Here is a 144,179-nt window from a genome sequence, read left to right as displayed (position 1 = left end):
TTCACTAATGCTGACCCCAGCCCATTGTGGTTTTCCTAGATGAAATGATCAAAGATACAAAATAAAAATTATTAAAAGCCAGTCAACTTCTAACCCATGAGTCTCTCCCAACTTAGTTGGACTAAACCTAGAACAACAGACACAATCCATTACTGGAACAATTCTTGAATCCTTTCCAACCTCATAGAAGACCATGGACTTCAAAAATTCCCTAGTGATTTCCATGCCATCATGAGAAAACAGAAGAGGGCTTAGTGAAATGGTTCTAGAACTTCCTTCACACACTCATGTGGACACACGTGTGTCCAAAAATCTGCCCATGACACAAAACTCATATGTGGAAAATTCTGAAGATCACTTGGTAGGAGAAGATCCCAGACTCTGAGGTCCTTTCTCAGCTAAGCTGCCTAGCATTCCAACATTACTACAGAGAACACGACTACAATGTGCTGGACGTGTTGTCAGAATGCCAGACATATGCTTGCCAAAAGAACCATCTTATGGAGAACTCACACAGGAAAAGTGTTCACAAGGGCATCAGAGGAAGCCATACCTAGACACCCTGAAGGTCTCATGGAAGAACATTAGAATTGATTGTACAGCATGGGGACACTGGCACAGGACCGCCCAGCATGGCCTGCCCTCATCAGTGAGGATGGTGCATGCTATGAGGAAAGCAGAATTGGAGTAGCTCAAAGGAAATATGACATTTGTAAATTTAGAATACCTACCCCAGGGTTTCACATGGACTATTTTTGCCCAACCTGGGGTAGAGCATTCCAAGATCATATTGGTCTGATCAGTCTCAGTAGGACACACTGTCATTTGTCTTAAACATAGTGGTGTCATTTTGGTCTTCTTTGATAACAAAGGACAAGAATCAACCAACCAAGAACCAATAACTGGCCCTCATTGAATGATAATTGATCAAAAAAACTTTCTACAATAAAGAAAAAATGGATTGAACCTAAGATGCAATTTGATGGAAATCAATTTTAAGTCCTAAACTTGGGTTCAAACAAACATAACAATTTAATTACAGGCTAGGGGAGATATAGTTAACCAATAACCATAAGCAAACATAATAATACATTTACAGAATAGGGGAGATATAGTTAGCCAATAACCATAAACAAATTTAACAATATAATTACAGGATAGGAGAGATATGGCTAGCCAATAGGAAGGGGAGGTATGAGGAATACAAGCTCAATATAACTCAACAGCAATGATGAAGCAGCCAAAAATATATAATTCCATTCATTTTGATTTGTCAGCATGGTTTAGTGGATAGGACATTGGACTTGGTGTCAGAAGTTCCCTTCAGATCCCCTCTCAGATGCTTACAAGCTGGAATACTCTGAGAAATCTTAACCTCTGTACCTCAGTTTCCTCATTTGAAAAAATGAGGAAGTTGGAACTTAGTTACCTTGAGGTCCAATTCAGTTTTTTTTTTTAGGTTTTTGCAAGGCAAAAGGGTTAAGTGGCTTGCCCAAGGCCACACAGCTGGGTAATTATTAAGTGTCTGAGACTGGATTTGAACCCAGGTACTCCTGACCCCAGGGCCAGTGCTCTATCCACTGTGCCACCTAGCCACCCCCCCAATCAGTTTTTAAAAAACATATGAGCCTATGATTCAGTGAACATTTATTAAGCACCTACTGATTAAACATGTACAGCTCTCCCTCTGGCCACAGTCCTTGTCCCATGAATTGATGATTCTCACCAGGTCCACATGAGGAGTTATCATTTTTCATTAAGACTTTAATGAAATGTTGGGCTGAGGATGGGAGCAGAGACAGCCTGTAGTTACAGAAATACTAGAATATCCAAATAATGAGTTATCTCATAAATCAGGAGATATTAATTACCTGAATGGACAATAAAATGAAACTAACAGCCTAAGGAAAAGGACTAAAGAATGAAAGACAGTGTGATATTTCTTAGATTCATTTGAAGAAAGTTCTGTGACTGAGAATAGCACTGGATAATCCTTAATACAATTTGCACCAAGTCTTCTTCAGCAGCCAAGAAAATCCCACAGACTTATCCAAAAGCATGATATGAATTAAGCCCACTCAAAGCTTAAAGTCAGCTATTAGAGGTGCAGAGGGACATGCCCCATATCCTGCACATGGCCAGACTGCCCGACATGGAGGCATCAGCTTCCCGTTTGTCCCTACTTCTTGGGTGAGAGTAACCACCTTCAATTGTGGTTGGTAAAGGCTGTGCCCTTCAAACTGGTCAGACTGGGACAGTCCCTGTCTTTGCGCAGTTCACCCAGAGGCAGGCATCATTACCTGAAGCAGGAAGGGGAGACTGGACCTCCTCTCCTTTGTCCTGACTCCAAGAAGTGTTTGTTTCTCTTCTCTTCCATTGGTCCCTCTTGGTTGTATGTACTGATGGTGATCCCCACCAAAGCCAGGGGTTCCAGGGCTGGCAACCAGGATTCCAGGTGGGAGATTATATACAGATAGTTAAACTGAGAAGCCCTGGGAAGCTGGGGCATCTGGGACACAAATCAAAATGAGTTTTGGTTTGTACTCAGGAGGAACTGAGCTAAGTTATTTGTATCTTTGAAGTAAATATTTACTTGTAAAAGATGAAAACATAGAAAAATATAAAGTGAATTAAAATAAATATTGCAGACTGAGTAGTTTTTGACAGAGAATATGAAGAGTGAGTGGTGGTAGGGAAGGTCTCACAAAAACTGGTATTTGAGGGGCACTAAAGAGATAGAGCTCTGGACCAGGAGACAGAAAGACTTGAGTTCAAATCCTACATCAAAAACTTACTAGCTGTTTGACCCTGGGCAAGTCATTCAATTCTGTTTCACTTCATTGCCTTATCTATAAAATGAAGATAATCATTTAAGCTACTCAGCAAAATTATTGCAAGGATAAAATGAAATAATATTAGTAAAGTTCTTTACAAACCTTAAATCAAGATAATAAACACATGCAAATATATGTATGTGTGTATAATGACCAGAAGCATACAATAGGTATGCTCTATTGCACAAGATGTATGCATGTGATATGTGGATGCATAAATAAATGCAGATGTGTGCATACAGACCTATACTATGTGTACTGTGTGTGTGTGCCGTTCCAAGAGGGGCAGCCAGTCCAACTCCATAGAGTCAGGAGTTGGAGGGTCATGCATGAGTTTAAGAGGCTAGCAGAACATCCAAATGTAGGTGAGGAAATAGAATTCGAGGAAGTCAGAAAGATAGGTTGAGACTACATCGGATGAGAGCTCGAGGGAATGGTGGGTCTACCAAAGGTGTTTTTAAGGGAAGGAGAGAATTGGATGTGTCAGAAGACAGGAGAGGTTGAAGGCAAGAGAGAAAGGGATGAGGTCCATCATCTCTGTAGAAGAATCTGCCTTAAGGAGAAGGGTCATGTCCTTATCAGAGATTTGGGGAGAGAAGAAAAGAAGGGAGAGGTGACATAAAAGAATGTTGAAATTCAAAGAATAGGAGAAAAGCAACACTCAGTGCTTGGTCTCCATTTCCTCAGTAAAGAGGTAAGGTGAGATAGGGAGAGGAGGAGAGGTAAGGGAGGTGTGAGGAAGGAGCAGAGAGTAGTTGCTATATGAGCGAATGAGTTAGGGAGTTAGGGAGGAATAAAAGAACTCCTTTGTTGTAATGAGGGTCCAAAAGAGAAACTGGATAACAGGAGAATAGCCTATCCTCAGATAGCATAGCTTCATTCAAGGACTCCTCCATAGCAGAAGAAAATGCAGACAGTACAAGTAATCCAGGGATGGGGTTTGGCAAGAGTGGGGTTGCAGCAGGACAAGGGAAAAGATTCATGAGCAGAGTCGGTGTAGCAGTGGCTAATTAGGGGATTGAGATTTGGAAGGGGGGAGTAAAGTCAGAGCAAAGGGACTAGTTGAGGTGTTAAAGGATAGAAGTCTTAAGTAGGTCAAAGAATAGTTGTGAAGGAGTGAAACACAAGATGAGGGCGCGAGGATAGGAGGATCAGATAAGGGAATGGCAGAGTTTCTAATTAGGGAAGTGGAACATACTTGGATGATAACAAGATTCACTCTGTGACCTTCCCTATGGGTGACTGATGTGGAGAAGGGAAGGTCGAGAGACTTAAGGCATTCTGGGGCAGCTAGGTGGCAGAATAGATACAGCACCAGCCCTGGAGTCAGGAGGGTCTGAGTTCAAATCCAGCTTCAGACCACTAGCTGTGTGACCTTCAGTAAGTCACTTAACCCCACTGCCTTGCAAAAACTTGAGAGAGTTTATTACTATTCAGTTGCATCTGACTTTCTGTGAACTCATTTGGAATTTTCTTGGCAGAGATCCTGGAGTGGTTTACCATTTCCTTCTCTAGCACATTTTATAGATGAGAAAACTGAGGCATACAGAGTGAAGTGACTTGTGCAAGGTACCTGAAATCAGATTGGAATGCAGATCTTCCTGACTTTAGACTTAGTTCTCTGTCCACTGTACCATCTAGCTGCCCCAAAGAAGTTTGGTGAAGTATCCCAAAAGATATCAAAAGTCTCCTAGTATAAGGGCAGAAATTGAGGAAGAGAATATGGTGAGTCAAATATCAGATATCAGATGTGGTGAGCTAGATACAAAACTGATACCTCCTCTTGAGAGGGGAAGTAAAATGATCTGGGGTGCGATATTATTATAGCTCCCATCATTTGGATTGGATGAAAATATTTGATTGAGTGGACTTCAAAGAAGCAAGATTTTTGAATGAAGAAAGTGACAGTGGAAAATCAAGGCAAGTATTCTGACTCTTCCTCCATTGTCATTTTTAGATTCCTTAACTAGAGGGATTCACAAAAGTGCCCAAACTCTGAGAGAACTTGCCTTAAATCCCTGTGCAGGATCCCTAGTCACTTAAATGGAACATCTTCAATGCAAATACATCTGCAAGAGGGAACACATTAAAGACTATTACCCATTTATACCTAAGTGGAAATTAATGTAAGTACCAATCGGGAGATTTTCCTCCAAACAGCTAAATAAGAGCAGTTATCCAGATGGAATGAAAGTTCTGATGGGGAAGGGGAGAGGATGGACAGAGAAAACTAAGCCTGGGTGCTGTGGGGAGGACAGCATGGGGTACCCCAGAAGGGGGCTCTAAACAGTGAGGAATGGAAAGGCAAAGGGAAATGAGTATTCTGAGGAAAAGCACCCAAAGAATAAGTGAGGGAGAAAGGAAGACCAATTTTGACCTTGCCTGTAATTCTTTGAGCCTAAGGACAAAACAGATGATATAGTATCTATGGTCACTGACTTCTGGATTGGTGTGTCACTGGAGAGATTTAAATATTTGTACAAAACTAAGTGGCCTGTGGGGGAAAAAAAGAAATCCTTAGTTAGATGGGGAAAAATAACTACAAAAACATGAATTCTAACTACATATTCTAACACATTTGTTGCTATGCAACAAATAGTTCTCCAACAGTATTGATAGGAACATTCCCTCCATCAATATGGACTTAGTCTTATTTACATTTGTCCACCCTGTATGACTTTCACATTCTTGTCCATTTCTTCCATCTTCATCATAAATGGTCCACCTAATCTTCTGGAAGATGTCTTTGAGTTCTATTGATTTCTCATGGATACTAGAGAAAATTCAGTGGTTATCCCTTATTCTCACCACATAGTCAGCCTATCTTTTTTCTTCTTGGTCAGACCTTACTTTAATGGAAATCATTAATTCTTTCTCCTATGTAATTCATAATGTGCTGCTACTCACCCTCATCATGTGCCTTTCCACTTCCCTCTGGATATCTCACAATTTCCATTCATTGGAGAGTATAGTATTCCATGCCTCATAGCCAAACAATATCCCTTAAAGGATATTGGTGTTTAAGAAGATGGACCAGGAGAAGCTTGTGGTTATTTATACTTTACCTAAAGACATTCAGTCTGCTTTCCGTCTTGTCCTCACTTCTGGACCAATTTGTTGTCCATTCCAAAGGACAAACACACAGACAGAGAGTGATAGACAAACTCCATAGCTTGCGCATTCAGGTACATCATGGTCTGGACAGAAGGTGTTCTTTAGTCACTTGTTTGTTTTTCCTGTATACATGAGGAGGAGGAAGAGAGAAGGAGAAGAAGGAAGGAGGAGGAGGAGGAGGAGGAAGAGGAGGTGGAAGAGAAGGAGAAGATAGAGAAGGAAGAGAAGGAAGAGGAGGAAGAGGAGAACGATGACAAAGAAGAGAGGCATTTATGTAGCATTTTAAGATTTATAAAATATTATCTCATTTGACCCTGATAAGAACTCTCAGAGGAAGAAGCTATTATTATCCCCATTTTACAGCTGAGGAATCTGAGGTTTTGAGGTTGTGTGTCTGAGTTAGAATTTGCCCTCAATTCTTCCTGATAGGTAATTATTCTGTACCATGATTAGGGGCCTTCCTCATCTTTGCTTTCTGAATTCCCTGGATTCCTTCAAATCCCATCTATAATCCCATCTTCTAGGAAGCCTTCTTCAGCCACTCTTTATTCTGCTGACTAGCCTCTCTTATATACTATAAGTCCTCTTTATAGCTTTGTTTGTACATCTCGAAGAAAGGGCTGTCTCTTGCCTCTTTTTGGATTCCCAAAGCTTAGCACAGTGACCTATACCTAGAAGGTGGTTAATAAATGTACTGCCTGGCTGACTCTGCAGCGTTCTAGAGCTTGGTGCAATCAGAACACAAATAGTATCTGGAGGACCTCACCACGCCCAGGGAATCCCTTTGTGCCTCAGATTCTGCACCAGATATTTTCTATGACATAGGTTAACACTTTGGGTCACTACAAATTCCTTTTTTATTCTTCATTTGGTATTAAGAAATCAAAAGGTCAAACAGTGACCTTTGTTATTCTACTTCAGTTATTCCAGGACTGGATAGTAGCTGATAGTCAAGAAATAATATTAAAATTGATTGATGACCGTAATGGACTTGCTCATTCCATCAGTGCAACAATCAGGGACAATTTTGACCTATCTGTGATGGAGAATACAATCTGTATTCCAGAGAAAGAACTGTGGAGTTTGAACAAAGACCAAAAACTGTTACCTTTAACCTAAAAAAACAATTTTGATGTCTCTTATACTTTATTTTTCTTCCTTAAGGATATGATTTCTCTCTCATCATATTCAACTGAGATCAGTGTATACCATGGAACAATGTAAAGACTAACAGACTGCTTTCTGTGGGGGATGGGGGGAAAGGAAGCAAGATTAGAGGGGAAATTGTAAAATTCTAAATAAATAAATTTAAAAGGAAAAATATATAAAATTGGTTAATGGAAAACAATGAAATAGAATAAGTGCAGATCTGCATGTGATGCACTCCTACTTCATATTGGTATGCAAGGATAAAACTGTCTACCTGCCATTCAAACTGATGAGTAAAATCTTCTGGGAGATATTTTTTGAATTTTTAAAGCTTTTAGAACTAAAGTCCTATCTGATTCTAAATTATTCATATCTCATTTCATTTAATTTCATTATAATAATTGATTGCTTTTTAAAATAATGGCTTCAGTCTCTATAACAGAAAATCTTTCATTTCCTGCCACAACTAAAGAGAATACTCTTCTTCCACGAGGGAGCAAACCATCCTTTCCCCCCACTTTTCTGACTGACTCCAGGTTGTGGGCACCTGAGCAAGATTATGAAGGCAATGGGGCAGCTAGGTGGCGCAGTGAATAGAGCATCAGCCCTGGAGTCAGGAGTCCCTGAGTTCAAATTTGACCTCAGACATGTAAATAATTGCCTAGCTGTGTGGCCTTGGGCAAGTCACTTAACCCCATTGCCTTCAGTAAACAAAATTTTTTTAAAAAAGATTGTGAAGGCAAGAAGACTCCTTAGAGTCTTTCTTTTGTCACCCTTCTCCCATCACTAACCCCCAAAAGGAATCCATTATTATCATTTAATAATCAATCATTCAACAAATATTTATTTAGCACCTACTGTGGTGGACAACATTATCTCAGTTTACCTCATAGAACTTCATGAGGTCAGAATCTATAGCAACAACATGAAATTATACTTCAGATGACTGCTCCCTCTCTCTACCCTGAAAGACTACTAGAGTTAACAGGTCAATGAGGAGATAGTAAGACCCATCTAATAAAGGGAACTATCAAGGTACATCTTCCCTTAGCATTTCCTTCTACAAAAGTGCTAACCCCAAAGTTAACCAGATGTGGGTCATCAAGCCTCTCTGGTTGTCATGTTCTGCTCTGCTCCCAAGAGGTAAGAAGTCTGGATCCTGTGTGCTCTCTTTGCTTCTCACCATTTTATAGAATTTCAGATTTGGAAGTGATCACAGAAGCCATGTAGTCCATCTGATACCTAAACAAGAATCCCCTGAACATCCCACCTGACAGATTGTCATCCTGACTTTGCTGGAAGACTTCCAGGAAGACAGACCTTGCACCATTCCCATTTACTTTTAGATTACTCCTTATAGCACCAGTGTTGTAGATTTGGACCAAGCTATATTTTGTAGACTAATAAAATTACATCTGGTTTCTGCTATGGGAAGGAGCAGCCATTTACCCTCCAGGATGCTCTGGCACTCATCTCCCACATATCACCCAGTACTATCAATAAAAATAAACCTTTCCTATTCAGTCCAATAAGGACTGAAATTTTGCAGTTAGAAAAGCAATCTTTTAGGAAATTTGACAAATAAGAGCAGGGGACCAAAGCATGTGGTCCCTTACTTTTTTTCTGTTTCCAATAAATATGATGCTCCATGATCGGGGAGGAGGCACAAGGCTATGTGTTTCCCAGCTTCCTCATCCTGTTCTCAAAGCAGAAAGTTGAAATTTCTCAAGTTAAACTGCACCCTGCTCTAGAGACAAGATTTCCTCTGGGGAAAGTCTCTCAGTTAAGTCCAATCCTCCCCCCCAACCTCCCAAGTCAACAGACTTTATATGCCAGGGACCATATCATATAGTATACAAAGACAAGCAAAAACATGGTCTCAGCCCTCAGAGAACTCACAGGGTGGGCAATGTGTAAACAACCATGTACAAATATACAGACAAAGAAAGGGCTAATGTGAAGGGTTTAAAAGACAGATTTTTCTATTTGATCCTGGCATCAGTATAGAACTCCTGGGAATGTTTTATTGGATGGGAAGTAGGAGGAGTTGATAACAGTCAGTCCATGCTTTAGGAAGATCACTTTGAGTGGAGGATGGACTTGGAATGGGGAGAGACTGGAGATTGAGATATCAATCAGTAGGCTATTGGAACAGTCCAGGTGGAAGCTGATGAAGACCGGCAATGAGATCTGAGTACAGATGGTGACATATGGAAGGCAGAATCTATAGATCCTTGTACCTGATTGTATGAGGGTGAGAGAAAGGAGAATCAAGAGGTGAAGATGACACTTAGGTTACAACCTTGGATGCCTGGAAGGATGGTGGCGGTGCCTCCAACAATAATGGGGGTTCAAATTCTCCCCTCTCAGACTTGTGAACTTGGGTTATTTAATGTCCCCGTGCCTCAGTTTCTTCATCTGTAAGATCAGGTGGGTTAGACTATATTATCTCTTCAGACTCTACCATCTCTAAAGGTATATTCCCATGCATTCCCTCTTACTGGGAAATTCACAGCTCAGAGCTACAATAAATGCTACCGGGGAGGGGGCTTATGAGTGAGGAACCCCCGCTGCTATTATCAATTAGCCTCTGCTCTGCAACTTGAAGACCTGTCAGGAGCCCTGGCAGGTCGGGGCCCCTCAGGATATCTCATACACACACACACACACACACACACACACACACACACACACACACACACAAACGACTATTAAAAACCATGACTGAACCTAATATTTACCAGATTTCTTGTCCCGCTCTATTCATTATATTCTGCTGCCCTTCGAAACCTTATTGGCCTTAAGGTTGTAAAAGCCAGTTACACTGGGAGAGGTAAATCAGCCCTTCCACATACCCACAATGTAAACAGATTGTCAGATCCTTCCCTGAAAGCTGCTGTTGACAAGAGAGGAGGGAGAGCATTAAGACCCTGGATACCTGAGGAAAGAGGAAACAAGATGTCCACAGAGGGAGGGCAGCAAACAAGGGGAGAGAGGAAAAACAAAAGAAGGGAAGATTTTTTTAACCTATTTCACAATTTTGCTTTGATTAGCTCTCCCTTTCCCTGCTTATAAAATTTCCCTTGCAACACTAGCATAATTAGATATGAAACCTTGGTCTGCCCACAGCCCAGTAATAACGAGCTGGGTAACAATGTCTACTGTGTTCATATTTTAATGCATTTTAGCATCGTTGTCTTATTGCTTGTTCTTTTTTCTAGGTGCACAGGGCCTGTGGGTACTCATGGCCTGAGTGATCTGCTTTTTTCTGTATCTGTGGGTTGAGGGTTGGTGGTGGTTGCCTTTTAGATTGCAGGTGGAAGAAAGCCCTGGGCCGGGAGGACTTAGGGGGACCGGCCGACTAAGTGTAGCAAGAATCTCCCCAGTCTTCTTTTGTGGATGCCAGCTGATCCTCGTTAGTGATTTTCAGGCAGACAAAATGGGAACGGGGGTAAGATTCGGTCTGATGGTGTCTATTACCCCATTATAAAATATTTTTCATTTTGTTCCTGGCCAGGGCCTTTGGAAGAAGCTGATTTCAAAGACAAACTGTCTTGTTCCTATTACCAGTAATTTCCTACTAGTAAATCCTGTTTTTCTCTCCAAATGGAGACTCGGCTCATTGAGCCTCTGATGATATGTAACAGGGAAGGCAGAAGGTCCTTGAGACCAGAGTAGTCAGGAAGGATAAAAAACCCAATCTCATCTCCCACCATAAATGTATCAGGAAAGGTGTCTTAGGGTCCACCACCATCCTGAATTACTTTGCTGATCTTGTAATGTTTGCAGCAAAGTTTTAAGTCAGACTGTTTCTGGGTAGTAAAATTATCATCAATAATTCCCACCTTATGGGGTGGCTAGGTGGTACAGTGGATAAAGCACCAGCCCTGGAGTCAGGAGTACCTGGGTTCAAATCTAGTCTCAGACACTTAATAATGACCTAGCTATGTGGCCTTGGGCAAGCCACTTAACCCCATTGCCTTGCAAAAACCTAATAATTCCCACCTTACAGCTCAGAAGGATGAAGCCATTTTCAAAATACTTTAACATCTATTTCCTCAGTGGATCATGATGGCAGATCAAGTCTTGAAACAGATAGTGTCATCCCCATTGCACAGGGGCTGGAATGAAGAGTTTTCTATAGGATTTCATTTTGCTGGTGGAATGACCATAACACTTTAGACCAGAGCTGGAAGGGACCATCAAGGCCAATGGCTTTACTTCATTTTGCAAATAATCCAGAGAAGCTAAATGACTAAATGGTCACATGGATGATGTTGTTGTTCTGTGGAGTTTGACTCTGTGACCTCATTTAGGATTTTCTTGACAAGGATACTGGAGTGGTTTGCCATTTCCTTCTCCAGCTCATTTTACAGATGGGGAAACTGAGGCAAACAGGGTGAAGTGACTTGCCCAGGGGCACACAGCTAGTACGTTCTGAGGCTAAATTTGAACTCAGTTTCACCTAGCTACACCAAGGATACTGTAGTGAGCATCAAAGGTAAACCATGAACCCATATCCTTGAACTCCAAAGCCAGTCCTTCCTCCACCCTCAAACTAAACTTAGTACTTTGCTCTTTATCTTGTTCCTTTTTAAAATACCTAGGAGCATGGATTTAAGGACAGAAAAAGCTTAGAAATGATCAGATCCAGGGGTTCTTAGTCATTTTTGTGTCCTGGGATCCTGGGGCAGTCAGTCTGGTGAAGTCTATGAAGACACCCTTCTTGGAACTTTAGATGCACAAAGTAATACAAAGGACTTCAAAGGAAATTAATTATATTGATTTTACTGATTATCAGTAATTAAAAAATATTTAATAAGTTCACATACTCCAGGTTGTCCAATCTCATCTATCTCCCTCATTTTATAAGTGAGGACACGGAAACCCAAGGAACTGAGATGATTGTCCAAGATGGCAGTGAGTGGAAGTGGCGGGACTCAAACCCGGGGGGCCTTGCTTCAAATCCAAAATTTTCTTTTCTCAGCATCATACTGCACATGAAAAGACATGAAGAGCTAAATCATTTATTAAGCACTGGACTTCTTCCTTTCCACATAATTCCAGGCTTACAAAGAGAACAACTCTGGTGAGGCATTCTCAACACTAAGCAGACCAGAAATCAGCTCAGAAATAGAAAAACCTCACCTTATTAATGTTTTTACTTTCTCAACAGCCTAGGAAACCCTGCCCTGATTATTTCTGTGGAAGGTAGGAGAGTATGAGGGAGGTCTCTATGGGATTATTTCCTTTCATGCCCTCACCTCTGATTCCTAGCTTCCTTTAAAAACAACTTAAAACTCACTTTCTGAAAAAGCTGGTTGTCTTTCCCCCTTCCCTCTACTGCTGATGCTTTCCCTTGGAGATTACTACTCAATTATATAATATCGAGATAGAGAGCTAGATCTCTATATTGATGTATACACCTATATGTATAGAAAGAGCTCTCCATATATTATGTAGATCTCTACATACATATTTGTATCAATACATATAGAGCTCTCTACTGATATTTGCACACATCTGTATATAGATTTAGATCTCTATCTACATGGATAGGCACATTTACATGGAGTCACACATTTGTACAGATAATGATAGATGTAGATCTCTACACATCTTTAACTACACAATACATATATATGTGTGTGTGTGTTGATATGCACATGTGCATATACATTTTTGTAGATAGATCTAGATTGCTAAATGAAGATATGCAAACACATGTATAGATAGCTACCAATATATACAGATATATAGACTTCAATTTCTAGCTCATATGTCCTGTATGTGGTCTCCCCATTAGGATATGAACCCCTTGAGCAGAACTAAGAGAAGATTGTGTACATTAATCACAACACTGTGAGTTGATCAATTAAGATGGATGCAACTCCTCTCAGCAGTTCAGAGATCTAGGACAACCCTGGGAGATCTGTTATGGACAATATATAGTCATATGCAAAATGACTAATATGTAAACATGTAAAACACAAATATATATATAAAACTTTCCTAGATTGAGAAGAGGGGGTGGGAAGGGAGGGGGGTGGAAAAATATGCAGCATAAATATGTAAGTGGATGAAAGTTGAAAAATAAAAATTAAATTAAAAATGTAATTTAATTTGAATAAAAATAAAAATTTTTAATTTAAAAATAAATTTAAAATTTTTTAAAAGGATATGACCCCCTTGAAAACAAAAATCATGCTTTTTGCTTTCCTAGTATCCCCATTTAACATAGTGACCTGGTACATAAGCACTTGTCTTAAAAATGATGGTTGAGGGGCAGCTAGGTGGTGCAGTGGATAAAGCACCAGCCCGGGAGTCAGGAGTACCTGGGTTCAAATCCGGTCTCAGACACTTAATAATTACCTAGCTGTGTGGCCTTGGGCAAGCCGCTTAACCCCATTTACCTTGCAAAAAAAAAAAAATGATGGTTGAACTACTGGGTCTGTATGCTGAAAAGATCATGAAAAAAGACAAAAATCCCACATATACAAAAATATTCATAGTTTCTCTTTTTGTAATGGCAAAGATTGGAAATTGAGGGAATACCCATCCATTGGGAAATGACTGAACACATTGTGGTGTATGTATGTGATGAAACACTATTGCTCTGTTGGGATGTGATTTTAGAAAAGCCTGGAAAGACTTGCCTGAATAGATGTTAAGTGAAATGAGCAGAACCAGAAGAGCATTGTACACACTAACAGCAACACAGGGTGGTGGTCAACCATGATGGATTTATTTCAGTAGTACAATAATCAAAGACAATTTTAAAAAGACTTGTGATGAAAAAATACAGTCCATATCCAGAGAAGGAACTATGGAGTTTGAGTGAAAACCAAAGCTTATTCTCTTTAATTTTTAAAAGTTGTCTTTGTATTATGTCATTTTTTCTAATGTTTTCTTTCTTCCATTTGGATCAGATTCTTCTCTCACATGTTCAATATTGATCTATGTTTAGCATGGTGATAAATATAGAGCTTTTATCAGATGGCTGTCAGGGGTAGCGCAGAGGGAAGAGAAGAAGGGCGAAAAATTGTAAAACTCAAAACTTTGCAAAAAAGTTTGGTAAAAAATAATGTGTGTAATTGGAAAAACAAATAAATATTTTTTTAAATGATGGTTGATGATGTTGAGCCCATGGTTTTATCTATTTGAGTTCTCCCTCTGCCAAACATGTGCCTTCTCATCTGTGTTGATCTCATTTATGACTTTCCACACATATACTGTAAAGAGAATCCATACAATGAGCTAGAGTTTTCCTTTAGTCTTTTAATTACCCATCTGTTTTCTCTCATTTTCAAGATGGGGCTTGGATGTCTTCAACAGAGGCTGTTACATGCTTAGCAAAGTTCTGCAGCTTACTTGGATCTGTTGTGTCTTTTGTCCTATGTATTTTGGGTTGCTTCTAGCTTTGGTTCTTCTGGAATAGCAGTGTTCCATGACTCATAGATGTATAATATGACCAAGAGAACACTTTTGTTAAAGAAATATTCTTTCTGGCTCTAAATAATTTTGGTTCATCATCACATGACACTGATTCCCAATTGTGATCCAGTTCAACTCCTTTTTTCTTCTTAATCTGGGTCCAGCTCATGGTCCATCTGCAGATGGACCTGTACAAGACAGTTGTGGACAGACCAATGTGACGGACCGTCAATTTAGTTACAATTTACATGTACATATAAATTTATATATATATGTATATATATACATATATATATATAATATATATATTCAACAAATGTGTGTGCTAAGGTAACAAAAATTTATTGATCCCCTGGTCTGAGTATTGGACTAGAGGCTGTGAACAATGCAAAGATGAATAAAAATAATTACTAACATTTCTGTCATAACAATCTTAAGCCAGCATCACAGGATTACAGACTCTCAGTGTTGGACGGAACTTCTGATGACACCTAGATCAACTGATCCTTGAATAGAAAGACAATATATAATGTGATGAGATGCAATATGATATGACATTATGTAATCCTATACAATATAATATGATACAACACAAAAACATAACATAATATCACATAATAGCAAGTTTGATCTCTGAAGGAAAAAACCTCCAAATGTCCATTGTTCTCCAAGTTTTTCTACAGGATGTCTTTCCCCAGTATACAGGTGGAGAAATGGAAATTTAGTGAAAAATAAAACAACTATGAGGTTCCAACTCACACCTGTCAGATCCACTAAGATGACAAAAAGGGAATACAATCAATGTTGGAGAGGTTGTGGGAGGAATGGGGACATTAATGTACTATTGGTGGAGTTAATTAATCCAGCCAATCTGGAATGCAATATGGAATGTCCAAAGAGTAATAAAGCTGATCATACCCTTTGACCAAGCAATATCAATACCAGCTAGACCTATATCCAGAAATCATAAAAACAGGAAAAGTCCCACATGTTCCAAAATATTCACAGCAGTTCATATTGTAGTGGCAAAGAATTGGAAATTGAGGAGATGCCCATTAATTGGGGAATGGCTGAACAAGTTTTGGTATATGAATGCTAAAGAGTATTATTGTTCTATAAGAAGCCATGTATGGTCAGACGCTAGAGAAACATGGAACGAATTACAGGAACTGATGCAAATGAAGAAAGCAAAACCAAGAGAATATTGTACATATTATCAATAATATTGTGAGTTCATCAACCTTGATGGGTGCAGCTCCTCTCAGTAGTTCAGAGAGCTAGGATGACCCTGGGAGATGTGTTATGGACAATGCTATCCATATCCAGAGGAAGAAAAACAAAACAAAACAAACTGCAGAATCTGAATGAAAGCTATGCTCACTTTTTAAAAGTTTCTCTTAGTCCTAGCTCCTCAATGACTAATATGTAAACATGTTAAGCACAAAAGTATATGCACAATGCTTACTAGATTGTTTACCACTGAGGGGAGGAGATTGAGAAGGGATGGTGGAAGAAAATTATGCAGTTTATAAATATGCAAATGGATGAATGTTGAAAATTTTTTATGGCATGAAACTGGAAAAAATAAAATATCAATAAGAAAAAAATTGAAATTTAGGAAAATATGATGACTTTCCAGGGACTAGAGTGAGAATTGAAACCCTAGACCAGGTCTTCTGACTTGAGCCTATGAGTTTCCTGCACCATGATGTCTCAGAAAGTTTACAATCCAAGAGAAGTTGCACATCCAATTCTATAGTCTTGAAGTTTATGATCTGAGTGCTTTTTGATCCTCTTTCTTGGACTCATTGGCTGAAATGTTTTTTACCTTTTGCCAGGTGTTGTGTTACTGGACAGAATTAGGCAGAACAGGAAGATGAGGTAACCATGGCGCTGACAGCCCAATGGGCAGAGGGATGGGGATGATATGAACCATATCCTGTCCCCACCTCTTCTTTGTGAGGCCTTTATCTCTTGAAACATGTTGCCATATAGTTTGGAATATTCACTATGGGAGCATCTGTTAACATTTTCCTCTCAAATTTTTGTAGATTGATGCTGCATCCAGTAGATTGTGAAAGACTGATCATAATGAAGAATTCTTAAAATTCATCTGTAAAATGTATATTATATCAATAAGTATTTTTGAGTGACTGTCATATACTCAGCACATATTCCCAAAAGGAAAGGAAAGGATTATTTTGTACAGGACTTGTACCAAGGATGCTTTCAGGTAGCCTGCAGAGAAAGAACAGCCATTCCAATACTTTCATTCAAGTCCCCAAACCAGTTATTTTATCCACTTTTGCACTGCTCCCATAGAATATTATATATAAAAGAATAATATAATGGTATCAACTTGTCCAGGATAGTTGCAATCTAAACTCAATTTTAAAAGATGCTAATGGTGGTGATGATCTTAACAATACTGATTATAACTTTTAAATTTGCAAAGCAACCAAAGATATCTCATTTGAGCTTCACTATAGCCCTATGAGATAAATATTAAATGTAGCATTAGCCTCCATTTTTCATATGCGGAAACTGAGCCTTAAGGAGGCAAAATACCTTCTCCTTTGTCATACATTCATAGAAGCAGCATCTGAACCTGTCTACCTTGTTCCAAGTACATCTGGGAACTTTAGAGTTCTTTTTTTTTTAGGTTTTTTGTTTTGCAAGGCAATGGGGTTAAGTGGCTTGCCCAAGGCCACACAGCTAGGTCATTATTTAGTGTCTGAGGTCGGATTTGAACTCAGGTCCTCCTGATTCCAGGGTCGGTACTCTATCCACTACACCATCTAGCCGCCCCTTTTAAAGTCCTTCTAATCTCACAGTTCCATCCTAGTTAAAAAAAAAAAATTCTTGAGAAGAGGACCCAGGGGTGGCTAGGTAGTGCAGTGGATAGAGCACCAGCCCTGAAATCAGGAGGACCTGATTTCAAATCCGACCTCAGACACTTAATAATGACCTAGCTGTGTGGCCTTGGGCAAGCCACTTAACCCCATTTGCCTTGCAAAAAAAAATATTTTGTTATTCTTTTTAGGTTTTTGCAAGGCAAATGGGGTTAAGTGGCTTGCCCAAGGCTGCGCAGCTAGGTGATTATTGTCTGAGACCAGATTTGAACCCAGGTACTCCTGACTCCAGGGCGGTGCTCTATCCACTGTGCCACCTAGCTACCCCTAAAATTTAAAAAAAAATAAAAAAAGAAGAGGACCCGTTGTTCACATTAACAACCACCTTGTGAGTTGATCAACCTTGTTGGAAGCAGCATCTCTCAGCAGTTCGGAAAGCTAAGACAACCCTGGGAGGCCTTTATAAACAATACTATCCACATCCAGAGAAGAAAAACAAAACAAAACAAAATTATAGAATCTAAATGAACCTACCTTCACTTTTTAAAAATTTCTATTATGTTTCTCCTTCCTATCTCGTTATTTTCTTTCTTTTCCCTTAGTCCTAATTCCTTATACAGAAAATGACTAATCTGTAAACTTGTTAAAAACAAAGGTATATGTATAATGTTCACCAGACTATTTGTCACTGAGGGGAGGGAAGGAAGGTGGAAGGAAATTATTCAATTTATAAATATACATATGTATGTGGATAAGTGTTGAAAAACTTTCATAATATGTAATTGGAAAAACAAAACATCAGTTGGGGGAAAAAAAAAGGAAGAGGACCACTGTTCTTCTGGATTCCAAAGCATTATTTACAAACCCAGAAATAACTTCAAGTGAACACTAAAGCCACTGGTCTCTGGAGAGAGATTCTAGACAAATGATTCCAGCTTAACCAAGGGGGGCATCCAATTCTTTGTTCTCTTGGCTCCTCAAACAGGAAAAACACCTTTTGTATGAATTCAGGAATAGGGCACCATTCTAGCTCTTGACCTACAAAATAATCCACAGGAAATCGATTTCAAAGTGTATAATGAATGTTATCTCAACAAAGGGTCCTCAGGACCTTTTCTGATAATTATTTGCAAACACTAGAAGCAATGCCTCCTCCAAGTCATCATCACATGGAGAAAATGTTTGTAGAACCCACAGCCAAGTCCCCCAAAGGAGCTATAATGTGGCGATAGAAGGTATCTTTGTTTGGGAGTATAACTCCAGATCTCCACTACTGTTGCCAAGGTGAGGGCTGAGAAAGGAAAATATGGTTCCATAGGCAGTTTTCAAGATCTGGTAGAATTCAGAACACCTTTCATTTCCTCCTTTCCACAAATATTTCCCAAACAGTCACTGCATAAGATTCAATTACAGAAGGCATTGTCTTGGACACTGTAGAAGATACAAAGATAGAGCAAAAGAAGGTTTTGTCCCCTAGAAGCTTATGGTCTCATAGAGCATAAGACTAGATGAATAGGTGGACAAAAACATGGAATACTTTTCACAGAGTTTCTAGAAGAGAGATCATTTGCATCATTTTCAGCTTAGAATTCTCTTCCTGAAGGAGGAAGAATTTGAATTGTCATGGAGTTGGGTTTGAATGGATGGAGATGAGGAAGACAGCAATAAAAGGCAATAGGGACAGTGTGAAAAAAAAAATGAAGGCAAGAAAACATGGCAGCAAGGTAGCGTCCGAGTACATGGGGCACTGCGTGAAGACAGGGATCTGTTGTTCAGTTGCATCTGACTCTTCATGACTCCATTTGGAGTTTTCTTGGCAAAGATCCTGGGCTGGTTTGCCATTTTCTTATCCAGATCCTGAGGAAACTGAAGCAAACAGGGATAAATGACTTGTCCAGGGTCCTGCAGTTAATACGTGTATGAAGACAAATTTGATCTCAGGTTTTCCTGTGCTCTATCACTGCCCATAGGAGTTCAAATCCAACTAGTGACATTTAGTAGTATGACCCTGGGTTAGTCCCTATAAGCATTGGATTCCTTCTCTTTAAAGAAAGATTAAAAAGAAATAGAACCTAAGTTGTTGGGAAGATTTTTTTATATTTTACATACATACGTACACACCCATGTAATATTTTGCATGTCTTAGAGTGCTGTATAAATGGAAGCTATTATTAGCTATATGTTATGTTCTGCTCATTCATATTATTAATTTCTTCCCTGAATTTTAATTGTGTGCCTTCCCCTTTTAGGTTGCACTTTCCTTGAGAACAAAGACCGTCTTTATTTTTTCTGTTTAACGTCCTGATTGTGGGTTGATAGGCAGGTCATTCAGTAATGAGCTATGGATAATTTGCTGATCTACATCACCATATAAAATTTATATAACACTAACACCAATGAAATCATATTTTCTCCCCTCAGTATTTTTTTCTTTATCCATTCCAGATGCTGTGCTGGCATTCAGGTCAGAATTTATTAATGCAATGCCAATTCTGGAAGAAAATACAAAACAAGTTTTGGTCACAAATGGAAGACATTAATCATTCAATAATCATTTTATTCATTGCCTATTGGCAGGGACTGTGCTAGACTTTGGGAAGGCAAATGCAGGAATTTTGTTGATTGCCTCTTGATGCCGATGCTTTCCCTTTGTTGACTATTTCCAGTTTCTCCTGTCTGTAGCTTGTTTGCATAATTGTTTGTGTGTTGTCTTCCATGTTGGATGGAGAGCCCATAAGAGCAGGGTCTGTCTTGGGCTTTTTTTTTGTTTCCCCAACAGAGTAGACCAGTGTCTGGATTTGATTTCATAAAAGTAGAACCATCTTTGTCCTCTAAGAGTTAACTTTCTAAAAGGAAAGATAAGCCTAAGAATGCTTTATCCAAGAGTAGGTGGCCAATAGACCTTTGGTGGATGAACAAATGCCATGGTTCTCTAATAGCTAGTCCTAGAAATAGACTCCATGAGGCTAAACTGGAAAGGGCAAGACAAAGGAGATGAGGCTAGCAAAAGGCTCCTGGTTAATTCGGTGTTTTTATTTTAAAATATATCAGCTATGGCTCTGCACTCACATGTGCTTGCTAGTATATCTACATGAATGTATACATGTGTGTGAGAGTATTATTCCTCCAGATTCCAGTTAAAGACGGCAAACCTCTCCAGATGCCCATGTGGTTCCAGGTTGTTATAGTAACAATTGTTCTCTGGTGGCTGCGCTGAAGTGGTTTGTCCCCACTTGGCTGAGCTTCACTGCTCTAAAGGCCAAGGAAGAAAAGAGAGACTTGAAATCCAAGAGGGAAGGGAAAAAATAAGCCCCAGCAGGCGAGTCAGCTGGAGGGGCCCCATCGCAGAGACCACGTGAGACCCAATGGGCCCAACAAATGTCAGTCATGAGAAACTAAGATGGCCAAGCTGGGAAAACCTTTCCAGCCCCCCAAAAGGAAAGGAAGGTGAGCTCTCCCAGGAGATGAGCCTCCCTCCCTCAGCTTTCATTTCTGCAATCCTTGGGGCACTACATACTCAGGAAGATGGGGGAACAGAGGGTTAGTGTGTGGACAGGCAGGTTCCAGATGCCTCTGCCTCTCCAAACCTGCCAGAGCCAGGGACCACTTCCCTGGCGGGCACATTCTCTCTGACTTCCTGGAAAGCCCTGGCATCGTACCCATGGATGAAGCTGTCTGGCAGGAGGAAATTTTGTAAAGTGGGGATAAATTGGTGCCCAAGAAAAATAACAAATCAGAAAACAGATGCTGAGCTAAGGCACACTCCTGCAAGCAAAAGAGTCATCTATGATGTAGCAACTTGAACAGAACTGATCCCATCCTCATGATTTTTTTTATTTGGTTTTTAGCAAGGTGGTGGGGTTACTTGACTTGTCCAAGGTCACACAACTAGGCAATTATTAAGTGACTGAGGTTGGATTTGAACTCAGATCCCCCTGACTCCAGGGTCGGTGCTCTATCCACTGTGCCACCTGGCTGCCACCATTCTCATGATTTAAAAAAAATTAAGTTGAACTATAAAAGGTTACTCATTCCTTAGAATCACACTGGCTCCATTAACAGGATGTCTTTATCAACAGAAGCATTTTAACTTCCTCTCTTCCTCCTCAGACAACCTTCCTCTCCAATAGAACACCTCCATTCCTCGGACTTCTAGCCCAGTTCCAACCTTGGATGCTCTTTTTATTTCTTGCGTTTAAAACCAAAGAACAAGGGGCGGCTAGATGACACAGTAGATAAAGCACCGGCCCTGGAGTCAGGAGTCAGGAGTAGCTGGATTCAAATCCGGTCTCAGACACTTAATAAAGGCCATTTGCCTTGCAAAACCAAAACAAAACCAAAGAACGGGGGAAGGGGCAGATAGACCTGAGAGGCCAACACCCTCATTTTACATATGGAGAAAATAAGGTAGAGAGTTAAAATGATTAGCCCTGGGTTTCACAACTAGGAAGGTTCTGAGGCAGGAACTGATCTCTGATCTTTCTGCCTCAAGGGTCTATCATTCTACTCTCAAGGTTCCTACCACTAGCAAGTCTCTGAATTAGGATTTGAACCCATGTCTTCCTGCTTCCACACCCAGAACTCTCTTGCCTACATTGGGTTGTCTCCTAAAATTATGTCACAATATCATCAGTCACAAAACCCTATGAAGTTTACAGAGCACTATATATATATATATATATATATATATATATATATATATATATATAATCTTATATGAACTTCATACCAACACCATGAGATAAGTATTATTATTGCCACTTTACATATGAGAAAATTAAGACTGAGAAAGGTGGCCCTGATACTTTTCTGTCTCTCTGCTTTCCTTTTCTTTGTCAGCCACTCAATTCAGTCAATCAAACTAAAAATCAAGACACATTAACAACTCATTGGATTTGGGGGTGTAGTAAAGCTGCCCAAGTACCATTTCATGGGCTCATCGGGACATGAATACAATTTGTCCAATCCCCTCACTTCATAAGGTAGGAAACCAGATAAATAAAGTTACTTACCCACAAAGACATAAATAGTAAATAAAACTGGGATTTAATCATTCGTTTAGCAAACATGTTAAGCTTCTACTGCTTGCCACAATCATGCTAGGTGCTAGAGAAAGAAAAAAATGAAACAATTTTTACTATTAAAGAATTTACATTCTATCCAATGAGATGATGCAGATCTATAGAAGTAAATCAAAATAAAGACAAGGTTGTTAGGAGGGAACCAACAGCTGATGGGAATCCAATCCAGCTCCTCTGATTCTAAAAAGTCTTCTTTCCAATCATCCAACCATGAATCACCTGCATTTGCCCATGGTTGCCAGTACCAGTGGGTGCTGAGGTGTGATTCAAACCTAGGTATTCCTGACTCCAAGTCAATCACTTTATCCTCTCCTCAGGAACTCTCAAAGAGTGGTCCCTAAGATCCTTTGGGGGAAAGATGTAGCCTGTGAAATCAAAATCATTCTCATAATACTAAGAAGCTTTCATTTATGATATAGTAAATATTAATGGATATAATCCATATAATCAAAAGCTCTTTAGGGTTTTTTTTGGTTTTTTAGGTTTTTGCAAGGCAAATGGGGTTAAGTGACTTGCCCAAGGTCACACAGCTAGGTAATTATTAAATGTCTGAGACCAGATTTGAACCCAGGTACTCCTGACTCCAAGGCCGGTGCTTTATCCACTACACCACCTAGCCGCCCTCAAAAGCTCTTTAGAAGGAGAATTCTTAATCATTTCTAAGAATGTGAAAGGGTCAAATCAAAAATCAAAAAGTTTGAGACTGCCACTGTTCTATAGCACTGACTCTGCAAAGAAATCAAAGAACTGGAAATCCAACTTGGAAGTTCCAAACTTTATGATCATTAATATTTATTGTTCAATTGTTTCAGTCATGTCCAATTCTTCAGGACCCCATTTGAGATTTTCCTGGCAAAGATGCTGGAGTGGTTTGCCATTTCCTCCTACTACTCATTTTATAGATGAGGAAACTGAGGCAAACAGGGTAAAGTGACTTGCCCAAGTGAGCGTGAGGCCAGATTTGAACTCAGGAAGATGAGTTTTCCTGACTCCAAGTCCAATATTATATGCACGGTGCCACCTAGCTGCTCCTCATTGATATTAACAGACATTAATTGAATATTTACTATATTCCAGACATCACCTTAATTTTCCTAAATGTTTTGAAGATCCAGCTCACTTGTTTCCCTCCCTGTCAAAAGGAAACACATCCAGTTTCTTTGTCCAACCTAGAGGGATAATAGAAGCTTTGACCCTTGCAGAAAACAAAATAATAAAGGATTCCATTTGTAGTCACGGCTTAGTGAAGTTCTTTGCCTGGAGTCTTCTAAATCTCATCAAAAGAACTTTCCAGTAGGAAAGAATGGGAGAAAGAGAAAACTGTCATCCTGTATCCATGAAGCCAGTTACTCTAGGGTGGTAGCTGTTATGTAGGTAAGATAACAGGAGAGAAACAAAAGCAAAGAAAGGAACTAGTAGTCAAAAATACATACAAACATAGAAAAGAAGTCTGATGATCTAGAGATCTTAACCTATGGAGATCAATTTGACCTCAAGGATATAAAAGAATTAGCTAGCAGTCTATTTATGAAACTATTTACATCATCTCAGTTGATCCTCACAGCAATTCCATGCCATTATTATCCCCATTTTACAGATGAGGACACCAAAGTTGAGAAAGTTAAGTGACTTACCCAGGTTCACACAGTTAGCAAGACTCTGAGGCAGGTCTGATGTCAGATCTTCCTGAACCATTCAGCTGAAACTTTGTTGGATGAGACCTAGGGATGAAATATGGCTCTGGAAGGACATTCAAAAGAAACGGGATGGCAGAGGACTGTTGTATTTTAAAAGAAATCGAATAAAGAAATCCTGAATGCAGACTGGGAAAGCATGGTGGAGAGCATTTAGGTGAAGATCAGTGAAGGCAAAATTGCAGTAACTCCACTATCATTGGAGTAGTCTACAAATAACAGAACTGGGAGATTTCGATTTAGCAAACAGACCCCAAATCTGATGCAATGTTTTGTAGAACTCTTGCTGTCCAAAAACAGAGAAGCTAAAAACATCTCTACTCATTTGTCTTCATTCTTCAAAAGGAAGAGAGGAAGAAGCAGGGAGAAATTTTATTCTGCTCAGAATCTCATCAAGGAAGAGTTGTGGAGTCCCCTTGCCATTCTTGGCTGAGCCCAAGGGGCTTGTTGGGATAGAAATGTTAGGAACCCTGGTAGGAAGTAACTATTTTTTAATTTTTAATTTTTAAGCCCAGCCCTTAGAAGCATGTACAGTGTCCAAGTGAGTTCCCGAGTATGTGCAGCTATGAAGATCTAGTCTGCTAACCATGTAGTGAAGACAAGGTTAACTGAAACTGGAGTTAAGTTGAAATGGAACTAGTGTGCATGCATTCCAGGATCACGGCGTTTTCTCTTTCCTTACTGGTTGATCTGGGAGAAGATACACCATAAACTCACCTCTGGGTGAGTTTTTGTTCTTTGTGAAATGTCCATCTAGGTTGTGTTGTTGTGAGCTTTGAGAGGTTTGGAAACTGAGCCTCTAAAAGTCCAGAAATTGGAGTAGACAGCTGAGTCCAGTGAGGCTGTCCTGAATGACCTTCTTGACCCAACATAGCAGTGGAACTAAAGCAAACAAAGAGGAGTGATAATGCAATGTTTGGTAGTGAATTTGGTGGGGCAAAATGGTTGGCAGAAACCACTTTAAATTTTAAGTCAACTCTCCCCAAGAATCAACGTGGCATAAGGAAAAGTATACCCTCAGCTACTGAGGAAAATGGGTGAAATTTCTGTTCTTGCTACAGCACCTCAAAAAATATCCCTTTATAAAAGTAAAATGGTATTGATTCTATTGGTTAAACAATAGTGGTACTAAACATTGGTGATTAATAGTCCTTTATTTTTTTCAAGGCAATGGAGTTAATTGACTTGCCCAAGGCCACACAGCTAGGTAATTATTGTTTGAGGCCGGATTTGAACTCAGGTCCTCCTGACTCCAGGGCTGGTGCTTTATCCACTACACCAACTAGCTGCCCATTAATATTCCTTTTTAAATGTGAAATAATATTAAATTGGTTAAACAATGGTGGCACTAATTGGTTGGGGACAATTCAGCAGAATGGGGCCCCAACCCAGTGGCATTAGAGAAGACACTCCCCACATGTTTCACAACATCCTGTGAGTTAGGAAGAAGCTGTTTTTAGCTCTCCTATATGGACCAGGAAATTTATGAGACTGAGAAAAGTTGAGTAACTTCTTCAGATGGTACATTCAATAGCAAAACTTAGAACTTAAACCCAGCTCTTTTGTCTCCAAAGGTCATTGCTTTATTTATTCATTTTCCTAAAGAAAATCCATCCAAGGTTCCCCCACCAAGACAAAACCAACAAAAAGGAAACAAAAATTCATAAGAGATTTCACTGAAGAGGTGGGGGGCGTCCTTTGTCAAATACCCTTCAGTTACTGCATTAGTTCAGATAGCTTTCTCTAGTACTGGCTATCTTCTATGTATTACTAATTTCTTGCAATGGTTTCAAGATACATTTTTAATGCAAACCATTCTCCAAAGTGTGAGAACCTAGGTCTTCCCTGCCAGAGAAGTTATCTTCTCCTTGCAAATAACTTAGGTAAAAATTCAATTCACATTGTCATGTTTCATAAGAACCAGAGCAGAGGGGCAGCTAGGTGGCGCAGTGGATAAAGCACCGGCCCTGGAGTCAGGAGTACATGGAGTTCAAATCTGGCCTCAGACACTTAATAATTACCTAGCTGTGTGGCCTTGGGCAAGCCACTTAACCCCATGTGCCTTGCAAAAACAAAAAGAAGAAGAACAAGAGCACAATAGTTATTCACCATCAACAAGGAAATCTGTTTCAGTCACTTGTTTTCTGACTCTTGAAGATGTCTTCCTTCCAACTCCATTGCTCCTATTTTATAGTTCTGCAAGAACTAACCAAGAATTGTCTGAGCTGGTGCCATTTATCCTGAAGTAATTCAGGAGGTGCTACCTACCAATTTCCAAACTAAAGAGTGCTAATTCGATATGGCTGCAAAATGGTGATTGTCGTGTTCAAGAGGACAATGACGCTAAGTTTCTGAGGCTCACAGGCTATTGGATATAATGGATTAATATACAGGTTTTCTTATTTAAAAAGGCTGTTTTCTTTTTTTATTGTAGTATAGCACATTAAACTGATGAGAATGGTCAGGTCCAGAATTTTCTACCTTAAGAAAAGCTATCACAAGGTAACTCACCTGACTTCCTTAGTAGTGTGATACTCAGCAACCAACTCACTCATGAGTTCCCAGAAGAATTCTCCAGATTCCAAACACTGTGAACATGTCATAATTTTCTCCAAGATATAGTTGACAAGCCCTTTCTTTTAACTGGTCAACTAAAGGACATGGTTTAAAACAGAGGTATTAATAAAATAATGCCATTACCCTCATAAACTTTGAAATCACTTTCTCACAAATATACATTGAAGGTATCCTCAATGAAAAAATGGAGCTCCATCATCATATACATAGACATATGAAAGCACATATAGGGAGGCAGCTAGGCAGTACAGTGGAGAGAGCACCAGCCCTGGAGTCAGGAGGACCTGAGTTCAAATCCAGCCTCAGACAGTAATTACCTAGCTGGGTGACCTTGGGCAAGTCACTTAACCCCACTGCCTTGCAAAACTCAAAAAAAAAATTAAGAGTGTTCCTGAGCGCAGCCAGGATTACCACACTGGAGCAAAGGAGTTCCAACCTTCTGGGAAAAGCCCATGGGGCACCTGGGTCCCTGGGAGCCCCAGCTCCCAGCAGCCAAAGAACAATGACCTGCACCCCAGGGAGCATCAAGCACAACTTGAAAGATCAAGAGGGAGACCTCTGCCAAAGCAAGTATGAAGCCCAGGCCAGCATGGAACTCATGCATGGCCATGGCCCTCAGTTCAGCCCACATCCCAGAAAATGTAAGCAGGCCCATGAAGCCGCTCAGCAGGAGCCATGCAGCAGCTGTTTCCTGAGCACTCAGCCCATGGAAGGTAAGGGAGTAGGGGAAGACTGCAGAAATCTGTCCGCTGTCCCTGGGATGGGCCTCTAGGGCTTTGCCCATATTCAGACCCTGGTCACAGTCTGGGCCCCCCATAAAGCAGGGAGCCCCCCCCCCACAGCCCTGGGGCAGAGGGGAGTGCTTGTGGTCATTCACAGACCAGAGCACAGGCAAGAGAGCAGTCAGAGCCTCTCATAAGACCTTGAAGGAACTGAGGTCCTTGAGGGGGTATCCCAATAATACTCAAAAGCTCAGGAAGCACCCTAGAACCAGGCACAGGCTGGGGAAATGAGTAAACAGAACAAAAGGAACCTGAACATAGACAATTACTTTGGTTCCATGCAATACCAAACCACACAATCAGAAGATGAGAAAGTCCAAGCTTCTGCATCTAAAGACTCCAAGAAATATAGGAGTTGGGCTCAGGCTATGGTAGAGCTCAAATGAGAGAAATGCAGGAAAAACATGAAAACCAAGTCAATAACTTGGTCAAGGAAATCCAAAAAAATGTTGAAGAAAAAAAAATACTAAAAACCAGTTTAGGTCAAATGGAAAAAGCAGTCCAAAAAGTTAATGAAGAGAATACATTACAAAGCAGAGTTGGAAGGATGGAAAAGGAGATAAGAAAACTCTGAGGAAAACAAATCCTTCAAATGTAGAATGGAGCTAAAATAAGCTGATGATTTTGCAAGAAATCAAGAAACAGTAAAACAATACCAAAAGAATAAAAAACTAGAAGAAAATATGTTATATTTCATTGAAAAAAAACAACTGATCTGGACAACAGATCCAGGAGAAACAATTTAAAAATTATTGCGCCACGGGAAAATTGCCTTGATATCCTAGAATCAGAGGGCAAAATAGAAATTTAAAGAATCCACTGATCTTCTCCTGAAAGGAGATGGGAGAAAGGGGGCAGGGGGAGAGAAGTGGTAATGTGAATGATAGAGGAGAAGGTAGATCATAGGAGAGTATAGTCAGATATAACACATTTTCTTTTTACTTTTTGCAAGGTAGTGGGATTGGGTGGCCTGTCCAGGACCACAGGGCTGGGTGGTTACTAGAGGTCTGGGGTGGGATGTGGGCTTGGGGCCTCTTGGCCCCAGGACCGGTGCTCTGTCCACTGCGCCATTCAGCTGCCCCACAGCACATTTTTGAAGAAGGGCAGAGTGAAAGGAGAGAGAGGAAATATAATAAATGGGAATGCAGAGTAATAGATGGAGAGAATTACAAGCTGCAACAGCAACTATGGAAAAATATGGAAGTAACTTCTCTGAGGGACTTATGATAAAGAATGTGATCCACCCCAGAGACAGAGCTGATGGTATCAGAACACAGACTGAAGCACATTTTTTTTTCTCTTTCACCTTATTTCTCATGAAGTTTTTATTTTTGTGGGGGAGGGGAGATTATGTTTACTCTTCCAAGACTATTTTAGCAATGTGTAAATAAAAAAAAATTTATGAAAAAAAATTTTTAAAGAGTGTTCCTGCTGGTTCAGAGAGCTAGGACAACCCTGGAAGACCTGTTATGGAGAGCACCATCCACATCCAGATGGAAAACAAAACAAAAAACGAAAAAAATCACAGAAGCTGAATGAATATTATGTTCACTTTTTAAAATTTCTCTAATGTTTTTCCTTTCTATCCCATGGTTTTCTTTCTTTTCCCCTTAGTCTTGATTCCTCATACACAAGACAACTAATTTCTAAACATGTTAAACATAAATGTACATGTACAACATTCACTAGACTTTTCACCACTGTGGGGAAGGGAGAGTGGGAAAAAAGTGTTTAACTTATAAATATACAAGTGGATGAATGTTGAAAAATTTTCAGGGGATTTCCAGACAAGATGGCAGAGAGAAGCCAGGCCCTGTGTTAAGGTCTCCTGGTCTTCCCTCACAAACAATATGAAACAAACCTCTTAACAGAAATCCGATCGATAAAGCCCAGAAAGAGAAACTAGGTGAAGAACATCTACCTCAAGGTTTGTCCTCTGGGATCATGGGTGATCTGGGCACAGAGGGCAGACTCTGCTGGGAGCACAGGACAGGGTGAGAGCCTGAGAGCAGGACTAGCCTGATCTGCCTCGGGGGTGGGGGTCAACTAGGGAGCAGAGGTATTGGTGGCACTGATAGTCTGGAGCTTGCTGGCAAGGCTGGAGAGTAATTTCCAGGGTGGGAGAGTTGCAGACATTGATCCCTGGGCTGCTCTGGTCTGGAGGAACTCAAAGTCCATATCTGCCTTTCAGCTGAGGCCTCTTCCCAGAACAAACACAATTACAGCCCACCTCTGCTCCAGGTTAAGGCGTGAGCAGCAGACCTCCCTCAGCTGTGGATAGGGAGAGCAATTACCTTGCTCTAGGGCAAAGCCCACCATTGTTCAAAGATAAAAGTATTCAGCAGCTTCATCCACCCCTCCAGGCTAAGGGAGAGGGCCTCAAATCAAGGTTTCTAACACTCCAGAGAAAGCAACCAACGCACCCTACTGGCCCACTTGGAGTTATTAAATGCAATGAGTAAAGCCTCTAGGGATCCCAACACCAAACCTCTGCAAACCAGCCTCTCCCCAATACAAGGTCTTCTTAAATGAAGAAAGGCCAGTGGCAAGGAGGGTCTATAGAAAAATTCCTAGAAGAAAAAGATCCTAATTCAGAGAGACCTAGAACCTCTGAGGAGAATGTGCTGGTCTCCAGCACAGAAAGACTTCCTTGAATAAATCAGGAAGGAGTTTAAAAATCAATTGGAAAATTTGGGAGAGAAAATTAACACCTTGCAATAAGAGAACAAACCCTCAGAAAATACAATTGGACAAATACAAAATGAGAATAATTTTTTCAGATCTTCAATTGGGCAAATGCAAAAAGAAAATAATTCTCTCAAAATATCAGTTGGTCAAATGGAACACTTTTACAAAATAGAATTGACCAATTGGAAAAGGAATTGCAAAAGGTAAATGAAGAAAATTCTTCTCTAAAAAAATGGAGTCTGTAGAAACTAATGACTTCATGAGACAGCAAGAAACTTAAACAAAACCAAAAAAATAAAAAAAGAAGAAAATGTAAAATACCTCATTAGCAAAACCACTGAACTTGAGAACAGATAGAGAAGGGAAAACTTGAGAATTATTTGTCTTCCTAAAAACATTGAAGAGAAAAAAAGCCTGTACTTACTATGATAGGATTTATTGATGGAAAACTACCCTGATATGATGGAACCAGAGAGCAAAATAGTTACTGAAAGACTACATCAATCCTCTCTGGGAAGAGATCCCCCTAAAATGAAAACACCGAGGAATGTTGTGGCCAAATTCCAGAACTATCAGATAAAAGAGAAAATCCTGCAAGCAGCCAGAAAGAAACAATTTAAATACCAAGGAGTCACAGTAAGGATTACACAGGGCCTGGCTACATCAACATTAAGGGATCACAGGGCCTGGAATGAGATATTCCAAAGAGCAAGGGAACTTGGAATGCAGCCAAGAATCCACTACCTGGCAAGGCTGAGCCTTCTTTTCCAGGGGAAAAGATGGACATTTAATGAAATGGGAGACTTCCAATATTTCCTAATGAAAAGACCAGAGCTAAATGGAAAATTTGAACATCAAACAGGAGACTCAAGGGACACATGAAAAAGTAAAAAAAAAAGGGTAAAGAAAAAACTGCTATCCAATGAGATGAAATTCACTATATCCCCACCTGGGAGAAGATTCTCATAACTTTTGAGAAGTGTAACTCTATTAGAGAAAATATACTTAGCCAGAAGTGATGGATACTTATTATTTATCCATGAGACTGCTATCCAATAAGATGAAACTGGCTATATCTCTACCTGGGAGAAAGACTAATAACTCTCCAGAATTGTAACTCTGTTAGAGAGAATATACTTAGCCAGAAGTGATGGACACTCATGATCTTTTTGTGACTCAGACAGAATGATTTAAAAACAATACCCCCTCAAAAAGGGGGACAGCAAGGAGACAGGAGAATGGAGGAGATTGAATGGGGTAAATCTCATTACATTAAGATGTACAAAAGACCTATTGTAATAGGGGGAAAAAGGGAGGAGGTGATAAGCAACTGAATCTTACTCTCATCACACTTGGCTTAAAGTTAACTTACACACACATTCAGTTAAGTTAAGAAACTTATCCTACCTTTCAAGTATTAAAAGTGGAAAAGGGGAAGGGGGGATGGGAGGGGAAGAAAAAGGGGAACTAACAGAAGGAAGGGAAGGAAGAAGTAGAAAAGGGAAAGGGGAAAGAAAGGGGAGGGGGGTTGATATAGGAGCACAAACACACTGAAGAGGGTGGTATTCAGAAACAAAATACTGGGGAAATGGATAAAGGGAAAAAGGGAAAAACTTTCATATCATGTAATTGAAAAATAAATAAAATATCAATAAAAAGTTTTCCTGCTGTATATTCCATCCCAGTTGCTACTAATTGGGGCATCATATCTCTCTTCATCTGTCCTCAAGGTCACTGAACAGTTTCCCAATCTGCTCTAAGCATGCAATAGTTGGTGAAACTCCCCCAAAGACAGTTCCCTCTTTAAACAGCTCCTTGAGTCAAACAGTTGATGAAGCTTTTCAATCAACTCTCAGTTACTGATAACTATTTTGCCATCAGCCAGGCAAATTAATAGATATTAAGACTAGCATAAAGTATCCTCTGTGGATGCTTGTCCCCCCTTTCAAATTACATTCTCTTCTGCAATCTTTTCTCAGTTCATCTTACATCTAAATTTTGATCAGAAAAATATTTTTTCTTAGATTTTACCCTATCCTTCTAACTAGTCAAACAGTCCTTCAGAACTCTCCTACCTCTGACAGAATATCTGAGTGACAGAAGATCTGAGTGACACTTGTTCTTCTGTATTATGCATATAATAATTGCTAAATGAATACAGGGAAGTATGAAAAGATTTATAAGAAATGATGCAGCATGAAATCAACATAGCAAAAAAACCCCAAACAACTCCCAACTACAAGAATATAAACAATGACTACAAAAGAACCACCACAATATAATTGAAAGTGAATGTTGTGAAATTGGAAATTGGAAATTGTAAAGTATAAGCAAGATGGGATGTGAAAAAATATCACAAACAGCTCCAAAACACACACATACACACTCCTATGCAGAGGTGTATAGGAGGGCAAGTCACTTTACCCTTTGTCTGTCTCAATTTCCTCAGCTCTAAAACAGGGATAATTATAAATCAGAGTAGGTTTTTAATTAATGCTCATTCTTCTCTGCCCTGGGAATTGCTTCTTCTCTCTTTTAAAAATATCTCACATTAATAGGTTCCACTCTTAACTCTCCACACTTTCTCTAGCATTCCATGAGGTGGCTGACCTTGAGACTGTGTTCCTCAGTGAAGGCATTTGATAACAAGCCTGGGAGCAAGGACACATCCTTGGGCTCAAAGTCAGCTACTACACTGATGGCAAATTCTTCAACTTGAAAAGGCTACAAGCCAAGACCAAAGTGGAGGGAGCAAGGGTGTGTGATCTCCTGTTTGCAGATGATGGTGCATCAATGCAGCCTCAGCCTCAGAAGCTGAGATGCAATAATTCTCTGCTGCTTCTGCTCATTTTGGTCTAATAATGAACACCAAGAAAACCCAGGGGCTTCGTCAGCCAGCACCAGACCATCCACATATGGAACCATCAATAACAGCAAATGGAGAAGTTATGAGGACTGTGGACAAGTTCACTTCACTTGACAACCACAATGGGGTTGACATTCACATTGCCAGAGCTAGCTCAGCATTTGGGAAGCCCCAAAAGAAAGTGGGGGAGAGAAGAGGTATTAGATTGACCACTAGACTGAAGGTCTACAGAGTCATTGTGTTGACCTAATTTCTCTATGCCTATGAAACCTGGACAGTCCACCAGTGCCACATCAGGACTGAATCACTTCCATTTAAATTGTCTTAGGGGGGCAGCTAGGTGGCGTAGTGGATAAAGCACCGGCCTTGGAGTCAGGAGTACCTGGGTTCAAATCCGGTCTCAGACACTTACTAATTACCTAGCTGTGTGGCCTTGGGCAAGCCACTTAATCCCATTTGCCTTGCAAAAAAAACCTAAAAAAAAATAAAAATAAATTGTCTTAGGGAAGATTCCGAAGATCACCTGGCAGGAGAAGATCTCAGACACTGAGGTTCTTTCTCAGCTAAACTGCCCAGCATTCCAACATTGCTACAGAGAGGGCAACTATGATGGGCTGGACATGTTGTTAGAATGCCAGGAAAACTTCTATGGAGAACTCCCACAGGGCAAGCACTCACAAGGAGGTTAGTGGAAGTGATATTGAGAGACCCTGAAGGTCTCATTGACAAACTATGGAATTGATTGGACAGCATGGGAGACTGTGGTACAGGACTGCCCAACATGGCATGCCCTCATCAGTGAGGGGGGGCTGCACTCTATGAGTGAGGCAGAATGGAAGCAGTTCAAAGGAAATATGACATCCATAAATTTAGAGTCCCACCCCAGGTGTTCACCTGAATTATTTGTGTCCAACCTGTGGTAGAGAATTCTAAACTCATGTTGCTCTGTTCAGCCACAGTCAGACACACTGTCACTTGTCTCAAACATAGTGGTGCTGTTTTGATCCTCTTTGATAATGAAGGACAAGAAACAACCAAGCAAACCACCATGTATATATAGCAGTCACCTCACCTGGAAGATCACTCTGTTCCTGGACATCTTGCTCTTCTTCTGTCACCCCCTTCCTCTTGTTGACTTGATCCAGAAGCTCCATTTTTCCTTTAAAGAAAGTCCCCAGGTCCATCATGTCTTCCCTCCTGTCTGGGACTCCAACTCTCTAGATTTTCTCTACTTTGATCCCACCTAGGTAACTTCTCCCATCCTCACTTTTAGCTTCCTTTTTGTGTTGCCTTTCTGATTAGAATGTATACTTCATGAGAACAGGCACTGTCCTTCTACTTATATTTTGTTCCCAGTGCTTAGCACAGTGTCTAGAACATAGAAAATGCTTAATAAATCCTTATTGGCTTTACTTGACTGAATTTGGCTCTATGGGAGGGAAAAGGGGGGGGGCAAGGGGAAATTAAGATGGTGTAAAAACAAAGTACATCAATAAAATTTATCAAAAAGTAACAAGTACTCATGTGGGTCCTGAAATCTGAAAAAGCTGAAGACCTTTGTCCTATGTCTATCCAGTGACATCTTAGCCTGGTATCTCTAAATCAGAAACGCTCTAACTTTCTGGTCTTAGAATCCCTTTACACTCTTAAAAATTACTGAGGATGCTCTCAAGAGCTTGTGTTTATGTGGGTTATATATCCTTATCATCTTCAGAACTAAAATAGCTTAAAATTATTATGAAAATATTTTTGAGGGGCGGCTAGGTGGCGCAGTGGATAGAGCACCGGACCTTGGATTCAGGAATCCCTGAGTTCAAATCCGGCCTCAGATACTTAATAATTACCTAGCTGTGCGGCCTTGGGCAAGCCACTTAACCCCATATGCCTTGCAAAAAAAAAAATCCTAAAAAAAAGAACCAATGATCCACAGCATTATTTAATAATAACTTAATTAGTTTTCTAAAACCCAATAAAGTAACAGTATATAATATTTATATGTCCTTTTAAGATCTACAATGCATGTTATAACTTTTTAATCATTTTATTCTCACAACACCCATGGAAGATAATTTTGTTGTTTTACAGAGCAGGTGTCTGAGACTAGATTTAAATTTAAGTCTTTTAGATTCCAGGTCTAGTGTTCTATTCCTTGAATTACTTCACTGTTCTATGAATGCATCTAAATGTACCTAGGAATTTGAGGACCATGCATTCTGTAGTCCAGTCAAATTGGACTATTCTCTTTTTTTGGAAATGCTCAATTAATTTAGTATATACTATGTGGAGTTCACTGTGCAAGTCAAAGACAGGATAAGTAGGGAAACAATTGACAGAGGGAAAGCACTGGAATCAAGACGGTTTGGGAAAGACCTGTCAAAGAAGAGATTTTGGTTGGGACATAAAGGAAGCCAAGGAGTTCAGTAGTTAGAGCAGAGGAAGGATGGTGTTCCAAGCAGGAGGCACAACCTGAAAGAATGCAGAGGTGGGACATGGAACATCTTGTTCATGGAATAGTCAGGAAGACAGTGTTGTTGAACTGGAGAATCATCATCATCATCACTAAGATTTATTATTTGAGCCAGCTACTATGCTAAACACTTTATAAATTTTATCATATTTGAACCTCACAACAACCCTGGAAGGTTATTATTATCTATGTATTACAGATTATATTATATTATCTATATTTTACAGATAAGAAAACTACAATAAGTATTAGGCACCATAAGTAATGGGAATACAAAAAAAAAAAAATCAAGAGACAATCTCTGCCCTAAAGAAGTTCAGAATCTAACGTACTTACCACAGAATAACACAGGGATCTGTGTGGGCCTTTTGTCTCCTCCTATCCCCACTGGATGGACAGATCCTTAAATCCAGAGACCAGGACTTGTTTAAACTTTGTACCTCCTCACACACCCCCAGCAACTAACAGAAGTTTCTAGACATGATGGGCCCTCGTGAGGGATGATTGTGATTGGGCCTGGCAGCATTTGTCCCTTTGAAGAGCTAAATGAAAGCTCCATAGGTACAAGGTCCCACAGGTGTGCTAATAACACTCTTGTCAGTCAGGATGCCCATGAGACCAGAGGCTGGCTGCCAATATGCATATCATTAGTGTCTCCTCTGGGATGGATAAAGCCCAAGACACATGATGCTCTTTTGGTACTCCCACAGTGGAGGCTTCCAGAGCCAGCTATCCAGACTCTTCTCCAACAGCTGTCCCCCCAATTACTCAATCAAGCCAGTGCCCTCCCCAGTGATCTCAGAGGCCTTTGCCAACAAGAATGACCCATAGGAGTTGATCCTTTGGCTATGTGGGCTGCTCTAAAAAGACTTTCAATCTTGCTTTTGAAAAGCCAGTCTCCAAAGGATTCATTTCTAAAATATACAGAGAACTGAGTCATATTTTTTAAAACAAAAAGCCATTCCCCAAATGACAAATGATCAAAGGATATGCAAAGGCAATTTACAGATGAGATCAAAGCAATCCATAGCCATATGAAAAAATGCTCTAAATCATTAATTATTAGAGAAATGCAAATTAAAGCTTCCCTGAGGTACCACCTCACACCTCTCAGATTGGCCAATATGACCAGAAAGGATATGATCATTGTTGGAAGGGATGTGGGAAATCTGGGACACTATTACACTGTTGGTGGAGCTGTGAACTCATCCAACCCTTCTGGAGAGCTATTTGCCCAAAGGGCAACAAAAATGTGCATATCCTTTGACCCAGCAATACCACTCTGGGTCTATATCCTGAAGAGATGAGGAAAAAGGGTAAAAACATTACTTGTACAAAAATATTTATAGCAGCCCTGTTTGTGGTGGCAAAGAATTGGAAATCAAGTAAATGTCCTTCAATTGGGGAATGACTTAGCAAACTGTGGTATATGTGTGTCATGGAACACTATTGTTCCATTAGAAACCAGGAGGGACAGGATTTCAAGGAAGCCTGGAGGGATTTGCATGAACTGATGCTGAGTGAGATGAGCAGAACCAGAAAAACACTGTACACCCCAAGAGCAACATGGGGGTGATGATCAACCTTGAAGGACTCTCTCATTGCATCAGTGCAACAATCGGGAACAATTTTGGGCTGTCTGCAAAGGAGAGTGCTATCTGTATCCCCATAAGGAGCTGTGGAGTTTGACAAAGTTCAAGGACTATTCCCTTTAATTTAGAAAAAAACAGATATCTTATTGTCAGATCTTGTGACCTCTTAGACTTCTTGTCTCTTCTTTAAAGGATATGATTTCTCTCTCATCACACCCAATTTGGATCAAGGTACAACATGGAAACAAAGTAAAGACTGACAGATTGCTTTCTGTGGCGGGGGAGTAAGATTGGGGGGAAAATTGTAAAACTCAAATAATATCTTTAATAAAAATAAATTTAAAAGAAAAGAAAGAAAGAAAAGCCAGTCTCCTCTAGCCCAGACCTTCGGGGTTGGATGGCAGTGGCAGAATAGAAGCATCAGAAGTTTCAGATAAGAGCCAGTAAGGGAACCTGGCAGTTGGTCAGAAAGGGATTAAAGGAGACCCTGGTGGTAGCACTGGGCACAAGTCCAGGGACTGTGTGGTAACTCCATTGTCTGTACCCATTCTGGGTCACAGTTCAAGGCAGAGGAGCATTTTCCATCAAGAGAGAGGAGTAGGATAGCTTCTGGACATAAAGGTCCAGAGACCCTGAAGAACTCTATAGTTTCTGGTCCCAAGGGGGCAATTCCTGGGTAAGGACCAGAGTACACACCAGGAGAGAAGTGATCACACCTCTTCTCAGAACATACTACCTTGAACTTCCAAACCTCCAGATCTGGCTCTCAAACAACAATGTGAAAAAGGCAAGCTTGAGACAGGATCGCACCCATCCCCTCCCCACTAGCAGCAGAGACCAACTTTAACATAAAGTTCAAAATCAAGACTTAGGGTGGGGAAAAATGAGTAAACAACAGCAACAATGAAGAACCTGATCATAAAAAGCTAATATGGGGAAGATCAATATACAACTCCAAAGAAGACAATGGAATAAAAACAGCTACAAGTCCAGCCTCAAAGACAAAAAAAAAGTTAATTGGAAATAAGCCCCAAAAGAATTCAGAGTGGTAGAGAATAGAGAAAGAAATGAAAACAAAGGACAAGAACTATGAACTAATAAAGTTTGATAAAAGAGGTACCAAAAATATTAAAGAAAATAATAGCTTAAAAACAGAATTGACAATTGGGGGGAAATAATATATTATTTTTAAAAAAAACAGAATTGGCCCAATTAAAAGAGGTACAAAAGCTTTGGCCACAAGAAGAAAATAATTCCTTAAAAATTATAATTGAGCAACAGAAAGTTAATGGCTCCATGGGACATTAAGAAACAATAAAATAAAGTTAAAGAATGAAAAAATACAATAAAATGTGAAATATTTATCTTTGGAAATACAACTAAGCTGTAAAATGAATAGCGGAGAGATAATTTTAAAATTACTGAAAAAGAAAGAATCATTGGACAACCTGAAAGCCATGAACAAAGAAAGAGTCTAAATATCTCATCTCAAGAAATTGTCAAGGAAAATTATTTTGATATCCTAGAGATAGAGAGTAAAATAGAAATTGAAACAATCCATTGATTCATCACCTGAAAGAAATCCCAAAATAAAAGCTCCCAGGAATATTATAGCCAAATTCTAAAACTTCCAAGTCAGAAAGAAAATATTTCAAGCTTCCAGAAATAAACTATTCAAATACTGTGGAGCCATTGTCAGGGTTTCACAAGATTTAGTAGCTACCACTATTAAAGAATTTTGGAATATGATATTCTATAAGGCAAAAGAGCAGAGATTACAACTAAGAACAACCTACCCAGTAAAACTGGTATAATCATTCAAGGGGGAAAGGATATTTAATGAAATAGAGAGCTCTCAAACATTTCTGATGAAAAGACCAGAGTTGAAAAGAAAATATGACTTTCAAACACAAGACTCAAGAGAAGCACAAAAAGAAATATGAAAGAAAAATCAGAGACTCAATAAGATTAAACTGTTCACCTTCTATATGAAAAACGAACTTCTAAGAACTTCATTAATATTAGGGCAATTAGTACTAGCCCAGAAATACAGTGGTAAATCAGTGGGATAGTTGAGTTACACAATACACAGTAGTAAATGACCATAGTAATCTAGAGTTTGATAAATCCAAGGATTTAAAACTATTGGGTCAAAATCGATTTTTGCTAAAAATTTCTGGGAAAAGTGAAAAGCGGTTTGGTGAAAAAACAGTCATAGGGTAACATCTCACACATACACAAAAATAAGGCCAACACAGGTAAGTGATTTAGAATAAAGCATCATAATAATAATAATAAGTAAATTGAAGGATCAGGGGAAATGTATCTGTCAGATCTATGAATAAGGGAAGAGTCTGTGACAAAAGAAAGATGGAAATAAAAAAAATAAAGATAGAGAAGATCATAGAAAGTAAAAGATAATTTTGAATAAATGAAATTAAAAGGTTTTTACACAAAAAACTAATGTAGCTAAAATTAGAAGAAAAACAGGAAACTGAGGGAAAACTTTACAGCACATTTCTCTGATAAAGATCTCATTTCTCAAATATATAGTAAATGAGCCAAATTTATAAAAATAAGAGCCATTCCCTGATAAAGGGTCAAAAGATATGACTGGAAAGTTTCTAGATGAAAAAATCCAAATTATCTATAATCAAATTTTAAAAAATGCTCTATTACTATTGATTAGAGAAATGCAAATTAAAAAAACTGAGCTACCACACATCTATCAGATTAGCTAAGTTGACAAAAGAGAAAAATGATACATGCAGGAGGGGATGTGGAAATATTTGGGGCACTAATGCTTTGTTGGTGTAGTTGTAAACTAGTGTGGCCATTCTGGAGAACAGTTTGGAACTACACCCAAAGGTCCAGCAAACTGCACATACCCTTTGATCCAGCTATACTATTAGGTCTGCATCTCAAAGAGATCAAAGAAAAAAGAAAAGACCCTATTAGTACAAAACTATTTTTAGCAGCTCAACTCAGGTGAGTAGAAATCCCAACTATGATTTCCAAGGAATAGCATTTTTACACCAAGGAAAGGATTCAAGCAGAGAAATCAAAGAAATTTGCTGAGATATGTGACAAAGAGAGACACATTTATGTTGAACATTGTCATTATAGTTTAATAATCATTAATCTTTAATAACTCATTTCAAAAAGAACCAAAGAGAACCACTGCCTGGCAGATAATTTTTCTGACTTTCTTTCCTTGAATGCCTTTATTCATTATTAAGAAAAGATAGAACTCATAAAGAAAAGTATCAGCTGTGAGATATCAATCAAACCAGGCAAACTACAGATATCTTAAACAGGTTTTTTAAAATCTATGAATCCTGGATTTTTTCTAGCTAGAGAATTAATTGACTAATTTTTCATTACTGAAACACTTATTACAATCAACCAGTGGTCCTGTCAAAAGTATGGAGAAAGCCAGTGATGTGTCTTGGTCAGGTCTGGCCCTAGCAGGGGAATGAAGGATTTTTCTTCCCTTTAGAAACATTGTCAGATTGAGGCAGTCACTCAACCATCAACCAACAAGCATATTCTAGAGGGGTGGGGGGAAGGCTATACATATTTATATAAAGAATAAACAAATATATGCAGAATAAATACAAAAAAAAAAATACCAGGTTGCTAAATAAAAAGTAATTGGGGAAAACACTACTAATTAGGATTTCCTAAAGCTCAAATGAGATACTATAAAGTTTCTAATACAGTGTCTGGCACATAGGAGGTGCTTAGTTCTATTCCTTTACCCTAAAGAAGATGGTGCTTGACCTGAATCCTGAAGGAAGAGAGGGCATCTAGAAGACGGGGGTTAAGGGGCAATATATTTCTGGTATGGGGAAGAGCCAATGCAAAGACCAAGAGACAAGAGAGGAATCAGGAACCGCAAGAAGATTGGTTTGCCTACAATTCAGAGGATGAGAACGGAGTAAGGTCCAGTGAGAATGTTGTCAAGAAGATATGTCTTTTATCCAAGAGTCAAGGAAAAACCACTGGGGTTCACTGACTAGGAGAGTCAAGGGATTACTTAAAGTAAAATGAAAATGTCATTTGATTTGGTAATTAAGAGATCACTGGTAACTTTAGAAAGAGAAGTGCATCTGTCCATAAGGAACACTTTTTTGGTAGCAACAGTGAGACAGACTGGAATGGAGAGAGTTTGGGGAAAGGAAGACTAAAATCCATCAGAACAACCAAGGTCTGAGGTGATAAACTAAAGGTGACTGTGGATAGAAAGAAGGGATTGGATGAGATAGAAAGTGACTGGATAGGTGGGATCAAGGGCGAGTGTGGGATCAGGACCAACATCAAGATCATAAACCAGAGATCAGAAAAAATGGTGGTACCTTCAAGAGAAATAAAGTAGTGTGGAAGAGGACGGAGTTTGCAGGGAAAGATCATAAACTCTATTTTGGTCATGTTTAATTGTAGAAGCTTTGGGACATTCGGTTTGAAATGGTAGGTGGTAATGCTGGCTTGAAGTTCAGACAAGAGGGGCGGCTAGATGGTGCAGTGGATAAAGCACCTGCCTTGGAGTCAGGAGTACCTGGGTTCAAATCCGGTCTCAGACACTTAATAATGACCTATCTGTGTGGCCTTGGGCAAGCCACTTAACCCCATTTGCCTTGCAAAAACCTTAAAAAAAAAAAAAAGTTCAGACAAGAGACTAAACATGTAGGAATTATTTCCATAGAAATACTTAAAATCATAGGAATTGATGAAGTCATCAAGACAAAAAAGCCTGGAGAGAGACAATGACAAATAGAGAGACAGACAGCCAGAGATGATGAGAGAATAAGGTATAAGAGAGGAAGTAATCTGATGGAAGATGGGAGGGGATGGGATCAAGAACACATATAGAAAGGTTAACCTTGATTAGGAAAAGGATCACTTCATTATCAGAGACTCGGGCAAAGGCAGAGAGAAAAGATGATGTCAAGAGAAATGAATAGAAGAGTGAATTCACAGAAAATGGTCCTAATTTTATCCTTCAATCCGGGGAATAAGAAGGGGAGAAATGTGCTTGAGGAGACTAGAAAGAGAGATAGGGAATCAATCAGAAGAATCAAATTATTTCCTTGGTGCAGGAACAGTCCAGTTGAAGTTGGAGAACATGAAGGGATTGGATGTATTCAGTTAGCTTTCTCTCCCCATTTCCATTCAGTAGCACAGAAGAAATGGCAATTGGTATAAGAGTGATCCAGGACGGGTTGGCCAGGAGTCAGTTTAGACAGGACAAGGGAGCAGGGGATTCTAGAGATGATCACAGACTACATGGGAATTGGTTAACCCTAGGGTCCAACCTGGGAAAAGGGAAGGGGGAGGGGAATGAAGTAAGAGTTAAAACGAGATCCTGGTAAAGTTCTGAGGAGTGGATGGATTGAAGATTATGATGAGAGCAAGGAATAGGTTCAGAAGGGGTTGAGGCATAGAGATGGAATAATCTTGTAGTGTGCATTTTTCTGTTTTAGATCTATTTCATAAGTAAAGATGAAAAATAGAAAAGGTGTGTTTTTTGTTAAAGAGTGCAATATTTTACATTCATTGTGCAAAATGAATAGATGCAATTTATATAAAATGTTAATTGTCAAAGAATGTAAAAATATTGTTGCCATTTTAGATGAATATTTTGATATCTAATATGAGCAGAAAAGAATTTTTGATCTAACATTAGCTGCTAAAATATGTATACTGAGAAATACAGCTTTCAGATGAGACTTTGCACACTTTCAGGGGAAAAAATTATCTGTCATGTAAGATTTGAGGATTTGGATCTCTTTGTTAAGAATGTTGAGTTAAACCTCATTTGTGCGCAAATGATTTAATGTTATAAAGAAGCAGAGAAAGATCTTTGGTTTATTAGAAACTAAAGGAATGTGACTATGAAACAAAACACTTTCAAGGGTACCAAAGAAACTAAAATGTTGAGAACTTCAGAGAATTTGCAGAATACATACATACATATATATATATATATATATATATATATATATATATAAGAGAGAGAGAGAGAGAGAGGTGTATGTATATAAACATATATCAACACATTTATATAATGATTAGAGTAAAACAAAAAAGAGAACTCAGACATTTGGATACTTAAATGTGACTTAAAAAAAAACTTGATAGGAGAAATTTGGGGAAAATGTGACTTTTGAAGTAAAAAGTGAGTCCCTGAGAGTCAGGAAGGCACTGAACATACCTCAAATCCACAGCAGGTGGAGAGGAACCAGAGAGGAGAGGCTAACATGTGTGAGATAAACAGAAGCAGTCAGATGAAAGAGATAAGCGACTTGATTGGAACCACCATCACTAGCCAAGAGCTCCACTGGCTAGAAATGGAGGAAGGGGAGATTTTTTTCATGAGGGCTCTGACTTGAGAAGAAAATAGAGGGGGCTCTGTAACTGGGGTGATAACCCCAGAAGGAACCAGAGCTATGTTGCTGTGAACTCCAAGCTCAGAGAGAACCATTTTAGTGAGTTTTCCCAGTTCAGAAAGAGATGCTCTTCAAATGAAGAACACTTCCTAAACACTCTTTTAAAGATGATGGGTCATTGAAAGAGCTTATAAAGCCTGTGTGAGGCAAGAAGAGATCAATAGCAGAATGGCGGCTTCAGGTGACCCCAGTGATATGGCAGCTTGTATCCAGAGATACAAGTGACTTTTCTAAGTCTCTTGTCTCCTTAAGAACATCATTTAAAAAAAATTAAAAAAATTAAAATAAAATAAATTAAATTAAAAAAGAGCATCATTTAAATGGGAGCCCACATTTCACTTAGAGCTATTGAGTACATTTTGTGGAAGGGTGATCCACATAAACACACACATATACACATAAAGCATATGTATTATATAAACACATGTGCACACAGCATGTTCACATGCACACATGTGGTTATTGAGTGCATCATGTAACTATCACAAGGATGTATATCACCTGTGTATGTGACCATAATGCAATATTTTATGTCCTTGCCTTGTATTTTACTTCAAGTAAATGATTATAATTATGATTTAAAAAGCATCATTAATGTCAGTGGTTATAGATAAAAATTGTATTAAATGAGGGTTTAGGAGTTGGGAACAGTCTAGAACATAAGAATCTGAATGTTGCCATATTGCAAGGGCTTATCAGAGAAGGTGGATCTGCTAGTGCAAGGGCACAGTAGAACAGGTCAAAAACAGAGAGAAATGGAGTGTATCACTAGACCCCATGCTAACACTTGTATCATTGCAAAAGGAAATAAAGGTCAGATAACTGGCCAAGTCAACATATCCTAATGGCTTCATGGGCCAGGCATCCTGCCCTCAAGGAGCTTACAATCTACTAGAGGAGACAAAAAACAAATCAATGAACCCAAACAAGCATTCTGATTTGTAAAAGGAAGACACTAAAATTAATGGGGACTGGAAATGGCTTTCCTTAGACGTTGGAATTTTAGTTGGGACTTAGAGGTGGGAGAGCACTGCAGGTGGGGGGACAGCTAGGGCAAATGGTTGAGTCGAGATATACGGTCTTGTACATGGGACAACCAGGATGCCAGTGTCCCTGGATCAAAGATGTGGTGGGAAGTGAAGTGTAAGAAAACTGGCAAGACAGAAGAGGGTGGATTATGAAGAGCTTTGAATACCAAATAAAGATGATTTTGTATTTGATCCTGAAGTTTGAGTGAGGGGTTGGGGGGGAGGTGGGTAGGAGACTGTCTGGCATGGTTAAGACTTGTCAGAGGAACGTCAGTTATTAGGATTAGGATCAAAATGAGATACAGGGTGTGATTAAACCTAGAGAAGGAATCAAACCTAGACTTTATGGAGCCTGAGAAATTGGGAGGTTAGGAAGCTTGAGGGAGCATCAATGGGAAGGGGCAGCATAACAGCAGAAGCTAGGGAGGGGAAGAAAACATGCAGCTAGGCACCAAACTTCTGAAGAAAGGCAGTGACCGAGGGACAACAACTATCATTTGAATAGGACGAAATATTTTTATGCTGTCAACTTCAAGGGCCGCTCCAACATGGAGAACAAGGAAGCACCTGGCAGTGATGGTAGGAATGAGAGGGTCTCAACTGACCCTCCAAGACCAGTGTATGTGTAAGGAAGGTAGGAAAGGAGGAAATGTGCAGCCTCCACTGGAGAGGGTGACCCGGGATGCAGTCTCAGGTTAGGGGAAGACAGTTCTCAGTGAGAGCAGGTAGAAAAGGGATGAAGGGAATGCAAATTCCAGAAGAGTAGTTAGATGGAATGCCAAGCTAGACATGGGAATGAGAGCAGGAGGTAGAGGTTGAGGGTGGTTTACTTCTGTGGGACTGAGGATACTGGGATACAAAGCTAGGGTGCGACTTAGCAAAGTAGGGTAGTGTGAGACCAAGGAATAACAATGCCATCTCCAAGGGGTGTTGTTGCTGAGCAATGGTCAGGGCACCAGGACCCAGAGTGACCAAAGGTGCTTCTCTTAGGATGAGTGGACTCAGGAGTGGTGCAGCCAGGGTCCTCTGAAGTGTGCCAATCTGGGCCTAAAACCAAGGAAACCTTTTGATGATAGATGGTGCCCACGTCTGTAGGCTCCTGTGCATATATGCGTAGTAATATGGCACCATGGTCAAAGGATTTCCTGGGTGGGCTAGTTATTTAGCATTTGTTTGTCTAATTTTCTTGAGGATAGTAATGACACTTCCCTGCCCTTCCCCCCAAATGGTTTGAAGATCAAAGGAGATTAATATTTGTGTTTTGCAAACTTTAAATCACTATCTAAATTTAGTCCATCCAAGTCTTTTGACCCCATTTGGAGTTTTCCTGGCAAAGCTACTGGAGTCATTTGCCATTTCCTTCTCCAGTATGCAGGCAGGGCTTAAGTGACTTGTCTAGGGTCATACTCACATTTGTCTGCAGTAAAATTTGAACTCTGGTCTTTCTGACACACTACCCACGTAGGTATCCACGCTATATAAATGATAGCTTCAATTAACAGACTCCAGGACCAAATACTTCTAATAAATCCCTTATTTTTTCACCAATAGCTCTTCAGAGATCTCTCTAGACCGTAATACAAACAAAACCACACATGTATTTATGCTGTTAACATAATTTATTTTTTTATTTGTGGATAAAAATTAAGGCTCACAGTACTTTATATTGTTTCACAAGCAGGATTTTTTAAAATGAGAATTACCCAGGTACAAATTTTTTTAAAAGAATGTTGACATAAGACTTGACTGAAGACTTGAAATGAACATATTGTACAGGGCAGCTATGCTTCTTTAGTAGGCTTTATGCTAACTTCCTTTTAAAATTTAAAATTAATGGGCAAAAGCATTGACTTCCTCTCTACAGGGGGAAAAAAACAAATACACTGTGTAAACTCCATAAAATACATTCAAGGCAGTCTGGGATAACTGCTGTCCACTTCAAAGATTTAAATAAGCCACCCAGCATTTCCCCAAACGTACAATACACGTTTATTTCCCATTATTTGACACAAGGGAATCCTTAAATATAATTAACAATTCTGTACATGAGATATTGTGAAGGTTCTAAAACCCAGTGGATGAAAATATTCACTTCTCTAGCAAGAGATTGTTCTGAAAAGCCTAAGGTTGTTACAAGCCTTGATAGGAATTAGGACAGTTCTGCTAGTTGGTTCCAAAGTGAATGAATGGATATACTGAACACATTCATACCATAAACATGTACAAGGAGACACCACTCCTAGGAAGATAACGAGTTATTTAAATATCTAATCTTTGCAAAGCATTTCAACAAAACCCAGGAAAACCTATTCTCTCAAGGCAGGATCACATACACTCCTTTTATAAACAATGCCTTAAGAGAAGTTTAACTCTTGACTGAGGGGAATGAAGACAATGAAAGAAATCAGAAATACCAGTTTCTATGAAGTTAAGAGATTGGCCTTTCAAAGCTCACATGGACCCATGACTGCTTAAAATGACACTTTCCTCCACCAGAGTTCTGCAGGTTTAAGCCCCTTCTTCTCCAATCAAGTCTAGTCCTCAGAGTAAAGAGAAGTTAATTGGGCTAGTGGCAGTTCAAAGTCTATTTGCCTCCATTCCCCTAAATCTCCTCCTGGCTATCTGAGCTGCTACAAGGAGGCTCCTCTGTACCTTTAGTAGTCATGGGGAAGGAACAATTCCGAATATTTGCCCAAAATTTAGAACCATAAGTTCAGCACCATAGAGTGCCTTCCATTCTGGGGCTCTGATCAACCAACCAACCAACCAACCACAGGAGAGCCAAGGGGGTTTTCTCCAAGAAGTCATTCTCCTTAAATCCTGTCAAGTTTTTTTCTTATTCATTTTAAATTAAACATCTACTTGAAATTAATACTAACCTATATAGTATAATTAGGCAAGGGTATGTATGTATGGTGCCCCAGAAGGAGCAGGCTTCCCGTAACTATAGAGGATCAGCGTTTAGTCAGACAGCACGTGGAACCCAGGAAATCATACAAAGGCACTACATACACCCTCTAAAGCAACACTGCTTATGTCAAGATGAACATGGTAGATAAAATGAAGAATACAGGGAAAGTGGTGTTTCCAAGCTGCTAAAAATTCACTAATAAGCTACTGTAAATAAAAGGGAGCATGACCGTGGTATGAAATATGGCTTTTTATAGAATTGGCCTTGAATTTTGAAGGGGGGGATCTGGCAATAGGGCAATTTAAGTTAGGATGACATAGGAATCTGCTGGGTGGAAATAATGCATTTTTTAAAAAGTTTTGTTTGATTGGACAAATATCTACTGAAGGCGCCAAGCTGGGAAGGCAGAAAACTGAACCAGGCCAGTTCCATCCAAGCACCAAACTTCTCAGGTAGTTGAAGGCACCAGGCCTTTGGCCTCAAGGAAACATACCGGAGGAGTGTGGCCTTCAATAACTAGAGGGCAGCAAATCAATCACCATCAAACCCCTTATTTTTAGATGGATCAACAGCCGGCCGTGAAAGATGGCAACCTTGAAATCAAACCAATAAAGATAAGGACAACCCTCAGGATGCTGCTGTGAAACCCAATCTGGCCCAATAGAAAAAAAGCTATGTGCAAGAGGTCAGGGCAGGTTTGCATATGTATTTGAAGGCTTCTTGTTCATGGAATTTAAAAAACAAAAATGGAAGGAAGAGTACACATCCTTTGCTGGTGATGGGGCTAAAAACCCACCCGACTTTACATCCAATATTCACATTCTAGAAAAAAGTCCAACATCCTCTAATGTAGGACTTGGAGCATTGGACCAAGGGTCCAGTGTTGTCAGTCCCACCACCTCGTGGTGTGACCATGGCTAAACCAGTCACCTGACCTCTCAAGAGCTTCGCCTTCTCCACCTGTAAAATGGGCATGACCTGATGATGGCATCTTAAAGATCTGATGAGATAACATAGGCCTATGATTATAAACTTAAGCTACTCCATCGAAGGGATGCCAATCAGACTATCAGATGATGTGATTCCAGCGTCTTCAGTCTCACTTGCCAGCAGGGCATCCTCTTTGGCTTCCTCTCTCCCATTTTATCACAGACACTAAAGTTTAAGGAATTAGAGGATGAAAGTCTTATATACAAAGTTTTTTTGCTTCCAGGAAAGCAAAAGGATAAAAGACAGAAAGAGAAAGATGAAGGTCATTTCACATTATTTTAGCCAGGTTATCGTGGTTTCAATATTATTGCCTGAACAACATGGAACAGACTAACAGTACACAGCCAACAAATACACAGTATTTCCACAAATCAACAATATCTACTACACTATTCCATTTGGCAAAATATTTATTTATAACAAATCTGTTCAAAAGCAGTTGGTCACATTTTTTTCCAATTTCTGATATGAAGTTGTAACAATGGTCTTGGTAAATATAAATAAACTGCCTCTTTTTATATATAGTACATACGCAAAAAAAGTTTACTGTTACGTAACCTATATTCTCTAAAGGCATATATGTACTCCAGCTGGGTTGTGATAGGTGGGGGCATCCAAGTCAGAGTGCTTTGGAACTAAAGCTCTCAGGGGTTAGGAGGCAACTGAAAAACTCCAGATGACGTTCTCCAAAGTTCTAGACTTACACACCAGAGGGGATACCATCAGTGGTTAGTGGGTAAGCCTTGCTGTGAAGTGGATGATCAAGGAAGTCTAGTCACTTCACTAGTCTGGGTTTGTCTGTTCATCTGTATATGCTTCACATTCTAGTCCAAGGGTGGGGAACCTCCGGCAACACAGGCAAGATTCAAGGAAATGATTTTGGGGGTAAATTGTCTGACCAAACATAGCCCACAAATGATGTTACACCCAAATGGTCCTTGACAAGAAAAGTTCTCCGCTCCTTCTAGACCAATACCAAGGTGTCTTGGAGCCAGATTACCCAACGCACTGATCTCCAGATATTGGCATGACGACCTGTTAGGAATCCTGGTACACCACGTTGGGGCTGGAAGGGATGGGGAGAGACTCCCCTGACTTTGTATGTGGCCTCAAACCATTTCCCACTTTAGCAAATTAAAAACAATACTGGGATAAAATCAAGGGCTTTACAGACTTTTGGCCCAGAGATGACTGCTTGAGGTCATACAGCAAAGCCAGTAAAACAATACACACATCCTCTGACTTGAGAACCAGGGAGCATCATCTGCAAATTTCAGTTCATCTAATACTTTCTCCTGATCTGTATGTCATGTGCTAAGAACCTGGTTCTTATCACTACTGAAGGGATTACAACCCTTCCCCTCCTCCACATCCTACTCAGCCACTCTGAATCCAGCTTACATTCCTCTTGGATGTCCAAGAAAGCACCCCCTAAATTGGCATTTTCCTTAAAATAAATCAATTCTGAGATCCTGGAAATCCCTAAACTTTGGAGAGGGTGTGTGTGTGTGTGTGTGAAGGGGAGGGGTAGAAAGAAAAATCAAGTCTGTAAAAACTTACCCAAGGCCACCCAGCTAACCAATGTCAAGAACCCAGATTCAAAGCCAGGCCTCCTACCTTTTCCCTTCTTTCTCTAACTCTTCTTTATTACACTGGGTCTTCAGTTTTGTGATTACCTGACAGCAATTCAGACAAGCAGGTAGGCAACTTCAGGCTTGATGCCTACCAACTTGAGCTGGTGGGTTCCCCTTCAGACCATCTTGTCAGGAGACAGATTTGCTTTTGGGTTCTGGGTGGTCTCGGGCACTGAGATCCCTCACAATTCCTACTCTGGGGTTCTCTCAAGTTGAGAAGAATGAGGCTGCTTTGTTTTCTGGATGAAGATGAAGGTTTGGTCTCCAGCAAAGCTCCAAAGTGATTAAAAATCAATTATAGTCCTAGTTACAGCAAGTGAGGTTTGACATGGCTTCACCTCGGCCCACTCAGGAGGTAACAACACTTCAGAGGCTTGCTCCATCTTCCTGGTCACCCCCAAAGGGTGACCCCCATCCGGAGCTTCTTAATTTTCCTCATTCTACCCTGCCCCAATGCAGGAATTAGGCTAGTGTTTAACACAGCAATCCCATGCTAAATCTCTAAGAGGGAAACATCACTCAAAAGGAAACCTCCAAAATCAGGCTTTTTGAATTCAGATGAATGAAGGCTCACATAGTACCACAGGTAATTACATCCAATGTGTAGCCAGGAGAGTTCTGGCCTGGGGCCGAGTCTGAGGTCCGTTCATGTAATTAGCTGTGTGGCTGAGGTCCAGACATTTCACCAGAGACTCAGGTCTCCTTAACTTCTAAGGTTGTTGTGAAGCTCAAAAGAGAAAATGACATGTTTTACCTATTCTGTGTGACCTAATAAAGCCTTTTTGGTATTCCAAGGATGGACAGAGGTTATCCGATGTTGTAAGATTCCAGGTGTCTGCTCAAGATGACAAATTCAGGAGCCAGCAGCTCCTCTGCAGAAAGAGGCCCCCTGGAGCAGCTCACTTAAAGGGGTCTTGCTCAAAAATCTGAATTTCTATTAAAACAATGCTACTGGTTGGTAGGAAGTTTGATAATCAGGTTAAAAAAGAAACATCTTTTACAGAGACTTGAGCCCCCTTCCTGAGGCCAGATGCTAACTCTTCCTTTGCCAGTCCAGGGACTCAGCTTCCCTGTCCTCTGGGTAGATGGGTGGAAGGAAGACTCTGGGATGCTATCCTGTCCCCCAAGTGGAGGTCAGGACTTCTACCCAAAGATGCTAACAACTCAGCTGGCTCGTGAAGGCTGTGGCTTACCCCTAACTGAAGGTCCAAAATGATGAGAGAGGATAGTATTCACAACCCAGGAAAATCACACGATCTTCACTTAACCACGGTGCCTACAAAGCTATTCTTTTACATTTTTGTAAACTGTCGGGGTGATTATTAGGGGAAATCCTAGAAACTTTCCTTTTGTAGCTTTAGCTGGAATTTATATAAAAAAAGTGTAACAAGTTTGGAAATGACCCCTTCTGTCATTAGGTGAGCACCACCTAACTGGCAAGGCCAAGCAGGTCAGTGGCTGGTAGCACCATGCCTAGACCTCCAAGTCCTCCTGCCTTCTCTCATGTAGCGGGGATCCTGTGTGGCGCCCTTCTGTCTTCTTGGTCTCTGGGATCTGAGGGCTGCTCTGTTCGGTTCTAAAAAACGACAAAATCCAAGCTCTGCCAGCTTCATCTTCCTACAATCCAAATCGAGGGACATACCTCAGAGTGTCTTTCATCTGGGGAAATGAAGGGGTCTGTCCAGGCTGGGTTGTCTGGGCAGGGGCAATAGACCTAAGAGGACAACACCTACCTGGGGAAAGGAAGCATCAACCAGCCTCTGAATCCCTGCCTCAGAGACAAGAAAGGTTGCAGACAAATGACTTTCTCCTTTTATTCTTAGGAAACACGTTAGCATTAAAAAGCTGTGTGATTCTAGCCCATTGGACACTGGCAAAAAGCAAGTTCTTACTAGTGAAAAGAAAGTTCCCAGAGCTGCCAGCACATCCTCACCCCAGAGGGCTCGGATGTGGTGCCACATTCTGCACAATCTGGGAAGGCGTCCCCCATCCCACAGCCGGAGAGGCGGATGCCCAGGAGAGGAAGGATAAGTGATTTACCTGCAAATTTAGTTTCCCCAAAGACTTGTGGCCCCCACGCTGGATCAATCACTGAACCAATCCCAGGTGCTTCCACAAGCCCCTGGCCCCTCCAGCAGGAGCCAGAAGCACCCAGAAGAGGAACACCTTTACAGAACAAAGAGGCAGCTCAGCGACTGCAACAGTAAGACCAGAACAGAACGAAGGCATGAACACAAAGGCTAGAGTCAGAGGAGTCTGTCTGCACAGGGCCACGGAGCCTCGGCTAGTTACCCGTACAAATCCTCAGCCCCACTCCGCTGCCCACACAGCTTGTCCCTGGCGCCCGCTGCTCCAGGCCAGCCCCCAGCCGGGCAGGAGCAGCTCCCGTCGCTCTCCTCACAGTACTGCGTGTAAACCCCGGGAATGTCTCTGGTCATTTAAAGGGCACACAGCACTTGGGTCCAAAAGGAAGTTTATTATTCCCACTCAGTAGTTCCTGGGGGCTTTGATGTCAAGTCATACATAACTCGAGAAATACCCGGGATCTTCTTGATCTCGGTCACCATCTTCAGCACCACCTAGAGCAAAACAAAGAAGGTCCAGGTGGAGGGGCCACTGGGGAGGAGGCTCGGGGCAATGGTCTCGTCCAGTAGACTGGCCGTGTTGTGGGCAGGCGCCGGCCAGGCATGGGAGGATGGGCCCCACAAAGTCTACGCCGGGCGCTTGAACAGGCCCTGCTCCTTGAGCACACTCACTAACTTGACACCCAAAAGGCTCACTCCCCAAGGGCTTCTGTTTCCCACGAAAGTCCTGCTTATGACCAGAAACTAGCTGGGCTCAGGGGACGCCAAGCCCCTCTGGGTCCCTCTCCAAGAGCAGGCCCTTTCTCCCACAGAACTACCGGACTTCAAAAGAGGCCGTGAGCAAAGCAGCTGACTAGGTTCAAGGACCTCGGCACCTTCCCATATGTTTTACAATCAAATTACCTCCACGGGAATCTCATTGCCAGGCGTTGCCGCAATACCCGTCATGAAGTCGCTCGTGATGAAGGTCCGGATGACCACTGATCTCTGGCAGGATGGCTGCTTCTGAAGGGGGTCCCGGTCGAAGTGCAAGGGGGTCAAGATCACTGGCATCTGACTGATCTTCCCAGCATACCCTTGAGCAGGGGAACAGGTGATGTCGATGTAAATGATGGCTGGAAGACTTGTGTTCTGACCCCAAATAACTTTTCCCACTCCTTCTTTAAGTCATTAAGACATCTCTGTCTTAATCATTGCTCACGCTGCAGCCAGTGGCTCGCACAGACCCATTATAAACAAATATAAGGAGTTCATTTAAAACAAGTGAAAAGTAATTGTATGTAATAGGGAGGGAGGGTGCTAGGGAAGCAGGTAGAGTGAAAGCTGCATCTTGCAGAAGAGAAAGATTCTGAGGGGAAAGGGGAGGAATCATGAACTGGCAAGGCTAAGGCCTGGACAATGGAGGAAAATATTCAGAAAACTGCAAGGAGGGGGTTACAACCAATTCTAACAAACCAAAAGGAGGAAATTCTGTTCTGAGGCCATGGGAGCCCCCCAAGTTTACTGGGCAGAAGAGTGACCCATGAAACCCCCTGGGGGCCATGTAGAGTGCTCAGAGGCCTTCGGGAGGGGTCCAGTAGCAGCTGTCAAGAAAGATGCCACCCTGTCTGCAATGGAGAATCCCATCTGTATCCAGATACAGAGCCATGGAGTTTGAACAAAGTTCAAGGGCTATTCCCTTTAATTTAGGGGAAAAAAAACAGATATCGTATTGTCTGATCTTGTTTTCTCCAAGACTTTTTTGTTTCTTCCTTAAGGATATGATTTCTCTCTCATCACACTCAATTTGGATCAAGGTACAACACGGAAACAAAGTAAAGACTGACAGATTGCCTTCTGTGGGGGGGGGGGGGGGAGTAAGATTGGGAGGAAAATTTGTAAAACTCAAATAAAATCATTAATTAAAAAAAAAAAAGAAAGATGCCACCAACTGGTCCAAAGGGCCAACAAAATGGAGTATCCCTTTGAGTCAGCAATACCACCATCAGGCCAGCATCCCAAAGAGATCATGAAAAAGGGTCACCACCTTCAACACCAAATCATAGGAGCAATCTGAGTCCAAAGCTAGGTACTGGTCTCTGCCTCTGAATCCCAGGTGGTCCAAGCCCAGACTCCTTCCTGCACCCATCCCTCCTCCTGCCCGACTCCCCATCTCCAGATTCTTTGTGCACCCCCCAATCCCACCCAGGACAGAAGGTAGCTGTCAACAACCCTGGGAGCCAAGGGCTGACACCAACAAAGGGCTGACACCAAGGAAGAGAAATCATGGGGTTCCTGCCATCTTGGGGGTAGAAAAGACAGAATCAACTGAGAGCCTCCATCCCCTCCAAGGCAGGACTGGACCCAGACTCCAGTGTCACCCCGTTCTCTACGCCCTCCACACATAAGACCTCACAAGAAATGACTTAGGCCAAGACAGCGGCCACTACGTCAGCCTGGAAGACTCTGACCAGCTGGCCTGCAGGTAAAGCAGCCAAGTGGGGGGAAGGGGAAGCGGCGGCTCCAACAGGCATCCTCCCCAGAGCCCAGAATTTCCAAGGCTCAACCCCAGGTACTTGCTGATCCCACAGGACTCAATCCTGCTCACTCACTATAGAGGAAACAAGACATAGGCTCCGAAACAAACCCAGAGAGACTTCCTGCTCCTCTCATCCAGTGGTCTCCCCAGCCCAGCCCCAACTGCCCAGGCCCTCCCTGCAGACCCCACCCCCTTAACCTGCCATGCTGCCAGGGAACACGTAGGCTTCTTCCTTCCACAACCTATCCTGTGCCAAGGACTTTAAACTAAAACTTTTTGATTTTACCCGAAATAGTCCTGGCATGCCTCCAATTGTCAATAGGCAAAGAAAGGAACAAGAGTTTTGACTCATATGGCTATGGATGAAGGATGGGGGAAGTTCAGTGAGAACATTGGTGGGAATTGGGGCAAGACAAAGCAGGGAGAGGTGGGGGTGGGGGGTTATGCCATCCACCCTCCATTCAGAGGACTCATAGCCGGCATCTTCTTCTTGGGGATGCAGTATTTCAAACTATCCACATCCATCTATCTACTCAGGGAAAATTGCAAAGGTTCATCCCTTGATACTTGTTGCAAGAAATCCAAGACTGCTTAAAAAAACTGTAGAGCAGCAGATGGTGGACGGTCTTCCTCACAGATTCCCTACTTCCCATTGGCTTCCCTCCACCCAAATGAGAAAGTTGAATGGAACCTTACCTGACTCCCTGAGAATGGTGTGAGCCTCAAAGTCGGCCTGCCGCAGAGTGCTGAGCACGCCAGTGGTCAAGAAGGTAGGCGTGACATCCAGGGGAGGCTCTTTGACAGGGGGCCCAAAGACATAGACGACCCTAGAGTATAAAGAATGAGAATTATCCCTCTTTTAGGACAAAATGGTACGCTGCCTCTGCTTACAGGTTTTTGGGGAGACTCTCCCCCAAATCCTCCCCTTACTACACGAGCATCAAACACAGGGCGGACCTTCTGTGATCACGATGCTCCCATGGGGACACAGGCCCTTCCTAGGGATGACAACCACAAAAGGATGAAGTGGCATCAGAATTATCATATACTCCTTTCACAAGGGAGAAAACAGTTAGAGACCACAGTTGCCGCCATCCCATCAAGATAACCGCCCTTAGCCACCTGTCACAACTCAAGGTCGAGCATTTGGGGTGAACAGTAGGGAAGGACAGACTACACAGACTCCCGACTAACATGTCTCTCAATACTTTTAATAGCAGACTTCGGGCTTCTAATTTCTACATCGGGGTCTCTGCACACAACCGGGACAGAGGCCACCCCGCCAGCTCAGCAAAAGGCTGATCTCGGGAGGCAAGGATGACGTTTCTAATTAGACAGAAGACATAAAGCCCCTGGATTCCATGTGAGAGTTTTGACAATAAGAACAGCCACAACGACAATAACTGTAAATAATGCTTTAGGGCTTTCACAATACTTTACATGGATCTTTTTTTTCATTTGATCCTCAGGACAACTGCTAAGCTAGTATGACTATATCTCCATTTTGTAGAAGTGGAAACTGAGGCTGAGCAAAGGGAAACTACCTGTCTGGGAACACTTAGCTAAGAAGACAAACCCCTGAATAAGTTCAAAAAGCACAAAATATTTGACCAGAAAAAAGGAAAAAAAGCAAACACATTTACTAAAAGAATCACACCTAACTGTTCCTGTAACAAAACAATCTTTTCACCACTTCAGAATTGATTCCCAATCCCAGTCTTCTCAGAAGTTGGTCCACACTTCCTTTCTTTCCTCAGTTTTCACACCCCCCCATCTTACCCTATTTGAGACAATCCAGGTTATTTGCCACAAATCCCCCTTCCCCCTGCTTCCCTTTCCAATTCCTTTTAGTCACCTTTCACTCCTTGCCTCCGTCCCCCATTCTATTATCTAATAATGAGGTAGCCCTTTCCAAGGTAAAGTCCTTGACGCATCCCTCCAGTTCTGGCCTGCACACAGAGAACGCAATCGAGCTCCCCACTCACTCCTAATCTGACTGCACCTCGGCTCCTTTCAAACATGCCCCGACTCCCCCCATCTCCACTCCATCTTCCCTGTCTTAAAGACCTCCTGAGAAAAAGTCATTGCCTCCATTTTCTCAGCTCTCCCTCATTCCCCAACCATCTGCAACCTGGCAGCCAATCTCTTCACTCAACACTCAACTACAACTGCTTTTTCCAAAGTTTCCAAAGATCTCTTCATTGACAAATCTTATGGTCTGTTCGAAGTCCTGATCTTTTTCAAACTCTCCACCTTCTTTCTCTGGGCTGTCTGGACCCCTCTCTCCCTTAGTTTCCTTCTCCCTGTATGACGAGTATGACAAAAACAAGAGAAGAGAATATCCAGGAGGAGTGCTTCAAAAGTCAAGAAGGAAGAGGTCTGAGAAAAGATCATCAGAGACAGTGATTAAGAGATTCTTGGTCATATGGAAAAAGCCTGAGTGAGGCTGGAAGCTAAGTCACAAAAAAGGAGGTGGAGGTAATGATATTATTCTCCATGAGTTTGGCTACAAAGAGAGATGATGACAGCCTACAAGGACATAGGACTTGGGAAAGGTTTTGGAAGCATGATGGGGATGGATCAGATCCCACTTAATGGGCTGGTTCTGACAAGGCCTAGATGAGAGGAAAGGAGAAGAATGGCACTGGGAGGCTGGGGGTGGTGGTGGTGTGTACTGTGAAAAGAGTTTCTGAAAAGTAAAGACAGGGAGAAGAGGAAAATCAAGAGTGGAAGAGCTCTATCATCTCAGCTGAGAAGATGGGAGGAGGAAGAAAATGCGATTAAATCAATCAATCCATAAACACTGACTGACTATCCATCCTGTGTGTGTGGGGGGGGTGGGGGGGAGTAAGGTAAGCCAGGTTAAGGCTCTGGGGAGACAGATGTTAAGAATGTAACTGTGCTCTCCCTTCCCTTCCCCTCCCCCACAACGAGCTTCTAGAGGAATAAACCCCAAGTCCAACAATGTCAATGGAATTCCCACTAGCCTTAAATTTCTGCCTCTTTAAAAGAAATTCTTTTTGGCAGTGGGTGAACACATCAGAGAGACAGCAAAGTGATGACTGAGTACAGGATCCTGGTGTAAATGTATTTCTTTTCCTACAAGAACTTCTGGTTTGAGACAGAAACCTCTTTGGTTCAGGAGAAAGAGCCAGGGAAGAATAGCAGTCCCCAGAGCAAGCGGCCCCACAAAGTTGACTCCAAACACTCATTTTGAAGCCTCCTCCAAGCACTTTCTTCCTAACCACCCTAAGAGGCAGAAGTGTTGTTTCCATTTTACACATGAGAAAGGAGGTCCAGAGAAGATGAAAACAGAAACAATGGGTGAAAACAAGAGAAAGAGAAGGGAACCTCCTGGAAGAGCCCAGAAGGGTGTAGCCAGCTTTCTCTGGCTAGTCAGGCTCCTGGGCATTCTTTTAACTACCAGAACTAGCTCCTTCACCATAGCAGTTGTCCACCTGTCAATACTGTGATCATCACAAGCCATCACTCCCAGACACCTCATGACCACCCCTTTTCAAGGGCACACATCTCTGCCCTAATGAGTGGACTCCAGAGGCTGGGCCCTATTAGGGATTGTTCACTTAGTGTGATAAATGACTGATTTGAAATTTCAGCAACAAATCCCTGCAAACTGAGCATGAAACCCATTCCGTTAACATAGCTGCTAAGAGGAACGTTTGCCTTCACCACGGCCTCAGAACAGGAAGGCAACCCCTGACCAAGAACTAGACTGAACGGCCATTCTGCAGGAATGAACTTGGTGCAAGGCAGCATTTGGATAAGAGCTGGCACTCATTTTTTTGTCTTCGACTTGTTTTTCTCAGAATTACTACTAATTTAGCAAATCCCACTTGTTATCCCAATAATTAGTTAAAACTTGGAGATCGAAGCAAAAGAAGAATAACTTCTATTCAACTTCCAAGCCAAATACATTGAGGGATTGAGAAACTGGCAACCTAAGTAGCAACTAAAACTGGTACCTAGGAGGAGAGGAGAGCTAGGAATGAATTATAAGTATAGGCACAGGTGAAAATATTCCTAGATTAGAACAATAAAATATCTTACTTTTTAAATTATTTCTTGTCTTTTCCCTTTATAAAAAAAAATTCTTAAATAAAACGCCAAGGAATATGGTTTTGCTGAAACAGAACCCAAGATACGATATTTCCAAGTTGATTTTCTTAGTATTGCCTCTTATTCAGCTTTGCCGAGAAGTCTCATCTCTGCCTATGAATGCCCCAGCTGAAGCAGGCTGTCTGCCCCAGGAGGAGAGCGTGAGCACCAACCTTCCAACATGCCAGAGACATACCTGTTAATGTTGTGGCACATCCGGGGGATCAGCCGTGCCAGAAACATCAAGGATTCCCAGTCAGGCTCATCTTTACTGGAGATGCCACAAACATAACTGTAGGAGCGGCAGTCCCCCTGAAAATACAGTAAGACAAGTCACCACACGAGAGGTCACACCAGGGAACAAAGGGGTGTGCGTGTGCGTGTGTGTGTGTGTGTGTTGGGGGTAGGGTATCAAACAGGATGCCACATCCTTCTCTAGTGTGAAATCTTCTAGGGAGCACAACTACACAAGAACTGCAGATCTACCTGCTACTGATCCCCCCCCCAACTTCTCCAAGGAAAACAATTGTCCTATATCTTTACTTCCTTTTTTGTAACAAACTGATATCACAAAAAGCATTTTTAGGGAAAAACTTGATTATCTGTGAAGTGCTACCAGCTTCTTCACAGAAATACAAATATCACTCTCATTTCCAGGACCTGAAACAACTTCCCTAGACTCAGTTTAAACTCTTGGGCCCTGTCCTCCAACCAAAAATGAGTTAACCTTCATCTTTACCTCCTAGTCTTTCCCCGATCTTCTATATTTCCTTCATAGCTCAAAGTCCAAAGGGTCCAAAATGCCATTTTTCTCCCCAGTCTCCTATCATACCAGGATGGATTCCAACTCCTTCTAACAGGATTGTCTGGCTTGGCTCAGAAAGAGACTCTCCTTTACAAGTTGATCCATTTAAGGTAAAAAATGTTGATTTACAATACATGTTTAGTCTAAGTCATTGCAGGATTATTTCAACCGATCCATTTTTGAGCACCCATTATCCAGGATCAACACCAGGGACGCACTAAATGGGCAAGCAGCTCTACACTCCAGGAGAACACATCTGCCTCTGGGATGACCCTGGGCCAAGGCAGCCTCAATGCCAAGTCCTTTATTTTCCCCACTGATCCAGCAGCAGCTCTAACCAGGGAGACTCTTTTCTCCAGACCCCTGCACCCACGAGGCAAGGGTGTGGTGGACACTCACCTGCACCCCTACAGTTTTGATGGGCAGCAGGAAGGCGCTCAGTGCATGGAGGCTGGTGATCTGCATGAGCTTCTCCTGGTCTTCCTCTGTAGTACAAGCTTTGACTCTCTGTAACAGCGTGTGGGGCTGGGCAGAAGTGGAGAAAGATAAAAGACTTTAGTGCCAGTGGTCATCTTGTTTGTCCAACCAGACAGGGAACTCAAGAAACCTAATCACCATAAATGTCTGGGTGTGGTTCACTTAAATCAATGAGCATTTTTTTGACACCAGTCTGACTCTGGGCCAGATGCTGGGGACAGAAAGGCAAAATGGGGAGCAGATACCACAGTTCCTCCCCATTAGGAACACAGAGCTCTGAGGCCCTGGCCCAGCTTCTAAGAAAAGGAGGAAGTAGGGGAAGCTAGGTGGTACAGTGGATAGAGCACTGGCCCTGGAGTCAAGAGAGCCTGAGTTCAAATTTGACCTCACACACTCAACAACTGCCTATCTGTGTGACTGGGCAAATCAGTTCCATCACCTTAGACGAACAAAATTAAAAAAAAAAAAAAAAGGAGGAAAGGCGGGGGACATGCATGGCACCAGACAGGGTCAATCCCCAAAAAAGAACACTCCAAGCTGGGTGGGAGAAGATCAAGACAAGGTACAGCATTGAGGTAAAGATCTGCAGGCTGGACCACCAGATGGTGCAGGGACCATCCAAGGAGGATGAGACCCGGGGAAGTTCAAAGAGATGCCACCAACCCTCCGTGCATCCTGGGCATCTGTGCTCCAGCTTCATTTTCCCCATATTCCACAGTCATGGAAGCCCCTGGGGTCTCTGCTTCAACAGAACACAAGGTACACAGGTGTGGGCCTGGAGGATCAGGAGTCAAGAAGCCTCCACATGGACACCCAGAGAGGCATGTTGGCATTGGCCACAAGGAGCTGAAAGCTCCCCAAGATGGCAATCTCTCAACAGTCGCATTTTGTGACCAAGTCCGGGGACTCTTTTGGACTTGCCTAAGAATGCTTGTAGAACAATATGAATTTCAACTTGTGAAAATTGTGAATTCATGATAAGGAAACTGAATTTATCCTAACATTTCAGAATGGAAAATGGCCCAAGAGATGTTGGGGCAGGCCCTCACTAGTGCCTGTAGAGGGAGATGCAGACTCAAAGGCAGAGCTCCTGCCCTGGCACAGAGTTCTGCTCGACCCTCCCAGGCTGGCCACCAGGCTGTGAAGCTGGCCCGTGGCCTATGCCTGATGAATAACCATGAGAAACCTTCAGGAATCAGTGGCACCTACTTCATCACTCCAACTCCCTGAACACCCTATCTTATATTAAAAGCTATTTTCCAAAATGTATTTTCCAGAGTTAAAAGAATATCTCAGAACCCTTGAAATCATTAAAAATTTTCACTTCAGGCAGCTAGGTGATGCAGTGGATAAAGCACCAGCCCTGGAGTCAGGAGCACCTGTGTTCAAATCCAGTCTCAGACACTTGATAATTACCTAGCTGTGTGGACTTGGGCAAGTCACTTAACCCCATTTGCCTTGCAAAAAAAAAAAAACCTTTTAAAAAAAATTTTCACTTCACAGCATACAAATTTCTAAGTGCTTAAGTCTAACTAAAAAAGGATAAAATCAAGAATTGTGTTCTCTAGTGTGCTCACTGGTTTCCTCGCTTACACTGACCCACCAATACAAACTATGCACAAACGCTAGTACCTTTTTAACACTTGCAGAAAAATCAGCTACTATTTTCAGAATGTTGTTGGTTTCAGGAAAGTCTTTACAGACGTAAGGCTCTTCAGCACATATTACTCTTATTGCCAGGCCTGGACCTAAAGATGAGGGTAAAAGAAACAATTCAAGTATCAAATCCAAGCCATCACCCAACATCGATATCCAGGCACCCACCTGGACCCCAGGCTTATCAGGCCATTCAAAACCACACAGGATCAAAGAGGACAAGTTACAAATCCCTGATTTTCAAGACTGTTTGAAAGGAACATTGCCATTCACTTAAACCACATAATCCAATCAGCAAACCCCACGATTTAGGGGGAAAGAAAGCTCCCCTGGAGCAGATGCTTCACAGGATGATACTTTTTGAAAAGAGATGAAGACCACACGAAATCACAAAAACGAGAAAAGAGGGCTCTTGGAGGCTTGGGAATTTCCATCTGAAGTGGCACCTGAAAAACCCTGAATCCGCCCATTCACAATGCAGCCAGGTGTCCAAGCCTGCTGTAAAGTGAAGGATCTACCACAGGCCTGTGTGGCTCTTCTGGCCACTTTTCATGTAATGGGAAGACCACAGATTTGTGGTATCCAAAGATGACCTGAGCCACATCACTAAAAAGTCACAGGCCTTGGTCTTCTCGACCGTAAAATGACAGGACTGGACCAGATCATGGCCAAGGTCCCCTTTTCAAGTGCTCTAAGATCTAGAATGATACTTCTCCAACGAGATCAGAACATCAGGACAGAAGACCATACAGCCTAGGTTCGGATGGGTTAGAAAGCTTCACTGGCATAGCCATCGATGACGATGATGCCCCCATCTGCTGACGAACTCTTGAATGCTTTTCTTAGAGCAGAGGTGTGAGGTGGAGGCAGAGGCCGAGGGCTGAGTACTGGACGGCCATGAGTCCATCCTGCTCTATGCCCTCCCCATAGAGGTGAGGACCCTGGTACCACATTAGAAGCACACTCATTCTGAAAAGTCAAAGGTGGAACTAGCCCTGTTGACATGACTTGGCAAAACTTCCACCTTCCTCTAAGGACTATAACTGGTAGCAGGTCTGGGAGTCAAACCCAGGTGCACTATTACACTGGAAATCCAGAGCTATGGTCAGTATGACCCCAGCATAAGTATTATCTTTCCACTTTACAAATGAGGAAACCAAGGCTGACAAAAAGTAACACAAACACTAAAAGGAAATCTGCAGTCCAAAAGCAGGTCTCTCTCGACTTTCCAGGATACACTACTATTGGTATATTAAGAAAGCATTTCTATGGAATGACTTTTTTTTCATGGTATAGTTAACAGCATTAAGACTCAAGCATCTACATGAGCAAAATGAGAATAATGGCCCATCAGACTTAGAGGGCGTGGGGAGGATTGCAAACCTGAAGGACCTACAAAGAGATCCAGGCCATTATCTGCAATTCCCAGTTCAGTGCGGAAGGTCAGAACACTGAAGGATCTGACCCACAGCTGTGCTTGGGCTCCTGGGACAGGAGAGCCCATTTCCTGGGGCTGCACCTGAACTGGGTCCAGCCAGGTCCACCACTGCAGCCTGGAGAAGCCACAGGCTGACCTCAGGGCCTGAACCCTCCACCTCTGCTCCTCGCTTGCACTGTAGGCTTGGGTCATCGGACAGAAGACTCCCCCCATCCTCCCATGCCTGGCTTGTCAGGGGACACAAACATCTCATGACATGATGCCAGTCCCAAAGACATTTACCTGGAAATGGATGTCTAGAGACCAGCTCTTCAGGGAGATCGAGTTCTCTGCCTAAAATTCTCACTTCATCTTTATGAAAATCTTTCAGAGGTTCTATGACTTTTCCCTAAAAAACAACAAAAAAAAATAGTTGATCAACATAACATACATCTATGGATACTTTGGGCACCTGGTATCCTAAAGTAATCAATCAAGATGTGTCAAGGCTATTCCCCATCTGTTTTTGCTATTAGGGGAAAAGCTTGAATTTTCTGGGTCATTATTTTAAAGAAAACTGTGTTCTGAAGTCCTTGCCCAGTGTGGGGTCTTGCAAGTGCCCCATCAAAAACCAGTTCCTGATGAAGCTTCTTCTCCAAGCCCTGCATTCCTCACAGCCCTCGAGGAGACACAAAGGGCATCAGGACAGGCCCTCTTCCAAGTAAAGCCAAGCAGAAGGATACACATCACCCCAAGGACATTGTGTCTAAGAACAGAGGGGCAGAGGTAAAAAGAGGCATTGGGACTCTAGGCTCATGGTCCCACGATGCTTTTCACTTGAAAAACTTCCACCTCCATGAGCCCCTGGCTTGTCCTATGCCAGTGAGCTGGGGGGTCACCATCATCGCCATTTTAGGAGAAAACAGAGGTGCCCAGGAGGCCTGAGGCTGCCTGGCCCCAGAGCCGCCTCACTTCTGAGGGAAACAGATGAAGGAGGAGGAAACAAAAGCGCCAGCCCCTGTATTGTCAGGGAAGGTGCAGAAGGGAGTGAGTCACAGCATGGGAACCCCAGATCACAAAGACCAGGGGGGTCTGAGGAAGCCAAATCCAAATGAAGAGCAGCAATAGGAAGAGCAGGTCAGTAAGGTGTCCAGATCATGGAGGGCTCAGTGAGATGGGAAGGAGTCTGGACTTTAGTCCCAAGGAACAAGAGCCACTGAAGTGATCAGAGTAGCATGCTATCAAGAGGCCAGGGCAAAAGGTTTTCTTTCCTTTTTTGGAAGAGGAGCCTGGGGTGGAGAAGGAAGGATGGACTGAATTACCAGTGAAGCCATGCCTCCTACCAGTGCAGAGCAGCAGCGCCCGAGCCATCACCAGCCTCTGAGCTGACCACAGCCTGGGAGGTTGGGCCACTCTGCCAGGGTCATAGGGCAGCACTGGGGGGAAGGAATTCCCAATTCAGAAGTCAGCTCTCTAAACCATGGCCAAAGCTGCCACCCTAAAAGTAAGAAAATATTCTATCTTGAGGCTACAGTAAGAAAACGGCCTTTTTAAAAGCAGCTGAAAATACTGATTATAAATTCCAACATATTCAGCAGGAAATGTCAAGCTTGATACACATCATGGAAAAGTACTTCAGGATGCTCTGTCTCCCTTGGAAAATTCTATTTTAAAACAAACCCATGGGGAAGCAGGGGGTAGCTAGGTGGCACAGTGGATAGAGCACTGGCCATGGAGTCAGGAGGACCTGAGTTCAAATCCAGCCTCAGATATTTCTTATTTATCTAGCTGTATGACCTTGAGCAAGCCACTTAACCCTACTGCCAGGCAAAAAATAGAAAAACAAAAAACAGAACCCCCCCCCAAAAAGAAGCCAGGAAAAAGAAGGAAAAATATAAGAATATAGAAGGAAATGCACAATTAACAATCTAACTATAAACGTGAATAGGTTGAATTTACTCACAAAAATAAGAGCATAATAAGATGGGTTAAGATGAAAATACAACAAAATGATGTTTGCATGAATACTTTTAACAGAAGTTAAAAAAATTTAGAAGTAGCAATCATAATCTCAGACAAAGCAACAGCGAAAAAGAAACCTGATTAAGAGAGATAGAGGGAAACTAAATTTTGCTAAAAGATTACAGAGATGATGAATTAAAATCTATACTAAACATCTATATACCAAATGGCATAGCAAATAAACTTTTTGAAAAATATTTTTTATTTATTTACGGCAATGGGGTTAAGTGACTTGCCCAAGGTCACATAGCTAGGCAATTATGTGTCTGGCAAATAAATTCTTAAAGGAAAACAAAATAATACCAGGGAAAGAAAGTAAAATTATAAGAGTGGTGACTTCAATTTACCTCTCCCAAATCTAGATTAAAAAATAAGCAAAAATGAAATGAACAAGTAGAATAAAATTTTAGAAAAGCAGGATGTGATCAAAATTTTTGTCTGGAGAATATTGAATGGGTATAGAAAGGATTATATTCATTTCACAGATGTTCAGGCATCTTTACAAAAAACTACCAGGCAGGGGCAGCTAGGTGGTGCAGTGGATAAAGTACCCACCAGCCCTGGTGTCAGGAGGACCCAAGTTCAAATTACCTAACTGTGTGGCCTTGGGCAAGCTCCTTAACCCCCGCTGCCTTGCCAAAAAAAAAAAACCCCTAAAAAAAATTACCAGGCATTAGGGCATTTAAAATCTCAAAATTATAGAAAAGGAGAACTACTAAAACATCTTTTACCAATCCTAATTCAGTAATTTAATTGAAGGGCAATATACCAAAGTAGTACTTATGGGAAATTTTATATGTCTAAGCATTTTCATCAATTAAAAAAAGGTAAAAAACACCAAAACTTGAAAATTCCCAATTATATTCCCAAAACAGAAAACTTTCAAATCAAGGGAGAGGTTTAAAAAAAATTAAAATCAACAACAAAAACAACTCTCAAATATCCTGAATTAATCAATAAAACTAAGAGTAACTTGAGAAAATAAACCAACAAAATTGATAAATTGATTCATAAAAGCAAATTACAATATCACAAATGAAAAAGGTAAATTCACAACCAATGAGAAAGATATAAAAAAATTATAGAACCTATTTTATCAAATTGCATGCTAATATATGAAATGAATATTTACAGAATTGCTCAGACTAACAAAAATAAAGTACCTAGCCCCATCTGAGAAAAAGAAACTGTAACAAGCCCTTAATGAACTCTCAAAGGAGAAAAAAACAAAATCACACTCAAGAACCACATAAATTTACAAATGAATTATACCAAACATTTAAAGAACAATTCATTCTTATTCTACATAAAATGGAAAAAAAATTGAAAAAGAAGGACTTTTATCAAATTCCTTCTAAGACACAGATATGGTCTTGATAACTAAACTAAGGAAAGTCAAAACAGAGAATAAAAATTATAATCCAAGCTAAGGAATATTAATGCAAATTTTAAGAAAAATATTAGCAAGGAGATTATAACAATATATCACAAAGATATGTCACCAGTCTAGATGTATGAGTGTAGGAATGTTTCAATTTTAGTAAAACTAAAAAGATAAGTGAGCATATTAATAAAAACTATAAAAATCATATTTAAATCAATAGACGCAAAAGTTAAAAGATAACACCATCCAAAGTGCTAGGAAGCAAAGAAATAACAGAACTTTTCCTTAAAATGACAAGTAGTAACTATGTAAAACAAAGAATCAGTATGACATTTAACTGGGATAAGCTAAAAAAAAAAAATCAAGGGCAAAGATGTCCATTGTCCCATCACTATTTGATACAGTTGTAGAAACGGGCTACCTATAGAAAGAAGACATTAAAAAGAAATTGAACAGCAACAATCAGGGACAATTTGGGGCTGTCTGCAATGGAGAATACCATCTGTATCCAGAGAAAGAATTGTGGAGTTTGAACAAAGACCAGAGAGTATTACCTTAAATTTAGAAAAAAAAACCTGATATCTTATTGTCTGATCTTGCTATCTCTCATACTTTATATTCCTTCCTAAAGAATATGATTTCTCAGGCAGTTAGGTGGTGCAGTGGATAGAGCACTGGCCCTGGAGTCAGGAGTATCTGAGTTCAAATCCAGCCTCAGACACTCAATAATTACCTAGCTGTGTGGCCTTGGGCAAGGCACTTAAGCCCATCTGCCTTGCAAAAACTAAAAAAACAAACACTAAAAAAAAAGATATGAGTTCTCTCTCATCACACTCAGTTTGGAACAATGTAAAGACTGGCAAATTGCCTTCTGGGGGGATGGGGGGAGGGAAGTAAGATTAGGGGGAAAAATAATAAAATCTTTAATAAAATAAATAAAAAATAAAAATAAAGTGAACAATAAAGAAAAAGAAACAAAATTATCAGTATTTGCAGATGTTGTGATAGATCACTCTGAGAACCCTAGAGAGTAAAATAACAAATAACTTCACCAAAATATGAGGACATCTACAGAAATCATCAACAGATACATAGATTTCCAAGAAAAATGAGAAGGAGGGAGGCAGCTAGGTGGCAAAGGTGAACAGAGCACTGGCCCTGGAGTCAGGATTACTTGAGTTCAAATCCGGCCTCAGACACTTAATAATTACCTAGCTGTGTGACCTTGGGCAAGTCACTTAACCCCATTGCCTTAAATAAATTAAATTTAAAAAAAAGAAAGAAAAAGAAAAATGAGAAAGAGAAAGTAACTATATGAAAAAAGAATTATATGAAAACACATGCAGGGCAGCTAGATGACACAGTGTCTAGATAGAGGACCTGCCCTGGAGTCAGGAGACCCAATTTCAAATCTGGACTCAGACATTTAATAATGACCTAGCTGTGTGACCTTCAGCAAGTCACAACTTCACTGCCTTGCAAAAAACAAACAAAAAAAAACAATGAAAACATTTAAAAAGTATTTTCTATACAAATAAAGACAAACATAAACAACCAGAGAAGTGGTAATTGCTCATTGGTGAGCCAGGCCAATAAAAAACTAAGTCATTCCCCAAATGAAAAATAGGCAAAGGATAAAAATAGTCAGATTTCAGAGGAAGAAATCTAGGCTATCAATATCCACATGAAAAGATTCTCTGAATAACTAATGCTCTGAATGGAGAATTAAAAACAATTCTGAGGTACTACTGTCTCTATCCATGAGACTGGCAAAGTACACAAAACAGAAAAATGATAATTGCTAGAGGAGGATCTGTGAACTACTCCCAATCATTTGGGAAAACACTTTGGAAGTAGGCCAAAAAGCTATTAAACCTATGCTTTCCTTCTGATCCATGATATTATTTTTACTATTATCTATACTAACATAATATTACATTTTATATAATATGTAAGTTAATACTAATTAAAAGCCAGCAGAGAGAATTCGACCTCCTTGACCCTCAGTTTTTTTGGAGCTTGAACTAGTTCACTGCTAAGATTCCCTTCAATTCCAACATATGATCCTATTATTTTAGCCAACAATTGCTAATAAAAGGACCACTTTGGATACAAAAAGTTTGTTTTTTTTAATTGAAATTTATTTTATTTTTAGTTCCCTAATTTTCTCCTCTCTCATTCACTGAGGAAGCAAGAAAAACAAAATCCTTTATAAATGTTATAGGTAAGAGAGCAGAGAGAAGTAGTCATCTCTGTACAAAGATATTTCCCCATATGTACAAAAAATATTTGACAGCTTTCTGTGGTAGTAACAAACTGGCAAAAGAGGATACTCAGCAATTTGGAAATGGCTAAACAAGTTAAAGAATTCGAATATGACAAAGTACTATTGTGCTAAAGATGAAGATGAAGGGATACTTTCAGAGAAAACTGGGAATGCTGGTATGAACAGATGCAAAGTCCGGTGAGCAGATCCAGGAAAACAATTTAGACAAAATGATACAGTAAAGATAATCAACTTTGTAAAGACTTAACAACTTTGATCAACAAGATGATCTAAGATTCCAAAGAATTCAAGATAAAACATGCTACCCACCTCCAGACAGAAAGGATTAATGGATTCAAGGATGCTGATTCAAACATTTCTATTTTGGGTGGATAAAGCAAAATATGGAAATTTGCTTTACTTCATTATTACATCTATAGACTTCTGGCCAAGATGGCAGAGAGAAGACAGGCACAGTTCTAAAGTTTCCAGAGCTTTCCCCATCAATCATATGACACAAACCTCTTAACAAAAATCTGACCCACAAAACCCAGAAAGAAAAGCCAAGCCAGGAGAAAGAACATCTACCTCAGGATTTGTCTATCGCAGCAGCCTTGGGCAAATCCGGGCAGGTGAGTCTGGGTGCAGAGGGCAGATCAACCCAGGACAGCCAGATTAGTGGGTGAATTGGAGCTGTGAGTTTGAGGGCCAGTGAGATGACCTCCTGGATCAGTGGTGGGGCTAGACCTCGGGGGCTTAAGTCAACTAGGGAGCAGAGGCACTGGTGTTGGAGCTGACCCTCGAGAGCTTGCCCACAGGGCTGGGGGGAGAGTTCTGGTACAGGAGAGCTGCGGGCACCATCCCTGGGCTCCTGGGGTCTGAGGAACTCTGAGTCCAGGCCTCCACTGCAGCAGAACCCTCTTCCCAGAATAAACAATTGCCTCAGGCACAGGGTGTGAGCAGAAGAACCAGCCCAGCTGACAATAGGGAGGAGAATAACCTCCATTGATTGAAGACAAAAGGATTCAATAGCTTCAACCCCTCCCTTCAAGCTAAAGAAGAGGGCCTCAATCAAGGTCACAGACACTCCAGAGAAAGCAAACAGCACCTCCTACTGGCCAGTTGGAGAAATTGCACTCAGGGAATAACACCCAAGCCCCTGTGAAGCAGCCCCTCCCTAACTCAAGGTCTTAGCAAAATGAAGAAGGGTCAGCGGAATGGTGGATCCATAGAAAAATTCTCAGAAGGAAAAGACCCTAACCCAGAAAGACCTAGAACCTCTAAAGAGAATATGATCTGGTCTTCAGCACACAAAGACTTCTTTGAAGAAATAAGGAAGGAGTTTAAAAATCAACTGGAAAATTTGGGAGAGACAATACCTTGCAACAAGAAAACAAATCCTTAGAAAATACAATTGGACAAATGCAAAATGAGAATAAATCTCCCAGATCCTCAACTGGACAAATACAAAATGAGAATAATTCTCTCAGATCCTCAATAGGGGAAATGCAAAAAGAAAATAATTCTCTCAAAACCTCAATTGGTCAAATGGAAAGCTCTTTCAAAAGTAGAATTGACCAATTGGAAAAGGAGTTGCAAAAGGTTAATGAAGAAAACTCCTCCCTAAAAAAAAAAGAATGGAGTCTGCAGAAACTAATGACTCAAATGAGACAGCAAGAGCTAGTTAAACAAAATCAAAAAATAGAAAAAAATGGAAGAAAATGTAAAATACCTCATCAGCAAAACCATTGACCTGGAGAATAGGTCGAGGAAGGGCAACCTGAGAATTATTGACTTCCTAAAAACAATGAAGAGGGAAAAAAAGCGTGGGCTTAATATTACAGGATCTAGTGATGGAAAATTGCCCTGATATCATGTAACCTGAGGGCAAAGTAGTTACTGAAAGAATATATCCAATCCCCTCCAGAAAAAGATCCTAAAATGGAAACACCAAGGAATGCTGTGGCCAAATTCCAGAACTATCAGATAAAAGAGAAAATCCTGCAAGCAGCCAGAAAGAAACAATTTAAATATCAAGGAGCCACAGTAAGGATTATGAAGGACCTAGATGCATCAACATTAAGAGATCAAAGGATCTGGAATGAGATATTTTGGAAGAGCAAGGGAGCTTGGAATGCAGCCAAGAATCCACTATCCCACGAAGCTGAGCCTTCTCTTCTGGGGGAAAAAGATGGACATTTAACAAAATGGAAGAATTCCAAAAGTTCCTGATGAAAAGACCAGAGCTAAATAGAAAATTGGACATCAAACAGGAGGTTCAAGAGACACACGAAAAGGTTTAAAAAAAAATAAAGTGGGGGTTTGGTAAAAGGAAAAAACACACTGTTATCTAATAAGTTGAAAGTGGCTATACCCAAGCATGGGGGAAAAGATTCTCAAAAATCTTAAGAATTGTAACTCTAACAGAGAAAACATACCTAGCCAGCAGTGATGGACATTCATGACCTATCCATGAGACTGCTACCTAATGGGATGTAACTGGCTTTAACCCCACTCAGGAGAAAAACTCTAATAACTCTCAAGAATTTTAACTCTTTTAGATGGAATGTACTTTAGCTAGAAGTGACAGATACTCAGAATCTTCTATGACTCAGAATGATCTAAAAACCACTACCTCCTTAAAAAAGGGGGACAGGAAGGAGACGGGAGAAGGGAGGGGATTGAATGGGGTAAATCTCATTATACTAAGAGGTACAAAATACCTATGGTAATAGAGGGGAAGAAGGGAGAGAAGAAGGGAGAAGATGAGAAATACCTGAATCTTCTTCTCTTCAGACTTGGCTTAAAGTCAGCTTACATATACTTAGTTAACTTAACATTAGGGCGGCTAGGTGGCCTTGGAGTCAGGAGTACCTGGGTTCAAATCTGACCTCAGACACTTAATAATTACCTAGCCTTGTGGCCTTGGGCAAGCCACTTAACCCCACTGCCTTGAAAAAAAATCTAAAAAAAAAAAATCTAACCTTTCAAGTATTAAAAAAGGGGAAAAGGGGTGGGGGGACAGAGAAAGGGAGGGGGAGTGGGGGGGGAAAAGGGGAACTAACATTATTACACCTATAAAGGATTTTCTTTTTCTTGCTTACTCAATGAATAGGAGAGGGGGAAAATATGGATCTAAAAATAAAATAAAACTGAATTAAAAAACACCTTTTTTTATATCCAAAGTGGTCATTTCATTAGCAAATGTTGGCTAAAATAATAGAATCATATGTTAGAAATGAAAGGGGTCTTAGAATTACTAGTTCATTCAAGGTCCTGGAAGACTGGGGGTCACAGAGGTCATAATTTCTGAGACCTGAGTCAAGGCTTTCTGCCTCTCAGTCCAGGCCTCTTCTCCCACTTGTGGCACCTGGCATCTCTCAGAGGAGGAGGATGCTGCCAACACCCTCCCAAGCAGGGCAGACCCCTGGGCTTCCCTCAGGGGTGGGAACTCCCTCTGAACACAGGCAGTCCAAACACCCTCATCCAGGTAGAATGTGCTTCCTACACATCAGATGGCCTGGTCTTGTCTGCTTACCTCTTCTCTCAGTTTTCTGATGAGTTCCGTATCATTGTGATGAGTCTTGATGACTTCGGCTTTGCCACTTGCAACAACAGATGCACTTTCAATGAGATCAGGCCTGAGCGTTCCCTGGGCAAGGAAAACCAACTCTGGTTTCAGGTTCATCTCTCCAATGACTTCATTGGCTATCTGTAACCAAGAAGATGGAAACAAGATTCAGGCAGATGGAGGATCCTCTGGCCGCAGAGCAGCCCTAGGGTATCTGACTCCACAGAAGAGCAGCACAATGCTCTTCCCACCCATCCTGCTGGACTAGAAAAGAGAAGCATTCTTCTTTCCTACTAAATTCTTCAAACCACTCATTCTTCCCACTATCAACCATCAAACAGAACCCCAAAGAATTAAGAACACTGACAAAGGCTTCAACCAGTAAGATGCCATGGCTGCCACCTCCTCTTCCTCCTCCTCCAGCAGGAGGAAAACAGGAGTCAAAACAGGAGGTGGGATTGCTCCATCAGCCCCGAAGGCCTCTTAATTAGAAAGAACTCTCAAGCCAGCCCCCTACAAACTCAGATTAAAACTGAAAGGTGCTTAGCAGAGTGTCTGACCCCAGTCCTTCATCAATGCTTCCTGACAGACTGGAGGCAGCCTGGGTCATGGGGGAAGCCCTCGCCTTAAAAAGGCCGAACCACTTTACAAATTGGCCCTGCCCGCAGCCTGTCATTGCTCTCTGTCCACCTGGTGAGCATTGCCCAAACTGGACACTCAGCAGACTCATCTCCCTCTCCTTCCCAGAACCCATCAGGTGCCTTTCTGTAAAGTCTTTATATTCCCAGTCAAGGAGAAAGCCCCCCCCCGGCCCCCGACTGAAGGCTACAGCTAGTCAGTCTTGGAGATATGGCTTCGAGCCAGAAACTCACTCTCCACTTCCTGAATTCCCAAGATCACCCGTCATGTAGCAAAGCATTAGCCATCCAAAAATCACTAAGTCTTTCTTAGACTTACTATTTCAATCACAACTAATGTAAGCAGGGATGAAAGCCTAGGGGAGGGGTCCACACTAAAGGGTCCTTACTTACAAGCAACTTCAGATTTCATAACAGAGATAGAAAAAAAAGAGTGACTTGAGAAGCCCTCTTTTCAGAGCTGTGTTAGAAAACTCCACGACCCAATTTCAAACATCCTGTGCCTGGTGCTCAATACTCGAAACATGGATTCAGAAAGTGGAGCTCTACCATCAGAGGTGGGAGCAGAGGCCCAACTGTGAGTCTGATGGGGTGGTATACGTATTGTCTATGGAATCCCCTCTCCAACAGCCTCCTTCCCTCTGACCCTCCCAGCAGGCCTTCTCATGTCTGGACAGCTGGCCCTGGGCAAGGGGCCTCTGAACAGGTGTAGACATGGGGAGTCACTGGGACGAAATACAGAAACATCAGTGCTCAAGATTACTATCCACATATGTCAGTCCCTTTTAGATACAATCCCAACGGTACCTTAACAAAGGTGTCTCCAATAATTTTTCTTTTTTCCTCAGGACTTGTGGTCATGTTTAACGTCTTGCTGATCCTTTTGCGGGGAGTCCTGTCTTCCTCAGATATCGGTAAAGTCGTCGTGCCGTTGTAGAAAGAATGAGCGGCATTCACCACTGTGTGACAAACAGATGCTTTTTTATAAAGACCAAAAGCTGAATAAGCTTGGGGTGTTTCACATTTTCCAGAACTACTAGTATTCAAGTCAAACAATTCATGGATTAATCACCTTTGCTCTCAAGAATAAAGGGCTTTCTGGAAGGATTTCAGGGCATCCTCAACCCAGCCTCAGAAAAGCCAGGCTCTGCCTCATCTCTCCAGGGGCTTGGGAATCCAGGGTAGCCCTAGGCAACAGGGTGCCCAGAGCACAGCACCAATTGATCCAGTGGATGCTGCTTCCAAGTTACCCACTTAGGGCTGAAATACTGGTTTCATAAACTGGCTCTCAATTCCTCCCAGCACTGGGCTGTTACTAGCTTGTTTGCCCCAGGGCAGATCCCAGTTTCCTCAAGTGTAGAATGGGGATCCTCTCAGCACCTGCCTTCCAGTGTGGTTGAGGCTCAAGGGAGATAAAAACCTATCGCCCTCAGTCCAGAGCCCGGCCCATGTATAGGGGAGCTGTTGGCATGGTTGCTGCCATGGCACCCAACTCATCAGTTAACATGTGGACTACCTGTACAAGACTCAGCCAGGGCTGAGGAGGAATCCCAAAACAAGCTCAGGAGCTGCCCTTGCCCTATTTGCTAGGGGGAGTGGACACACAAAAAAGGTGAGGCCTGTAGAGACTGGTGGGCAGAGAGATGCAGAGAGCTTGTTGGAGGTGGCCAGGGGCCAAGGAGGGGTCCAATGGGCAAAAGAGGAGAGAAGAATGTGGGGAGAGAACAGATGGGCTTGGGGTCAGAGGGGAGAGGTGTGTTTCTACAGGCCTTAATAGGAAAGCTATTCAACATTATCAAAGTCTAGAATCCACAGCTATCTTCTCTTTTTAAGATGGACAGACTAGACTTCTGGCCAAGATGGCAGAGAGAAGACAGGCACAGTTCTAAAGTCTCCTGATCTCTTCCCCATCTATCACATGAAACAAAGCTCTTAAAAGAAATACACTAAGAGGTACAAAAAAACCTATGGTAATAGTGGGGAAGAAGGGAGCAGAGGAGAAACACCTGAATCTTCTTCTCATAAGACTTGGCTTAAGTCAACCTACACATACTCAGTTAACTTATAAAACATCTAACCTTTCAAGCATTGAAAGAGGAAAAGGGGAGGGGGGACGGAGAAAGGGAAGGGGAGTGGGGGAAATAAGGGGAATTAACAAAAGGAAGGGAAGGGAAAAGGGAAAAAGGGAAAGGGGAAAGAAAGGGGAGGGCATGATATAGGAGGGCAAACACACTGAAGGGAGTGGTTTCCAGAAACAAGACTGCGGAATATGGATAAAAGGGGGGGGGAGGGGGAAAATACAAACAGAGGGAAGATAGCATGGAGGGCAATAAAGAATTAGTAATCATAACCTTGAATGTGAATGGGATGAACTCTCCCTTAAAACGTAAGCAAATAGCAGAGTGGATTAAAAACCAGAATCCTACAATATGCTGCTTACAAGAAACTCATTTGAAACAGAGGGATACATATAGAGTAAAGGTAAAAGGCTGGAGCAAAATATATTTTGCTTCAGCTGAAGTAAAAAAAGCAGGGATAGCAAACCTTATCTCAGACAAAGCAGCAGCAAAAATAGATAGCGTAGATAAGGAAGCAAACTTTATCCTCCTAAAAAGTACCATAGACAAAGTCATTTCAATATTGAATATATATGCACCCAGTGGGACAGCACCCAAATTCTTAGAGGAGAAGCTGAAAGAATTACAGGAAGACATAGACAGCAAAACTCTACTAGTGGGAGACCTCAACCTCCCACTATCAGATCTAGATAAATTGAATCATAAAACAAACAAGAAAGAAATTAGGGAGGTAAATAGATTGTTAGAAAAATTAGATATGGTAGACTTATGGAGGAAACTGAATGGGGATAGAAAGGAATATACTTTTTTCTCTGCAGTACATGGAACTTATACAAAAATTGACCATGTACTAGGACATAAAAACCTAATGATCAACTGCAGAGAGGCAGAAATAGTGAATACATCTTTCAGATCACAATGCAATAAAAGTCATATGCAATACTGGGCCAAGGAGATACAGACCCAGAGCAAATTGGAAACTGAATAACCTCATTGAGTGGGCCACAAAACAAATTATAGAAAGAATTAACCATTTTATCCTAGATGATGATAATAATGAAACAACATACCAAAACCTATGGGATTCATTCAAAGCAATTCTCAGGGGATATATTATAGCGCTAAATGCTTATACGAATAAATTGGAGAAAGAGGAAATCAATGAACTAAACATGTAACTAAAAAAATTAGAGAAAGAACAAATCAAAAATCCCCAATTAAATACCAAATTAGAAATTCTAAAAATTAAAGGAGAAATTAATAAAATTGAAAGCAAAAAAACTATTGAATTAATAAATAAAACCAAAAGTTGACACTACAAAAAACCAATAAAATTGATAAACCTCTGGTCAATTTGATTATAAAAAAGAAAGAAGAAAACCAAATTGCTAGTATCATAAATGAAAAAAGTGAACTCACCGCCAATGAGGAGGAAATTAAATAATTTGAAATTATTTTGCCCAACTCTATGCCAATAAATTTGATAATCTAAGTGAAATGGATGAATATTTACAAAAATATAAGTTGCCCAGGTTAAATGAAGAAGAGATTAAATACCTAAACAACCCTATCTCAGAAAAAGAAATTCAACAAGCCATTACTGAACTCCCTAAAAAAAAAATCTCCAGGGCCTGATGGATTCACAAGTGAATTCTAGCAAACATTTAAGGAACAATTGGTTCCAATCCTATATAAACTCTTTGGAAAAATAGGGAAAGATGGAACTCTGCCTAACTCTTTCTATGAAACCAATACAGTGCTGTTACCTAAACCAGCAAGAGTTAAAACAGAGAAAGAAAATTATAGACCTATCTGCCTGATGAATATAGATGCAAAAATCCTAAATAAAATCTTAGCAAAACGATTACAAGTCATCACTAGAATAATACATTATGATCAAGTAGGATTTATTCCAGGAATGCAGGGTTGGTTCAATATTAGGAAAACTGTTAGTATACTCAATTATATCAACAACAAACCTATCAGAAATCATATGATCATATCAATAGATGCTGAAAAAGCTTTTGACAAAATACAGCATCCATTCCTATTAAAAACACTAGAGAGTGTAGGAATAAATGGACTGTTCCTTAAAATAATTAGCAGTATCTATCTGGAACCATCAACAAGCATTATATTCAATGGGGGAGAGGCTAGAGGCATTCCCAATAAGATCAGGGGTCAAACAAGGGTGCCCATTATCACCACTACTATTCAATATTGTATTAGAAATGTTAGCATCAGCAATTAGAGAAACAGCAGGAAGAGCTAGAAAGAGAAATCCCACTCAAAGTAACCTCAGATAAGTGGTGGATCAGTAGAATAGACTAGGTGTAAAAGCAGATGATTATAGTAATCTGCTGTTTGATAAACCCAAAGAGTCTGGCCATCAGGATAAAAACTCCCTCTTCGATAAAAATTACTCGGAAAATTGGAAGTTAGTATGGAAGAAACTTAGATTAGACCAACACCTCACACCCTTTACCAAGATAAGATCCAAATGGTTACAGGACATAGACATAAAAAACAATACTATAAGCAAATTAGAAGATCAAGGACTAGTCTACCTGTCAGATCTATGGAAAGGGGAACAGTTTATGACTAAGGAAGAGTTGGAGAACATCACCAAAAACCAATTAGATGATTTCAATTACATTAAATTAAAAAAGCTTTTGCACAGATAAAACCAATGTAACCAAGATCAAAAGAAATGTAGTAAATTGGGAAACGATCTTTACAACTAATGATTCTGACAAAGGACTCATTTCTAAAATATACAGAGAACTGAGTCATATTTTTAAAACAAAAAGCCATTTCCCAATTGACAAATGGTCAAAGGATATGCAAAGGCAATTTACAAAGGCAATTTACAGATGAGGAGATCAAAGTAATCCATAGCCATATGAAAAAATGCTCTAAATCATTAATTATTAGAGAAATGTGAATTAAAGCCTCTCTGAGGTACCACCTCACACATCTCAGATTGGCCAGTATGACCAGGAAGGATAATGATCATTGCTGGAAGGGTTGTGGGAAATCTGGGACACTATTACACTGTTGGTAGAGCTATGAACTCATCCAACCCTTCTGGAGAGCTATTTGCCCAAAGGGCAACAAAAATGTGCATATCCTTTGACCCAGCAATACCACTACTGGGTCTATATCCTGAAGAGATGAGGAAAAAGGGTAAAACCATTACTTGTACAAAAATATTTATAGCAGCCCTGTTTGTGGTGGCAAAGAATTGGAAATCCAGTAAATATCCTTCAATTGGGGAATGGCTTAGCAAACTGTGGTATATGTATGTCATGGAACACTATTGTTCTATTAGAAACCAGGAGGGACAGGATTTCAGGGAAACCTGGAGGGATTTCCATGAACTGATGCTGAGTGAGATGAGCAGAACCAGAAAAACACTGTACACCCTAACAGCAACATGGGAGTGATGTTCGGGCTTGAAGGACTTGCTCATTCCATCAGTGCAACAATCGGGAACAATTTTGGGCTGTCTGCAAAGGAGAGTTACCATCTGTATCCAGATAAGGAGCTGTGGAGTTTGAACAAAGTACAAGGACTATTCCCTTTAATTTAGGGGAAAAAAAACACATAGCTTATGTCTGATCTTGTTATCTCTTAGACTTCTCTTTAAGGGTATGATTTCTCTTTCATCACACCCAATTTGGATGAAGGTACAACATGGAAACAAAGTAAGGACTGACAGAATGCATTCGGGGGGGGGGGGGGAGCAAGATTGGGGGGAAAAATGTAAAACTCAAATAATATCTTTAATAAAAAATAAATTTAAATTTAAAATAAATAAAAAGCATCTACAAAAAAAAAAAAGATGGACAGACTATAGCAGTGAAAGAAGAGGACGCAGAAGCTAGGCTCTGAACAGACCCAAGACTGCCACCTTTCTTCCTACCTCCAACCTTTGACAATCTTTGATCCTGTTTGCCACCCCTCCCCCACCCAAGACATCATCACTTTTTCACTTATCTATCATAACAAATACTGGTCTTTTGCCAGGAGAGCAAGAAATACTCATGCTGATCTTTTGGATAACAAGGATCAAGTCTTGTGTCATCATTTCCACTCCCAAGCTTCCCCACGTGCATATGGATGTGAATGCAGACACATATGCACACACAGGAACAAGCAGATGCATCTGTAGTCATCTAGCTATTCTGATAAGCTCGAAGAGATCAATGCTGTTGTTAGGAACTGATGGCGAGGAACCCACTACACTTCCAGATAAAACATTTCCCCAAGCCTCCAGCCCTATCAGGACAAGAAGGCCAGGTCTAGGAAGGGGCCTCATTCTCCTCCAAATGCCAGCTCAGCCTTCAGAGACTAGGGAAGGAAACCCCTTGTACTTGACAGCACTTCTACCTTTTCTCCTCCTCCTTGGAGAAAATATGGAAAGAGATGAATTAAAAAAAAGGCAAAGCCTGAAAAAAAAGAGGAGTGCCCTGAAGAGAGTTCTCAAATAGTCCCTGTGAGAATCAGAGAAGAGATATCACTTTAGTTTTTTTTTTAAATAGGGAAACTGAGGTTCAAGCAGCTTGGTAACTTGCCTGAGGTAGGATAGCAAGTTGGGGAGGTCCAGAAGGAGGAGGTGAGAAAGGGTGAGCCCAGCAGGAACTTCAGGGAGAAGCCATGGCTAAGCACGGAGGTCAGAAAGCAGACTGCCCAAGTCTAACTGGGAAAGGGAGGGTCTTGTGTGGGGAAGAGGAGTTGAGATTGTTTGTAATGGGAGGCGACAGACAGGGAGAGCCTGAAGTCTGGGGGGGGGGGGGGGGGGGGGCCTGTCCTGGGAGGGAAGGGACAAGGCCAGGAATGCACTGAGAGGGGCTGGCCTTGGCAACAAGGACTCGTCTTCAATCTGGAGCTGGTGCCAAATAGTCTGGGCTCCCAGTGAGGTCCTCAGCGGAGAAGAGGCTGTGGACTTCTGAGGAGAAGAGTGAACAGAGAACCTATTCAGGAGCCATCAAAGGCCCACCTTGCCAGGGGAGAGCTCAGCTGTGAAGAGTCAGGCGCTGGTACGGTTTCATCAACTTGACCGACAGCACATGTGCAGGCACATGGAAGGTGGAAAGATGGTGGCAGTAAGCCAAGAGTACAGGGAGTCATCGTGTCTCTGTCCCAGATTCTGTAGTCCAGTCAGAGAGGCAGCCACTCCTCCCCCAAAACACGGAACCTCCCATTCCCCTGTCTTTGGGTGGGATGAAAGAACTCCCTTTCACTCTCTCATCTCAGAATTCTCAATGAACTGATTCATGCCTTCTCCCCCTCAACAGCTAAGGTCACCCTAGGGACCAGTGGGTGAAACCTTCCCAGGGTGCCATCTCCCTGATGCAGTGGAAGCTGCTGGAGGGTAGGGCCTGTCTTGTTCTGCACTGGATTCATTCGTTCATTCATTCATTCCTCCAGTACTTTCACATTTGAGAGAGGCTTTCTCTAGATTCTCTCCTTTGATCACCCCTCCCCAACAGCCCTTCCCAAGGCTCTTCAGGGCAAGCCCAATGTGTACTGCCAGTCTTTGTGCCCCCAGCCCCAAGCACCACTCCTGACACACACCTGGAGCTTACTGACGCTTATACCCACCCTGGACAACATACTGTGTCATTAACTACTGGCTTTAATTAACTAAAAAATCTGCTTCTGGCAAGGTCAGAAAGCAGGGTTGCTATGATTCCGAGGAATCGTATCCTTGGGTTCTCCTGTCCTAATATGGTACCAGGAAAGCAAAAAAGAAAAAAAGCAACAGAAGAAAAATGACAGAATTGGCACAAATGAGAGGGAGAGGTAAGAAGGTAAATGAACTGTGACACTGTTAAATTAGAACTGAGGAAAGACAAATTTTGCATTTAAGAATAATTTTTGTACAACAACCAATGGTTTTGAAGACGATCCCTAGGGCTAATGCTATAAGAGCATATCAATAAGAGCAATCACCTTGATCAAAATAACTGAGTTTGTTTAAGATGCTATAGTAGGAAAGACAAAATGAATTTGAGGATCCTACACTCAATCCACAAAACTTTATTAAGCTCCAATCACTATGGGGTCATTCAAAATGAGGTGACAGGGCAAGTCCCTGCTCTCAGGGAGCCCCTAATTCTGTACACTTGAGCTAAATACAAGCTAGGGAGGCAATAACTAGCCAAAGGAAGAAGAGACTTGGGACTTCAGGGAAGGGACGTGGCTTCACAGAGAAAGCATTTGGCACCTACACTACACAGGGCCCAGCTTGGGATCAAGGGGTCATTTTCAGCCGTACCTTTGACCTGAATTCCCAGCTTTTTGAGGGCTTCTTCCACAGACTGGCTCTCTCTCTTCCTCATAAAGCCATTATCTATATGCACAGCAATGACTTGATCTTGGTCCAAAGCCCGATTCAAAAGAGCTGTACAAACTGTTGAGTCGACGCCACCACTGAGTAAAACCTAAAAAGGAAGGACACGGAAAAAATGGAATGGGCTCCAACATGTGACGAGAAGCTGAACACTGGCACAGCCCCAAGGCCACCTGTGATCGCCTAGGAAGGGCTTAGGCTTAATCACCCATCACGACTGGTTTGAGGCCCCTCCAGAAGCACCATCCAGGTCTTGTCCTTACAGACCCAAGACCTCCAGCAGCAGGGACCAGGCCTAGTCCAGCTCAAAATCCTTACTCCCCAACTCCCTCTGACTCTCATGATGCCTGAGCCCAGTCCCCAACCAAGGACTTCCCAGCAGCCCAAGGCAAAGGTCAATGTCAGTTGCACTCCCACTCTCCATTTCTTTGGGGGAAGGGCTGAGCAGTTATGTTCCCATTCTCTTCAAACCTTCTGAGGGTCGCCTCCCCCCCACCCCATTCCATCTTCATCTTGGCTACTTCTCCTTGCCTCAGCCTGCAGTTCTACTGGCTTACCCTCACTCCATCTCTCACACTCAGCTCTTTGTTACAGACTTCTTGCCTGGATGACACAGATGCCCAAATAAACATATTTCCTCTAGCTCACATCATTTCTTTATTCAATCAACTTCACTGTCTCTAGGCTCAAATTAGTAGTTAATAGGGATTTAACTTATATAAAAGGAAATACACAAATTGAGAAATGTGTGCTCAGAAAGTTTTAATAATAAAAGTACATGAGAAAGGTTTGGAACTACTAACTAAATAACAAAGATTAAGTTGAGGATGACTGTTTCATGTGCAAAATAAGATGTTTTCTGAGATCTGATGAAAAAGAGAAGTCAATTAGGCCGACCCCCTTACTCAAGTTGCTCACCAGAACCTTGGATGTTCCCACTTGCTCCTTGATCTCGCGAATGCACTGGAGCTCCCGGTTCTGCACAGTGAAGGTCCCGCTGCAGCCAGCAATGTCGTACAGGAAGTTCTTCAGGATCACTTTCCCATTCTCCGTAAGACCGACCTCAGGGTGGAACTGGACTCCATATAATTTTTTAGATTCATTTGCTATACCTTCATAGAAATCATAATACAAGCTATTAAAAATCACTCTTGTTTAAAAAGATTCTTTTTTCCCCTTGCAATTCCTTTCTAAATTTGAAGACACACAGTGGATGGCATGGAAACCATACAAATTAAAATGCCACAGGAAAGAGTCTTCTTTAGGAAGAGTGACTCAATCTGCTTCAACTACTATTTAGGTTCCTTCTACAAAACAGATGCTGGGCCCTGGAGGCAAGGTTTATGGACCACAGACAAGATGCAAAAAGCCAAGTGATCATGTGGCCAGGGAGAGAAGACAGCTCATGGCTAGTCAGACCATTGGCAGCTCTGAAGTGGTCACTGTGTGGTAGGGACATGGGTGCTGCTCTGGAGGAGGGCACCTCTCTTCAGGTACAAAGGAGACCAAACAAGGCTAAGCAGCATCTCAGGGGGAAAACCCCAAGATAAGGGGAAAAGAAAGGCTTTGAGCCCATGGCCAGGCTTCAGTTGAGGCTCTGAGGAAGCTGGGAAGCAGAGATGAGGTGGGAGTAGGGTATGCAGAGAGAGACCATCATTGTTTTATGCAAGAAACAGCAAGGAGGGGTGGCTAGGTGGCGCAGTGGATAGAAAACCGGCCCTGGAGTCAGGAGTACCTGAGTTCAAATCCGACCTCAGACACTTAATAATTACCTAGCTGTGTGGCCTTGGGCAAACCACTTAACCCCATTTGCCTTGCAAAAAAAAAAAGAAAAAGAAACAGCAAGGAGAAGAAAGGCACAGGATGGAAGAGTGCTGTGACTCTGGAGGGAAGACATGAAATAGGAGTGATGAGTCTGAGAAGCACTTTGAGGAGGACAGAGGTAGGAGAGAAGAATCAAGAAAGGCAGACCCCCTTCCGTCTCACTCACACACTAGTTTCTGCAATATTCCAGATGAGAGATGAGGGTGGGAGGGGGATGTCAGGAGAGAAGGGGTATTGGGAGGCAAAACCAAGATTCCATCATTGACTGCAAGGGAGGTATCCAGGATGACATCTGGACACCTGGTTTGTGAGCCTGGGTGATGGGGGGTGGGGCCTCAACACCAGAGAGAAGAGGGTGGTCCGGGATGCTCGTGAGCTCAGTTTTGGATCCCACCTCTAGTTAGAGAAAGGCAGCTCTATGGTGTTAGACCAGAGGTCAGCAGGGAGGTTAGGGCCGGACAAACAGGCTCTCCAGAGAGGATTCATGGAATCCTGGAAACTGACAAAATCACCAAGGGAACCGGGACAGAGGGAAGGGGCCTGAGGGAGCCTGGGGGGTCCCCACTGTATGTGGGCAGGACTTGCATGACAGTGCTGGAGAGAGTCTACAAAGCAGAGAGAGAGGGAAGCCACGGCCAGTCCACACTGGCAGCCTGGCCATCATGAGCATCATTAGAGTGGCGGAAGGCGAGAGTCACCCTGCTCCGTCCTCGTGCATACTCTCAAGGACCAAGGCCTTGGGTGGGCAAAGGTCAACTGGGCGTCCCAGAAATCAACTCAGTGACACCTCCACCTGAAGCTCTAAGTCACAGGATCTTACAACTGAAGCTAGAGGAGGAAGGAAAGGTCTAGCCCAACCCCTTTATTTTACAGATACAGAAACTGAGGCACAGAAAGGTTCAGTAACTTGCGCACAGTCACATGGAAACCATCTGGTGAGCATGAAGGGCTTCTCTCCTTTCAAGCAGCTGTTTAATTGGCATTACTCCAAAAATGAGCAGCAGGATCCAACCAGCCTCTCTATATGTAAAGCAAAATACATGGGAGCCCCGAGTGCTTTAAAAGGTTGTACCTGCCACAATGTTCCCAGACTGTGCCACTGTCTTGAATCCATCTGCTACTTTGTCGACACTGTCTCCATGTGTGAGCAACACAATCTCTTCCTTCTGAAGACCTCTGAAAACAAAATTTGAATTAGTCAAATGCAAAACTTGCTGTAAGGCATGGAGATGTGGAGAGGCGGCTAAGCTTTACAACTTCTCATGAAATAGTTCTTGAAAACCAAGGGAGGCCCAGAACAGCAGCGTGGGGAGGAGACAGCGTGGCTGCTGATTGGTACTGTTATCCAAAGGAGCGGCAGGATGACAAAAGGACCTTCAACTTAAAACAGAATTAGCACCAAGACCAAAATTCAGTATTTTCCCCACAATAAAAAGAGCACATGACATGGAATCAGAGACTGTTTAGACCGGAGTGATCCATCTAACATCACCACCCTAATCTGAGGGGTACCTGAGGCCAGAGAAGCAAAACAAACGGCCTAAGGGCTTTTGGTGCTCTTGGGGACAGAACCTGCCCAGGAGTCAAGGTTTCCTCCTCCCGGTCTCAGAGATCTCCAGCCTTTAGGAGACATCCTAAGCCTGTCCTTCAGAGAAGAATGGGCGAGAGGCAACCCTCAGGCTCAGGAGAGTCACCTACTGATCAAACAACTTCCCAAAGCCCCCCTTCCTGACAAAGCCCTGCAAGGTCAGCACGATCAGTGGCTTGAACCCAATTTCACAAAGGCAATTTAGAACTTTCCTGTGGGATGATCCCCTGGGATGCCACCCTAGACCAACCTGACCCCCCCACACACACTAGAGACTTTCTCTGCTGGAGCATGCAGCCTTCCCAGATGCCAAGGGTAAGGTAGGTTTTTCAAAATGAATATTTTTAAAGAAAAATCTTTCATTCCCCTTTCCTCTTTGACTGAAAATGGAATTATATTTAGTCTGAAGGTAGGGTAATGTCTAAGACAATGATTTCAGAAACTCAAATCCATCAACTACAAAGCTAAGTATGTAAGTACAAAGCACTGGCAGCTTTAGAGCATGGGCAGATCTTTGTAAATGAAAAAAAAAATCAAAGAGCCAATAAAATGATGCCCTCCTGCATGACGTGACTTGCTTCCATCATCTGGCTTTATGCAGGTGGAAAAAAAGGAATGATTTTACAATAAAAGATACAAGGGATACAAGGCAGCCTAGAGGAAGAGCAGGTCTCCTAAAGAGTCCACCAACATGAAGCCAGAAAAACACAACCAAAGCCAAGCCAGAACAAAAACCAGCTACTGGGCTTTGGGAAAAGAAGAACCAATACAGAATTTCATTGCCCCCTGTGCTAGGCAGCAGAAGCTCTTGACCAGCTCAGTTGTCCGTCTGACAAAGAGAAGCCAGGCCAAGGCAGGACAAACAGAAAGGCAGAAAAGAGGACAGTCCTACAGTCCACAGCCAGCTCGTAACTCTAATGTTCCCCACCAAGCAGGTAGGGGAAAGCAGGCCCCATTCCCAGTCCTCAGGTGAGTGCATTTCACCCTAAGAAAGGGCTAAAAAAAATCTCTGCTTTTAAAGGAGGTAAGGATTTTCCTCCTGACTGCCCCTCCAAGTTTACCCCCACCCCTGCCCTGAAATTATGAATATAACTTAATATTCCTAAACTCTGGATAACTATTATCAGAGGTCACAAGAAGAGAGCTTGGCACATTATTACTCCTGTTGGTCTTCCATTTCCCTCTTGTCAAAAACTTTCCCAATACCTGAACAAAGAGCAGGTGTTGTCTACATTAATGCTGAAGACTCCATCTTCTCGCACATTTTTTTTGTGCACAGTACCTCCAAATACTTTATTCATCATCTGTCAAAACAAAAGGGAATTACAATTATACCAGGCAAAGACAAAGATCCCCAGTATATGGAGATGATGTGACTAAGAGCGTGAGGTTTCATCGCCAAGGTCCGTCTGTTGTTCTATTAGAACCCGGGAGGGATAGGAATTCAGGGAAGCCTGGAAGGATTTGCATAAAATGATGCTGAGTGAGATGAGCAGAACCAGAAGAAAACTGTACACCCTAACAGCAACATGAGAGTGATGCTCAACCTTGATGGACTTGCACATTCCATCAGTGCAACCAGGGACATTTTTGAGCTCTCTACGATGGATCTGTATCCAAAGAAAGAATTATGGAGTTTGAACAAAGACCAAAGACTATTACCTTTAATTTAAAAAAAAAACCAAAACTTGTTATTTTTGCTATCTCTTATACTTTACTTTTCTTCCTTAAGGATATAATTTCTCTCTTATCACATTCAACTGAGATCAATGTATACCATGGAAACAATGTAAAGAGACTGCCTTCTGTGTGGGGTGGGCGGGGGGAGGGAAGCGAGATTAGGGAAAAAAAATTGTAGAATTCAAAAAAAAATAAATGTTTTTAAAAAAAGTGCTTCTAGGAAATTTCACACAAATGAGATACGAGAATCACTGCCCAGCCCGCAGATCCTACATGCACAGGCTGTCAATCAGGAGAGAGGAGCAGGGAACACAGATTCCTGGGTGGGGAACATGTCACAGGCAGCATTTCCCTCCAATGGCACTTTCAAGAGCAGGTGAATCTACTACCCATACAACTGGTTCAAGAAGAAATACTGGACTTTTTTTTCTCTAGAAGAGAAGAGCAAACCCTCTAAGCTCTGTCCAGGAGGCTGGATGACAAGACTTCAGATGTCTGCCAAGGGCAGGTTGTCCGTGAGGCTCAGTGCCGACAGCTCTTTTTGCTCTGGGGCAGTTTGCTCCAGATCTGCTGCTCTTCCACACCTCCTCTATGGGACAGTGAGGTAGTACAGGGGAAAAGGGTGCTGCCCCTGGAATCAGTTCCAGTCCTCCATCAGACACTATTTAGCTGTATGACCCTGGGCAAATCATGTCTCCTGCCTCAGTTTCCTCATATGTAACTGTCATTGTTGTTCAGACATTCAGTCGTATTAAGTCTTTGTGGCCCCATTGACCAACCACATTATCCATACGGTTTTCTTGTCAAAGACAATGGAATGATTTTCCATTTCCTTCTTCAGCAGATAAGGCAAAGAGGTGAAGTGACTTGCCCAGGGTCACAGAGCTAGTAAGTTAAGATTTGAATTCAGGTCCAGCACTCTATTCACAGAGCCACCTAGCTCTGCCTCCTCCTCATCTGGAAACTGAAACTAATCCTAGCCCCTACCCTCCCAGGACTTGAGAATCAGGTAAGATACTACTTGTAAAGAGCACTTTATAAATGCCAGCTATTATTTGTTATTATTACCTTTGGCCTCCCTACTTTGCCCCTCAAGCTGTACTGAACTTTCCTGACCAAAAGTGAACTCACATACTTTATTCATTTACCAACATACTGTGATTTCCATCAATTCTACTGTCAGACTCCAGTTATGACTCTGACCATTGGGGCCTCTGCAGCCCAAGGGGAAAGTCAGGTTGTTCATCTACTGTGGCAGGTTTGTTAAAGATGATCATGGTTACTAAACTGGAGCCTAGACATGTTAAGCTTGCTCTCTCTCAGGGACCCTGGGGAACACCCAGCAAAGATGAGTCATATTTGTAGACTAGATCTAGTATATGAACAAGAGTCAAATTAATGATCTAATTATTAATGAGCAAGCCTGAATCAATGAAGACATCTTAGAAGCCAATGTCTGAGCAATGTAAAAAAAACTAGGCCAAAGAAAAGTTTTGAGCCCTTCCTTCTTAATTCCTCCTCCCTTTCATGAAATTTCAAGCAATAAGCAATAAAGTATTGTCCATGTTTTGCTTATCCTGAAGTACCCTGTGGAAGTATCTTTTTTTCCTTCCAATTACATGCAAAGAAAATTTTCAACGTTCTTTTTTTGATAAGTTTCTTGTATTCTACATTTTTTCTCTCTTCTTCCCTTCCCTGCCCTGCCCTGACAGCGAGTAATCTGATATAGGTTAAACAGGTGTAACTATGTTAAACATATTTCCATAATAGTCTCATTGTGCAAGAAGAATCAGAACAAAAGGGGAAAAAACCAAAACATAAAACAATTTTTAAAAACTGAAAATAGTATTCTAAGATCTGCATTCAGACAGTACACATTCCAGCACAATTCCCTTAGGATTGACTTTGATCACCCTACTGCTGAAAAGAGCTAAATCTATGACAGTTGTTCATCTTTGTGAAAGTATAAAGACAAAAACTGATCCTTTAACATCTGATTATGTCAAAAGCTGAAATCACAAAGATCTCTCCAAATGCCTCTACTGTGCCAAAAATGGCACTGAAAGTTCTGAATAGAGATGCTATGAAATTCCCCATGAAATAGGACCAAGCTACTCTCCTCTACTGAAAGTCTTTTAGCTTGATCATAAATTTATTAAAGCATGGATATCCAACCTTGTAGTTTTTCTGGGCCGCATTACCCAACCAAAAAGACTTGTCAAAGGTCAGACAGTTTAATATTTATTTATGACTACAATGTAACCCACATTACCAATGAGTTATAACATGAAAGTAATGATGCTGCACAAATGGGCTTTGAGGGCCTTGCACAACCAGGGAGCTGCGAGATGGACGCACTTATTAAAGAAAAAACCCTTGCTTTTTAGACAAGGGACCATTAGTGAACTTAGAAAATGTATAACTGTAAAAGCTATTTAAACGAGGAGATATTTATGCCTCTCTGTAAGAACCAGAAGGGAGGAAAGACTCCAAAACTTTTCCATCAATTGACACAATTTGGAAAATAGTTGGTTTAAGGTCCCCAGAATTCCAGGAAGAAAATAAATATAGTAAAGAAGTTACTTTTCTACTGTTGAATCAAATCAAGATCTATTTTTATGGTATGTCAAAGAAAGGTGAATGGTATATGAAACCTTTTTTTATTGGAGGTTTTAAGCATTAAAGAAAGAATATATATCATTAAGATTGTATACTTATATTCTTATATATTTTATACATTAAAGTGTACATTATTGATATTATATATATTATATATTATTTATATCTTTCTATTTCTATTTCCAAGATTAAATCCAAGTAAAACCTGCAGTCACCTGGACAAAATTGATTGAAGTGTTTCCTAAGCCAGTGCTCTCCACTATCATAACCTGTATCCACAAGAACAATGACTACATTTGTATTCCTTTCATGTGTGGGAAGCATTGATTTCTAGTCCTCCCCTCCTTTTTTTCAGTTTGTGAGCTAAGGGGATCGATCTATATACTTCCTGATTTCTAACAGCTTTCTTTTCTGAAATGTTCAGTTTCAAGACACACGGGTCATATTGTGATCAAACCTGTTTGGGCCATTTACAAAAATTGTAAAATTAGCCCTTTCCTCAGAATGATTCAAAATAGCTCAACTGGGAGGAGGGCAAAAAAAAAAAAAATCAATGAATGCAACACAACTATTCTAGGAAAAAGCCAGATGTAAAACAGGAAATTTTACATCACTCATTAGGTTCCATCCCATTAGTTGAGGTTCTTCTGCTTCCAAGCAACAAATACCATCATCTTCTCCCATAGACACCAACAACTGAGAGAATGGTCAAAGATTAAGAGCCAGAAGAATCGGCATAATCCACAAAGGATGAAATTAAATCCCAGTTAGCCAAAATGTGGTTCCTTCTTAATATTTATAAAACCTAGAAGCAAAAAAGGATTCAGTTGTTTCTGCTTTTAGCAGAATAGTCCCAGTAAAGTCTTAGTAACCTGGAACATACTGCTCAAAGCCTACCTCAGAATTGGAATGAATTTTCCAGAAAATGATAGACCAGTTCATCTCATTTTAGGTGTCTAGTTAAAGAATTTGGTCATCATTTTCTCTGTTCTTATTTTTTTTAAGTTTTTGCAAGGCAATGGGGGTAAGTGACTTGCCCAAGGCCACACAGCTAGGTCATTATTAAGTGTCTGAGGCCGAATTTGAACTCAGGTACTCCTGACTCCAGGGCTGGTGCTATATCCATTGTGCCACCTAGCCACCGCCCCTCTGGCTGCCTTTAGGGCCCCAACAAAATTTCCCCTTTTGCAAGAAACTTCCCCAAGCCCCCTTCATTTCTGGCCTCTGGTCACTATCTTCCACTGATTCTGTTTTGAGCTTGCTTTGTGTAGATCTTAGTGCTCCTCATTCTATTTTTAAGCTCGTATATAGGCAGGGATTGACTTTTTTGTACTCCCCCTCTTCCCCCCACCCAGCTCTTAGCCCAGGGCCAATCTCATAGCTGGTGCTTGCTGTATTTGTTGACCTATGACCAATTGGCACCATGTAACTCCTACCCCTCTAGATGCTTCTTGCAACCCTGCTTTCCTCACAAATTGAAATTTCTCAGATGAGGCACAACAGGGGAAAAAAGGATAGAATGGGCCCCAGAAAAGCAATCACATAGACACAGAATAGAAATGAAAGCTTAAGGTATACTCCAAAGCTTCATAACTGCTGATCACAGCCCTGTCCCACTCTCCATAAAATAATTTGCGATTTTCTTGGCAAAGATCCTAGAAAGGTTTTTACAATTTCCTTCTCCAGATCATTTTTATAGACGAGGAAACTGAAGAAAACTGGGTGAAGTGACTTGGCCAAGGTCACCCAGCTGGAGGCCTAACAGGTACTCAGCTTTCCATTGGGCCACCTAGTTACCCTAGAGAACTCATATACAGCAAAGGTCCCAAGGACATTCTCAAGATCTCTCTGAAGAACTCTGGACTCTACTATGTCATGGGAGACAGTGGTCCAGGACTGCCTAGTGTGAAGAGTCCTCAACAAAGAGGATGCTGTGCTCTAGAAGCAAAGTAGAATCAACAGTGGCACAAAAGGGGGTGGGGAGTGGGGGTCAGGAATGCAGAGTCAGGTCCACTCCAGATTCAACCAGACTTTTGGGATTGAACCTTTAATGGACATACTGAAGACTTTTTTTTACAATTTTATTTATTTAAGGCAATGGGGTTAAGAGTGACTTGCCCAAGGTCATACAACTATGCAATTATTAAGTGTCTGAGGCAGGATTAGAATCCTCCTGATTCCAGGGCCAGTACTCTATCTACGTGCCACCTAGCTGCCCTGGACACACTGGAACCTGACCCCAACATAGTGATGTTGTTTTGGTCCTCTTAGGGCACAAAGGACAACAACCAACTACTCTAAAGCTTGGGGGACACAGAGAATAAAGAAGGAACAAACAAGTGTATGACTCAGAAGATCAGAAAGATGAATAATTAGAAGAACAACAAACTTCTTAGAAAAAAATGCAGTAGAAAATTATCTTTGCATATAATTGGAAGAAAATAAAATTAAAGAAAAGAAAAAATGCAGCAAAAATTAGTTAAAAGATATTGGAGGAAAAGAAGAGATTTTGCAATAATAACTCAATTAAGAGGGGAAAGAGAAGAGACAAAAGAGAGGAGGAAAAAGAAAGAAAAAGGAGCTGAAAAACTTATGTAAATAAAATCCAAGAACTTGGGAAAGGGGAGGATTATAGGCTAAGGGGGAGAAAGTCTGCAAGCAGAGAGGATAAAATGAAAGCAGGATAAGACAAAAACAGCCAAGCAATCAGAACTTAAAAACGTGAATGAATTCAAAGTGAAAATTTCAGTTCTGAGATGGGAGTTGCATCTGTACAAATACATCAGGAGCTGGAGTTTGCTGACCTCGTTTTCCAAACCAATTCCTCCCAGGGGCTTGTTTTCCTTGTGATTTGCCTCTTCTAAAGTGGAAAATAGAAAAAAAAATCTGGGCCACTGGACTGAGTTGTGTTTTCTCCAAGTTTCCCCATGTTGCTGTGATCCAGGGTTTGCTGCTTAAACCAAGTGCTGTGTTTAAGGACCTCAGGTCACCCCAGTTCTGGGCCTGGCTGGAGCCCGAGGACCTACCTGCATGCCATAGCAGATCCCCAAGACTGGCTTGCCAATGGTGAATATTGCTGGGTCAAACCAGGGAGCATCTTCTGCATACACAGAATTTGGACCTCCAGAGATAATGATGGCGCTGGAAATCAAACAACAAACAAACATCCAGGGTTACATTGCTCAACCCCATGCAGCCCAGCTCTGCCAACCTGGCCTACAACCCTCCCCAAACTGCTCCCTGCAGCTTCCAGGGCTCCCTCTCACATCAGACAGCATGGAGCCTTTCTGAAGTCAGGCTCTGGCCCCGGCTCCTACTGGTGCCCATTTCTCATTCCAATCAAGAGTAGGAGTGAGTCTGGCACAACTGGGACAAAATTAAAAAGATCATCAAGTGGGCCTGCAAAGAAGAGATGAGAAGACCCCTCTCCTGAGGAGGCAGGTGACCCAGAGGTCACACATTGCATACATTTTGGGACTTTTTCAGTTGTATCAATCAAACATGCTGACTTTTCCTTTCTAAAAAATACTATTTATCACATGGAAAGGTCCTCTGGGAATGACTGGGGCGGGGGCAGGACCAGAGAAATGTTGAGGAAATACATGGGATACAACAGGGTTCAAAACCTGAATATTCAAGAATCTTGCTACAAAGTCCTCAAGGCTCATCTTCTGAGTTACACTAAAGAGGCTTTTATGATATTTTGTAATCAAATCTTATCTGTGTGAGATCAGAATAGACTCGTTTTAAAAGAATATTCTTTAAGGAAAAGCTAGCAAAGCCACCGTCTACCTTTTTTTTTCATTGGCATATTGCTTATTGTTTCAGAACTGACCACTCAACTTTGACACATAAAAACCATATGAAATGCAATGAATCCTAGAGAAAAGATGAAGGAGAAGCGAACAAGTATTAATACAGTGCCTACTGTGTGCCAAACTTCAGCAGGAGAGGCTGCTATTATGCCCCTTGCAGAGGAGGAACTGGGGCAAATAAAGGCTAAGTCACGGGCCCAGGGTCACCGAGCAGAGTCTTGGGGGTCACCGAGCAGAGTCTCGGAGGTCACCTTCCTGCCTCCAGGCCCAAGGCACCATCTGTTCCATCACCAGCTGCCCATGGAAGGTGTCATTGTAAGAACTGAGGACATGTTTAAAAATTAAAATAAATAAATAAGCTTTTGCTTTTTAAAAAAGAGTAAGCCCTGTCCCATTTCTTAGAAGATTTTGGTGCTCGGACAAATTCAGAACAACACCTCCCAGAGTATGGCACGGAGGCATCTACTGGGCTCAAACAAAAAAGTCAGTCCAACATCCCAAGACCTTGAAACCTGCCTGCACAAAAAAGGAACAAAAGCCTACCGAAATCCCTGCTCTTTGATGGCAAACGCTGGCGTTTCCAGAGGGAAGAGCTCCGACTGTACAAACAGCTCCCTCACCCTCCTGTCGATGACTTTTCCATACTGAGCACCAGCGTCCAGAATGACAACAGCCCCTTCATAGTGGTGTTGGCTATCCTTGTGGTCTCCTCCATCATTCTCCAACTGTGAATACAATTTACAAAAGGGTTTTAATTGTGAAGGGGAGTACTGCTGAGAAGAGAGGAGGCACAGCATCGACTCCAATAAATATAGAAAGGAAAATCGGTAAGTGGGGACCTAGTGAGTCACCAGTACAAAATGTTTCATAAAAGGATGGTTAGTTAACAAGAACTGTCCCCACACAGAGGAGAGGGCGTGTTGAAAATTGAAAATGAAAAACCTTCCCTTTCTAACAGAAGGAAAAATAGATGCACAGCTTGCTTTTCAGGCTGACCTAAGCTACTGGAGATACATCCAGTTTTATAAAATATCTCCAAATAAAAATTCAAAATCAGGCCATTGATCACATTTTGTATTTTCCAACTCCCATCATCTATCTACAACCAACGACCTCACTATTTTTACCCTTTTGATTTGTAAACCACCAAACCAGCAATTTTTAAACAGGAAAAGAGTAATTAATTTCTATTTGGACTTTCCAAGGCAATCTCCCTCCAGTCTCAAGATTTCTCATTAGTCATTAAAATAACTTTTAATTCCAAAATATTCAGCTAATAAAAACTTCCTTGAAAAGTCTTTACTTCTCCATTCCACAGGAACAAAGATATGTCTATGAAAAATCTAGAGTTGCTATTGGAGTTCAACAGTACAGGATGCATATGCCAATCACAAAATCTGAGAATAAAATCTATTGTGATCAAACTGTTTTGCCAGGAACAAGAAAAAATTGTAGCCCACTTACATAAAATGCTATGGTTTAACAAAGCAAATCCTGACAACCAACTCCCAAGGTCGGTCATACAAGAACTAGAGCCCCATTTTATCGATAAGGAAACTAAGGCTCTAGTAGGTGAAGTGGATTGATCACCTTCATAGCTCACTTAACAACAACGGGAAGCAAGATGCATACAAGGATCTTTCCCCAAGCCAGGACATCTCACAGATTCCAAGTTCTCTCAGTCTTACATGAAGTATTCTTGGATGGAAGGGTTGCCTGGGAAACTTGGGAACCTTGCTCAGTTCTACCACATCCCAACATGGCTGTCTAAGAGCATATATTGAAGGCTAGATAGGTTAGAGGATTTTAGAACAAATTCTTTGGATTTTTATGCTCAGAGTTGAAGGAGACAGGAGATAAACAAGTGAATCCAGTGGGACTTTAGCCGGTTGCACCCTCAGGAAGGCACATTCTGGATAAGTGAGGTATGATCTGGAATACTAAAGCTCTTATACTAAGGTTTATTTGATTTTCACCATTTGGGGTAAATATATTTCCTGTATTAACTTGCCTCTTCAAAAAGAATACTCTTTTTTTTTACCTTCTAGAAGGGAACTTTAGATGACGGGTCTGCTTTTGTTTTCTTTCTTCAAACCATGAGAAAGAAAGCAAAAGAGGCAAGAGCTGGGCAGAAGGTCAGGCTGGTCTTTCCCCCCTTCAATGAAAGTTGAAATACAAAAGGAAAGGAAGTCCTAGATCTGAAATCCTGATCCCTTCAATTGCTCAGGTTCTCCCCCTCAAACTAACTTGCATTCAAGTAACTTTGCAGCTCCTTGTATTTATTCTCTTGATACTTCTGTCCATCCCTACAGTTTCCCCTTCAAATGTGGGCAGCTGGGTGGCCCAGGGCAAGGGCACTATTCAGGTAGGCTTCAACTAGTCAGAGAGCTGGGCATGCTTGATTCCCTCCCATACCCAGAACCTACTAGATGGCCTAGCATACGATAAGTACATTTTACAGATTGATCACATCCAAGTTCTTTGCCCTGTATTCCTCCTGCCAGGCCCTCCCGTGACCCTGTCCTCCACATAAAATAAACTTTCAAAAACCAAGTCTCCAAAGAAATTCTTCATTTAGATATTTAAATTCATCACTTAAAAGAATATTTTTTCTAAGTTGAGGGTTTTGGTTAAAACCTGGATTTCAAGTTTACATAATCCTCGGTTTCATTCTATTTTAGAAAAATACTATGGGGAAAGGGAGGAAATTATGCAAATAAAACAAATGTAAAACGTCATTTCCTTTGCTTGACATGTAAACTGTATTCATATGCACAACAACAATCCAGGTCATGCGATTCAGACCAGAATCCCAGACATTAAAAAAAATTATGAGCATGTTATGGTATAGAATAAAAACTAAATTATTAACCATGAACAACATAATGGCACAATTCACTCAGTAGACTATACAAACATGCCTGTTAACAAACTAGAGACATCAAAAAAATTCATTAAACTCCTAGTAGACACATTAACCTTGTAGGATCATTCCTCTGCAAGCCTTATTACTTTTATTACTTAATTGCTTAATCTTTGCTCAGGAGCAATTTAAAAAACCAAAACAGTCACGTGAGTTAAAGGCCAGCCAACTGGTACAATGGCTAGAGTGCTGGGCCTGGAATCAGGAAGACCCAAGTTCAAATCTTGATTGATACTTGCCAGCTATGTGACCTTGACTGATCAACTTAACTTCCATTTGCCTTGATTTCCTCCACTAAAAATTGGGGGTAATAATCAGACTTCCCTCCCAGACCTGCTGTAGAGTCAGAAGTCATATTTCTAAGGGTTTGGCATATAGCTGGCACCACATAAATGCTAGCTTCTTAGATTTCAACCTGCTATATGCATCACTCAACACTGACAGAGTGATCAGGACTCGGCTCTGAGACCTGGTCAGTCCTTAGGCAACAAAGCCTGGAGCTGAGCATCTAGGGGAAAACCATGAGTCTCAGGAAACTGAAAGGCTCCTAGGAGAGCTCCTGCCTCCAACATCCAGCTTGTGCCAGCCAATAAGAAGTTGGAAATGTGAGTCCTTTAAGCTGGATAAAGTTAATCTTTATAGAGCTGGAAACTAAATCTCAGGAACCTGAAAGAACCTTGAGGAACCCCCAGTCAGTGGATCCAACCCAAGTGAGGATCCAAAGACGACAGGGAAGGGGCAGTCAGTTGGGCAGAAGGGAGGCCTTGAGGGAGCAGCATCTGGAAAACCTTGAGAGAAGAGAGCATCTAGGAAAAGACCCAGTTGACTGACAGCATTCAAGGCTGCAGAGAAGAAAAGAGGAGAAAAAGGTCAATTGTTCTAATGGATGGACTAGTGAGCCACTTAATGAGGTTTAGAAATCTGTTCAGTGCGCCAGTGGATTCATCTGAATCCCCCAATCAGCATTCTTAATAGCTGGAACTCAATTTCCCTTTCTGTGGAATAACTATTTTCTAAGCAAACATGATCTACACAGGACTGGAGGGGGATACTGAACGTGAACGTATTTTGGATGCCATTGGAGCCATCCAAGGTTGCAGTTAGAATGGATGGACAGACAGAATGGATAGATAGAACCTTTCCATCCTAAAGCTAGGGAGTGGTGGATCTACAATGCCTGCCTGTACCAGAGGACCTTCAGAGAAAGAAAGCTAGTTTCCATGTTGCAAAGCAGTCTGCCACTCAACCTTTCTACACCATTTCATAGTCTTTTTGAAGGTGCTAACACATTCTCCACAATTCCTAGACAGTATGGAAATTCCTGATTTTTTTAGAAAGGAAGAGGCAAAGCACTGTTGTTTAGTCCTGAAGGAAGCTTTATCTTTTTAGTCCCTGAGGAAGGTGAAGGGAATAAAACTACATTTCTCTTTCACCCTGTGGCTAATGCAATCTTCAGATTCCCAGAGATAGCATGAGCTCCTGCATCCAGGATCCCAGAGGAAGATCAACCTCTGTCCAAGCTCTTAGAGGAAAGACGCCTCCATGGTGAGGGCAAAATTGGGTGGATTCCTCTTCTGTGAATGAGAAGCAGTCAGTATCGGAATAGGGGAAAAACTGAAAGAGACCCACTGGTTTCCAAGGAGCACTCAACCATCCCACACAACCATTTCCTGATAAAACTTTTATTTACTGAAGGCAAATAAAAATATCAAGAAAAAAAGCACAATAATGCTTTAATATCAACATAGTTGATAAGATTACTTCAGTTTATGGTCCAGGAAACTAAATTCAATTCAAATCAAATCAGTAATTCACTGGGATCAAAGCAAAATTGAGAGAATCAGCAATCTTTCAGACAGAATTTACCAGAAAGAAGAATCAAATATTTGCACTAAGATATCATGGTGAGATGCAGAAATTTCATCATGATAACTCTAGATATTTTCAATAGAAATGGCATGCTACCCACATGTGACTTTCCACATTAACTAAGGCATTCGTTGGGGAGAGCCACAAGGGGTTGCCTGGGGCTGCTGCCTCCTGGCTTCTGACAAGGGAAGGCAAGAGGGAAGATTCCTAACTATAATTGGTCATAGAGCTGGGAGCTAGCTAAGACCTCCTCTGAAGGTCTTTCAGAAACCTTCATTTACAGATAAGAAAATGGATTCAGGAAAAGCCTAATTCTAGTCCAGCTTCAAGGATCCCAGACAGGAGTGAGAAGACACCTGGAGGGAGTATCTGGCACAAGTGCTTCATTACATAGTAGAGAAAAACAAGAGGTCCTGAACCCTAGGGATTTAGCAACAGAGCTGGGCCTAGAGTCCAGGGCTCTTTCCCTCTTCACAGGCTGCCTTCAGAGCTCTGCCAGGCCAGGTACAAGGACTGTCATCACCTTTTTCCCATCCCTCACGCCTAGATGAACTGCAGCCTCTTTTCAAACCCTTCTTACACATCACTACCAGTGCAATTCACCCCTCAAGGGTCACCAATGGGGACAGGCATGCAGAGCCAAGATGGCAAAGAAAAGGTAAAAACTCACCTAAGCTTTCCCAAATTCCCCTCCAAACAAAAAATGCCTCAAAACAAATACTGGAGGGGTGGGGGCTAGGTGGCGCAGTGGATAAAGCACCGGCCCTGGAGTCAGGAGTACCTGGGTTCAAATCCAGTCTCAGACACTTAACAATTACCTAGCTGTGTGGCCTTGGGTAAGCCACTTAACCCCATTTTCCTTGAAAAAAACCTAAAAAAAATACTGGGGCACAGAACCCACAAAAGGATGGGATGGGGGCACAATTTTCGAGCCCAAGACAATTCTGAAGGTCAACAGGCAAACTCTGTCCCAGCGGGGTGAGAATAGAGTTCAGTGCTGGGAGGCTGCACCAGAGGACAGCAGCAGCTGCTCCTTGAGCTCCCAGTCCACAGACAGGAAGAGGGGCAGACAACTGGTTACAAGTCTAGGGGGGTTCTTTTGCTGGTCCTGGGTACATTACCCAGACTTGTATTGTTGCTGCAGAGTAAAGCTTGCAGCTGCAGGCGAGCCAGGATGTGTAGGTCATGGTTCCAGGATGACAGTGTTTGTGGTCACTTCCAAGTCAGCAGAGGAAACACACCACCCTCCCCCCCAGACCAAACCACCTTGAAGAACTCAAAGTTGATGGTCCCCAGAACTACCTCTGAAAATAGTCACAGAAAAAGAAAACCCTGAAACTCAATAATTCTCTCTCCACCCAGGAGAAAAACCCAACTTTAATACAAAGCTAAAAGTCAAGAAATAGGTTGGAAAAATGAGCAAATAACAACAAAGATCCTGATCATAAGAATTACTAGGGTGAGAGGGAAGATCAAAACACAAACTCAGAAGACAACAACAAAATCAGAACAGCTATATTCAAACCGTCAAAGAAAAATGTGAATTCATCTTAGGTCCTGGGAGAGCTAAAAAAGGATTTCTTAAATAAATAAAAGAGGTGGAGGAAATTTTTTTCCTTTAGAAAGATTTTACTAATTTTGTTTTCCCCCATTCTTGCTCCCCCGCCCCCAGAAGGCAGTTGTTGGTCATTACATTGTTTCCATGGTATACTATGATCTAGGCTGAATGTGATGAGAGAAATATTGTTAAGGAGAAAAACAAAGCCTAAGAGATTGCAAAATTACATAATAAGATAACAGGATTTCCCCCCCCCAAATTGAAGGTAATACTCTCTGGTCTTTGTTCAGACTCCACAATTCTTTCTCTGGATACAGATGGTATTCTCCATTGCATAGAGCCCAAAATTATCCCTGATTGTTGCGCTGAAGGAATGAGCAAGTCCATCAAGGTTGGTCATCACTCCCATGTTGCTGTTAGGGTGTACAATGTTCTTCTGGTTCTGCTCATCTCACTCAGCATCAGTTCATGCAAATCCCTCCAGGCTTCCCTGAGTTCCCATCCCTCCTGTTTCTAATAGAACAATAGTGTTCCATGACATACACATACCACAGTTTGCTAAGCCATTCCCCAAATGAAGGACATTCGCTTAATTTCCAGTTCTTTGCCACCACAAACAGGGCTGCTATGAATATTTTTGTACAAGTGATGTTTTTACCCTTTTTCATAATCTCTTCAGGGTATAGACCCAGTAGTGGTATTGCTGGATCAAAGGGTATGTACATAGAGGTGTAGGAAAAATTGAGAAAATAAATTACTGTGGCACAAGAGAATCATGAAAAATGACTCAACAGCTTGCTAAAGGAAGGACAAAAAAATACTAAAGAAAAATAGCACCTTAAAAACCAAACAAGTCAATGTATTGAAGAATTAAAAAATAGGATTGACCAAGTGGCAAAAGATATACAAAAATCCAATCAACAAAAGAATGTCTTAAAAAATAGAATGGGGGGAGGAAGATGGCTAGAGCACCAGCACTGGCGTCAGGAGGACCTGAATTCAAATCCAGCCTCAGACACTTAATAATCACCTAGCTGTGTGACCTTGGGCAAGCCACTTAAACCCATTGCCTTGCAAAAACTAAAAGAAAAAGAAAAAAAGTAAAATGGGGGCAGCTAGGTGGCGCAATGAATAGAGCACTGGCCCTGGAGTCTGGAGGACCTGAGTTCAAATTCAGCCTCAGACACTTAATAATTACCTAACTGTGTGACCTTGGGCAAGTTACTTAACCCCATCGCCTGGTGAAAAAAAAAATAAAGTAGAATGGCCAAATGAAAAAGATAACAGAATAAAATTCCTTAAAAGTTAAAAATAGATAAGGCAGTTAATGACTCTATGAAACATCAAAAAGTAATAAAAGATTGAAAAATGGGGGGAAAATATCTCAACAGGGAAAAAACTGACATGGAAAAAAAGATGCAGGAAAGATATATTTTTTTAAATTTTATTTAAGGCAACAGAGTTAAGAGTGACTTGCCTGAGGTAACACTGCTAAGCAATTATTAAGTATCTGAAGTCAAATTTGAACTCAGGTCCTCTAGACTTCAAGGTCAGTATTCTATAGAAGAGATAATTTTAAGAATTATTGGACTACCTGAAAGTTATGAGCAAAGATTACCATCTTTATTCCATTTTTACCTCTTCATCATCTTTCAAGAAATTATCAAGGAAAACTTCCCTAATATTCTAGAACAGAAGATAAAAATAGAAACTTAAAAAATTTACCAATTACTTCCTGAAAAAAATCCTAAAATGAAAACTCCTAGTCAAATTTGAGAGCTCCCAGGTCAAAGAGGAAATATTTCAAGAAGCCAGAAAGAAACAGTTCAAATATCATGGAGCCACAGTCAGAATAACACAAAAATTTAGCAGCTTCTAAATTAAAAGAGAATGGCTTGGAATGATATTCTAGGAGGCAAAGGAATTAGGATTAAAACTAGGACTCACTACCCAGCAAAAACTAAGTTTCATCCTTGAGAGATAAAAATGGTCATTCAATGAGCAGAGGATTTTCAAACATTCCTAATGAAAAAACCAGAGCTGAAGTGAAAGTCTGACTTTCAAATATAAGACTCAAGAGAAGCATAAAAAGATAAACAGGAAAGAGCTATCACAAGGAATTCAATAAGGTAAAACTACATTTACATTCCTACATGAGAAAACGATACTTAGAATGCATAATAATTTTCTCATTATTCAGGTGGTTGGTTACAATAAGTATTATGCACTGACAAAGGGCAAGGCTGTAAGTGGAATATAAGGCATATCTTGAAAACTAAAATTAAGGGGTGAAAAATAGGAATGCACTAGGAAAAGGGGAAGGAAGAAGTAGAATGGGATAAATTATCTCACTTAAAAGAGGAATAAAAGAGCATTTACAGAGGAAGGAAAGATGGAGGTAGGCAGGAGCACTTAACCTTACAATGACCAGAACTGGCTCTAAGAGGGAAGAACACACACATTCAGAGAGGTATAGAAAGCTATCTTACCTCACAGGAAAGGAGGAGGGGAAAGGAAAAAAAAAGGGAGGGACTGATAGGAGGAAGGACAGGACAAGGGAAAAATCAGAACAAAACACTATTAACAATGGAAAGGGTTAAAAGGAGAGAGAATAGAATAAAGAGGGGAAAACAGGATGGAAGGAAATACACAGTAATCATAACTAAGAAAAAAGTTTTATAACAAGCATCTCTGAGTAAGATTTCATTCTCAAATAGAGAGAACTGAGTCAAATTTATAAAAATAAGAGCCATTTCCTAATTTCGATAAATGATTAAAAGACATGAACAGGCAGTTTTCAGCCAAATCAACTGTATATGCCATATGAAACCTAAATCACTACTAATTAAAGAAATGCAAATTAAAACAATCATAAGGTACCACTGCACATCTATCAAATTGGATTACATGATGGAAAAGGAAATGACAATACTGGAGGTACAGTGGGAAAACTGAGACACTAATGTACTGTTGGTAGAACTGTAAACTGATCCAATCATTCTGGAGACCAACTTGGAATTGGGTCCAAAGGACTATAAAACCACCATACATACCCTTTGACCCTGCATTACCACTACTAGGTCTCTATCTCTAAAAGATAAAGAACAAAAAGAATCTTTATGTACAAATTAAAAAAAAAATGGGGGTTTCAGTGGTGGCAAAGAATTGGAAATTGAGTGGACTGCCCATCAATTAGGGAATGGTTAACTAAGATACAATATATTATTGTGATGAAATACTATTGTGCAACTAAAAAAATGAGGAGCAGAATGATTTCAGAAAAACCTGGAAAGATTTACATGAACCAGTGCAAAGCAAACAGGACTAGGACAATGTCGAATACAGTAACAGCAATATTATCTACAAGGAGCGGCTGCAAATAACTTGTTCTCATTGATAGAATGCTCAAAGACTTATAATGAAAAATGCTATCTCCAGAAAAAGCATTGATGGCCTGAATGAAGACGCAATTATTATTTTTAAAATTTTTCTTGAGGTTTTTGTGGGGGGTTTTTTGTACAACATGACTAATATGTAAATATGTTTTGCACAACTCCATGTATAACCTGTGTAGAGGTAGGGGAAAATTGGGGGTTCAAAGTTTTAAGAAAAATGTCAAAAAGTGTTTTTACATGTAACTGGGGGAAAATAAAATTAGATATTTTTTTAAAAAGCAATGGCTTCTTTCTTGTCTAAAGTTTGTTCTCTTATTTATCATTTTGTCAATAATTATATTTGGGGGAAGATAACCAGAGCATAAATAGAATAGAATAGGAGACAGAAGACCCAGGTTTAATTACAATTCAGCTACTTACCTACCTATGAGACCATGAACAAGTCATTGATTCTTACCTGTGGCAGGCATCTAAAATTACTTGTCAATCTAATTCTTTGCCAAGTTTAAGAGGACAGTGTGTTAGAAGTTCAATGCATGTATTCAAATCAGAAAGAAATCATTAATTCATTCCATTTATCTTTTTGTATATTTTAAAATGAAATCTTGAAAAAATCTAAATATTTCTTCAAGAACTATGTAACAAGATATACCAATAAAAAAAAACTTAAAAACCTAAATACAACCATGGAAAACAATGTAAAGACTAACAAACTGTCTTCTGTGGAGAAGGAAGCAAGATTAGGAGAAAAACTGCAAAATCAAAATAAAATCTTTCTAGAAAAAAACCCTCAATACAAAAAATTAACGAGAATGTTCAGGGAAAAGAATATTTTGGTTATATTAATTTTTCAAGGTAATTAAATTAATTAAAAAATCTTTTTTGTTTCAGCCTTTGTTATCTCTCTCAATAAAGTTGCGTGGGGGGGGAGAATTCATTAATTACTGATTACAAGTAATTAAGGCTCTGCTATATATATATGTATAAAAATTTAGTCTTTCTGAATTAAAGTCAGGTTAATTGTTATATAGGACATTAAAGAACTTCTTAGCTCCTTTTCAGTATGTGCAGGGCTCAGGCTTCAGTAAAAGATGCCCTGTCCTCATTCAATCATTCTTTCTGTTCTATGTTAGTCCCTTAGCACAAATCAACCCATTCAAGAAAAGGGTGGGAGCATCCCGAGTCCAAGGAGAGTAGAGTCAGAGAGGGGGTTTGGTCCAATCTCACCTGGGTCACTGGCTTCTGTTCACTTAAGCAACTGGCACTGTTCTTTAGAACTTTAAAATACTATGCCAAATATTAAAACAACAGCCACAACTGTTCTGCATTCATATTATGACTTTCTGAATATTTGCTTTCTATTAAAAATCAACATTTTACAGTTTCAGTCAATAGAAAACCAGAATTTGTAATATAGAAATTCACTTTAAAACGATTACTAAGTATGTATCCTACAGAGCAGGATAGAGGCCACAAGGTGGTGCCACAGGGCAAAGAGCCTTGGGTCTAGGGTCTGGAAGACCCAAGTTCAAATTCTGCTTCAGACACTTAACTGTGTGACCCTGAATGAGTCATTTAAACTCAATTTCCTTATCTGTAAAAAGGGATTAATGATAGCATCAATATCCCAGAGTTGTGAGAATCAAATGAGATAATATTCCTAACACTCTTTGGCACAGGAGATAGGTGGTAACATTTTATTATTTATTATTCCATTGCTCTACATTTGTCTACTCTGCTTGGAGATGGCTAAAATAGAGGGTTTTGTATTTTTGTTTTTTGCTCTAAATCTGCTGATTTGTGAAATGTTTCTTTCTATTCCTCCTGTCTCAAGTCTTAAGAAAGCTAGTAGTGGGATAGCTAGGTGGCACAGTGGTTAGTATGGGCCCTGGAGTCAGGAGGCCCTGAGTTCAAATCCAGCCTTAAACACTTAATAATTACCTAGCTATGGGACCTTGGGCAAGTCACTTAACTCTACTGCCTTAAGTAAATAATTAAAAGAAATCTTTTAAAAAAGAAAGCCAGTATTCCTGAAAATACTTTAATTCATTACCTTCAGCTTAGAAATGACCTATGAATTTCTTCTGAGGGAAAGAAAAAATTTACCTTAGAAGTTAGAGCAATAAAATGGCCAAGCTTTCACAAATATTAAAAACTTTGAGTCTATTTTTACAAGGGAAACTATTAGACTCCATAAACCATCTTTTCATGCTGTTCTGACAGATAGTCAAGGAGGTTGGAACCACAGCTTATCTGCTGGAAAAAGTCAATAATGTAATAAAAGCATTTGATTAAGCTTAATAGAGTTTGTGGCTATCTGAAGACCCCTTTCCACCACATATGAAACTGTTGTCATCTTGAAAAATTTGTTAAGTGCCTCATACTAATTCAGAAACACTTCTCATGCCCCCCTTGTTAGAATTCACCCTCCAGAACCCAGCAGCTGTTCTTTTCTGGTCTAGTTAGTGTGTGGAATCCACATCAACAGACACCAAGCCCAGGGGTGCCAGTCGTAGAGTGTTGGGGCCTTTGAACTAGACTGAAATGGAACTGGGAAATATTTAATAAAATTATGAAAAATATACTATAAGACAATATTAATACAGTTTTCTAAATTAATCTATGGTCTGCAGGGGGTTCTTATCTACACTTTTCTGATGCCCGTCCCCATTTGGGTTTGACACCACTGCCCTGAATCCTATCTCTCAACAAAAGCTTTTCTCCCTTCCTTTTTTGGGGACGAGGCTTTCGATCATGTCCCTCATAAGCTTGTATGAAACATTAGCTTGCTACTACTCTAGCAATAACCCAGGCGCTATTTCCAGTAAAAGCTTGAAAAGCCCCTATTTTTGCTTTCTCTAGTCTCAGCGCTAGCTACAGTAGCAGCCCCGCGATTCAGGTGCAGCTTCCTAGTCAAGCCTCCAGAACCCAAGATCATGAACCTGCCAAAAGATCTGCTTGAGGGGCGGCTAGGTGGAGCAGTGGATAAAGCACCAGCCCTGGAGTCAGGAGTACCTGGGTTCAAATCCGGTCTCAGACACTTATTAATGACCTAGCTGTGTGGCCTTGGGCAAGTCACTTAACCCCATTTGCCCTGCAAAAACCTAGAAAAAAAAGATCCATTCAGCTTCTTACCAAAAATCAAATCACCTTTCCCCTCCACCCCCCCCCCCACAGAGCTACCTGCTTGACTTATCATGCTATTTTCTTTCAAGAAGACATTTAAAAAATTAAAGATTCCTTCAATGTGTCCTGGTCCAGCAATTACCTGCTATGAAAAAGTCTCAAACTAGACACTCAAACACACTACAATGTTTATTAGGTTTTTCTTTTGTTCACTTATTTAGTAGTTTTTATCCAAATGAATGAGATCTTATTGTACTAGGAAGAAAAAAAGAATCCAACAATCAATCTGGCTTTCAATCAATTGTCTGGTATTTCATTCAAATAAGAAGAGGTCAGATTGAATAAACATTGATGGCATCCTCCTAAGAGCTCGTCCAAAGAATTCCTCACCAAATGCTGGCAGCCAGTGGAGATCACATCACAAAAACAGAAATACCTCCTGCCTTCAAGGAGTTTCTATTTGATCCAGAGAAACATGATCCATGGGGGATAAGTGACTGTGCCTGTGAAGATCTTTACAAAATAAATACAAGTTATTCTGGAGGGAAGGGGAATCTCCTGGGGAAAATGAGACAGAATGGGATTACCCATGCATACGGAAGGGTTTGTTTTGGCAAGGAAAGGGCAAGCTCATCATGGGACACAGAGTGATGAAGGTAAGATGGTGACAGAAGGCTTGGGAGTGAGATGTAATGAGGAAGAAAGGAAAAGAGGGCATTCACAGTAAATCAGTCTCATTTTTTTTCTGATAAACTATGAAGCAAGATTCTTAGAGGAGAGAGGGTGAAAACAAGGAGCCATGGGCTTTAGGGTTGGGGGACAAGAATTGTCTTGCCACAGACAGGGTCCAGGTGAGGTTGTATAGCATAAATTTCTAGAGGGTCCAGTCTAGTGATTTTTCTCCAGCTTCATTCTGTAGCAATTGTGTAGGAATGAAGGCAGCAGATGGTGGGACGGATCCAAAGCTGAAACTGAGCTAGGCAAGATCAGCAATATAAGCAATATAAGGGACTCTACTCCAAAGAACAATATAAGCTTAAATTGGTTCACCAAAAAGTCAAGATAGAAAAAAAAAATAGACTGTAGCTAGTGCAAGGGTGATAGGGGAAAAGGGACTGGAGGTTAGAGTATGGCCTGGGAACAAGGCTTGGAGTTGCAAGGCAGAGGGAGGGGATGGAAAGCCAACTGTGATCAGATGAGGGAACCCTGAAGTTGATGAACATGGAAGCAGTGCTTTTGTGGGTGATGATGGAAAGATCAAGAGTGCCATGATCATCACTGTGTGTGGCTGAAGTGGACTGGAAGAAATAGCTCATGGGGCATGATTGTACTGAACTGTGAAATTAGGGTATTTGAAGGAGTATTATTATATCCATTATGAGGTCAGGACCTCTGGAAGACAAGACTGTGAAACAGGCACTACACTCACTAAGAAAAGAAGTGGCAGACAACAAAGATTTAGGAATGGACTGGAATGGGTGGCCTCTACTGTCAAAATTTTAATCATTTCTCTAACCTACGAAACTGAAACTGTTTAGGCAGAAAGAGAAAGCCTCCATGACTTCACTTCCTAAGAAATGACATAAATGGAGTGTTTTAAACATCATACAGTATGAAGTAGGTTGAAAATATTAATGAAAAATGCAATCAAGGTTTAACAGGGGGTGGCTAGGTGGCGCCGAGGATAGAGCACTGGAGTCAGGAGTACCTGGGTTCAAATCCAGTCTCAGACACTTAATAATGACCTAGCTGTGTGGCCTTGGGCAAGCCACTTGACCCCTCTGCCTTGCAAAAAAAAAAAAACAACTAAGAAAAATAGCATCAGAGGTAAGTTCCAAGGCCAAGTTTCTTGGCTCAGATCCAGGCTGTGACCAAGCTTGTCTTGGGGAGAAGGGAGTGATGGGAGAGAAGGGAGACACAGAAAACCCCAGGGGATGCCTTGAAACCATTCATCATGGTTCACTTCAATGGAAACTTCTAAAGAGAGCTGAGAAACCTTCCCATCAGAGGGGCAAGAAGATTCCATTGTTATAACTGCTTTTTTATTAAGGTTTTCAATACCTAAAAGGAAAGTAACAAGATTGTCTTTATCATTCTCTCCAACTTTTTGCAACAAAACGCAAGTGAAAACAAACCAACAGTGTCATAGTCTTTGTGTCTTGTCAATGAAGCTTCCTTGCACACCTACTATGTTCCAGCTTGGGAATCTGTGGAACTGAAGCTAGGGCAATACTGGAACACCAAGTCTTTCAGATATGACTTGGAATCTCAATACAATCCCATCTTCATCATGGACAATTCATTCATGGCATTAGGGTCTACAGTTAGAAAGACTCAAGTTCAAACACAACCTCAGACTGTATTGACTACCTGTGGCTTTAACTTCTGTCTGCCTCAGTTTTTTCACCCCTAAAATAAAGATTGTTGAGATACTTGTGAAGCTCAGCAGAGGGCTCAATACAGAGAGGGCACCATATAAATGCTCCTCAGTCTGCCAGGTTCACTTTCCTCTCTAAAAACATGAGTCTGAAGACACCTGGATGTCCTCCTTGCCATATATGACCAACTACATTTGTTATACGATCAGACTAAGTTTGCATAGGCTTCATGTCCTGGTCCTGAACATATTTTAAACTTTTTATTTGATGATTTGCAGCCCTGTGATGGTGCAGGAGGAACTTCCATCCTAAGAAGTGAAGCCCTCTGACTAACAACTCAAAGGGCAGCTTGGATGCGCGAGGCCACAGGGGTCTTTCGTTTCAAGGTTAAGCCGCTCACCGATCTTGGGTCTTACAGGCCTTGTGTCTCCACATGCCATTCATAAATGGACATCGCTAAAGTCTTTTATCCAAAAATCGTCAAGAAGCTTCACATGACATACCAAAACGATGACTTTCTTCTAAGGAGAAGTCAGGCCACCGGAACAGAAGTCAAAGAAGCTAGAGACACTGAGCCACTTGGCCATTTAGCCAATCTAAGTTAAGAAATCCGGGTGGCAACTCACAAGCTTTGTACCACACAAAGGTGTTGTGGAAATTATAAATAACAGAAACAAAAGTTACAATCTGAGATTTTCATGAAAGAATAAGGGAATTTTATCCTCCCTGTCTTAACTCAAAAGGAGGACCTTACGGCGAGTCATTAAACGAATAACAGTAATCCATTAAAAGAATTCCCGAGTTGTATCACAGAGAAAGTACTCGGGACCAAGGGCGCAGACTTGCCCGAGCTCCTGCCCTTTCTGCCCCTCACTGGTCTTAGATGCCCCAGCCGCTTCTTCTAGTCCAAATGGCCGCTAGCTGCCAGCTCCGGGGTGAAAGCCACCGAGCCTCAGTTTCCTCCTCTGTAAAAAGCGGCGTAATTACAAGTCGCGATCATCTCTGGCCGTCCTTGGGGCTCAAGTGTTTTATCTCGGTTGAATTTGAGACTCGGAATCCCCGGGGCCGTCGCTGCCAGTCTGCGGAGCTTTCCTCAGGCGGGGGCTCGTCCCACCGGCCAGCACGGCCCTGCGGAGCTCAGGGCAGCCCCCCCAGGGCAGCCCCCCGGGCTCAGGGCAGCCCCCGGGCTCTAGGCAGCCCCCCGGGCTCAAGGCAGCCCCCGGCCTCAGCCCCCCGGGCTCAAGGCAGCCCCCGGCCTCAGCCCCCCGGCCTCTAGGCAGCCCCTGGCCTCAGCCCCCCCCCAGGGCAGCCCCCCGGGGCCGCCCCCGGCCTCAGCCCCCCGGGGCCGCTTACCGCCGAGGAGCTTTATTTATAGTTCGAGTTCACAGCGCGCTTTTCCGCCTCCCAAAGACGCCCCTGCAGCCCGGGGACGGTCGCCCCGCTTTGGCACAGGGACAAGCAGCGCGGGGCCTCGGGGAAGGAATCGGCATCAATTCCTCCGGACAATTCCAGAAAGGGGCACTTGGCCGCGGCGGAGGCCCCGGGCCCGCCCGGTGCTTCAGGCCCGTCCACCGTGCCGGGGCCCGGCCCGCGCGGGGCACGCAGGGGTTGGGGCGGTGGGCACCCCGTGCCGGGGCGGCGCCCCCCCGCCCCACGGCCCCCCCCCCCCGGCCGTGCCCGGGGCCCCCGCCCCCTCCCACGTGCCCGGCCCGGGCTGGGCAGCACGTGGGCCCGGGCGGGGCGGCGCGGCGCACGTGGGCCGGGCGGGCCCCCCCCCGCGGCGGCCCTGCCCCTCCCCCCGCGGCCCGGGCCCGTCCACGCGCGCACACAGGCCCACGCACACGCGCGTCCGCGCCGCCGGGCCGCCGCCGGCGCGCACACGCGCCCCAACAAAGCGGCGGCGGCGGGCAGCGCGGCAGGCCCCGGCCGGGGCTCTCGGGCCCCCGGGCCCCGGGCCCCGGCCCCGCCCGCACTGACCTTGGCATCTCCGTTGCACAGCGCCATGGGCGCGGGGCGGCGGGGGCGGCGGCGGCGGCGGCGCTGGCAGCGGGGCAGCGGGGCAGCGGGGCAGCGGCGGCGGCTCCGTCCGCGTCTCTCCGGGCCCGGGCGGGAGGGGGCGGGCTGGAGGAAGAGGAGGGGGAGGGGAGGGAGGCCGGGGGCGGGGCGGAGCTTCCTGCCCGCCGCCGCCGCCGCCGCCGCCGCCGCCCGGGGGAGGAGCCCGAGCTGGGCACGTGGGCCGCCTCCGCCGGCGCCAGGCCTTCCCTGGAAACCGGGGGCGCCGCTCCAGTGGGGGGCCCGGCCGCTCCGTTCAGCTGCGCGATCGGCCCCCGGCCGTGACCTTGCCGTGGCCCGGCTACATCTCGGGGAGCACGGACGCTTCTGGAGGGCAGGGTCCGCCGAGGCTCAGCTCGCGCCGGCGACCAAAAACAATTCTAAAGGGCTTCTAGAATTTGGGGAGAAGGAGCTACGGGTCTGACTGCAGAGCAGGGCTTCCTGCTTTCTATTTTTAAAATTTGTTTTACACATTGTTTTTCCCTCATGTTTTTTCCCCCTTTTTTGATTTGATTCAGCACATGATTCATAGGAATATACGTTTAATTTAGTTACACATGTATAACCTATATCAGATGGCTTTCCGTCAGGGGGAGGGAGAAACGAAGGAGGGAAAAAAATGTGAAACTCAAAATCTTACAAAATATGATTGTTGAAAACTAATTTTGCATATCATTGGAAAAAATATTTTTAAAAAATAAAGACTTGTTGAGAGACTGACATAGTGCCTTGTTTTGCATCTCTGAAGCTATTATTAGATACCTATTTGATGCTTATAAAGCACTTTGGATGCATTCTCTCATTTTATCCAATTACATAACAAACATCACAGGTATATTATTTTAGACACGTGGAAACAGACTCGGGCTTAAATGATATCTCACTATCATGCTCCCTTAGGAGAGACAGGATTTAAATCGAAGTCCTCCTGACTCATTTCCTCCATCTGTAAAAATCAAGTGATTTGCCTAAAAGGTTCCTTCTGTCCCACACCCTCAGTCGCCCTCTCTCTGTGTCAACCTGAACTGCTCATTAACTCTCACCCCAACCCCCTCCCCACACCAATGGCCAAATTGGTACTAAGGCCTCTGGGACTTCACACCCGCAGCACCTCTGGTCTGTTTCACATTACATCATCTCTGGTGGACTTCACACGCAGCATCTCTGGTCTGTTTCACATTACATCATCTCTGGTGGACTTCACACCCGCAGCACCTCTGGTCTGTTTCACATTACATCATCTCTGGTGGACTTCACACCCGCAGCATCTCTGGTCTGTTTCACATTACATCATCTCTGGTGGACTTCACACCCGCAGCATCTCTGGCCTGTTTCACATTACATCATCTCTGGTGGACTTCACACCCACAACATCTCTGGCCTGTTTCACATTACATCATCTCTGGTGGATTTCACACCCGCAGCACCTCTGGCCTGTTTCACATTACATCATCTCTGGTGGACTTCACACCCACAGCATCTCTGGTGGACTTCACACCCGCAGCATCTCTGGTGGACTTCACACCCGCAGCATCTCTGGTGGATTTCAGCTCCTTGTGCCCGCCCCACCCCCCACCTAGCCCTATCCTGGCACAGAACATGGCTTTTGGGAGGGATCTGCCACCCCAAGTCTCTCTCTGCTCCAGTCCATTCTTCACTCAGGAGCCAAAGTGTTCTCCCTAAAGTCCAGGTCCTACCACATCACTCCTCTTTTCAATAAATTCTTGAGGCTTCCTACTGCCTCAAAGTTCAAATGCAGGGGCAGCTAGGTGGCACAGTGGATAGAGCACCAGCCCCGCAGTCAGGAGGACCTGAGTTCAAATTTGACCTCAGACACTTAATAATTACCTAGCTGTGTGGACTTGGGCAAGCCACTTAACCCCATTGCCTTGAAAAATCTAAAAAAAAAAGAAAAAAGTTCAAATGCAAACTCCTCTGGTGATCAAAGCCCTTCATAATCTAATCCACCCAAACACCACTTTCTTCTTCTACCTCACTCTCTTACAGGTACTCACTTGCTTCCTGGCTGTTCCATTAACAAGATACTCAATGTCTCTATTCTGGACATTTTCTGTGGTCTGGAATGTCAGATCATGACATACCTTCTCTGTCTCTTAGCTTCCTTCAAACCCCAATTAAAATCACGTCTTCTACAAGAAGCCTCTCCTAATCCTTCTTAATTCTGGTTTCTTCCTTCTATTAATTATTCTGTACTTAAACCTATATACAGCTGATTCATTAGATTGTGAGCTCCTTGAGGGGCAGGTACTCTTTTGCTTCTTTTTGTAGCTCCAGCTCCAGAATTTCAGTATAAAGTATGTGCTTAATGGTATCTGTCCTGTGTTCTAGAATGGGCTGTCCAACTCTACTTTTAAAAGTTTTCATTGAAACCATAGACAATATATTTTGATTAATCATTTTAGTGAGAGCTCTGTGGTAGCTCAGCTTCATTTACTAAAGCATTAAGTAAACCCACAGAGGGGAAGCATAAAACCACACTGTGAGCAGCGTGGCTTGTCACCTGTTCTAGAAGAAGAGAACCAGGAAGTGATGCCATAACAAGCTTGTGAGGTGGATTTGAGTAGGGGGGGGGGGCTGTGCTAAGTCACCAGCCTCTTCTGGAGCTATCTGGGTCCAGGGGCCCCTTTATGGAACAGGACAACAGGAGATGGATGAGAGGCAATCAGGATTAAGTGACCTGTCCAAGGTCACCTGAGAGGGTGAGATGGAAAAGAAGAGGTCTTGGGAAGTGTTGAGAGGGACATCCTGGATGATTGCCTTCACTGTGTCCTCATTCAGAACAGGCAGTGGTGAATTTTCTTTAGTCAATTCATCCAACTTCTTTATCCAGTATCTACAGAGAGGAATGGACATTGGACTGGAAGTTGGGAAGTCCTCCAGATTGACTCAATTGTAACCTAAAATTTGCTCAAGCTTTCTCCTGTGCTTCTGTATGGACATAGAAACTTGGAAGTAAATGACTAAAACTCATTCTGTTCCTGACTCATAGCCATAGGCTACTATCCAGAAAATGTTTGAGATAATCAGAGACTTAGTAAAGTGCCAAGTCTGGGGCTGGACTTGAACTCAGGTCCTCCTGACTCCAGGACTGGTGATCTCTCCACTGAGACACCTAGCTGCCCCAACAAGTGTTTAGTGCCTGGCTAACATAAAGCTAGAAAAGGGGCGGCTAGATGGTGCTGGGGCAGCTAGGTGGCACAGTGGATAAAGCACCGGCCCTGGAGTCAGGAGTGCCTGGATTCAGATCTGGTCTCAGACACTTAATAATTACCTTAGCTGTGTGGCCTTGGGCAAGCCACTTAACCCCGTTTGCCTTGCAAAAAACTAAAAAAACTAAAAATAAAAAAATAAAGCTAGAAATAAGCAAAAGGGAGGGGTGTTGGGGAAGGCTTCCAGTAAAAATTGGGATTTGAATTGGGCCTCAAAACAAGCTAGGGAAGTCAGTAGTCAGAGCAGAGGAGGGCACGTCCTATGCATGGGGGCAACCAGAGAATTCCCCAAGCTGAGAGATAGATGGTCTGGTTCATTGAAGACCCAGCATCACTGTATCAAAGAGTACCTGATGGAGACTAAAGTACAAGAAAACTGCAAAGGTAGGAGGGGGTGAGGTTATGAAGGCCGTTAAATGCCAGTGCATTCTGTGTCTGCTCCTAGAGGCAATAGAAAACCCCTGGAGTCTTGAGTAGGGGAATGACCAGATGGACCTGCGCTTTTGGTGGCTGAATGGAGGAAGGATTGGAGTGGAGAGAGATGGCAGGCAGGCAGGCCCATCGGCTGCTATGGAATAATCCTGCTGTGAGCTGATGAGGGCCTGCACCGAGGGGACAGTAGTGTCTGGAGAAAAGGGGCTGTGTATGAGACCTTTGCAACAACTTGGAGATGGGAGACTGGAAAGAAGTGGTAAGGAATCCTGGGGAACTGCTAGGGTGGTGCTGCTCCTATAGGAATAAGGAAGGCAGGAGAGGAGAATTTAAAGATGAGGAGAGGGGAGAGAGAGAGAGAGAGGACTAAGAGGATGACAGAATCGAGTGATGGCTTATTTTTGTTTTTTTAAGGATGGTATGATGGGAATGTTTTATTTCTGCAACTTTTGTATCTGTACTCTTTCTGTAACACTGTATCACATAAAAACTTGGAGTATAAACATTTAACAGTGGCAAGCATTCTTTAGATAAGAAGCCAGAGGGAAGCTCAGATGTCCCTGACTATTTGGTGACATGTAAATCCTTCCCCTCATCATCGGCCAATTTGTGAGGTTCTTTGCCTCTGGGGTCCACCTGATTCACCCAAGTCTACACCAGCTAGGCCTCTACCCCAAGAAGCTGTAGCACATGCAGTGGCCACACCCAGTAAAGCTGCCTCAGAAGACAGCTAAACTAGGTGACCGACAGGCCTCAAACTATGGATGAGTTAGAAGGATGAAGACATCCTCAGACAGAATGGGCGGATGAGAATAAAGTGGCTGAAGTAGATCCTTCCAGTTTGGTCAGGCAGTGAAGACACCAAGGTCATTCCCTTGCACCCTGGGGCATTGCCAATCATTCTGACTTTTATCTCACCACTGGACTTCAGTGACTAGAATAGAAAGCAACTCTGCCTCACACTTAAATCTAGTTCACTCCAGAAGTAAGACATCATCCCAGGATTTATGAATCCACTAGCTGAATCTGTAACTCTGACTGATTTTATCTATAATCTGTTGAACAAAATTTGTTTCCTGAAGAAATGTATAAGATTATTATTCTTTCTAATTAAATTTGTTCAACTTTCTGACATTGAAGGAAGTATGGGATTATAGCGCTTTTCCTTAACTTTTATGGTCTAAGAGGAATGTACAAGATTGTAATGTATAAAAGAATTATTTTTCTGTCATTTTGATGTAATTTTACCTCTAAGAAGCTTTGTCAGAATCCTGATGAGTGTTCAGGTTTTCTCTGAGGCCTGAATCTATATTTAAGTCTAATGATAAAACCTGGATTTTTACTTTCTTAATTTCTGCTTGGGGTTAATATCTATGTGACAACAGTCCCCTAGCACATGGAGAATACATATTTCTCCCATAAGGAAGATCTGGGCATGTTTGAAGAAGTAGGGAATAAACTAGTAGCATACAGGAAGAAGCTAAAGATTAGAGAAAGAAAAAGTTGGAGAAGACACAAAGAGATAGGGTCAAGTTCTCCTTGGTTGGGAGGGGCTCACCTCATCACAGAAAGTAAGAAAGGAGAAAGTGATAAGATAGAAGACACACCAAGTACTGGACAGCATGAGTTCTTAACCTTTTGGGGGTCTTGGTCAATCCAGTGAAGTCTATGGATTCATTCTTAGTATAGTTTTACATGCATAACATGAATACTAGGATTACAAAAGAAACTAGTTACCAAACTATTTTATAAAAAAAGTTCATTGATTCCAGGTCAAGAATGCCTGCCAAAGGTCTTTTTTGTGGTGGCTAAGAATTGGAAATAAAAGAGATGCCCATCAACTGGGGAATGACTAGGCAGTGGTTTTTGATTATAATGGAATAGTGTTGTGCTAAAAGAAAACAACAAGCACCATGACTTTAGAAAAACTGTTGAGATTCACATGAACTGATGCATAATGAACAGAACCAGGAGAACAGCAACATTATTTGATGAAGAGCTATGAATAGTTTTGCTATTCTCAGCAATACAATGATACAAGGCAATCCCAAAGGACTAATGATGCATACTATCCACCTTCAGAGAAAGAACTGATTTTGACTGAATACAGACAAATATGCCATTTTCACTTTCTTTTTCTATTCCAGTCTTCTTGCATAAAAAATGAATAAGGAAATTTTTTACCTAATTATACATGTATAACCTATATTAGATTGCTTCCCATTTTGGAGAGGGAGGAGGGGAGTGAGGGGAAGAGGATAGAATTTGGAATTCAAAACTAAATAAAAATGCTTAAAAGGAAAAAAAAGGAACCCTTGCTAAAAAAAAAAAAACACAAACCCAGCAGCAGAATGAATAGAATTTGTCATCTCTCACTTGGCATCCTGTCCGCCTTTAAGGTCCCTCGCTTCTATCTCCATCATTTTGTTACATCAGAAGACTCCAAGCCATTTATTTTGCCTCCTTAATCAAAGAGTCCAACCCCCAGGCAGTCTCCCAACTCCTGCACTCATAGGAGGGCATCTGAATGTGTCATTGATCACAACCCCCCATCCTTGTATTCTGCCGCCTCACTTCCGCCTACACCAAGAACTTCTTATCCCCTTGTCCTGACCTCTGGTACTTCAGTGGAGCACTCCTGCTCTAGCCTCCCTTGGTTCCCTTTCCCAGTGAAGACTCAATGACTGACCAGATCCATTCTTCATTATTCTGATGCTACTGTCCCCTTGTCCTGGTCCCACTAACAACTAAAAGCAGACTAAATGAACTTTAAATTTATCTATCCCAACTAGCCTCTCAGGGCTGTGGAACAGGCCACTAATTCTTTACCAACTGATCCTCCCAGAAAGAGTGATTCAAAATCTCTTATTCTCCAGTCCCTCTTCTTTGCAAAGAAACCTTCTTCTTTATGGCAAAAAGAGGCACCAACCAAAGTAAGCTGCTGCTGCTTCTCCCTTATTCCAAACTTCCAAATTCCTCTCCTTCAATCAATTCCAGATCTTTCCTCCTTTGGTCCTCCCTATAAAGAGCCTCCTCACCAAATATAATCTCTTTTACTTCCTCTTCACCTCAGTAACTCCCACTGGGCCCCTGATGTCCTGAAGCAGCACTGCCTATTGCATCCAAGTGTAACTACAGTCATATTATCTGTTTCATTCTAAAGTCACCTCTCTCCCCAGGCATTTCAAGTTATGGCACTAGAATACAATTCACTGTCATGTGTACTGGAAAGGGCAGATCAATCTACTTCCCCTGTGGTTCCATTCCAGGAACTTTCTAAAATCTTGCTCCCTGACCACCACTTCCCTAAAGTTACCATTCTTCATCAAAATGTAAATTCCTTGATTGTTGGGATTATGTTCCTTTTGGTTATTTGTATCCCCCATCTCAGAGCACTTAGCACTTGACACAGGCTTGTGGGAAGTCTACCACATATACAAGTACCATCAGTTTGCCAAGATGGTATCCTCCATTGGGAAGACACTAGGGCACCACATCTAGGAACCTAAAGGACTGGAGTACACATAGACTTTCCAGCCTGGCCTACCAACTTTTTCCATTGACTGAGGAAAAGGAGATGCCCTCATCTTCAAGACAGTCTGCCTGAGTATCACCTGGGGTGTACTGTCATGTCAGAGTCTGAGCTACACAGAGTAAGAAGGGAGGCCCTTAAGGCAGCTGATGGCTTAGTGGATAGAGGGTAGGGTCTGAGTCAAAGACTCAAGTTCAAATTTGACCTTTGACCTACTAGCTGTGTGACTCTGTCACAAAGAGTCAGTTGAATAAAAAAATTAGAAAGTAATACTTTTTTTTGGTTAATAATAGTCAAGAATAATCAATAATAATATAAACTAAGAATTTATAATTAAATTATAGTTATTAAAATAACCACATAAATAATTTGTTCAATATCCATTAAGGAATAAAAATACCACTAGACTATTATAAAGTGATACATGATTCAGGTTTTCATGTAATTTCAATATTTTTCCACTAGAGGTAGCAAGTCCTCTTTATAAAGTTTTTCCCAATAAAATGCAATGAAGTTTTTTAATGGAAAATAAAAATTTCCACAGAAATTAATATGATGCTAAAACAGTAATACTTGAGTTTTCAGTCATCATGTATTAACCCATTTAATACTATTACTTGTGCCTTTTATAGTGATAAGCACAGCATCAGAAAAATGTTTAATGTGATATAGTTTATACATTATGTAATGATGCATTCTAATTTTCCTAAATTGAATCTTTTTAAATTCAGTGAGTGAATAATATATAAATAAATGACTTCATCCTAAGCAACATTTTATATGCAAACTACCATTATGTAATTTCCAATATCACAAATTCCAATATCTGAACATCAGGTTTGTAGATTATACCTATTCATCATGGCTGTAAAGACAATGACTCCATTTGCTTTTGCTTTGGGGACAATAAGGCTATCTAACAATGTGGGTGATTTTCAGTATCTGCTGCCTTGCATAATGAAGAATTCTACATAAGATTTTGGGGTAACAGATGACTGAAATAAATTAAAATGTTGGGTATTGGATGCGTAATGCTAAATTGAACTGAGAAGGTACAAAAAAATGCAATATGAAATAATATTCAACAACAGCACCACCAAATTTACAGTCTCAATGAACTACAATTAGTTGCACAGGAGGTCAAGAACTTTGAATGAGTCAATGATTTTCCTGCATGGGCAGAAATAGAAACATAAGGAAGAAAATAATTAATAATAATATTCGATAGAGCTATATTCTCAATGAATGAAGTAATGATGGATTCAAAGAGAGAGACAACAGAGTTAACCAAAACTGTCAGCATGGATTTTCAAAAGTTTACAGATGCAAGGAAAGAGCCCCCTTCTCAACCCTGTCGTGTTTGCCTCCATGTTGCCATGATACAGGGTGAACCAATTTTGATAGATTTGGTATTGGCAATGTTTTAATCAAATTCATTAAGCAGATTCATCTTTTTTCCATATATTAAAAAAGGAACAATAAGAAAATAATACGACAACTCAAGGAACTAATGAATGTGAAGGAAATGAAGCGTGCCTGTTTATGAGATGCAGTTGGCGTTTCTATTCTTGTACCAATAATGATAACACCTTGAAATTACATGGTACATTTATTCTTAGGCCCTCAAGCTGTTACCTATGTATTACATCATTTATCTTCACACCATGTCTGCGAATTAGGTATGATGATAACAGGCATCATAAAATTTATACAAGTATAACCAATAAAATGCTGCAAGCTTCTGTCAAACACCCCGGATGAATCTTAATATGTTCTTCATAGAGACTTTCCCATTCAACTCAGCTAGCATACAGTAAAAGGGACTAGAGAGAGGCATGCAATACTCCTCAGCAACTGCTACACTACAGGGACAGAAATGAAGCAGTAGATGAGCTGAAAGTTTTACATCTCATTTGGAAAAAGACAAAAAAAATAAATCATTATTTCACTGGTATATAGTTTTTCAAATCATTGTTTCCTGCTGTTGCCAAGTTCAGTGAATAGGGAAAAAAAAGCGTCCTTCTCCTAAGCATTTAGATAATTCTGTGAAATTATAGCTGACACAAAGCCATAGATGTTACTATTTGTTCAGTCATTTTCAGTCATTTCCAACTCTTCATGACCACTCTTGGGATTTTCTTGGCAGAGATACTGAAGTGGTAAGCCATTTCCTTCTCTAGTTCATTAAACAGATAGGGAAACTGAAGCATAAAAGGTAAAGTGACTTGCACAGGATCACACAGCTAAAATCTTCTTGACTCCAGGCCTGGCATACTATCCACTGTGGCATTTAGCTGCCCTAATGCTTTACCACTAGGCTTTCATATTGTTTTAGAGAGTAGAGTTGGTTTTCAATTGAACGCACTTCAACAATGAATGCAAAAGCAGGATCCCTTTACTTTTTTTTTTTTTTTGCAAGGCAAATAGAGTTAAGTGGCTTGCCCAAGGACACAAAGCTAGGTAATTATTAAGTATCTGAGACCAGATTTGAACCCAGGTACTCCTGACTCCAGGGCCGGTGCTTTATCCACTACACTACCTAGCCACCCCTCTCCTTTACTTTTCTTTTTTTTTTTAGGTTTTTTTTTTCAAGGTAAATGGGGTTAAGGGGCTTGTCCAAGGCCACACAGCTAGGTAATTATTAAGTGTCTGAGACCGGATTTGAACCCAGGTACTCTTGACTCCAAGGCCAGTGTTTTATCCACTAAGCCACCTAGCCGCCCTTCAATTATATTCTTATATTTTTCCATTTCACTTCAATTGTTTGGCATATAATTGGGCAAAATAATTCCTAATAACTGCTTTGATATTATCTTCACCCTTATTATTTCTGATACTAGTGGCTTGGTTTTCTTCTCTTTTTAAATAATATTAACCAATAGTTTATCTAGTTGTTTTTCATAGAACCTCTTAGTTTCATTTCTTATATTCAATTTTACTAATCTTACCTTTGATTTTCAGGATTTCCAATCTGGTATTTAATAATTGCTCTTTTTTTTTCAAGGCAGTGGGGTTAAGTGACTTGCCCAAGGCCATACAACTAAGTAATTATTAAGTGTCTGAGGCAGAATTTGAATTCAAGTCCTCCTGACTCCAGGGCTTGTGCTCTATCCACTGCACCACCTAGCTACCCCTCAATCTGGTATTTAACTGGAGATTTTTAATTTGTTCTTTTTCTAGTTTTTTTAAATTACACACCCACTTCATTGATCTGTTCTTTATTATATATATCCAAGCATTTAGAAAAATAAATTTTCATCAGATTACTGCTTTTGTCACATCCCTTTTGTTTTGGCATGTTGTCTCTTTATTGTTTTTAATAATATTATTTATTAATAATAAATTGTTTACTGAATCTATGACTTTATTCTTTAAGACAATATTCTTTAACCCACTCATTATTTAAAATTAGGTTATTTAGTTACCAAATAATTTTTGTTTACATGATCCCTTATTAAATATAATTTTACTACATTATAATCTGAAAAGGATGCACTTAATATTTTTGCACTTCTGCATTGAACTATAGATTTATGCTCTAAAATATGGTCAGTACTCATAAAGGTACCATGTACTGCTGAGAAAAAGGTATATTCCTTTCTATTCTCATTGAGTTCTCCAGTTAGCTATCATATTTAGCTTATCTAAGATTTTATTCATCTCCTTGATTATTTTTTGGTTACATTTATCTAATTCTGAGAGGGAAAGGTTAATGTACCTCATATATGACTCCCATTGTCCAACAGATCAGTTTCTTTCCTGAGCTTCGGTCCTTAACATCACCAAAAGTGGCTGTCCCCAAAACCTGGAAAATTCAACATGTCCAAAACTGAATTATCTTGCTGCCAAAAGACTCCTATCTTCCAAAACATCCTACTTTCTATGGAGGGCAGCACTAGCCTTAAAGTCACCAAAGTTTACATCCCTGGGATCATTATGCAGCCATCCTAACTCGTCATTCTTAACTGGATGACTGAAAATGAATTCCTACTTGGTCTCTTTACCTCAAGCCCCTCTCCTCAACAATCCATTCTCCCCACAGCTAACAAAATTAAAGCATGCTAGACTTTTGTTCTGCTGCTCAATAAACTCTAGTTGGATTCCCTCCATCCTCCAGAATGGAAAAGGGAAAATTTGAACTCAGGTCTTCCAGACTCTAGGGTCCAGTCCTCTAGCCACATCTCTCTCTGTCTCCCTTTCTCTTTCTCTCCCTCTGTCTTTGTCTGTCTGTCTGTCTGTCTCTCTCTCTCCCCCTTCCAAGAATTAATATCAACTCCTACACCTGGTGTTTAAAATCTTTACACCTGACTTTAATCTAGCTTGATTGCCTATTATTGTTTTTTTCAAGTAAGTGACCAGCCCTGCCAATAAGCCTGTTGATTTGCTCTCCCCATGCCCCAGATATACTTCCTCTTGTCTCCTCAGCATCCTTAGTTTCCTTTAAACTGATCAACACCTCACTTATGGGAAGGTTCCTGCCCCCCCCCCCCAGCTGAACGGTTAATGCCTCCTTCCCAGAATTACCCCTCAAAATTTACTTCATTACTATGTGATAGATACATGTTATCTCCTTTGACAAAATGTCTTGTATTCCTAGTTCTAAGCACCTAAGTGGAGCTTAATGCTTGCTGAATTCTGGGACTGAAGGTAATTGAATCCTTCCTTTCCTTTAGGCCTGCCTTCACTAAGGCCACCCCACCTGGACATTTCCCACTCTTTCCAGTTCTTGCTTAGGTACCAATCACCTAATCAGTCCTGCCATTGATAAACCCCTCTGGTTCCACTCACATTTCTTCTCCCAGACTGCCTGGGCTACCACTATCTTATTTTCTCCAGGTAAATGGAAGATCCTTGAGGATAGGGATAACTCTCCCAAACCTAGTTCAGTGGCTGACTTAGAGTAGGCTCCCAATAAAAATCTTTTTATTGTTTGGCATCACAGAAAAGTTTGGTAAATGAGGTTCGGAAGGCTTGATTTGGGGCCACTGTAAGCATTAACGCCACTCTATTGCAGGCTCTGTATTATTTGGGACTTGACTTCCTCTTCCCTGGCATCCTTATCAGCGCCAGCTTCTCTGACCTTTTAATTCTTGGCCGGAGCACACAAAAGGTCCCAGTCATTGTGGTTGGTGCCCTTCAGACTTGGTGGTCAACATACCCAATAAGTCCTCACCAGAGGTGATTGCAGATGACGGAAAAGGAGGATAAGAAGGTGCTGGACCCCCAACTGTATTCTTACTGTGTTTGAACAAAGTAAACCTCCCTTGTTCAATAACTCAAGAGAGCCTCACTTTATCCTAACACTGAACTTGATCAGGATTTAGGGCTCCACTTACAGCAGGTGCTTTAGAATAATGAGATAAGATTTCCTAGAATCCTGCAGAAAGATTCAGACAAGTTGGCATTTTAGTGCCCACTTAAACCTTGGACTATATTGAATATGTCTCTGTGCTTTATACATAAATATGTATATATATATATATATATATATATATATATAATTATCTAACTACCTATCTGTACTTTTCAGTAAATACTGCCAAGTAAAACAACTTCTTTTCCAAATAATTCAAAGAAATTACATCATTAAATACAACATTGTACATTGAAACTTTGCAATTCTGTGCCAATCTCTGAATGTACTGTCTTGTACTTGCAAGTCAAAGGAATAATATAATTTTATTACTGAAATACTACTAAAGCCCTATTCTGTTATGAGCCTGGGTTCTGCAAAAGAGAGGTTTCAAAGGTACAGTGTGAGATCATGTCTTTCTCACCCCAACATCAGTCTAGCTCAATTAGGAGAAACTGATCACAAGTTGGATCATTTGTGATTCACTTTTTGGCCATAACTAGGGAATATCTCCTACAAGGCAAAAGGGGTTTCAATTTACACCAGGTTAAGGTGTACCCAAGTCAATGAGAAATTTCTAATCCTAAAACTATTAAATTGAAATATCTAATATGTCTACCTTTTCCTTTTTTGTTAAAACTCACTACATCTTTCTATGTGGAGTATTAAGCAGCATATAGCTTCATCTTTTTTAATACAGCCTTATCATGGCTATTTAGTTCACAAATAAAAAGCTTGAGATGGGTCTCTAAATGGAAATGCTGGGTTTTTTTGACACATAATTTTTCCCATTTCTGTGATTCTTCCTATATAGTCTTGAAGTTAAAGGTTAATCCATCTTTAAACCAATCAGACACAAGCAGCCTAGAGCTTTGCATGTGGGCTTAGGAAGTTCTAGGGTTAAGCTTCGTCTGTGTAAAAATTGGCCATCATTGTACCTAAATGAGAATATCCTCATCAGCCAAGTGAGGATAATACCAAGAGTACACAACTCACAGGCTTGTTTAACACAAAACAATGTATTCAGGTGTTTTGCTAACTTCAAAGCACAATCTGCTAGTTATCACAAATAATTAATTGTGTATAAAATTCTGAAAAAGTAGATAATCATTCTATGGAACAGGACTAAGTCATTGCTACCTCAATCACAGGTGGACCCCTACATAACTTTCCACTGTTTCCTATTTCTTTCAAAAATGGCTTAAAAATGTTATGAGAATCCTCACCAATATATAGGGGGCCATGAGTCTTACCTAAAAGGGAGGAAAACTACCCATGTCAGTAATAGAACAGGTGAAAATTTATGTGGAAATTATGCTACTAGACATTCTAGACAAGAGGAGACTCAGTACCAAATTTTTTTAAAAAATTAATTTTAAAATTGAGTTTGAAGCCTTTCTCTAAAAAACTTTTCTGAAATAATGTCCTGCTCCATTCTGACACCAGTACAGGGTTGCTCTCTTGAAGTAATTAGCATAGTGACCAGACAAGAAGATGCTTTGAATGCAACTTCCTAAAGAGTTAAACAGTTTTCCCAAGCCCATGAGTTAAAGAACTACCAAAGGGAACAAAGAAATTTCTTTTATTGCTTTAATTAGGAAATTATACTAATACTGATCAAGCTGGTTAGGACAATCACTAGAAGAGGGAGTGAATGACTTAGGAAAATGATTCTCAGAGTAGACTCTAATTTTGACTGGTCTGCTTAATGAAGTAAACAGTTGAATAGACCGATTTTTAAACTCTCGGTTCTTGTTCAATTCTAGATAATGAAATATATTCATTGTTGAAGAATTCTATAAATTGAACTTGAAAAATGACTTTTGTGAAGAAGCATTCTCCAACAGCTTCATGATCAAAGGATATAGCTTTCAAAAAAGAAATCTAAACTATCAATAAATGATATTCTAAATCCCAAATAGAAAGCAACTCTGAGGTTTTATTCTTATTCCTATTGGATTGGTTAAAAAAAAAAAAGACCAAAAAAAAGCAGTATGTCAATTGCTGGAAGGGTTATAAGAAACAGGCAAAATAATGCACTGTTGGTGAAGCTGTGAATTAGTCCAGTCATTCTGGAAAGCTATTTGAAAAGGTGTCCCCAAAGACACTAAAGTGTGTATACCTTTCAACACTAGGCTGAAGCCCCAGATGAGCAAAGAAAGAAGAAAAGGACCCATCTGTACAAACGTATTTATAGATGCTTTTTTTAGAGTGGCAAAGAACTGGAAACAAAAGGAGTGCCCATATACTGGGCAAGGAGAACATAAATTATGGTCTGTAAATATGATGAAGATATTAAAAACTATTCAAATGCTGAAACTATGTATACATGTAATTGGAAAAATTAAAATACAACAAAAAAGAACTGTCGAAATAGAAAGCTGTGAGGGCTGGTATAAGCTAATGCAGAATGAAGCAAGGAGAAAAACATTCTATTTTTTCAATGTTATTTTATTTTTCCAATTATGTGCAGTTTTCAACATTTATTTAAATTTTTTGTGGCATTTTTTTCCACTTTCTTCTCCTCTCTTCTCCATCCCCACGAGTCAGTTATGAAATCTAAGTTATCCAGGTACTTCCCATGTTTAACATATTTCCATATTAGTCATGCTGTAAAAGAATCAGAAGTAAAAGGGGAAAAAGGAAGGGAAAATGATAAAAACTGAAGATGGGATGCTTTGTTCTGGGTTCTGACTCCTGTTTTTTCTCGTGTGGACGGCATGTTCTCTCACAAGTCTTGCAGGACTGTCATCACTGCTTAGCTGACGTTTCCTTGGAGTTGTCTGCATCGTGCCATGCTCATAAGAGCGAGCCCCCTCCTAAGAGGGCATGCGCCCCGGGGGGTCCCGGGTGAGGGTCTCCCACGCGGCACACCCTATTCCAAAGTTATTAAAAGAGACCCAGGGAGTGTGTCCGTGCGTCACTTCTTCTACTTTTACTTAGTTTCATTGTTTGGATTTCCACAAGGCCACGGGGTCGGGCGGCTGCCCACGGCCACGCAGCTGGGGCGTGATGAAGTGTGTGAGGCCGGATCCGAACCCGGTCGTCTCGCGTGTAGGCCCATCCCGAGGCCTCGCCCTCGGGGGGCTCCGCACAGACACACGCCCGCTCCGGGGCCGGGCGCGGCGGGCTTGGGCCGGGCGCGGCCTCGGCTCTTCTCCCCGGCTCCCAAGGGTCTCCCGCTCCGGAGCCCGGCGGCCCCCGGCTCCTCCCCTTCCCCGGGGTCACGCCGCGGCCACGGCGCGTGCTCAGCCAATGGCCATCTCCCGCGTTGCCACGTGCTCGAGGGGGCGGGGCCCCGGCCAGCCAGGGAGGGCCCCCGGGGGGCGGGGCCAGCTACCGGTCGCGGCGCCGGGTCTCTCCGCCCCCGGCCTCCGTTTCCCTGGGCCCGACCGGGCCCGGGTGTGTGTGTGTGGGGGGGGCGGCGGGATACAAGTGCCGGTCCCGGGGGACACCACCTCTCTGTCTACCTACCTGGGAAGGTAGGTGCTCGGGGACCCGGGGCGCCCTGCCCGAGCGGACCCTCCCACTCCGGCGCCGGGGAGACGGGCGGCGTTCCGCGGGCTCCGCCGGAAGGCCCGCCCAGGAAGCGGCGCCCGGCCAATGGGCGCTCACCACGCTCCCCGCGGCCCTCGGGAGGCCGGGCGCCCTCGGGGCTCGGCCCCGCCCCTCGGGCGCGGTGCGGCGGGCGGAAGGCGCCGGGCGGCCGCCGCGGCCGCGGCGCGTGGTTCCGCCGTCCCTTCCCCCCCCCGCCGTGAGGCCGGGGCGCCGTCGCCATTGGGCCGGCCGGGGCCGGGGCGGGGCTGGCGCCGGACGCCGCGGCCGGCCGGACGCCTTCCGCCGGAAGCGCCCCCGCGCCCCCGGGATCCCGCCTGGCCCGGCTGCGGCAGCACGGCCCCCTCGTCCGGCCCCGGGCCCGGCGCGGCCGCCCCGCCCGGGCCTCCCCGAGCCATGTCCCCCGCCGTGTCCCACAAGGACGGCGGCCGGCGGCGGCGGCCCGGGCCGCTGCACCAGCGCCTGGAGCCCAAGGGCGGCCCGCCGCCGCCGCCGCCGCCGGGCGCCTGGGAGGAGGAGGAGGCGGGCGCCGGCGGCCCGGGCGCGGCCGAGGCGCTGCTGCGGCCGGGCGGCGGGCGGGCCGCGCGGGGCTGCCGCGCCGAGCTGGGCAGCGTGCTGCTGCTGCTGGCGCTGTACGTGCTGCAGGGCATCCCGCTGGGGCTGGCGGGCAGCGTGCCGCTGATCCTGCAGAGCAGGGACGCCAGCTACACCGACCAGGCCTTCTTCAGCTTCGTCTTCTGGCCCTTCAGCCTCAAGCTGCTGTGGGCGCCGCTCGTGGACGCCGTGTACCTGCGCCGCTTCGGCCGCCGCAAGTCGTGGCTCGTGCCCACGCAGTACGTGCTGGGGCTCTTCATGATCTACCTGTCCACGCAGGTGGAGCGCATGCTGGCCGGGCCCGGCGGCCCCGACGTGGGCGCGCTCACGCTCGCCTTCTTCCTCTTCGAGTTCCTGGCCGCCACGCAGGACATCGCCGTGGACGGCTGGGCGCTGACCATGCTGTCCCGCGAGAACGTGGGCTACGCCTCCACCTGCAACTCGGTGGGCCAGACGGCCGGCTACTTCCTGGGCAACGTCCTCTTCCTGGCGCTCGAGTCGGCCGACTTCTGCAACAAGTACCTGCGCTTCCAGCCTCAGCCCCGGGGCCTGGTCACGCTCTCAGGTGGGCCCCGGGGGCGTGGGGGGCGCCCCCGGCGGGACAGCCGCCCGCTCGCGCCCAGCTTGGCCCATCCATCCCAGGGGGCAGCCCCGAGGGGCGCAGTGGACAGGGCGGACGCCTCGTAATGCCCCGGCCCTGCGGCCTTGGCGGGCCGCGGGGCTAGGGCGTTAGGAAGCGTCTGAGGCCCGCGTGCCCCGCGTAGTCGGGAGATGGTCCCCTCATCGACGATCGTCTCCTGGGAGAAAATAGAGAGCAGATAGGATTGTGTTGAGGAACCGTGGGAAACCGACTTCTGGAACCTTCAAGATTCCAGACTTTGAACCGGGTAATGTCCAATGGGGGAGGAAATAGACAGGGAGGCAAAGAGGATGACAGCAAGAACAGAGACCCAAAGGAAGATGGGGGGAAAGGTGGAGAACCAGCACTGAAACCCAGGCCTCCTGCCTCCTGATGTGTGAGCAGCCACGTCCTCGTTGGCAGTTCACACGACGATCAGTTTGCCAGCTGGCAAGGAGTGTTCTGCTCCGGCCTCTGACCCTCCTCTCCTTACGTCTCAGGGTGAAATGAGGAGAATCCGTGAACCAAAAAGTCCCCTGAACTGTTTTTAACTGCCCTCTTTTTGCTTTTAAATCCTGGAAACTCAGGGATTGATGTTAGATCCATGCAGGACAGCTCCCTTTGCATTCAATGACCTTTTATCTAGAGATCTCTACAAGGCTTTCTTTGTTCTTTGTCTTGTATTATCATCTCTGGCTGCGCTGACTCCTCCAGTGAGCTCTAAGGGTTTTTCCCCTCCACTGTTTCACACTGCTTAGTCTTCCATCATCCTCCTCCTTACGATTTTTTAAAACCTGTGACTCTTTTAATTAACAGAAGTCAATCTTTCTCTCCTACCCCAACTCCCCAACCCACCTAAGAAAACCACTGGTAAGAAATAGTTCACTGAAATAAATAACCCCATTGGCCCAGGTCTGACATCCCCTTTTCTTAATCCTGTACCCTGAGTCTTTCACTTCTCTGTCAGGAAGTGGATAGCATGTTTCATCATTAGTGTAGTTGGTCATTTTCCCATTCACTGTTCCAGATTTTCTTTGAAGTTTTGTCTTTACCATATTTTACTATTGTATAATCCTATGATTGTATAAACACTCTGCATCACTTCATACAGGTCTTACCAGATTTCTTGGCCACTTTCGTAATTCATGTGGCACGGTAGCATTCTGTCATGTTCTTTTACCATCACTCAACCTTTTCTCCAGTTGATACACCTCAGATTCCCAATCTTCTCATGATTCTCAGCTTTCTGGGTAGGTTGATGTTTGTCCTTCATTCTTGAGAAGACTATAAGATCAGGAAGACGGTAACCAAGACAGGCAGGTGAATTGAATTTGAGTGAGCGGAGACTGAGCCAAGTCTCCAGCCTCATTTTCTCCTCCAGAGCCATCTGGATCCAGTGGCCAGATAGGAATCAGGTCAGCTGGAGATGGCTCTGGATTTGAGGCAGTCAGAGATAACTGATTTGGCCCAAGGTCACACAGCTAGTAAGTGGCAAGTGTCTGAAACCAGATTTGAATTCCTGTCCTCCTTACTCTATCCACTATGCCACCTAGCTGCCCCTTCCAGTTAGGTTATTCTTGGCTATAAACCTAGTTATCTTCTAAAATATTTTAAATTAAATACAGTGGTGGCCACTAGATTGTATGATTTTTGACTGATTCCTCACTGTCTAGATTCTTTCTGGCTGTTTGAAGCATTTTTTCTTTGACTTGGAAATTCTGGATTTTGGTTATGATGTTCCTGGGAGTTTCCATTTACTAGGTAATTGGAGAGTTCTTTCAATTTCTGTTTTTTGCCTCTCATTCTAAGAGATCTGGGCAATTTTCACATTTCCTGAAAAACGAATAGGGTTCTTTTTGGTCAGTGTTCAAGTAGTCCAATTTGTCACTTTTTTCCATATCTGTTGCTTATTTCTTAACCTTTTTGCCCACCCCACCCCACCCCCCAGTCTTTTGACTTTGTTTTAATGTTTCTTATTTCTCATGGAGTCATTAGCTTCCTTTTGGTTCAGTTTGGTTTTCTGAGAGTTTGTCTTTGGGCAAGGTTGTGGCCAAATTATCCTCTTTTAAATTATTTCTTTTTCCAGGTTTTTATAGAGCTCTCATTTCATTTACAAAATAATTTTATCTCTCTTTTTAAAAACTTCATCATTTCTTCTAGGAAATTGTAGTTGCATTTACTCCTAAAGTTAATTTTTTCTTTGAGACTTTGTAGGTGTTTTGGAGTCATTCTCTTCTTCTGGTTTTATGTCTTGAACATACCTGTCACCACAGTAGTTTTTGTGTCCAATGGTTTTTGTTCCTTCATTTGTTTGCTCATTCAGCCTAACTTCAGACTTGATGTTAGAAATGGACTCTGCACACTTCTGGAGAGCAGCTTTGGGCAGGTCCCATTGCTCTTCATTTGGATATTGCATGTGGTGTTATTTCAGGATCTCAGGGACAGTTCCCCTGTGGTCTGAGGCTGCCTCCCCTCCCCACACCCATCTAAACTCTACAGGATCCTGGTCTGGACCAAGCCCTGGACAGTTATTATCTCATTACCTTCCAGACACTTCTTCAAGGGAGGTGCTCTGCTCAGTCCCTGTCAGAGAAGACAGACCTGTGGACTGTGTCGGCAGGTCCTGGTCCTGCTTATTTATCTCCAGGCTTCAGACTGGATAGAAGCTGGCACCACGGATGGCCCCTCATACCTCAAACTAGGAAGTTCAGGTTAGCACCCGGGAGGCTTCTGGGATTTCCTCTGTGTGTCTGTTACCTTGGCTGGTCAAAGGACTCCCTGAGACTTTTTCTGGATTTTCCATCAGGATTCAATTTCACACATTTTCTAGATCTGTTTGAAGGAGTTGGGGGGGATAGCTGAACATGCTTCTTCTACTCTGCTTTCTTGGTTCTCTGCTGGATCTATTAATTCCTTGTATTCCCCCCCCATTTCAGCCATAGGCAATATTTTGAAATTGTTCAAATTGTTGCTAACAATTTTCCTTCATTTAAGACACAAAAGGGATGAGATAATCTCTTCTATAAACAGAAATTAGGAATGTGTTTAAGCTTGTTTAACTTGTATTTAGACTCCTTTTTGTATTTTGTTACTGGTTGACAGAGAAATCTTAGGCTTTCCTTGTGCCCAGTTACACTGGCAAATAAAAATTTTGCCTCCCCAAATCTACTCTTATCTGCCAGTGAAGTAGCTTCGTTTTCACTTCAGTCTTTTATGTGTAAGGAACATTCATCAGATTTGACCAAATCATTGTAATTTCTTGGAAATACCAGTTTGATATCCTTGGCTCATTTACCCCCAGGGTAAAGCTTCAAATGAAACAAGGGACCTCCAAAAATGAGAGCCGTTTTCTCCCATGGATGCCTGAGCTTGGTGGGTGCTGGCATTTTCTGGAGAGGATACTTTATGAGGATCAGCTCAGACCGTTGACATAAAAGGTTCTGCCCACCTCATGTGTTATTAGACATGGCAGCTACTACTAGGGTTGCCAGCTTTTGACCCTGGATTCTTCAGTTTCTTTCTCTGCAAAATGCATGCACTGATATTTTTGCTACCTTAACGCACAAGGAAATTGGGAAGAAGCTGGTTTTATAATCCCTACTTAAGATTCCATATACACACTTCTTGTTCTTGTTACTCATAAGTCAGAGAGCAAATTTAGACAGCGAAAGAGGGGATTGAAAAAATCCAACTGAAGAAAAAGAGAAAATGTAGGGCATCTTTTTTTTCTCTCATTTAATTTCATAAGTGCTGTGCTTGGGCAGAGTTTCATAAGGCTTGCTATAACATAGGGGAAAAGGTGACTCTTGACTGTACTACCTGCCCTGCCCTCTGTGTCACACCTGACTGTCACACCTTGGCCTTATTACACTTTCTCTGCTCCCTTCTGAACTGGGATGTTCTCTGTTGAATATTCACTGTCTTGGCAAGTCTTCATACTTTCAGGATGGATTTGACTTGGAAAAAGCTAAAAGATGTGTGGAGCCAAGTGTCTCGAATATTACAGCTAGCTGTAATTATTAAATTACTGGCTAATCCTTAAAGAATTTTTTGATTGTTTTTTGTTTCTGCCTCCCATTCATTCCCAAGTATATCCCTCCCCTTGTAGCAATGATTAAGAAAGAGAAAGGGGAAAGCAAGTCCAACCAAATCATAAGCAGAGCTTAGCAAAGAATTCAGAGGCTATATTTTCTCAACTCTTCTCTTTCAGCAGGGAATGTTCATTGTAGCTCTGTGTGAGCAATGTATCACTTCAGGCTTTGCATTATTTCCATCTATATTGTTTGTCTTGTATATTATTCTCCAGCCTCCTTCACTCAGTTATTAATTGAAATCTTTCTGAAACCCATTCTGAAGTGATTTTGGACAAGCATAGCTGAATGTTGGTGTAGATCCTTTCTGAATGATGATTCTAAAAAAGATAAAGATCAAGACTAGTCTTCAAAAAGAACAAGTCTTGACTTTCTGTGTAGTCATATGTTGTGTGTAGGACTCCCACTCGCAGATAATAGAAATCACTCTAATGTTTAGCATCTTTTTCTCTGATCATCAATTCATTTTCATGTGATTGTCCCTGTTCAATCTCACTCTTCTCATTGTGGCTCACTCTATCTCCCTTTTCAGGATAGTGACTATGCCTCAACCAAATTACTTTTTATATCTCTGTGTGTGTGTTTGTGTGTGTGTGTGTGTGTGTGTGTGTGTGTGTTTGTGTGTGTGTGTGTGTGTGTATTTGTTGAAGCTTTGGAAATTTGTTGAAGCTTTTGCTAATGATTGCCTTTTTTAGACTTTTCTTATAACTTTATCTTATACCACCATAGTTGAAGAGATTAAAAAGCACACATAAATTTCGGAACTGGAAATTAGAAAATTCTCTTAAGGTTATTTATTTTGTTATATTAATGTTGCTATAATTCAACCACCAAGACTAAATGTATGAAAAAATTTTGTGCCTTTCCTTCACTTTTCTCAAATGAAAAGAAGCATCTTACAGTCAATTCTTATATGCTCATTTTGAGGCGAATTATGAAGTAAAATGTTTAATTTTTATTTTAGATTTTCTGTTTTTCTGGGGAACTGTATTTTTAATAACAACAACATTAGTTGCCTTGCTAAAAAAAGAAAATACGGAAGTAATACCATCAAAAGAAGAAACAAAAGGGATCACAGACACTTACAAGCTGCTCTTTACAATTATAAAGATGCCAGCAGTTATGACTTTCTGCCTCATGATTTTAACTGCAAAGGTAAGAACATCTCTTGAGTAGATATTCACATATTTCTATTATTGCCTCTTATCTTACATTTATTTTATTTCAAAAATGAATTCACCATATGTAATTCTATTTTTAAGTATTTTAATGTGTTTAACTTTAAAAGGATTAGACCATATACAGTTTGTGCATTCCTATTCCCTCTTCCATCTTAATACTGTATATGAAATTTCCAAATTTTTCCAAGTCTTTTAAGAGAAAAAAAATTGACACAGTTTAAATGTAACAATGAACACAAACCTTAAAGTGGTCGGTCATCATGGCATAAATTTTCCAATTCACGAAATTAAGTAGCATTTTCAGTATTGTCTTTAGGGTGGTGGGGGGGGGCAGAAAATTGGTGTCAAGTGATTTGCCCAAGGTCACACAGCTAGTTGTCAAGTGTCTAAACCAGATTTGAACTCAGATATTCCTGATTTCAGGGCCGGTGTTGCATCCACAGTGCCACCCAACAGTCTCAGTATTGTCTTTTAATAAGTACTGTGAATTAATACATTTGTTTTCTAATCATTAGGCTGTTGTTCATTTTAGTGTTTATGCATTTGACCTTTCTTCTATACTCAGGTTTTCTACCATCCTGATGATTTCGTTACCTCCTACTTTTCTTTGCATTATTTGTTCGTGATTATGATCCAGTATCATAATTTGAGATTTGGAAGGACCCTTGAGGTTGTGCCCAGGGAAGGAATGGAGCTTATTCCAGACCATAAAGGGAGAGATCAGCAGAGCCATGACCTTGGAGCCTCAGCCCAGCTTTCTTTTATAGCATTCACTTTTTCTTCCCTTTTAATTGAATTAGGATTCAGCAGCAAGAATATCAGATGGTAAATGTTTGTCAGAATCTGTGACTTTCCATAGACCCCAAATAAGCACCAAAAAATTAAGTTCTTACAAATACTGATAATAAAAATCAATAGGTTTAAAATAATTGTATCTAATTATCTCAATAAAAATGTAAGAAACATCAAATTAAAATAAATTAAAAATATTTGGGGACAGCTAGGTGGCACAGTGGATAGAGCCACCAGCCCTGGAGTCAGGAGGACCTAAGTTCAAATCTGGCCTCAGACTCTTAATAATTGCCTGGCTGTGTGACCTTGTGCAAGTCACTTAACCCCATTGTCTTGCAAAATCCAAAAATAAATAACTACAATTTTAGAATCTGTAATAATGTAATTGTTATTTACGTATTCTAAGTAGGAAGAATGAAACTCTTCTCGGAGTGTTGAATATTGACTAGTTCAGAATCTATTGAAAAAATCCACATGTTCAAATTAGAAATAAATTAGAAAATTTAAAACTAACATATAAACAATTATCTTTTGGCATCTCGTGGGAAAATTATGATGAATTAACTTTCTGTAGTGTATAACCTTTGATAGGGTTAAAGGTTTATAAGTAACTTTTAAAAAGAACAATGTCAGTGGGAATTCTATACATAAACATCAAGGAATCCTCACCTTTCAGTTTTTTTGTAATAGAATTTTTACTTTGACTCCTACCACTAAAATAAATACAGCATGATTTTTTTTCTCTATGATTTTAGAATGATATAATGTCAAAAATACTGGATTTGGACTTCTAGGCCTGGATTGCAGGTCTTGACTATTATCTGACATTGAACTTCTTTGGGTCTTGGTTCCTATCTGTTACATGAAAAGTCTCCATTCCATGAACTCTGAAGTCCTGTCCAAATTCTAAATTTCTGATCTCCTTGCCTCAATATTTTCCCTCATTTTGGAAAACAGAAAGATTTCCAGGAGTTTTCTGGTTACTTAGAGATTAGTTTTAAAAGAAGACAACATCTTTAATTTTTCAGACAACAGGGGAAGAATAGTTTAATGATATGAAAAAGTAACTAGAATACATTTTGGAACTTTTGTCATACAATTTCAAAGGAGTGGAATTTGATTTCTAATTCAGTACAGTAGAAATGCTGAAATATATTCTGGCTTATGTTAGAAAATGCTGCAGGACCAACGTGGCAAGATCCCTTTCTTTGACAATGAGATTTTTTTTTTTTAATTTATAAGGTAGACATAGTGAAATCTTACCTGGTCATAAGATGGACATGGATTTATAATGAACCATCTGATGTAGTTCCAGAGCAGAGGAAGGATGACATTGTCAGATGACCGTTAGATTTTAAGCAAAGAAACTCATGTTCTAGTCCTGACTCTGACGCTACCAACTATAAGTCCAACCCTTTGGACCTTTTCGGTTTCCATGTCTTCAAAACAAGATAGTTGTATTTGTGATCTAAGTCCTTTCCAGCTTTAAAAACATTTGATTGTCTGATTCTGCCTTGGTGAAAGACATCCCAAATCAAAGTTGAACCTTCCCTTTGTTTTTATGTTACAGATTGGCTTTTCAGCAGCAGATGCAGTAACAGGCCTCAAGTTGGTAGAGGAAGGAGTGCCCAAGGAGCACTTGGCCCTGTTGGCAGTTCCCATGGTTCCTTTACAGATTATATTGCCTCTAATTATCAGCAAATATACTGCAGGCCCACGGCCGCTAAATGTGTTTTATAAAGCCATGCCCTACAGGTAAGTGAAAAAGAAATGAAGCAGAGTTATTCTAGTATCTCTCATATTGTAGTTACATAGCCACACATAAACATGTTTGGAAGTCAGATTCACTTTTTGATCCTTTAAATGAATTTTTATCTTACCGGCCTCAGGCCCGTTTTACATCAAGGATCCTGTCATTACAGGTGCATGTTTATAGTTTTATAAGATTTGGTGTGCACCTAAAATTGAAAGCAGCTTCTAATTCTTTATTTCTATGCAGATTATTACTTGGCTTGGAATATGCTTTGATGGTTTGGTGGACTCCCAAAGTAGCGTATCAAGGAGGATTTCCAATCTATTACTATATCATAGTGCTGCTGAGTTACGCCTTACATCAGGTAAAAAAAAAAAAAAGGAGATTGCTGGGGAGCCATCCTCATGATCTAGGCCATTTCTTACATGTAGAGTGAAGCTACAATTTCCCAGATTTGTCCAACTTTTAGCTATAATATCAATAAGCAAGAGGGATTCTAGAGGAAGGGAATAGTCATTAGGACGTCATTTCAGTCACTAGAGTTCAATTGTGAACAGTCAGAAAGGTCCTTTTTTCCTCATAGTTTTTCAGAATGGTGAGGACTTCAGACTGCCTCACTGGGTGTGTGCCTCTTGAGACAGAAAGGGCTGCTTCTCCTTGACCCTGCTCAGGCCTTGGCCTTCATCAGAAGAGGCATTTCAGCTGGGAGCCTTTTTAACTCTTGAGACTTGTTTGGCCTGAGGGAAAATGACTATGTAACAGAATAACAAGGATTAAAAACCCAATTTAAGTAGCCTTCCAAAAAAAAGTTTGTATTTAAATGAAATTAATTTTGATACAGTACTCATTCAATTACAAAGCAAGTGAATGATAGCTCAGGGAATCTAAACACTGAGATGGGAACATTTAGAAGCTCAGAAGTGATCCACAGTCTTTTTCTAGTCTCAGACTCATCATTTTCTGCTCCATATGTATGTATTGCAACTTGTGTGCCAAAGCTTCCACTGAGGGTTCCAGAAAGTCTTAAAGCTGAATCTGCCTAGTTGGTAAATATTAGTGAACATCATGGATATTGAACATGTAGTTACACGGCAGAAGATAATATCTCAGTCATTCTTATATACTGGAAATGTTCTTTCAGGAGGGATAACTGAAGGACATAGACAATTCCTGATTTCCTCCACTGCTTTTGAAAGTTTTGGCCGAATTGTATTCTTTATATGACAGACAGACTCTGCAGACTAGGCAGTGAATAATTTTTTCTGTTAAATATGCATTTGTAGAATCTCATATTTTAGCAGAAATTGGGAAAAGAGCTGATTGTCACTTGGCTTTAGTTTCACTTAAACTGCTTGATCTGAGTGAATTGGATTATTTTTAGGAAAGTGGCTTTGACCAGAGAGCAATAACAATGGAAAAATCCGTCTGGAGTCAGGGATGCAGAGGTCAAATTACACCTCTGGCCCTTAATTGTGTGACCTTGGACAAGTCCATTGCCCTCTCTCTCCTCAGTTTTCTCCTCTACAAATTGAGGGGTTTGGATATCAAAAAGCAACCTTCCCAACTTGTCTTTGGTCCTAGAAAGCATGGCAAGAAGCTAGGAGATTGAACTATTGATCTAGGTTGGACACTTCTGGGCTTCTGCCCAGTTATGCCTTGTGCCACCAAATAATGCCATGGCAGCTGGTTGATGCAGAATTTATTTACCTGTGTTGAGAACTTCATAGATTACAGTGTCCAATTAATTATTCACTTCTTAAGGGTGGGAGCTTTTTTTCATCGATTTGAATAGTACTGGAAGTCCTTAGCACAAAAACAGAATATTTTATAGGTTCTCTTTTAGTAGTGGTTGTATTAATGGTTTCTGTAATATCCTCAGATATGGGCTAATTGTAAGGAACAACTTTCTTTCTGTCTTTGTTTTAGGGGGTTTTTTTTTGGTGTGGTTTTTTTTTTTTTTTTTTTTTAGGTTTTTGCAAGGCAAATGGGGTTAAATGGCTTGCCCAAGGCCACACAGCTAGGTAATTATTAAGTGTTTGAGACCGGATTTGAACCCAGGTACTCCTGACTCCAGGGCTGGTGCTTTATCCACTGCACCACCTAGCTGCCCCTTGTTTTAAGTTTTTGCAAGGCAGTGGGGTTAAGTGATTTGCCCAAGGTCACATCACTAGGTAATTAGTAAGTGACTGTGGGCAGATTTGAACTCAGGTCCTCCTGGCTCCAGGGCCCATGTTCTAACCTAGCTGCCACTAAGGGACGATTTTATCATGAAAATATTTCCTTTTGAATTGCACTGTTTGATTAAGGGATTATGCTATCAACTTATCTTTATTTCCATGTTTTTCTTAGGTAAATGTCAGAATTAGCTTGTATTCGTTATTCCTTGCATAAGCATATCAATTGTCAGAGATAAAAACTTTTAAAATATTAATCAGTGTACATATACTTTGACTTGACATTTGACACTTTAGAAATAATTTTTTCCTTAGTTCAGTCATTTGGAAACTCCCTTGACCCTTAGAGTTTGCTGTAGAATCATGACTGAAAAGCAAATTTAAATTTGTTTAACCTGTAGTATCTTTAGAATTTAAAATCTAATTTTAGAAAATATAAACTACATCTTATATCCTAAAACCATCCTCCTCATGTGCATTTGGAAATTCTTGAAAACATGATTGCCTCACGTACCCACCCACCCCCCATCTGAGGGGCAAGCTCACTGTTTTTCAAGTTAATTATATTTTCGGCTGTCACTTACTGTTAACTTATTGTTGAACTGCATTTATCTACTTTATCACTCCACTCATTGGTTTTTCCCTCTGGAACAACACAGGAAAATGCTCATTCCATTTAAAAACTATTTATATATAACGTATTTATATAACTCTTTGGGTCAGTAATCTGTTTCATTACCCTTCCCCACTCATAAAAAGGAAATGGGCTAAACCTCACTAGTTGCTTGCTTTTATTTGTGTGTGTTTTTTTCTTTGCAGATCACACTGTACAGCATGTACGTTTCTATAATGGCTTTTAATGCCAAAGTTAGTGATCCACTTATTGGAGGCACATATATGACTCTTTTAAATACTGTGTCTAACCTGGGAGGGAACTGGCCTTCAACTGTCGCTCTTTGGCTGGTGGATCCTCTCACAGTGAAGGAGTGCGTGGGGGCTTCAAATCAGAATTGTTGGACTCCCCAAGCAATTGAAGTGAGTTGAGTTATTGGCTTGATGCTGCCCTGAATTAAGTTACTATTTGTTTTGTCAGATAGCAATGCCTGTCTCTTTAATTCCTCGTTGTTTTAACAGTATTCTGTAAGATCCATAGGGATCTAGTGCTTACACAGTAATGATAGACTGAATTCAGCAAGAAGCATTTTTATTAAGCATGGTCCCATGGACACACAGGTCCATGCCTGGGGACCGGCCCTGCCAATGTCAAAACCAAGTGACAGTTTCTGCTGCAAAGGAGCGGACAAGTCCTAGAAGGCAGATAAGGCTAATTATGGGGTCTTAAACATGAATGACTATTTTTAGATTTCATAATAGGAGCTAAAAGCATATTGGCTGTTGATAATAATGTGAATAGTCTAGAGTAAGTAAAATCTGTTGAAAATACAGACTTTGAAAGTCAAATGCTTTCCCTTTTTTTTTAAGTTTCATGCAAAATGATTGATTTTTTTAACAAGGGGGAAAAGTTTGTTGAAATTTTTCTTGAAGCTTTCATGAAGGTGGTTTACAATTAAACCGTTTGAAATATTCCAGAAGTAGACAAATTATGCAGAATTTAAACTTTAAAATGTATTTTGATAATTTAAAATACTTGAAAACAAATTCTCATTGATGTTTTTGTTCTTACAGCTTTGCAAAAAACTTGGTGGCTCTTGTGTTACTACATTGGATGGTTATTATGTGGAATCTATTATCTGCGTTATTATTGGATTTGGTTGGTGGTTCTTTCTTGGTCCAAGATTTAAAAAACTTCAGGATGAGGGACCATCATCGTGGAAATGCAGAAGGAACAATTGATGCAATTCACTACGGGACATACTAGGAAGGGGGAAATAGTTTTAATTTTAATGAAAATGTTATGATAATCAATACACAGGAGTATAAATACACCTTCAAATAAGATAATTATTAATATAAAAATGCCAAATGGTTGAAAAGCTGAGACCTCTATATGTAATCTTTTTTTCCCTTACCTTTTCAATGTAAAAGTATACTTAAGGTCAGAAAATTGGTTCTAAAAATAGCCTCTTCTCTTTCTTGAATCATATTTTTAGTTTACTGTCCAAAGCATGTTTCTGACTGCATTGCAGTGGCTCTGGAAAAACTCATTATGTCTCCCAAGTATTGTCACTGACCCATTCGGCTGAGATGTGACTCTAGACATTTTAGTATTGGGGCAGATGCATTAAATGGAACAAAGTACAATGTGGAAATATGAGTAGGGCTTTGTGAGATAAACAGCTGAAAATCTCATGTTATCTTTCAGATGCAATAATTTTACTTGGAATTGGCCAAGAGGGGAAATTTACATTACTGAGATGCCATTTTAATTATCATTTTTCTGACCGTAACCATGTTTTAAAGGGTGGATCTTTGTGTTTAAAAATAATACTTTTAAAATGTATTTTCTGGCTTTTGTAAGCATTTCAAGATTTATAAGAAGATGAAACAAATATTTTTTATAAAACAAAAATTTAAGTCTTTTTAATTTATTGACTTCATTTGGGGGAAAGGAAGCATTCTGAAGCCTTGTTCACTTTTCTTACATTAAACCTGAGGGGATGTGTGGTTTTGTTACCAGTGTCTCAAAACAAACAGACTTGTAGAAAGGGTCACATTTAGTTTCATGTTTACTTAATGGCATACTTTCCAAAATAAAAAGAAAGCACAATGTTATTCAAGGAGTTTTCCTTTGTTCCTAAGGAAAAAAAGAGTAATCAAACTTAATCATTAACATTCCTTTTGTTTTCTCCCCTCCCCCCCTTTAATTTTTAGTAAAAATTAAAGCAATTTTTTAATTTTTAGTAAAAATTAAAGCAATTTTTTTTTGACATCTGATCTGTTTCAAAGAAAATGTCAAAGAAATCAGTGCCTTTGACGGAAGCAAATCATGATGCTAATGAAAAGACCAATTAAGAAAGCACTTTATAATTAGTGAGGAAAATCCTCACAGTTCACTTATGCCAAACAAGGTGTTTGTCACATTATTTTCACTTTTGTCACAGAAGCTTCTCTTGACAAACCAATGTTTTCTGAGCAACACTTGCTGTATTGCATAAGTTAAATGAATTCATTTTGAGTGCCTTTGCCATTTCCAACACAGGTGTATCTATTTCCACAGACAAGGCACTTTGTATACCTTATATTTTAAGTCACTATGTCTCTTTAGAGATAATATTAATACCTTTAAAAGGTAAAGATAGGAAAGAGAATATCTTCTAATACTGATTTTTAACCTTTTTGACATTTAATTTCCATAAGGTGCTCTTTCTGTTTTCCCTAGCGATATTTGGTTTTCTTTAGTGAGTTGATTTTGGCTGAAAAATGTTTACTAATTTTAACCTTGTTAATTTTATAATGTAAACTGAATAGTGAGTGGGGTTTTATGATTATCAAAACAAGAGCTGAGTGATTTTTTTTTTAAAGGCAGTCACCATATGAAAGAGTTATGAAAGTTATCCTTTAAGTCTCTAGGATTACCAGTATTTTTGGCCCACTGCTGATGTTGGAGGTGGATGCCACATCCTGAAGAATCACTGGAAAAGACACTCATTCTAGATAGAAGATGGCAACATGGAATCTAGCATGCCAGACAGCTGTCATGCTAGTAGATTGTATTGTTGCTAGGCTGGTCCAGCATTGTGTATTTCATTTAAAATACAATTTACTTGAATAAAGGGGGGAAAAAAGGCTCTTAATGTGAAATGTATTTTTATTTTTTAGTATTTTGAATTTATAAGCTTAAAGTTTAATTAACGACATGATTGCATTGCCCTCCTGATCCATTGGAAGGCCATTATAAAGTATATGAATAAATGAGTTGTATTAAGCATATGAATATTCAGTAATTTGGACACTCAAAAAACATTTTTTAAAGTTAAGACTTGACAATTAAAAAACTCACTAGAATTGATAGTTATCAGTCATTGTGAATATCAGATATAATTAATGTTATAAATTAGGTAATAAATGATTATAATGTACAAAGTTGATATATTAATAAAATTTCACATTTGAAATATCAGTCATATTTTTATAGCTTAAAATCACCAGTGGCATCTTCAAATTTGCTTATATGAGAGGAGCATTTGTAATCTTAAAATACTGAAGAATAACAACACCTTCTATCTTGTGATTTTTCTCATTCTTGACTGATTTGGTAAAATAAACTTTAAAAAGGGAAGGAATTTTTACATTATTTTGTTTTACACTGAACATTTGGCAGCCTCTTTGGTTAAACTGGCTGCTGTGTGTGTGTGTGTGTGTGTGTGTGTGTGTGTGTGTGTAATTTGCACAACTAAAGGAAATTGAATGTTTTCAGCATCTACAGTATCTAAAAGCACATTGTTGGGCAGTAGGAATAGAAGGATACAAGACAACACAACTTTCACTATGGTCCTTTGAACCTAGCAAGGGGAAATGATACAGGTGCACAGATAACTGAGGTGAGAGCACAAGAGGGTCCAGGATTGAGGTCACTCCCACCTGGGCAGGATCAGTGTTGGACATTGATTTATCATTGAATGGCACTGATTTGCCTGTATATATGTGCATGATGTATAATTGATACACCAACATTCACTAGAAGCAAAAACCTCCCAATGCCCTGCTGTTGGTCACTCACTTTTTTGGATCAATAAGGAAAGTTTTGTTCGGGAAGTGAATTTGTTCATAACTTCTAGTTTTTTAGTTTGCTTTGAAATTAATCCCAGCAGGCTAATGTTATGTCTAAGACCCTCATCTTCAATATGTATCAATATGTGAAATAGTTCCATTTGTTAATTGATTAAAAATTGCTTGAAAACAAAGTGGAAGGAAAACTACCTGAAACTGAAAATTTTGTTTTTAGAATGTTTAAATAAATATAGTTGCTTTGTTTAATATATAAACAAGGCCTAGAGAAGTGAGAGAACAATTATGCTGGTAGAAATAGGACCAAAACAACCCAAGTAGCAGACCCTCATACAAAGGACCCTTTTTAGTAGGAGTTGAGCCACCAATAACCTGGACCTTGGTCTCTAAGCTGTACCCATTTTAGACATATTCATAATCTTAATCTAAAAGTCACATTGCTAACCTAGCTTAAAAAGTTTCTTTTCATACTAACTGTTCATGTAAAAACAAAATATAAAATTCAGTAAGGCAGCCAGATGCATGGTGGAGATGGAACTCCACTACAGAAAGAGCTGCTCTAAATATGTTTTTATATATAGGGACCTGTCTTTATGTTGGGGTATTGTCCAGCAATGAAATCTAGGTCAAAGCAGAATGGACTTTTTTTTTGTCTTTTTTAGCATAATTCTTCCAGAATAGTTAAACCTTTTCACAGTTACACCAATAGTTTATAAGTGTGTTGGTCTTTACATAAACTCTCCAGTATTTAACTATGCCCACCGGTTGTCTTCTTTGTCAATTTGTTGAGTATGTAAAACCTGAGAATATTTGATTTCCATTGCTCATAGTGGTTAATTGTAACTCTGGACAATTTTTTTTTTATCACTTATCGAATTGCTCTTGGCCTTATAAATTTTCAAGTTCCCTTTTTCTATGTCTTTTGATATCTGACCCTTTCAAAAGTTAACCATTTTATATTTTCAATACTAAACATCACTAGTTTTCATATAAGGACTAGATATAGCTATCACCTTACAGTTTCAGATTTCCCTTTTTAGCATTGCTATCATGATAACTTAAAATTTGAGAAACAGATGAGCATTTTCAAATGGCAGGCATGAGTTTCTCTATTGAGCTTATATGTAGCTTGGGTTAGCAGTTACACGTATCTGCATCTACTCTCTTGGATCTATGTTTGAGAGTCCCAATTAGGTTCCTCCAGCTAGACTGATTTGTTCTGATTTGTTAATGAGATATGCTGTCACAATTGCTTAGAATTAGACTTGTAATATTTGGCAGTCAAAATTTGTATTCTGGGGCGGCTAGGTGGCATAGTGGATAAAGCACCGGCCTTGGAGTCAGGAGTACCAGGTTTCAAATCCGGGCTCAGACACTTAATAATTACCTAGTTGTGTGGCCACTTAACCCCATTTGCCTTGCAAAAAAAAAATTGTATTCCTTATAATTAAAATTCTTAGGTGAAAAGAAATTTTCAATTAGGCTTTGTAAAAATTTTATGTTGCTGTTTTATAGTATCCGAAATTTCTGGTTTTTTGATGATTTTTTTCCACATAAGATTGCATTTTTTCTTATCACATGTGCAACAAATCACTAGTGGAATTTTAATTAGGTCACATGAAAAAATGTCTATAAGAGTTTGTGATTCTTGATTTATTTTAGTGTCATTTAACTTAGCATAAAGCATTTTACTGGAATATTACATGAGGAATAAATGGATAAGTAGCAAAACTAAGATACTAGTTCAGTTTCTAGAGAAATTTAAATTAGCTAAATACAAATTGTATTTATAATTTATTACCTAATCATAAGTTATTTAAAATAT

General features: G+C 41.3%; 2 protein-coding genes and 1 long non-coding RNA gene across 5 annotated transcripts; 1 reads left to right on the top strand and 2 right to left on the bottom strand.

The window, feature by feature from the left end:
* Nucleotides 1-17,716: 17,716 nt before the first annotated feature.
* Nucleotides 17,717-24,357, bottom strand: LOC141490655 (uncharacterized). The gene is made up of 3 exons (XR_012469299.1): nucleotides 24,099-24,357; nucleotides 22,396-22,489; nucleotides 17,717-20,635 (listed from the first exon to the last, which is right to left on the bottom strand). It is a non-coding gene; the product is annotated as an uncharacterized LOC141490655 (long non-coding RNA).
* Nucleotides 24,358-51,942: 27,585 nt separating this feature from the next.
* GMPS (guanine monophosphate synthase) lies at nucleotides 51,943-126,581 on the bottom strand. Of its 3 annotated transcripts, XM_074190795.1 has the most exons (17): nucleotides 126,381-126,581; nucleotides 121,272-121,358; nucleotides 93,602-93,783; nucleotides 92,270-92,384; nucleotides 86,151-86,248; nucleotides 84,429-84,532; nucleotides 82,451-82,644; nucleotides 81,458-81,623; nucleotides 73,904-74,055; nucleotides 72,426-72,599; nucleotides 63,519-63,624; nucleotides 61,775-61,890; nucleotides 60,065-60,190; nucleotides 59,057-59,172; nucleotides 55,441-55,571; nucleotides 53,130-53,302; nucleotides 51,943-52,721 (listed from the first exon to the last, which is right to left on the bottom strand). In XM_074190795.1, the coding sequence occupies exons 2-17, from the start codon at nucleotides 121,287-121,289 to the stop codon at nucleotides 52,620-52,622; spliced, it is 2,073 nt and encodes a 690-aa protein (XP_074046896.1). In that variant the 5' UTR covers nucleotides 121,290-121,358; nucleotides 126,381-126,581; the 3' UTR covers nucleotides 51,943-52,619. The 3 variants fall into 3 exon arrangements, with proteins under 3 accessions (XP_074046896.1, XP_074046895.1, XP_074046897.1); XM_074190794.1 differs by lacking the exons at nucleotides 121,272-121,358; nucleotides 126,381-126,581 and adding an exon at nucleotides 110,285-110,335; XM_074190796.1 differs by lacking the exons at nucleotides 121,272-121,358; nucleotides 126,381-126,581 and adding an exon at nucleotides 94,649-95,228.
* A 261-nt stretch (nucleotides 126,582-126,842) lies between these two features.
* Nucleotides 126,843-141,415, top strand: SLC33A1 (solute carrier family 33 member 1). Its single transcript, XM_074190797.1, has 6 exons — nucleotides 126,843-127,620; nucleotides 132,730-132,920; nucleotides 135,309-135,493; nucleotides 135,738-135,855; nucleotides 138,485-138,700; nucleotides 139,352-141,415. The coding sequence occupies exons 1-6, from the start codon at nucleotides 126,858-126,860 to the stop codon at nucleotides 139,517-139,519; spliced, it is 1,641 nt and encodes a 546-aa protein (XP_074046898.1). The 5' UTR covers nucleotides 126,843-126,857; the 3' UTR covers nucleotides 139,520-141,415.
* Nucleotides 141,416-144,179: the final 2,764 nt, after the last annotated feature.

Source organism: Macrotis lagotis, chromosome 6, assembly GCF_037893015.1.
Source record: "Macrotis lagotis isolate mMagLag1 chromosome 6, bilby.v1.9.chrom.fasta, whole genome shotgun sequence".
Lineage (NCBI taxonomy): Eukaryota > Metazoa > Chordata > Mammalia > Peramelemorphia > Peramelidae > Macrotis > Macrotis lagotis.
Note: the sequence above shows the minus strand (reverse complement) of the source record. Positions and strands in the feature narration are given on the sequence as shown.

Bases quoted from the DNA above. Each gene is read 5' to 3' on its own strand.
- GMPS (XM_074190794.1), bottom strand. From the start codon at position 110,311: ATGGCGCTGTGCAACGGAGATGCCAAG. The intron at 86,249-92,269 runs GTAGGTCCTCGG...TTGTTTTGACAG, and splicing joins GGATCTGCTATGGCATGCAG to ATGATGAATAAAGTATTTGG. The intron at 55,572-59,056 runs GTATGTCTCTGG...TTTATACTCTAG, and splicing joins ATGTGCCACAACATTAACAG to GGTCGTCTATGTCTTTGGGC.
- SLC33A1 (XM_074190797.1), top strand. From the start codon at position 126,858: ATGTCCCCCGCCGTGTCCCACAAGGACGGCGGCCGGCGGCGGCGGCCC. The intron at 135,494-135,737 runs GTAAGTGAAAAA...ATTTCTATGCAG, and splicing joins TATAAAGCCATGCCCTACAG to ATTATTACTTGGCTTGGAAT. The intron at 138,701-139,351 runs GTGAGTTGAGTT...TTGTTCTTACAG, and splicing joins GGACTCCCCAAGCAATTGAA to CTTTGCAAAAAACTTGGTGG.